We start from the raw sequence: 105,629 nt of genomic DNA, 5'->3' as shown, positions 1-105,629 counted from the left end.
TGAGGCGCTCTTGGGGGAAAATAGACCTTGACATATGCGAGTTGTAGTTACTGGGATGTATAGTTCACCTAAAATCAGAGCATTCTGAACTCCACCAATGATGGAATTGAACCAAATATGGCATACAGAACTTCCACGACGAACAGAAAATATATATCAATGATTGGTTGGGGGGGGGGGGGGGGCAAAATATGTTTGCTTACTGTTGAAAATTACCGAGGGCCGCCTCTGATCCCAGCAACAACAACTCCCAAACGTCATGGTCTATTTTCCCCAAACTCCACCAGTGTTCACATTTGGGCATATTGAGTATTCGTGCCAAGTTTGGTCCAGATCTATCATTGTTTGAGTCCACAGTGGTCTCTGGACATAGGTGAACTACAACTCTAAATCTCAAGGTCAGTGTGCACCAAACCCAGTATTTTCTGATGGTCATGGGAGTTCTGTGATAAGTTTGATTCAATTCCATCGTTGGTGGAGTTCATGATGCTCCTTGGTTGGAAGTTTGGCCCAATTCTATCATTGGTGGGGTTCAGAATGCTCTTTGATTGTAGGTGAACTATAAATCCCAGCAACTACAACTCCCAAATGTCATGGTCTATTTTCCCCAAACTCCACCAGTTTTCACATTTGGACATATTGAGTATTCGTGCCAAGTTTGGTCCAGATCTATCATTGTTTGAGTCCACAGTGCTCTCTGGACATAGGTGAACTACAACTCCAAAACTCAAGGTCAGTGCCCACCAAACCCTTCCAGTATTTTCTGTTGGTCATGGGAGTTCTATGTGACAAGTTTGATTCGATTCCATTGTTGGTGGGGTTCAGAATGCTCTTTGATTGTAGGTGAACTATAAATCCCAGCAACTACAACTCCCAAATGTCATGGTCTATTTTCCCCAAACTCCACCAGTTTTCACATTTGGACATATTGAGTATTCGTGCCAAGTTTGGTCCAGATCTATCATTGTTTGAGTCCACAGTGCTCTCTGGACGTAGGTGAACTACAACTCCAAAACTCAAGGTCAGTGCCCACCAAACCCTTCCAGTATTTTCGGTTGGTCATGGGAGTTCTGTGTGACAAGTTTGATTCAATTCTATTGTTGGTGGAGTTCAGAATGCTCTTTAGTTGTAGGTGAACTAGAAATCCCAGCAACTACAACTCCCAAATGACAAAATCAATATATTTAGTGATGGTCACTCCTTGGGTTAGGGTTAGGGTTAGAGTTCTATGTGCTGAGTTTGACTGAATTCCATTGTTGTTGGAGTTCAAAATGCTCTTTGGTTTAGAAATCCCAGCAACTACAACTCCCAAATGACAAAATCAATTTTTTTAGTGATGGTAACTCCTTAGGTTAGGGTTAGGGTTAGATTTCTATGTGCTGAGTTCGACTGAATTCCATTGTTGGTGGAGTTCAGAATGCTCTTTGATTGTAGGTGAACTAGAAATCCCAGCAACTACAACTCCCAAATGACAAAATCAATTCCCCCTCCCATCCCCACCGGTATTCAAATTTGGGCATATCAGGTATTTGTGCAAAATTTGGTCCAGTGAATGAAAATCCATCCTGCATATCAAATATTTACATTACGATTCATAACAGTAGTAAAATGACAGTTTTGAAGTAGCAATTAAAATAATGTATTGTCGAAGGCTTTCATGGACGGAATCACTGGGTTGTTGTAGGTTTTTTCAGGCTATATGGCCATGATCTAGAGGCATTCTCTCCTGACGTTTCGCCTGCATCTATGGCAAGCATCCTCAGAGGTAGTGAGGTCTGTTGGAACTAGGAAAAGGGTTTATATATCTGTGGAATTACCAGGGTGAGACAAAGAACTCTTGTCTGCTGGAACTAGGTGTGAATGTTTCAGCTGACCACCTTGATTAGCATTTGATGGCCTGGCAGTGCCTGGGGCAATCTTTTGTTGAGAGGGGATTTGATGTCCTTGTTTGTTTGTCAACCCGAGAAATCAGCCATAGCAGAGCACCTGATGAACCAACCTGGACACAGGGTATTATTTGAGAACACAGAAATGCTGGACCACTCTCACAACCACCATGTCAGACTACACAGAGAAGCCACTGAAATACAAAAGCATGTGGACAATTTCAACAGAAAGGAGGAAACCATGAAAATGAACCAAATTCGGCTACTAGTATTAAAAAAAAAACCTCAAAAATTATAACAGCACAACAACAGAGAGGAAACAAACAAGGACATCTAATCACCTCTCAACAAAAGTTTGTTCCAGGCACTGTCAGGCTATCAAATGCTAATCAAGGTGGTCAGTTGAAACATTCACACTTAGCTCCAGCAGACAAGAGTCCTTTGTCCCACCCTGGTCATTCCACAGATATATAAACCCCTTTTCCTAGTTCCAACACTACCTCTGAGGATTTATCATGTCATCAGCAACCATACCATTGTATTACATTTCTAACAGAGCAAAACAAACACAGAGATTAAAAAAAAAACACAGATTTTGCAAACTTGGTAGTTGGTTAAATGTCCTTTGACCAGTCTCTGGCCACTTGGAGTGCTTCTGGTGTTGCTGCAAGAAGGTCCTCCATTGTGCGTGTGGCAGGGCTCAGGTTGCATTGCAGCAGGTGGTCAGTGGTTTGCTCTTCTCCACACTCGCATGTCGTGGATTCCACTTTGTAGCCCCATTTTTTGAGGTTGGCTCTGCATCTCATGGTGCCAGAGTGCAGTCTGTTCAGCGCCTTCCAAGTCGCCCAGTCTTCTGTGTGCCCAGGAGGGAGTCTCTCATTTGGTATCAGCCATCGATTGAGATTCTGGGTTTGTGCCTGCCACTTTTGGACTCTCGCTTGCTGAGGTGTTCCAGCAAGTGTCTCTGTAGATCTTAGAAAACTATGTCTTGATTTAATCGTTGATGTGCTGGCTGATACCCAAAAAAGGGATGAGCTGGAGATGTCTCTGCCTTGGTCCTTTCACTATTGGCTGCAACTTCCCGGCGGATGCCAGGTGGTGCAATACCGGCTAAGCAGTGTAATTTCTCCAGTGGTGTGGGGCGCAGACACCCCGTGATAATGCGGCATGTCTCATAAAGAGCCACATCTACTGTTTTAGTGCGGTGAGATGTGTTCCACACTGGACATACGTACTCAGCAGCAGAGTAGCATAGCGCAAGGGCAGATGTCTTCACTGTGTCTATTTGTGATCCCCAGGTTGTGCTAGTCCTCTTTCGTATGATGTTGTTTTCAGCACCCACTTTTTGCTTGATGTTCAGGCAGTGCTTCTTGTAGGTCAGAGCACGGTCCAGAGTGACTCCCAGGTACTTGGGTGCGCTGCAATGCTCCAGTGGGATTCCTTCCCAGGTAATAATCCTCAGAGATCGGGATGCTTGTCTGTTCTTAAGGTGAAAGGCGCATGTCTGTGTTTTGAATGGATTAGTGATAAGTTGGTTTTCCCTGTAATAGGCGGTAAGAGGACCTAGAGCTTCGGAGAGGATGCTTGCCATAGATGCAGGCGAAACGTCAGGAGAGAATGCCTCTAGAACATTGGTCATATAGCCCGAAAAAACCTACAACAACCCAATTAAAATAATGTTATGGTCGGGGGTCACCACAACACGAGGAACTGTATTAAGGGATTGCAGCATTAGGAAGGGTAAGAACCACTGCATTAACGTTTCCTTAGCTCTCTCCAACCAGAGACCTAATCTCATATCATGGGACAACAGTAGTAAAATGACATTTCTGAAGTAGCAACAAAGATAATGTTATGGTTGGGGGTCAGCACAACACGAGGAACTGTATTAAGGGATTGTGGCATTAGGAAGGGTAGGAACTAGGCCTGGGTAACAATGGAAACATTTGTTTCTAAACTCGCTTCGTTTTTAGGGGTCCATCGCGTTTCGTTTTTTTTAAGAATTCCGAAATTTTGCTTTTAAAAATTTCGAAATTTACAAAATTTCGTAAAATTACGAATCGATTCGTTAATGGCGGACGCGATTGCGCAATATGCTAAAAAAGCCTCCAAATGGGACAGGGGAAACTTCTGAAGCTTCCTTCTCCCTCTGTTGTTGACTGCTGGTGTGATAAAACAAACAACAACTATAAAACTTGCGCCAGACATGCGAAAATAATTACGAAATAATTACGAAATAAATTGAAAAAAATTGTTTCGAATCTAATTTACTCCTCACACTATTCCTGCATGGCTCAATATTGGATCGTAAGCTAATTTAAATATGAATTAATAACGAATTATGAAATTAATGAACGAAACCGCCCAAGCCTAGTAGGAACCACTGCATTAACGTTTCCTTAGCTCTCTCCAACCAGAGACCTAATCTCATTTCACGGGACAACAGTAGCAAAATGACAGTTCTGAAGTAGCAACGAAAATAATGTTATGGTTGTGGGTCACCACAACACGAGGAACTGTATTAAGGGGTCGCGGCATTAGGAAGGGTAAGAACCACTGCATTAACGTTTCCTTAGCTCTCTCCAACCAGAGACCTAATCTCATATCACGGGACAACTGTAGCAAAATGACATTTCTGAAGTAGCAACAAAAATAATGTTATGGTTGTGGGTCAGCACAACACAAGGAACTGTATTAAGTGATTGCAGCATTAGGAAGGTTAAGAAACCCTGCTCTGGAAAGAAGAGGGCAAACCATGTGATTTGGCAAAGGCCAGAATGTCCTTCCTCGTTTGTGAACCCGCACAGCAGGCCCTTAATGACTTTCCCAGACCTTGCGCTCTTCTCCTCTCCTCCCCGATGCCTCAATGCATTTGCCAGACCAAAGTGTCAGAGGCAACAGGGAAGGTGATACCATTGACATGCGCTTGGGAGGTGTGAAATGCCCCTCCAGAGAAGGGCAGCTGAAGAGGAGGCACACTCTTTCACACCTGGACACATGGTGGCAAGAAAAGGAGGGGGCAGGGGGGGGGACCCTGAATGTGGAGGCCTTGCATAACCCCAAAAAGTGAAAAGAAAGCAGGCAGGAATCGGCCCTGCGCAAAGGAGAGCTTGGAGGAGAGCCAATGTGGTCCCAATCTTCAAGAAGGGAAAAAAGGATGACCCAAACAATGACCAATGTCCGGTCAGCCTCACGTCGATACGAGGCAAGATTCTGGAAAAGATTGTCAAGGAAGTGGTCTGCAAACACTTAGAAACCAATGCGGTCATCGCTAAGAGTCAACATGGATTTATCAAAAACAAGTCATGCCAGACTAATCTGATCTCTTTTTTCCGATAGAGTGACAAGCTGGGTAGATGCGGGGAATGCCGTGGATGGAGCGTACCTGGATTTCAGGAAGGCCTTCTTTGACAAGGTCCCTCATGACCTTCTGGCAAGGAAACTAGTCCAATGTGGGCGAGGCAAAACTACGGTGAGGTGGATCTGGAATTGGTTAAATGGACGAACCCAGAGGGTGATTCTCCCCAAGGCTTCCTCTTCATCTTGGAAAGAAGTGATGAGTGGAGTGCCATCCGCAGGGTTCCGTCCTGCGCCCGGTTCTGTTCAATATCTTCATTCATGACTTAGATGAAGGGCTAGAAGGCATGATCATCAAGTTTGCAGACAACACCAAATTGGGAGGGAGAGCCAAGACTCCAGAGGACAGGAGCAGGATTCAAAACCATCTTGAGAGATTAGAGAGATGATGGGCCAAAACTAACAAAATGAAGTTCAACAGTGACAAATGCAAGATACTCCACTTTGGCAGGAAAAGCGAAATGCAAAGATACAGAATGGGGGACAAGGCCTGGCTCGAGAGCAGTACGTGTGAACAAGATCTTGGAGTCCTCATGGACAACAAGTTAAACATGAGCCAGGAATGTGATGTGGCGGCAAAAAAAGCCAATGGGATTTTGGCCTGCATCAAGAGGAGCCTAGTGTCTAGATCTAGGGAAGTCATGCTCCCCATGCTCTATTCCGCCTTGGTTAGACCACACCTGGAATATTGTGTCCAATTCTGGGCACCACAATTCAAGAGAGATATTGACAAGCTGGAATATGTCCAGAGGAGGGCGACTAGAATGATCAAGGGTCTGGAGAACAAGCCCTATGAGGAGCGGCTTAAGGAGCTGGGCATGTTTAGCCTGAAGAAGAGAAGGCTGAGAGGGGATATGATAGCCATGTATAAATATGTGAGAGGAAGCCACAGGGAGGAGGAGGGAGCAAGCTTGTTTTCTGCTTCCATGGAGACTAGGACGCAACTGAACAATGGCTTCAAACTACAAGAGAGGAGATTCCATCTGAACATGAGGAAGAACTTCCTGATTGTGAGAGCCGTTCAGCAGTGGAACTCTCTGCCCCAGAGTGTGATGGAGGCTCCTTCTTTGGAAGCTTTGAAACAGAGGCTGGATGGCCATCTGTCAGGGGTGCTTTGAATGCAATATTCCTGCTTCTTGGCAGAATAGGGTTGGACTGGATGGCCCAGGAGGTCTCTTCCAACTCTTTGATTCTATGATTCTATGATTCAAGCAAGTCACAGCTAGGCATGAAAAGCTCCCTAAGGCATTTCCCAAGCTGGGAGAAAGCAAACCCTCACTGGGGGAAAAAGTTAGACTCGCTATCATGAGCAATCATAGAATACTAGTATTTGAAGGGACCCCATCCAGTCCAAACCTTCCCGACAGATGGCCATCCAGCCTCTGCTTAAAAACCTCAAAGAAGGAGACTCTACTGAACTCCCATGTAGTTATATTCCACTAGAGCAGTGGTTCTCAACCTTCCTAATGCCGCGACCCCTTAATACAGTTCCTTATGTTGTGGTGACCCCTAACCATAAAATTATTTTCGTTGCTACTTCAGAATTGCCATTTTGCTACTGTTATGAATTGTGATTAGGAATTAGGAATTCCCTTCCCAATTGCTCTGAGCAAGGGGCGGAACCAAAACTTAACGATGATGGACAGGTGACTTGCCCTATGACTGCAACCAAAAGAAGCCACCTATCTGCAGAGTCCCTGAAACCTAGGATTGCAATCAAACATTCAATGCAAAGCAAACAAAATTGGAGCTCCTGGTACAGCTGTACCAGAACAATGGTTAATCACCAAACGCGCAACAGAAGAGCCAGACTCAGAGATTGTGAGCGCCATTCAGCAATGAAACTCTCTCTTTACCTTGGAGTCTGATGAAGGCTCCTTCTTTGGAGGCTTTTAAGCAGAGGCTGGATGGCCATCTGTTGGGGGTGCCTTGAATGTGATTTGTCCTGCTCCTTGGCAGAATGGGGTTAGACTGGGTGGCCCACAAAGTCTCCTCCAATTCTATGATTCAATGATTCTTTGACTCTGGAGACTAGGGTTTGGGGACTGTACAAAGTCAGAGTTCAGATCCATATTTGGCATTTTTATTTATTTATTTATCGTGTCAGGGGCAACCAGACAACTGTATTATTTATTTATTTATTTATTTATTTCGGTTGCTTCTACCCCGCCCTTCTCACCCCGGAGGGGACTCAGGGCGGCTTACAAAAGCAAGGCACAATTCGATGCCCGCATCACATAACTAATAAGACAAAATAACATCAATTAACAGAAAACAGCAATTCTAGCAATAACATCAATTAACAGAAAGCAATAATTATTGTAAGGCAAGAACAACCATAAAACCAATAAAAGCAATAAAACCAATACAAACCATTTCTCCTCATTGACGGTCAGCGTTTCGCAATCTCATAGTTCAAATTCCAATTCCACAATTGTCAGTCCTGTCAGTCCTATCCATCTGGTTGTCCATATCTAGTTGTCAGGTTGCCCAAAGGCCTGGTCCCACAACCACGTCTTTACCTTCCTCCTGAAGGAGAGGAGGGATGTTGATGCCCTAATTTCCCCCGGGAGTGAGTTCCACAGGTGAGGGGCCACCACTGAGAAGGCCCTGCTCCTCGTCCCCATCAGCCTCACTTGTGACAGTGGTGGAGTCGAGAGCAGGGCCTCCCCAGATGATCTCAAATTCCGGGGTGGGACGTAGAGGGAGATACGTTTGGACAGATACACTGGACCGGAACCGTAAAGGGTTTTGTAGGTCAAAACCAGCACCTTGAATTGTGCTCGGAACTGAACCGGCAGCCAGTTGAGCTGACACAGCAGGAGGGAGGTGTGTTTCCTGTATGACGCTCTTGTGAGCAATCTGGCTGCCGCTCGCTGGACCAGTTGAAGTTTCCGAACAGTCTTCAAGGGCAAACCCACGTAGAGTGCGTTGCAGTAGTCTATTCGGGATGTAACAAGAGTGTGGACCACTGTGGCCAGATCAGACTTCCCAAGGTACGGGCGCAACTGGTGCACAAGTTTTAGTTGCGCAAAAGCTCTCCCGGCCACCGCCGAGACCTGGTGTTCCAGGCTCAGCGATGAGTCCAGGATCACTCCCAAGCTGCGATCCTGCGTCTTCAGGGGGAGTGTAACCCTGTCTAACACAGGCTGTAACCCTAGGCCCTGTTCGGCCTTGCGACTGACCGGTAGGACCTCTGTCTTGTCTGGATTCAATTTCAATTAGTTAGCTCTTATCCAGTCCGACACAGCAGCTAAACACCGATTCAAGGTCTGGACAGCCTCCTTGGTGACAGGTGAGAAGGAGTAACAGATCTGGACATCATCTGGGTAGAGATGTTACATTTCTAACAGAACAAAACAAACAAACAAACATACAGAACACAAAATTTGCAAGCTTGGTAGTTGATTAGATGTCCTTTGACCAGTATCTGGCCACTTGGAGTGCCTCTGGTGTTGCTGCAAGAAGGTCCTCCCTTGTGCATGTGGCAGGGCTCAGGTTGCATAGCAGCAGGTGGTCAGTGGTTTGCTCTTCTCCACACTCGCATGTCAAGGATTCCACTTTGTGGCCCCATTTCTTGAGGTTGGCTCTGCATGTTCTGGGACAGCCACACCAGGAGCTCCAGCATATCTTGCTATTTGTTGATTGCTGCATGCATTTTTAAGTTCTATGCTTTTGCAGTTAGATGGCTTTCCTTCCTTTGCAGTTATTGGGTCAATTGCTTGTCAATTATTATTAGGTTCCCTAGTCCCGCCCCTTTTTTGGGCTTTGGAGGGAAGCGAGCCATTTTGTTAGTTAGTCTCAGCCAGGTTAACTAATGTATAGGATGTGTGTAACTTCCCCTGTACAAAGGCTTCAACCTTTAAGAATCTCCAGGGAAAGAACGCCAGGGAAGCATTCCGACAGCCTTAAGCAATCCAAGGGAGAACAGCTTTAAGAACTCCAGGAAAACAGCCTTAAAGACTAAAGAACTCCAGCTGGAGAACATCCGCTGCCTTGCTGGTAGGTCCACTCGGCGTCCGAGAAGTAGTTCGGCCCGGTAGCGGAGCACGCATCAGCGAGGGTTGGATTTTAGTCAGCCTGGGAGAAGTTAAAAAGGGGGATTTTCCTTTAAAGAAAAGTTATTGAAGATAATGCCTGTCCCCTGTGGACAAGATTGAAAGAACCAATACTTTATCAAGAAAGCCTTGAAGTTCCTGTTTGATTTCATTAATAAAAGACTTTGTTGTATTTCTCAAGCCATCTGAAGATTCTTTTGTAGTGGAAGCCCCTGAGAACTTTTCCTTGGGCTCCCTGGCTTCCCGCTGGGCAAAGGTTACACATCCTATTTTAAAGCCAACCAGATACAGGCCCAGCGGCGACAGTACACTGCATCTCGTGGTGCCCGAGCGCAGTCTGTTCAGCACCTTCCAAGTTGCCCAGTCTCCTGTGTGCCCAGGGGGGAGTCTCTCATTTGGTTTCAGCCATTGGTTGAGGTTCTGGGTTTGAGCCTGCCACTTTTGGACTCTCACTTGCTGAGGTGTTCCAGCGAGTGTCTCTGTAGATCTTAGGAAAACTATGTCTGGATTTAAGTCGTTGACGTGCTGGCTGATACCCAACAAGGGATGAGCCAGAGATGTCTCTGCCTTGGTCCTTTCACTATTGGTTGCTACTCCCCGGTGGATGTCAGGTGGTGCAATACCGGCTAAACGGTGTAATTTCTCCAGTGGTGTGGGGCGCAGACACCCCGTGATAATGCGGCATGTCTCATTAAGAGCCACATCCACTGTTTTAGTGTGGTGAGATGTGTTCCACACTGGGCATGCATACTCAGCAGCAGAGTAGCACAGCGCAAGGGCAGATGTCTTCACTGTATCTGGTTGTGATCCCCAGGTTGTGCCAGTCAGCTTTCGTATGATGTTGTTTCTAGCACCCACTTTTTGCTTGATGTTCAGGCAGTGCTTCTTGTAGGTCAGAGCACGGTCCAGAGTGACTCCCAGGTATTTGGGTGCGCTGCAATGCTCCAGTGGGATTCCTTCCCAGGTAATAATCCTCAGAGCTTGGGATGCTTGTCTGTTCTTGAGATGAAAGGCACACGTCTGTGTTTTAGATGGATTAGGGATCAGCTGGTTTTCCCTGTAATAGGCAGTAAGAGCACCTAGACCAGTGTTTCTCAACCTGGGGGTCGGGACCCCTGAGGGGGTCGTGAGGGGGTGTCAAAGGGGTCGCCAAAGACCATCAGAAAACATAGTATTTTCTGGTGGTCATTGGTATTCTGCGTGGGAAGTTTGACCCAATTCTATTGTTGGTCGAGTTCAGAATGCTCTTTGATTGTAGGTGAACTATAAATCCCAACAATTACAACTTCCAAATGTCAAGGTCTATTTTCCCCAGACTCTACCAGTGTTCACATTTGGGCATACTGAGTATTCGTGCCAAGTTTGGTCCAGATCCATCTTTGCATGAATCCACAGTGCTCCTCTGGATGTAGGTGAACTACAACTCCCAAACTCAAGCTCAATGCCCACAAAACCCTTCCAGTGTTTTCTGTTGGTCATGGGAGTTCTTTGTGCCAAGTTCGGTTTAAATCCATCGCTGGTGGAGTTCAGAATGCTTTTTGATTATAGGTGAACTATAAATCCCAGCAACTACAACTCCCAAATTACAAAATCAATCCTCCCCCCCCCCCCCCACCAGCATTCACATTTGGGCATATTGGGTATTTGTGCTCAATTTAGTCCTGTGAATGAAAATATATCCTGCATATCGGATATTTACATTATGATTTATAATAGTACTAAAATGACAGGTATCAAGTAGCAACGGAAACAATATTATGGTTGGGGGTCACCACAACATTAAGGGGTCACGGCATTAGCAAGGTTGAGAACCACTGACCTAGAGCTTTGGAAAGCTTCTGTTCTACCATCTCAAAGCTCCCTGCTTGAGCGGTGATGGCGTGATCATCAGCATAGATGAAACTGTCTCTTCTGGCAGTGGCTGGTCATTTGTGTAGATGTTGAACATGGATGGAGCGAGCACGCTCCCCTGAGGCAGGCCGTTCTTCTGTTTCCGCCACCTGCTTCTCTGGCCCTGGAACTCAAACAGGAACCCTGTTTGGCAATGAAACCCCCAAAATGAGAGTGTAAAGCACTCCAAACAAATCTTGCCCAGAAAACCTGATGGCCTTAGAGTGGCTGTGGTGTTTGGAGCATTGGAAAATGCCTGGTAAGTAAAATAATCACTTTGACATGGAAGGAAACAACTGACTTCAGTGAGACTTAAACATCCCTGGGAGTCCAGCTTGGAGCCAAGCTTGCCACAGAGTCTGCATGGGCTTGAAAGATTCTTAAAGGGGCAGGTGCTGGGATTAGCATACAGCTGAAGCCATCCTGCTGCTCTTCATGTTTCTCCCCCTCCTCCATTTCCCTCCTTTTTTTTTCCAGAGTGAATGAGACTCTGCTGTGCGGTTCACTCACCCGGACAGCCAGCCAGGTTCCTTCCGCTCTTTATTCACAATTTACAAGGGACGGAGTCTCCGCAAACGAAAACTTGGATGCAGAATGGAGATCTCAGAAGCAGTGCAGCCGGAAGGAGTTGCACAACTTGCTTGCATCCAAGTTGTTTCCAGTTTCTGGAGACTTTATCATGGGAGTTTTCTGGGGCTGAGACTGTGTGACCCACCCAGTGGGTTTCTACAACCAAAGTGGGGAATAAAATCCTGGTTTGGAGAGTCTGGCTGGTATAAAACACCAGCCCAAGGCAGGAGGACAAAGCAGAAGAAAGGAAAGAGAAATGGTTGATCTACATCAGTTGAAGTCCAGGTGTTTTGGACTTCAACTCCCACAATTCCTGGCCTCGGGCCCCTTTCTTTCCCCCCTCGGCCGCTTAAGCTGCTGATGTTGAAATACATCAGAAGTGTAGTACAGTATAGTTTATTTTATGTATTTATTGTGTCAGAAGCAAATTGAGGGTAAAATTAGCAAAAGTTGCACATCACAAATGTTGAATCTGGGCGAACACCCATGTGGCTGTCCCCCCTGGAAGGGGAGCAAAGAAGGCTGTTAGGCTGGAGAATCTGGCCCACCTACAGGACTTCAACAAAGAAGAAAGAGGGCTCTCTTCAACTGAAATCAAAGGAAGAGCTGGCCAAGGAATTTCCATCATTTTCGTGGCTCCATTACTTTCAGTTAAGAGAACACTTTAATAAAGATCAAAAAGAGGGCTTCATGGAAAAAGATATATTTTGGGAAAAGGTTCTGCGGAAGGAAAAAAAATATAACATCAATATATAACATTCTACTTGAAAGAGAAACAGAACAAGAAAGGGTTAAAGAATGCATGATTAAATGGGCGAGAAACATCCGGAGACCAATAAGATTAGAAGAGTGGGAACAAATATGGAAGAAGAAGATCAAATATACCTATGCTACTGTACTAAAGGAAAACTGGTACAAAATGTTCCATCGTTGGTATATGACGCCCCAGAGAATAGGCCAAATGTACAAAAAAGCCAACAACAAATGTTGGAAATGTGCAAACCAGGTGGGCACCTTCTTCCACCAATGGTGGTCGTGTCCCCTGGCTCAAAAGTACTGGAGAAGAATTAATGAAATCTGTGAAAAGATCTTCAAAATTAAGATCAAAGACGGAGCAGAATGTTACCTGCTGGGTATCTTCAAAGAAGAATGGGAACTGGGCACAAACGAGGATATATTACTTACTTATCTAACAACGGCGGCTAGAATAGTTTACGCCAGAAAATGGAAATCCAAGGAAATTCCATCAGAGCAAGATTGGATTGATAAAATAACAGACATCAGGGAAATGGATAGATTGACATATGCATTGAAGGAATCGAATGGTCGTCCTTTGAAGAGGACAAATTGGAATCTTCTAAATGACCTCTTATATTAAGAGGAGGTCTAAATAAAGAAATTAATAAGATGAGAGGACTCTCCGAATAAGAGACAACCAAGAACACAAAGAGATAGACTACAACCAGAAGACTACGCAGAAGAAAACCCAACATTGAACGTGGAGAAGGTGGATGAGGAAGTCCACCCCCCCCCACCCTTCCCTCTCCCCACCACCTATCCCCACACACACACCCCACACAACTCCCTTTCCCCTACCCCCCCTTCTCTTTCCTTCCCTGCCCTGAGCTCCTTTTTAACTATTTTGTATAGATCCATTCCCTCTCCCCCCCTAGTGTTTTGTAATGTAAGCTATTAAAATCTTTCAATAAAAAATTATTTAAAAAAAAACAAAACAAATGTTGAACCTGACTTACCACTCAGAAAAAGTTTTTGAAAGGCATGGATTACAGGAGCTGCATTCACAGACCTGTCAGTACCTTATGATTCTGTAAATCAGTGTTTCTCAACCTGGGGGTCGGGACCCCTGGGGGGGTCACGAAGGCGTGTCAGAGGGGTCGCCAAAGACCATCAGAAAACACAGTATTTTCTGTTGGTCATGGAGGTTCTGTGTGGGAACTTTGGCCGAATTCTATCATTGCTGGGGTTCAGAATGCTCCTTGATTGTAGGTGGACTACAAATCCCAGCAAGTACAACTCCCAAATGTCAAAGTCTATTTTCCCCAAACCCCATCAGTTTTCACATTTGGGCATACTGAGTACCCATGCCAACTTTGGTCCAGATCCATCATTGTTTGAGCCCACAGTGTTCTCTGGATGTAGGCGAACTACAACTTCCAAACTCAAGGTCAATGTCCACCAAACCCTTCCTGTATTTTCTGTTAGTCATGAGAGTTCTGTGTGCCAACTTTGGTTCAATTCCATTGTTGGTGAGGTTCAGAATGCTCTTTGTTTCCAGGTTAACTGTAAATCCCAGCAACTACAACTCCCAAATGACAAAATCAATCCCCCCGCCAACCCCACCAGTATTCAAATTTGGGCATACCGGGTATTTGTGCCAAATTTGCTCCAGTGAATGAAAGTACATCCTGCAGATCATTATTTACATGTTAGGGTTATGGTTGGGGTTCACCACAACATGAGGAACTGTATTAAGGGGTCGCTGAATTAGGAAGGTTGAGAACCACTGCTGTAAATCATCACCTCCTCCTGAAAAAACTGTATAATATCACAAAGGACCATCTCACTCACTTCATAGGAAATCTGCTACAAAACAGGAGCTTTTTTGTTGAGTTCCAGGCCAGAGAAGCAGATGGCGAAAACAGAACGGCCTGCCTCAATGGAGCGTGCTTGCTCCATCAACGTTTAACATTTACACATATGACTAGCCACTACCAGAAGGGACAGCAATTTCATCTATGCTGATGATCGTGTTATCACCACTCAAGCAGAAAGCTTGATAACACGATCATCAGCATAGATGAAACTTTCTGTCCCTTCTGGTAGTGGCTGGACATATGTGTTGAAGTAGTCTCTGGTTGAAGTAGTCTGGTTGAAGTAGTCATGTTCCTTGATTCGCGTGAGGGCAATGCTGCTGCGTCTGGTGGTCCCTATGTAGACATGTCCACATAGTGTGCATGGTATACGGTAGACTCCTGCAGAGGTGAGAGGATCCCTCTTGTCATTTGCTGAACGTAGCATTTGTTGGATTTTCTTGGTGGGTCTGTAGATAGTTTGTATGTTGTGTTTCCTCATGTGCTTCCCTCTGCGGTCAGTGGTTCCCTTGATGTATGGCAGTGTTTCTCAACCTTCCTAATGTCGTGACCCCTTAATACAGTTCCTCATGTTGTGGTGACCCCCAACCATACAATTAATTTTGTAGCTACTTCATAACTAATTTTGCTACCGTTATCAATCGTAATGTAAATATCTGATATGCAGGATGCATTTTCATTCACTGGACCAAATTTACTCGATATGCCCAAATTAGAATACTGGTGGGGTTGGGGGGGGGGGGGGGCGGGATTGATTTTATCATTTGGGAGTTGTAGTTGCTGGGATTTATAGTTCACCTACAATCAAAGAACTCCGCCAACTATGGAATTGGGCCAAACTTGGCACACAGAACTCCCATGACCATCAGAAAATACTGGAAGGGTTTGGTGGGGACTGACCTTGAGTTTTGAAGTTGTAGTTCACCGACATCCAGAGAGGACTGTGGGCTCAAACAATGATGGCTCTGGACCAAACATGGCATGAATATTCAATATGCCCAAATGTGTACACTGGTGGAGTTTGGGGAAAACAGATCTTGACATTTAGGAGTTGTAATTGCTGAGATTAATAGTTCACCTACAATCAAAGAGCTTTCCGAATCCCACTAACAACAGAATTGGACCAAACTTCCCACACAGAACCTCCATGACCAACAGAAAATACTGTTTTTTATGGTCTTTGGCGACCCCTCTGACACCCTCTTGCGACCGCTCCAGGGGTCCCGACCCCCAGGTTGAGAAACACTGATGTATGGCAAGAACCCTTTTCCTCTGGATGGATCTTCGTCTTGACTCTCGTGGCTTCTTCTCAAATATTATTCTATGTCCAAGTTGGTTCATCAGGTGCTCTGCTATGGCTGACTTCTCTGGTTAAATGTCTGAAGTGCATTTCATGTGCTTTTGCTCTGCCTCTCCAAGTAGGTTCCTTGACAAACCTCGCCATTAGGGAAGGAGAAGAAAGTAAGTTCATTTGGAAGGAAGGAAGGGCTGCATTCCCCTTTTGAGTTTTTGGAGTGGAAGGAGGAACCACTGACTGCATAGGGAAGCTGATGAGGAAACACAACATACAAACTATCTACAAACCCACCAAGAAAATCCAACCAATGCTACGTTCAGCAAAGGACAAGAGGGGTCCTCTCACCTCTGCAGGAGTCTACCGTATACCATGCAGCTGTGGACAAGTCTACAGAGGGACCACCAAACGCAGCAGCATTGCCCAGACACACATCAAGGAACATGAAAGGCACTGCAGACGACTTCAACCAGAGAAGTCAGCCATAGCAGAGCACCTGATGAACCAGCCTGGACACAGCATATTATTTGAGAACACAGAAATGTTGGACCACTCCAACAACCACCATGTCAGACGACACAGAGAAGCCATTGAAATCCACAAGCATGTGGACAATTTCAACAGAAAGGAGGAAACCATGAAAATGAACAAAATCTGGCTACCTGTATTAAAAAACTCTAAAATTACAACAGCAAAACAGCAGAGAGGAAACAACCAGGCACATCTTAACACCTCTCAACAAAAGATTTTCCCAGGCTCAGCCAGGCCTTCAAATGCTAATGAAGGTGGTCAGTTGAAACATTCACACCTAGCTCTAGCAGGGAAGAGTTCTTTGCCCCACCCTGGTCATTCTACAGATATATAAACCCATTGTCCTAATTCCAACAGACCTCACTACTTCTGAGGATGCTTGCCATAGATGCAGGCGAAACGTCAGGAGAGAATGCCTCTAGAACATGGCCCTATAGCCCGAAAAAACCTACAAGAACCTAGTGATTCCAACCATAAAAGCCTTGGACAATACATATTCACACCTAGCTCCAGCAGAGAAGAGCTCTGTGCCCCACCCCAGCCATTCCACAGATATATAAACCCCTTTTTCCTAATTCCAACAGACCTCTGAGGATGCTTGCCATAGATGCAGGCGAAAGGTCAGGAGAGAATGCCTCTAGAATATGGCCCTATAGCCCGAAAAAACCCACAAGAACCTTGCATTTCATGTGTTTTCGCTCTGCCTCTCCAAGTGGGTCTCTTGACAAACCTTGCCATTTGGGAAGGAGAAGAAAGAAAGTTCTTTTGGAAAGGAAGGAAGGGCTGCATTCCCCTTTTGAGTTTTTGGAGTGGAAGGAGGAACACTTTATCCCACAAAGCCCACCCAGAGGGGTGTGACCAAAGCCTAGGGGGCGTGGCTAGGACCCCCAAGGGGCGGTGCCCCACCCACCTCTCCATAAAAGCCTTGGCGCGCGCCTCTCCATTCATAAATCCGGTGCGCCTTTTGGACACAGTCGGGGGTGCCTTCCTCTTCTCCTTCTTTGCCGTCCAGTTTCTTCTCAAGGAGGGGTGGGACCTTCAGCAACAGGAGCAAAGGCACCAGCAGCCCCTCTTCTCCTTGGCTTCCTTTGCGTGATCTCTTTTCCTGAGCGTTGTTTGGATCCTCTGCCTCTTTTTGCGCGTGGACTCCGTGCGCCTTGTTGGCACCGATTTGGGGACCTCATGGCTCTCTTCGTGGCCGGCTTCCTCGCCCTCTTCTGCGCCCGTTTGGTGAGTCCAGGCTCGGGGGGATGCTTTTCCCAAGGAGGGTGCCCACTTGGATCCCCCAAAGATTGCCCCCCAAAAGCTTGATGCGCCCAAGGATTTGGGGAGCAAGGTGGCTTGGCTTAATCTATCTTTTTTCCAGCTCTGCTTGGAAGTATTGTCGAAGGCTTTCATGGCTGGAATCACTGGGTTCTTGTGGGTTTTTTCCGGGCTGTATGGCCATGTTCTGGAGGCATTTTCTCCTGACGTTTCGCCTGCATCTATGGCAAGCATCCTCAGAGGTAGTGAGGTCTGTTGGAACTAGGACAATGGGTTTATATATCTGTGGAATGGCTGGGGTGGGGCAAAGGGCAAAGAGCTCTTGTCTGCTGGAGCTAGGTGTGAATGCTTTAACTGACCACCGTGATTAGCATACAATGGGCTGACTGTGCCTGGAGCAAACTTTTGTTGAGCGGTAATTAGATGTCCCTGCCTGCTTATAGAATCATAGAATCATAGAATCAAAGAGTTGGAAGAGACCTCCTGGGCCATCCAGTCCAACCCCCTGCCAAGAAGCAGGAATATTGCATTCTAATCACCCCTGACAAATGGCCATCCAGCCTCTGCTTAAAAGCTTCCAAAGAAGGAGCCTCCACCACACTCTGGGGCAGAGAGTTCCACTGCTGAACGGCACTCACAGTCAGGAAGTTCTTCCTCATGTTCAGATGGAATCTCCTCTCTTGTAGTTTGAAGCCATTGTTCCATTGTGTCCTAGTCTCCAAGGAAGCAGAAAACAAGCTTGCTCCCTCCTCCATGTGGCTTCCTCTCACATATTTATACATGGCTATCATATCTCCTCTCAGCTTTCTCCTCTCTGTTGTTTTGCTGTTGCAATTTTTGAGGTTTTTTTAAATACTGGGAGCCAGATTTTGTTCATCTTCATGGTTTCCTCCTTTCTGTTGAAATTGTCCACATGCTTCTTGTGTATTTCAATGGCTTCTCTGTGTAGTCTGACATGGTGGTTGTTGGAGTGGTCCAGCATTTCTGTCTTCTCAAATAATCTGCTGTGTCCAGGTTGGTTCATCAGGTGCTCTGCTATGGATGACTTCTCTGGTTGACTTAGACCGCAGTGCCTTTCATGTTCCTTGATGCGTGTCTGGGCATTTCTGCGTTTGGTGGTCCCTCTGTAGACTTGTCCACAGCTGCATGGTACACGGTAGACTCCTGAAGAGGTGAGAGGATCCCTCTTGTCCTTTGCTGAACGTAGCATTCGTTGGATTTTCTTGGTGGGTTTGTAGATTGTTTGTATGTTGTGTTTCCTCATCAGCTTCCCTATGCGGTCAGTGGTTCCCTTGATGTATGGCAGGAACACTTTTCCTCTGGGTGGATCTTCATCTTGACTCTCGTGGCTTCTTCTCGGTTGTCTTGCAGCTCTTCTGATGTCTGAGGTGGAGTCTCCCTTGGCCTGGAGAGCCCAGTTGAGGTGGTTCAGTTCATCTTGAAGGAGGTGGGCTTCGCAGATTCTGATTGCAAGCTTTAGATATGGGGGAATCTGTTGACATTTCTCATGCCCTTCCTTGCAAAGACTGACCCAAGAAAGCAGATTGGGTTGGCTAACAGATGTGTATTTATGGTGAGTGTAAGGTCATAGGGAAGGCATGGACCAGTTTGGACCCTCCCAGGTGTTTTGGACTTCAACTCCCACCATTCCTAACAGCCTCAGGCCCTTTCCTTTTCCCCCTCAGCCGCTTAAGCGGCTGAGGGGGAAAAGGAAGGGGCCTGAGGCTGTTAGGAATGGTGGGAGTTGAAGTCCAAAACACCTGGAAGGTCCAAATTGGCCCATGCCTGAATATGTACATTTAAGTTGCCTGGTTTACTTCTGAATTCCAGCATTTCTTAGCTTCAGAATTGGGTTTTGTCAGTTCCTTCCTCCAAAAAGAAAGCCTGGGATTCCATCCGATTCCCAACCAAGGCTGACCCTCCTTCTTCACTCCCAAGGTCAGACCAGGACTCTGCTTTTTTCCGCCTTCTCATTTCTTTGGAGCCTCCGGTGACGCCAAACTCCACCAGTGTTCACATTTGGGCATATTGAGAATTCGTGTAGAGTTTGGTCCAGATCCATCATTGTTTGTGTCCACAGTGTTCTCTGGATGTAGGTGAACTACAACTCCCAAACTCAACATCAATGCCCACTAAACCCTTCTAGTGTTTTCTGTTGGTCGTGGGAGTCCTGTGTGCCAAGTTTGATTCAATTCCATCGTTGGTTGAGTTCAGAATGCTCTTTGATTAGAGGTGAACTATAGATCCCTGTGCTGACAGGACTGAATATCACAGAACATAATGAAACCCCTGTGCCGGCAGGACTGAAGACCAACAGGTCGCAGGTTCGAATCCGAGGAGAGGCGGATGAGCTCCTTCTATCAGCTCCATGTTCTCATGCGGGGACATGAGAGAAGCCTCCCACAAGGATGATAAAAACATCAAATCATCCGTGCAATGTCCCCTGAGCAACGTCCTTGCAGACGGCCAATTCTCTCACACCAGAAGCGACTTGCAGTTTCTCAAGTTGCTCCTGACACAACCAAAAAAAAAATTATTATTGGGTTGCTGTGAGTTTTTTGGGCTGTCTGGCCATGTTCCAGAAGCATTATCTCCTGACGTTTTGCCCACAGACGGCCAATTCTCTCATACCAGAAGTGACTTGCAGTTTCTCAAGTCGCTCCTGATAGGACAAAAATAATAATTCTTTGGTCATTTTTCTCGGATGCATAAACGGGACGTCCTAAATTCTTGATCAGTTGAGAGGTGTTAAGATGTGCCTGGTTGTTTCCTCTCTGCTGTTTTGCTGTTGTAATTTTAGAGTTTTTTAATATTGGTAGCCAGATTTTGTTCATTTTCATGGTTTCCTCCTTTCTGTTGAAATTGTCCACATGCTTGTGGACTTCAATGGCTTCTCTGTGTAGTCTGACATGGTGGTTGTTGGTGTGGTCCAGCATTTCTGTCTTCTCAAATAAAATGCTGTGTCCAGGCTGGTTCATCAAGTGCTCTGCTATGGCTGACTTCTCTGGTTAAAGTAGTCTGCAGTGCCTTTCATGTTCCTTCATTTGTGTCTGGGCAACGCTGCATTTGGTGGTCCCTATGTAGACTTGCAGGGTACATGGTAGACTCCTGCAGAGGTGAGAGGATCCCTCTTGTCCTTTGCTGAACGTAGCATTTGTTGGATTTTCTTGGTGGGTCTGTAGATTGTTTGTATGTTGTGTATGACCATGAAAATGAACAAAATCTGGCTAAAGGTAAAGGTAGGTAAAGGTAGTCCCCTGACATTAAGTCCAGTCATGTCTGACTCTGGGGTGTGGTGCTCATCTCCATTTCTAAGCCGAAGAGCCAGCGTTGTCCGTAGACACCTCCAAGGTCATGTGGCCGGCATGACTGCATGGAGCGCCGTTACCTTCCCGCCGGAGCGGTACCTATTGATCTACTCACATTTGCATGTTTTCGAACTGCTAGGTTGGCAGAAGCTAGGGCTGACAGCGGAAGCTCACGCCGCTCCCCGGAATCGAACCTGCGACCTTTCGATCAACAAGCTCAGCAGCTCAGTGCTTTAACCCACTGAGCCACCGGGGACTCTAAAATTACAACAGCAAAACAGCAGAGAGGAAACAACCAGGCACATCTTAACACCTCTCAACAAAAGATTTTCCCAGGCTCAGCCAGGCCTTCAAATGCTAATGAAGGTGGTCAGCTGAAACATTCACACCTAGCTCCAGCAGGGAAGAGCTCTTTGCCCCACCCCAGCCATTCCACAGATATATAAACCCATTGTCCTAATTCCAACAGACCTCACTACCTCTGAGGATGCTTGCCATAGATGCAGGCGAAACGTCAGGAGAGAATGCCTCTAGAACATGGCCCTATAGCCCGAAAACTACCTCTGAGGATGCTTGCCATAGATGCAGGCGAAACGTCAGGAGAGAATGCCTCTAGAACATGGCCCTATAGCCCGAAAACTACCTCTGAGGATGCTTGCCATAGATGCAGGCGAAACGTCAGGAGAGAATGCCTCTAGAACATGGCCCTATAGCCCGAAAACTACCTCTGAGGATGCTTGCCATAGATGCAGGCGAAACGTCAGGAGAGAATGCCTCTAGAACATGGCCCTATAGCCCGAAAAAACCCACAAGAACCTAGTGATTCCAGCCATGAAAGCCTTCGACAATACATTCCCAGAATAATTTGGTTGAGTCCAGCAATAATCCAATTATTACTGACCACATTTGCGGACTAAGTTGAACTAGATTCTGTTTTGGCGATTTGGCTTATATGTATTTATTCTGTCTGTATTTTAACTTATTATGTTTTAAGATGTATTTAGTTGTATTTGTGCATTATACGGAGGTAGAGAAGATCGAGATATAAAAGTTTTAAATAAGTAAATAAATAAATAATCATTGCTCAAGATATCTCTTGAGCTGGTGGAGCGAGCAGGGCACGGATACGGATGGCAACTATTAATCAGGTATAATGGTAGTATTGTCAACTACTACTATTCCTCCTCCTCGTAAGCCAGTGAGCAAAGGTATGTCTTCAGCTGAGGGGGCCACCTTTAACTCCTTAGGAAGGGAGTTCCAAAGATGGGGGGCAGCCACGGAGAAGGCCCTTTCCCTTGTTCCCACCAGTCGTGCTTGGGACTGGGGTGAAATTGAGAGGAGGACCTCCTCCGATGACCGCAGTGTCCGAGTTGGTCTGTAGAGGGAGATGTGGTTTGTCCAATAGTCTGGACCTAAGCCAGTGTTTCTCAACCTTCTTAATGCCACGACCCCTTACTATGCTTCCTCGTGTTATGGTGACCCCCAACCATAACATTAGATTCGTTGCTACTTTGTTGTAGGTTTTTTCGGGCTGTATGGCCATGTTCTAGAGGCATTTTCTCCTGACGTTTCGCCTGCATCTTTGGCAAGCATCCTCAGAGGTAGTGAGGTCTGTTGGAACTAGGAAAATGGGTTTATATATCTGTGGAATGACCAGGGTGGGGCAAAGGACTCTTGTCTGTTGGAGCTAGGTGTGAATGTTTCAACTGACCACCTTGATTAGCATATAATGGCCTGACTGCGCCTGGGGCAAACTTTTGTTGAGAGGTAATTACTGATGTCCCTGCCTGCTTCCTCTCTGTTGTTGTGCTGTTGCCATTTTAGTTTCGTTGCTACTTATAACTCATTTTGCTGATGTTATGAATAGGAACAGATTGGGAGAGGGGATTGATTTTTGTCCTGTGGGAGTTGTAATTGCTGGGATTTATAGTTCACCTACAATCAAAGAGCATTCTGAACTCCACCAACGATGGAACTGAATCAAACTTGGCACACAGAATTCCCGTGACCAACAGAAAATACTGGAAGGGTTTGGTGGGCACTGACCTTGAGTTTTGGGAGTTGTAGTTTACCTACATCCAGAGAGAACTGTGGACTCAAACAATGATGGATCTGGACCCAACTTGGCACGAATTCTCAGTATGCCCAAATGTAAACACTAGTAGAGTTTGGGGAAAATAGACCTTGACATTTGGGAGTTGTAGTTGCTGGGATTTATAGTTCACTGATGTTATGAATAGTAACAGATTGGGAGAGGGGATTGATTTTGTCCTGTGGGAGTTGTAATTGCTGGGATTTATAGTTCACCTACAATCAAAGAGCATTCTGAACTCCACCAACGATGGAACTGAATCAAACCTGGCACACAGAATTCCCATGACCAACAGAAAATACTGGAAGGGTTTGGTGGGCACTGACCTTGAGTTTTGGGAGTTGTAGTTTACCTACATCCAGAGAAAACTGTAGACTCAAACAATGATGGATCTGGACCAAACTTGGCACGAATTCTCAGTATGCCCAAATGTAAACACTAGTAGAGTTTGGGGGAAATAGACCTTGACATTTGGGAGTTGTAGTTGCTGGGATTTATAGTTCACCTACAATCAAAGAGCATTCGAACCCTACCAAGGATTGAATTGGGCCAAACTTCCCACACAGAACCTCCATGACCAACAGAAAACACTGTGTTTTCTGGTGGTCTTTGGTGACCCCTCTGACACCCCCTCGCGACCCCTCCAGGGGTCCCGACCCCCCAGGTTGAGAAACACTGACCTAAGCTGTTTAGAGCTTTAAAGGTAAGAACCAACACTTTGTATTTAGCTCAAAAGCAGACTGGCAGCCAATGGAGCTGCCGCAACATGGGAGTGGTTCTCTCCCTGAACGGCGCTCCAGTTAGTAACCTGGCTGCTAATCTCTGGACCATTTGAAGCTTCCGAACTATCTTCAAAGGCAAGTCACAATCTCACAGATAATGCCCATTGCAATCCTCCTCTGAAAAAAAAAATCTGACCAGGAGAGGGCTGTCATAGGTTTCAGTCAGCTTGGAGGCATCCAAGAAAAGTGACCAAAGAAATGTAAGTTCTGGATCAATATGTGAAGTTAGGGCCCCCCTAGTGGTGCAGCGGGTTAAACCACTGAGCTGCTGAACTTGCTGACCGAAAGGTTGGCGGTTCGAATCCGGGGAGTGGGGTGAGCTCCTGCTGTTAGCCCCAGCTTCTGCCAACGTAGCAATTCGAAAACATGCAGGTGTGAGTAGGTCAATAGGTACTGCTCCGGCGGGAAGGTAACAGCGCTCCATGCAGTCATGCTGGCCACATGACCTTGGAGGTATCTATGGATAACGCCTGCTTTTGGGGTTAGATATGGAGATGAGCACCATATTCCAGAGTCGGTCACAACTGGACTTAATGTCAGGGGGAAACTTTTACCTTTTATGTACTTACTTACTTACTTAGCAATCCCTTGTAGTCCAAGGATGATGGTACTCCAGGTGTAGTATCCTGGTGGTGCGTCCATAGGTGACTGTGGAGCCCTATTCTTGATTTGCATCTTCTCCCGCAGTGAGGGCATTGGTTTCCAGGTGGAAGGCGGTCCCGGTCGGGGTTGGCTTGTCGCACCTTCCTCTTGGCACGTTTCTCTCTTTCGCCCTCCATTCGTGCCTCTTCAAATTCTACAGCATTGCTGGTCACAGCTGACCTCTAGTTAGAGCGCTCAAGGGCCAGGGCTTCCCAGTTCTCAGTGTCTATGCCACAGTTTTTAAGGTTGTCTTTAAACCCATCTTTACTGTTCCAGTGGGAAGGTAACGGCACTCCATGCAATCATACTGGCCACATGACCTTGGAGGTATCTATGGACAACGCCAGCTTTTGGGGTTAGAAATTGAGATGAGCACTTTTTGGGGTTAGAAATGAGCACTTGGGTTAGAAATGGAGATGAGGGGGAGTTGGTCATGACCGGACTTAATGTCAAGGGGAAAACTTTACCTTTTATGTACTTACTTACTTACTTAACGGCGCTCCATGCAGTCATGCCGGCCACATGACCTTGGAGGTGTCTACGGACAACGCTGGCTCTTCAGCTTAGAAATGGAGATGAGCACCACACCCCAGAGTCAGACATGACTGGACTTAATGTCAGGGGTCTACCTTTACCTTTACCTTTACCTTTACCTTACTTACTTAGGCAAGCCCTCATTGTCCAAGTAGGATTGTCTTCCAAGATTGGTGTACTGGCAGTGAGTATGTAGGTGGCTGTGGAGCCCTATTCTTGATCTGCATCTTCTTCCGCAGTGAGGGCATTGGTTTCCAGGTGGAAGGCGGTCCCGGTCGGGGTTGGCTTGTTGCACCTTTCTCTTGGCATGTTTCTCTCTTTCGCCCTCCTTTCTTGCCTCTTCAAATTCTACAGCATTGCTGGTCACAGCTGACCTCTAGTTAGAGGCTCAAGGGCCAGGGCTTCCCAGTTCTCAGTGTCTATGCCACAGTTTTTAAGGTTGGCTTTAAACCAATCTTTACTGCTCCGGTGGGAAGGTAATGGCACTCCATGCAGTCATGCTGGCCACATGACCTTGGAGGTATCTATGGACAACGCCAGCTTTTGGGGTTAGAAATTGAGATAAGCACCCCCAGAGTTGGACACAACTAGACTTAATGTCAAGGGGAAACCATTACCTTTTATGTAAAGTTAATCCAATACTTGAAATCTGAGACCGAGCGGAAATTGCCTTTGGGATTTGTATTGTGTGTGTGTGTGTGTGTGTGTGTGTCATTTTTTTCTCTTCCGAAAGGTACATCTCCTAGATTCCTAAGTTCAAAGCAATGTGGTGTAATCAGGACCTTATATGGCAGTGGTTCTCAAGCTTCCTAATGCCGCGACCCCTTAGTACAGGTCCTCATGTTGTGGTGACCCCCAACCATAACGTTATTTTCGTTGCTACTTCACAACTGTCATTCTGCTACTGTTATGAATTGTAATGCAAATATCTGATATGCAGGATGAATTTTCATTCCCGGGACCAAATTTGGCACAAATACCCGATACGCCCAAAATTTGAATACTGGTGGGGTTGGGGGTGATTGATTTTGTCATTTGGTAATGCTGGAGTTGCTGGGATTTATAGTTCACCTTAAATCAAAGAGCCTTCTGAACGCTGTAGACTCAAGCAATGATGGATCTGGATCAAACTTGGCACAAATACTCAATATGCCCAAATGTGAACACTGGTAGAGTTTGGAGAAAATAGACCTTGCCATTTGGGAGTTGTAGTTGTTGGGATTTATAGTTCACCCACAATGAAATAGTATTTTCAACCCCCACCAACGATAAAATTGGACCAAACTTTCCACACAGAACCCCCATGACCAACAGAATGACAGTTGTGAAGTAGCAACGAAAAATACTATGTTATCTGATGGTCTTTGGCAACCCCTCTGACACCCCCTCGTGACCCCCACAGGGGTCCCGACCCCCAGGTTGAGAAACAGTGTTATATGGGCTTTGCTTGTCTGTTGACTTGTGCCTAGGCATCCTCGATGGGAAAGGAGAGTGTGTTGCATGTTTGGGAACTCTTAAAACCAGGGACAGATGACAACAAAGCTGGAATGTGTCCAGAGGAGGGCGACTAAAATGACCAAGGGTCTGGAGAACAAGCCCTATGAGGAGCGGCTTAAGGAGCTGGGCATGTTTAGCCTGAAGAAGAGAAGGCTGAGAGGAGATATGATAGCCATGTATAAATATGTGAGAGGAAGCCACAGGGAGGAGGAGGGAGCAAGCTTGTTTTCTGCTTCCCTGGAGACTAAAGGGTCTGGAGAACAAGCCCTATGAGGAGCGGCTTAAGGAGCTGGGCATGTTTAGCCTGAAGAAGAGAAGGCTGAGAGGAGATATGATAGCCATGTATAAATATGTGAGAGGAAGCCACAGGGAGGAGGGAGCAAGCTTGTTTTCTGCTTCCCTGGAGACTAGGATGTGGAACAATGGCTTCAAACTACAAGAGAGGAGATTCCATCTGAACATGAGGAAGAACTTCCTGACTGTGAGAGCCGTTCAGCAGTGGAACTCTCTGCCCCGGAGTGTGGTGGAGGCTCCTTCTTAGGAAGCTTTTAAGCAGGGGCTGGATGGCCATCTGTCAGGGGTGATTTGAATGCAATATTCCTGCTTCTTGGCAGAATGGGGTTGGACTGGATGGCCCACGAGGTCTCTTCCAACTCTTTGAGTCTATGATTCTCAAGTCACTCCTGACACAGAAAAAAGTGCATGGCAAAGGGAAAGTGTTTCTAAGAAATGTGCCTATTTGCTCAGGAACTATGCTTCTGTGGAACATGAATCATGTCGGAAAGACCGGGGCCTCAACATCCGAAGTAAGCACCTGGTTTTATTTGGCAGGATGTAGCCTTGAAGATATCCCTCAAGATGCTTGGAATAAAGCAGGATGGCTTGAGACCGATGTTTTTCAAAGCTTGCCAAGAATGCAGAAAGTGTGTAAATGCCTGCTGATCTGTAGCCGGAAGTCTGTGATCTATAGTCAGTCTCATTGTTTTATTTATTTATTTGTCGTGTCAGGGCAACCAGTCAATTATATTACATTTCTAACAGATCAAAGCAAACAAACAAACAGACAAAACACAAAATTTGCAAGCTTGGTAGTTGATTAAATGTCTTTTGACCAGTATCTGGCCTCTTGGAGTGCCTCTGGTGTTGCTGCAAGAAGGTCCTCCCTTGTGCATGTTGCATTGCAGCAGGTGGTCAGTGGTTTGCTCTTCACACTCGCATGTTGTGGATTCCACTTTGTAGCCCCATTTCTGAAGGTTGGCTCTGCATCTCGTGGTGTCAGAGAGCAGTCTGTTCAGCGCCTTCCAAGTCGCCCAGTCTTCTGTGTGCCCAGGGGGGAGTCTCTCATTTGGTATCTGTCATTGGTTGAGGTTCTGGGTTTGAGCCTGCCACTTTTGGACTCTCGCTTGCTGAGGTGTTCCAGCGAGTGTCTCTGTAGATCTTACAAAACTATTTCTAGATTTAAGTCGTTGGCGTGCTGGCTGATACCCAAACAAGGGATGAGCTGGAGATGTCTCTGACTTGGTCCTTTCACTATTGGCTGCAACTTCCTGGCGGATGTCAGGTGGTGCAATACCGGCTAAGTAGTGTAATTTCTCCAGTGGTGTAGGGTGCAGACACCCCGTGATAATGCAGCATGTCTCATTAAGAGCCACATCTACTGTTTTAGCGTGGTGAGATGTGTTCCACACTGGGCATGCATACTCAGCAGCAGAGTAGCATAGCGCAAGGGCAGATGTCTTCACTGTGTCTGGTTGTGATCCCCAGGTTGTGCCAGTCAGCTTTCGTATGATATTGTTTCTAGCACCCACTTTTTGCTTGATGTTCAGGCAGTGCTTCTTGTAGGTCAGAGCACGGTCCAAAGTGCCTCCCAGGTATTTGGGTGCGCTGCAATGCTCCAGTGGGATTCCTTCCCAGGTAATAATCCTCAGAGCTCGAGATGTTTGTCTGTTCTTAAGGTGAAAGGCACATGTCTGTGTTCTAGATGGATTAGGGGTCAGCTGGTTTTCCCTGTCATTGGCAGTAAGAGCACCTAGAGCTTCGGAGAGCTTCTGTTCTACCATCTCAAAGCTCCCTGCTTGAGCGGTGATGACACGATCATCTGCATAGATGAAGCTCTCTGTCCCTTCTGGCAGTGGCTGGTCATTTGTGTGGATGTTGAACATGGATGGGGCAAGCACGCTCCCCTGAGGCAGGCCGTTCTTCTGTTTCCGCCATCTGCTCCTTTGGCCCTGAAACTCAACAAAGAAGCTCCTGTTTTGTAGCAGGTTTCCTTTCCAGTCTCATTATGAAATGTAAGGAAAGAGGGAAGGGATTTCCGAAGGATGCCTTGTAGATGGAGCCAGGTTGTCTCCCACTGTTCCAGAAACTAAAATATGAAACAATGGTTTCAAGTTCCAACTAAACATTAGGAACTTGGTTGTTGTTGTTGTTAACTTCAAGGACTGTTGGATAGTGCAGAGAAGTACTTCGGATGGAGATGCCGTCTCTTTCTTTGGACAGAGATTGGATGGACATCTTTCAGGAGTGTTTTAACAGTATATTCCTGTGTAGCAGGACTTAAAACGCCAAAAAAGCAAAAAGATGCTACAGCACATGCGCAAAACAACTCCCTCTGGCAAACAAAACACACAAAAGCATATCCGCACTCTCTTTCGGACTACAGCTCCCAGCATCCCCTAGACCAGATCCAAATGCACTGCTTCCAAGCTGCAAGCTTTCTTCTCCTTGCGTTTCTTTGAGAGCATCCCAATCCCTGCATATTCCCAATTTGCTATTCCTGGACTACAACTCCCAGCAATCCTTCAGATAGATAGATTAGATCAGTGGTTCTCAACCTTGCTAATGCCGTGACCCCTTAATGCACTTCCCTATGTTGTGGTGACCCCCAACCATAATATTGTTTTCATTGCTACTTGATACCTGTCCTTTTACTACTGTCATAAATCATAATGTAAATATCCAATATGCAGGATGGATTTTCATTCAGTGGACTAAGTTGAGCACAAATACCCAATACGCCCAAATGTGAATGCTAGTGAGGTGGGGGGGGGGGGGGGGGGGAGGATTGATTTTGTAATTTGGGAGTTATAGTTGCTGGGATTTATAGTTCACCTATCATCAAAGAGCATTCTGAACTCCACCAGCAATGGATTTAAACCGAACTTGGCACACAGAACTCCCTTCCAATAGGGTTTCGTGGGCATTGACCTTGAGTTTGGGAGTTGTAGTTCACCTATATCCAGAGGAGTGCTGTGGATTCATGCAATGATGGGTCTGGACCAAATTTGGCACGAATACTCAATATACCCAAATGTGAATACTGGTGGAGTCTGGGGAAAATAGACCTTGACATTTGGGAGTTGTAGTTGTTGGGATTTATAGTTCACCTAAAATCAAAGAGCATTCTGTACTCGACCAACAATAGAATTGGGTCAAACTTCCCACACAGAATCCCAATGACCAACAGAAAATACTATGTTTTCTGATGGTCTTTGGCGACCCCTTTGTCACCCCTTCACGACCCCCTCAGGGGTCCCGACCCCCAGGTTGAGAAACACTGGATTAGATAGAGATAGATAGATAGATAGATAGATAGATAGATAGATCCATCAGGAGGACTGCTGGGAGTTGCAGTCCAAGAATAGGTAGAGAAGGAAGAAAGGGGAGAAAGAGGAAGGGAAGAAAAGGTGGGGGAGGAAGGGAAGAAGAAGAGAAAGAAGGAAGAAGAGAAAGAAAGAAAGAAAGAAAGAAAGAAAGAAAGAAAGGGAAGGAAGGAAGGAGAGAATGAGGGAGGGAAGTTTGGCCACAGCAATGTGTGGCAGGTACAGCTAGTGAGCAATAGGTCTATTTTCTCTAAACTCCACCAGTGTTTACATTTGGGCATATTGAGTATTCATGCCATGTTTAGTCCAGATACATCATTGTTTGAGTTCACAGTGCTCTCTGGATGTAGGTGAACTATAGCTCCCAAACTACAGCCCACCAAACCCTTCCACTATTTTCTGTTGGTCATGAGAGTTATGTGTGCCACGCCTGGTTCAATTGCCTCGTTGGTGGAGTTGAGAATGCTCTTTTAATTTAAATGAACCATAAATCCCAGCAACTACAACTCCCAAATGACAAAATCAATCCCCATCCGAACCCCACCAGTAATCCCCATCCCAACCCCACCACCAATGTCAAGGTCTATTTTCCCTAAACTCCACCAGTGTTTACATTTGGGCATATTGAGTATTCATGCCATGTTTAGTCCAGATACATCATTGTTTGAGTTCACAGTGCTCTCTGGATGTAGGTGAACTATAGTTCCCAAACTACAGCCCACCAAACCCTTCCACTATCGTATCTTATGTGTGCCATGTCTGGTTTAATTGCATCGTTGGTGGAGTTGAGAATGCTCTTTTAATTTAAATGAACCATAAATCCCAGCAACTACAACTCCCAAATGACAACATCAATCCCCATCCCAACCTCACCAGTAATCCCCATCCCAACGCCACCACCAATGTCAAGGTCTATTTTCTCTAAACTCCACCAGTGTTTACATTTGGGCATATTGAGTATTCATGCCATGTTTAGTCCAGATACATCATTGTTTGAGTTCACAGTGCTCTCTGGATGTAGGTGAACTATAGCTCCCAAACTACAGCCCACCAAACCCTTCCACTATTTTCTGTTGGTCATGAGAGTTATGTGTTCCAAGTCTGGTTCAATTGCCTCGTTGGTGGAGTTGAGAATGCTCTTTTAATTTAAATGAACCATAAATCCCAGCAACTACAACTCCCAAATGACAAAATCAATCCCCGCCCCCAACCGCATCAGTATTCAAATTTGGGCGTATTGGGTATTTGTGCCAGACTTGGTCCAGTGAATGAAAATACATCCTACATATCAGATATTTACATTTGCAAAATTACAATTATGAAGTCGCAACCAAAATAATGTTGTGGTTGGGGGTCACCACAACATGAGGAACTGCATTAAGGGGTCACAACATTAGGAAGGTTGAGAACCACTGCCCTAGAGAGCCCAGGGAATGAGGGAAGGAACCAGGTATACCAAAATTGGGAGAGGAAGTGACCACAAAAAATAGTCTAACTTTCAGATATGTCTGTATGTCACTCATATGATACCAGCCTTGGTTGCAGATCTAACAAAAATACGATGAGGAAATTATCTGAGTAGATCTCTGTGCATCTCCAGTTTGAACTCTAAAAACAAATTTCCTCGCTGAAATCTATCATGTTTCTCAGTCCTGTGCCCACTTTCCTGAGATATGCTTCTACTCCTGGCCCTGGTTTGGAATATGGATCTCTCATCTGAAAGGAAGTGGATCCCTGTAGAGAAATGTTTATTATAGAGTGTTTAATGTACTGTGTTTAAACTGTATTTAGGGTTTACATTAGTTGCTATGGCCTAACTGTAAGAGATAGGTTGCCATGGTAACAAGGCCTCAGAGGAGGTGGGCGGAGTTTAAGGAATAAAAGGTTTGAAAGCGACAGTTAATATTCAGTCCGGTGGATGAGACCCGGGGAAGAGGATCAGAGTCAGTTAGGGCTCTGGGTTGTGAAGCTGTGAGAATTCAGTTAGTTCTTAGGATTTGTGAATATTTCTTCAGCAAGAGAGCTGAAGGTGTTACCTTGTTAGATTGCTTAGGTTAAAAGAATCTAACAGAAGGGGTTTTAAAGATCGCCAGTAAGGAAAGACTGGTGATCAGTGGTTTGATCCGAGTATAGGACAAACAGTGTGGAATATTCACAATAGGGAACTCTGAAGTAATAAAAGCACTTCACTAAAGAAGGAGTTTATAGAATTGTAACATCAGAAGCTTGAATGTATCTCAAACTAGCCATATTGTAACATCAAGCCTTGTGCCAAGTTCAAATTCTCAAAACTGCAACAATTACGTTCTGTTAACAATAAAACTTGTTCTCTTTGTATTTCAAACCTGCCTCCTCCATTGCTTTTATGCTTGGTGCATTCCACACTTCCAACGTCACCTCACAACACAACTAAGGATAAACAGAGACATAAACCAGCGTCTCTAAACATATTGGTGGCAGCTTAATTGATATCTAAAAGAAGGTTCCTTACAAATATTGTTGGCATCAAGGAAAATTAGTACTTCTTTACATAATTTGGTGCCAGCAGCTGGGAGGCTTCGTTACAATCCCAAAGGCCTAATATTTGGCTGCCCCTGGAACAGTGGAGTTTCAATGGAATCCCAGTTTGCCACTTCCAGAAGAGTGTTTAAGAAGTGTAACTATGCCTATAAAACTTTGCATTCCCTTTAGGAATCAAGTTCCTTCCTTCCTCCCATTGTCCTGCAATACTCACATCTGCAGACTCAAGCAAGGTGTTTTCAAAATCGTGGAATTTGGGGGAAAATATTGCTCGGCTAGTGTTTGCGCATTGGGGAAGGGAAGGGAAGAATGCCAACTGAAGGACAAGGGGTTGTTCAAAGATGAATGGAAAGGGAAGAGTTTTGACAACTGTAATCCTATGCTCAGAGAAGGCTTTTTTCTCGATTCTGTGCTGGTCTTCGGAGCTAGGCTCGAATAAAAAGAGGATCTTCTTGAGCACAAAACATCTTGGAATTAGGAAGGGGACACAGAACATCTGATGGGATTAAAGAGCCTGACGTGAATTCCTTTCCCAGAGAAGAGACTTGTGAGAGGCAGTGTTAGAATCATAGAATCAAAGAATGAAAGAGTTGAAAGAGACCATTTGTGACACTGATTAAGTATTTCCTCATTCTTTGCATGCTTGCTGGAGTTTTTTATGGCGTCATAAATTAGCCTCTCCACATAAGCGGTACCTAAATTTCTTACTTATAGAATCTTAGAATCAAAGAGTTGGAAGAGACCTCCTGGGCCATCCAGTCCAACCCCTTTCTGCCAAGAAGCAGGAATATTGCATTCAAATCACCCCTGACAGATGGCCATCCAGCCTCTGCTTAAAAGCTTCCAAAGAGGGAACCTCCACCACACTCCGGGGCAGAGAGTTCCACTGCTGAACGGCTCTCACAGTCAGGAAGAGTTTTGACAACTGTAATCCTATGCTCAGAGGAGGTTTTTTTCTCGATTCTGTGCTGGTCTTCGGAGCTAGGCTCGAATAAAAAGAGGATCTTCTTGAGCACAAAACATCTTGGAATTAGGAAGGGGACACAGAACATCTGATGGGATTAAAGAGCCTGACGTGAATTCCTTTCCCAGAGAAGAGACTTGTGAGAGGCAGTGTTAGAATCATAGAATCAAAGAATGAAAGAGTTGAAAGAGACCATTTGTGACACTGATTAAGTATTTCCTCATTCTTTGCATGCTTGCTGGAGTTTTTTATGGCGTCATAAATTAGCCTCTCCACATAAGCGGTACCTAAATTTCTTACTTATAGAATCTTAGAATCAAAGAGTTGGAAGAGACCTCCTGGGCCATCCAGTCCAACCCCATTCTGCCAAGAAGCAGGAATATTGCATTCAAATCACCCCTGACAGATGGCCATCCAGCCCCTGTTAAAAAGCTTTCAAAGAAGGAGCCTCCACCACACTCCGGGGCAGAGAGTTCCACTGCTGAACGGCTCTCACAGTCAGGAAGTTCTTCCTCATGTTCAGATGGAATCTCCTCTCTTGTAGTTTGAAGCCATTGTTCCATTGCGTCCTAGTCTCCAAGGAAACAGAAAACAAGCTTGCTCCCTCCTCCCTGTGGCTTCCTCTCACATATTTATACATGGCTCACATCATGTCTCCTCTCAGCCTTCTCTTCTTCAGGCTAAACATGCCCAGCTCCTTAAGCCGCTCCTCATAGGGCTTGTTCTCCAGACCCTTGATCATTTTAAGTCGCCCTCCTCTGGACACATTTCAGCTTGTCAATAGCTCTCTTGAATCGTGGTGCCCAGAATTGGACACAATATTCCAGGTAAAGTGGTCTAACCAAAGCGGAATAGAGCATGGGGAGCATGACTTCCCTAGATCTAGGCACTATGCTCCTATTGATGCAGGCCAAAATCCCATTGGCGTTTTTTGCCGCCACATCACATTGTTGGCTCATGTTTAACTTCCTGTCCACGAGGACTCCAAGATCTTTTTCACACGTACTGCTCTCAAGCCAGGCATTGTCCCCCATTCTGTATCTATGCATTTCGTTTCTCCTGCCAAAGTGGAGTATCTTGCATTTGTCACTGTTGAACTTCATTTTGTTAGTTTTGGCCCATCATCTCTCTAATCTGTCAAGATCGTTTTGAATCCTGCTCCTGTCCTCTGGAGTCTTGGCTCTCCCTCCCAATTTGGTGTTGTCTGCAAACTTGATGATCCTGCCTTCTAACCCTTCATCTAAGTCATTAATAAAGATGTTGAACAGGACCGGGCCCAGGACGGAACCCTGCTTGTGGCACTCCACTCGTCACTTCTTTCCAAGTGTTGCAGCATACTTTACCCGTTCACTCGAGTGCAGCAGACAAGGAAGAGAATGGAGACAGAAGATTGAATTTCCAGGCCTTTACTCTTTTGCAAAAAAGGGTGAACACCTTTCAAAGGCCCGTCACAACCTCATGTTTCAATCACAATATATATATAGTACAATTAGTGCTGACAAAATCAATTTTTTCCCTACACATGCGTAGATAGTACAACATTTGGAAATTTACTCAGTACAATTATTAAACAGATGAAAAACAAGTGTTCACGTGTACAGCTACCCTCAAACTTAACCTAGGTCACCTAATCAGGTCAGGCAAACACTCCATGACGCTCAACATCTCCTGACTCTACAATTTGTTTTCTGCAATTTTAACTATTAGATAATTTCAAAGCTTAAATCTTTAATTGGATTATTTTATTTACAGTATTTATATTCCGCCCTTCTCACCCCGCAGGGGACTCAGGGTGGATTACAATGTACATATACATGGCAAACATTCAATGCCATAGACACACAACATATATAGACAGACACAGAGGCTATTTAATATTCCAGCTTTTTCATGAGCGTATTCTGGCCACCAGGGGAGCTGTTGCTTCATCCATTTGTGACACTGATGAAGTACTTCCTCATTCTTTGCATGTTTGCTGGCAATTTTTATGGTGTCGTAAATTAGCCTCCCTGCACAAGCAGTACCTAAATTTCCTACTTGACAGATGCAACTGTCTTTCGGGCTGCAAAGGTCGACAGCAAGCTACACAAATTGGTTGGAAGCTCACTCCGCCCCGGGCTGGCTTTGAACTCATGAATCATAGAATCAAAGCGTTGGAAGAGACCTCCTGGGCCATCCAGTCCAACCCCATTCTGCCAAGAAGCAGGAATATTGCATTCAAATCACCCCTGACAGATAGCCATCCAGCCTCTGCTTAAAAGCTTCCAAAGAAGGAGCCTCCACCACACTCCGGGGCAGAGAGTTCCACTGCTGAACGGCTCTCACAGTCAGGAAGTTCTTCCTAATGTTCAGATGGAATCTCCTCTCTTGTAGTTTGAAGCCATTGTTCCACGTCCTAGTCTCCAAGGAAGCAGAAAACAAGCTTGCTCCCTCCTCCCTGTGACTTCCTCTCACATATTTAGACATGGCTATCATGTCTCCTCTCAGCCTTCTCTTCTTCAGGCTAAACATGCCCAGCTCCTTAAGCCGCTCCTCATAGGGCTTGTTTTCCAGACCCTTGATCATTTGAGTCGCCCTCCTCTGGACACATTCCAGCTTGCAAGATGCAACTGTCTTTCGGGCTGCAAAGGTCGACAGCAAGCTACACAAATTGGTCGGAAGCTCACTCCGCCTGGGCTAGCATCGAACTCAGCTGGGATTCCATTTAAAACAATCTCCCCGGGGTAAATATTGCTATAATGGTTCCTATATAGTTATTGATCCTTTTATTCTTTATTATCATCTCTTAGAATAGCAATACAGGAGCAGGTATTAGGATGATTTCCTTTAGTAGTTTAGCTTTTTAAACTTTACCATAACTTACTTTCTCAGTATGAATGTAAGAAGGAAAATAACTAAAGATTGCCCCAAAAATAGATAATGCCTGCTATTTACATGAGTTGGTGGTTGGAAGATGTATGAACTTAGATGTTCTAAGTTATATTGACAAAGTCAAATCGATAAATCGATCTCTCAAGTCCATCTGATCTTTGTGTTCTGTAAATACAGGCAGTTCAAACAGAACTTTTGCACCAAAGGGAGAAATCAATACATAATGTCTTGTCGAAGGCTTTCATGGCCGGAATGACTGGGTTGTTGTAGGTTTTTTCGGGCTATATGGCCATGTTCTAGAGGCATTCCCTCCTGACGTTTCGTCTACATCTATGGCAAGCATCCCCAGAGGTAGTGAGGTCTGTTGGAACTAGGAAAAAGGGTTTATATATCTGTGGAATGACCAGGGTGGGACAAAGCACTCTTGTCTGCTGGAGCTAGGTGTGAATGTTTCAACTAACCACCTTGATTAGCATACAATGGCCTGAAACATTCACACCTAGCTCCAGCAGACAAGAGTCCTTTGTCTCACCCTGGTCATTCCACAGATATATAAACCATTTTTCCTAGTTCCAACAGACCTCACTACCTCTGAGGATGCTTGCCATAGATGCAGGCGAAACGTCAGGAGATAATGCCTCTAGACCATGGCCATACAGCCCAAACAAACCTACGACAACCCAATACATAATGTTCTGTTGAAACTTTCAGGGAGAGACACTTTCAGAAAAAATCAGGTATTTTAAAATGTTTATATTTGAATTCTGAATTATATTGTAATATTAATATTTTTGACTGCCCCTACAGTAGCACTGCCCAGCATTTAAGACCAATATAGTGTGCAGACTCTGCAGTTTTATTTATATGCTAGCACTGCCTGGGCTATTTGAAAAAGCCAATTCAAAACGCTCTGTGATTGTGGTTTGAACTATAAATCCCAGCAACTACAACTCCCAAATGACAAAATCAATTTTTTGTGTGAAGGACATACATTGAATCATAGAATCAAAGAGTTGGAAGAGACCTCCTGGGCCATCCAGTCCAACCCCATTCTGCCAAGAAGCAGGAATATTGCATTCAAATCACCCCTGACAGATGGCCATCCAGCCTCTGCTTCAAAGCTTCCAAAGAAGGAACCTCCACCACACTCCGGGGCAGAGAGTTCCACTGCTGAACGGCTCTCACAGTCAGGAAGTTCTTCCTAATGTTCAGATGGAATCTCGTCTCTTGTAGTTTGAAGCCATTGTTTCGCGTCCTAGTCTCCAGGGAAGCAGAAAACAAGCTTGTTCCCTCCTCCCTGTGGCTTCCTCTCACATATTTATACATGGCTATCATATCTCCTCTCAGCCTTCTCTTCTTCAGGCTAAACATGCCCAGCTCCTTAAGCCGCTCTTCATAGGGCTTGTTCTCCAGACCCTTGATCATTTTAGTCGCCCTCCTCTGGACACATTCCAGCTTGTCAATATCTCTCTTGAATTGTGGTGCCCAGAATTGGACACAATATTCCAGGTGTGGTCTAACCAAAGCGGAATAGAGGGGTAGCATTACTTCCTTAGATCTAGACACTAGGCTCCTCTTGATGCATGCCAAAATCCCATTGGCTTTTTTTGCCGCCACATCACATTGTTGGCTCATGTTTAACTTGTTGTCCACGAGGACTCCAAGATCTTTTTCACACGTACTGCTCTCGAGCCAGGCATTGTCCCCCATTCTGTATCTTTGCATTTCATTTTTTCTGCCAAAGTGGAGTATCTTGCATTTGTCCCTGTTGAACTTCATTTTGTTAGTTTTGGCCCATCATCTCTCTAATCTGTCAAGATCGTTTTGAATCCTGCTCCTGTCCTCTGGACTATTGGCTATCCCTCCCAATTTGGTGTCATCTGCAAACTTGATGATCATCATTGGAGTGTTAGGTGTCTTGTGTCCAAAATTGGTGTCAATTCGTCCAGTGGTTTTTGAGTTCTGTTAATCCCACAAACGAACATTACATTTTTATTTATATAGAAGTGTGGGTTTTTGTTTTCTGATTTTTTTTTGGGGGGGGGGGGTTGCACTGCAAATAATATATGTGCAGAGTGCATAGGAATTCATTCATATATATTTTCCAAATTATAATCCGGCCCTCCAACAGTTTGCGGGACTGTGACCCGGCCCTCTGTTCAAAAAGTTTGGGAACCCCTGCTCTAGAGAGTAGGATACAACAGAAACATGGGTTCTATTGGCAGGAAAAGAGATTGTACCTAAACATTAGGAAGAACTTCCTGGTGGTAATATGCTGCCTGGGAGTCTAAGAGAATCTTCTTCATTTGACATTTTTAAATAGAGGCTAGATGGCCATCTGTTGGGAGAGCTTTGATTGTGTCTTCCTGCTTAGCACATTGGAATTATGTCGGAGCATGTAATATCTGTCTGTCAACTGTAAAATAAGATGCATGAAGCTGTTTGGTTGGGCCATGCTTGGGGAGCTGGCTGAGCCTGGGACTTTTGGGCACTGTTACACTTTTCAGGCTAGATGGCCATCTGTTGGGAGAGCTTTGAATGCATCTTCCTGCTTAGCACAAGGGATTTATGTTGGATCATGTAAGAAATCGGTTAATATGTGTCTGTCAATTGTCAAATAAGATGCATGAAGCTGTTTGGTTGGGCCATGCTTGGGGAGCTGGCTGAGCCTGGGACTTTTGGGCACTGTTACATTTTTCAGGCTAGATGGCCATCTGTTGGGAAAGCTTTGATTGCGTCTTCCTGCTTAGCACAAGGGATATATGTTGGAGCACGTAAGAAATCGGTTAATATGTGTCTGTCAATTGTAAAATAAGATGCATGAAGCTGTTTGGTTGGGAGCTAGCTGAGCCTGGAACTTTTGGGCACTGTTACATTTTTCAGTCGAGCTATCGCAGGTGCTCAGTGAGAAGCAGAGAGAGTATGGAGTGTGCTCTTGCTTCATGAGCTGCTGGAAGGAGATTCTCCACATGGACAAAGAAAGACTACCGTATATACTCATGTATAAGCCTAGTTTTTCAGCCCCATTTTTAGGCTGAAAAAAATCCCCTTGGCTTATACTCACGTCAGGGTTATTTATTATTTTACTCTGCTATTAGTATTATTTTTATTACATTTATTATTTTACTCTATTATTATTATTATTACATTTACATCATTTTACTCTATTATTACTTTTATTACATTTATTATTTTACTCTATTATTATTATATTTACATTATTTTACTGTATTATTATATTTATTGCATTTATTATTTTACTCTATTATTGTTATGATTACATTTATTACTTTATTATTATTATTATTATTATTATTATTAAATTTCCCTTATTTGCTCTATTATTATTTTTATTACATGTTATTGTATTTATTATTTTATTCTATCATTATTTATTTCTCGTGTCACGACAACCAGTCAATTTATATTACATTTCTAACAGAACAAAGCAAACAAACAGACAAAATATACAAAATTTGTGAGTTTGGTAGTTGATTAAATGTCCTTTGGCCAGTATCTGGCCACTTGGAGTGCTTCTGGTGTTGCCGCAAGAAGGTCCTCCATTGTGCATGTGGCAGGGCTCAGGTTGCATTGCAGCAGGTGGTCAGTGGTTTGCTCTTCTCCACACTCGCATGTCGTGGATTCCACTTTGTGGCCCCATTTCTCAAGGTTGGCTCTGCATTTCGTGGTGCCAGAGCGCAGTCTGTTCAGTGCCTTCCAAGTCACCCAGTCTTCTGTGTGCCCAGGGGGGAGTCTCTCATTTGGTATCAGCCATTGGTTGAGGTGCTGGGTTTGAGCCTGCCACTTTTGGACTCTCGCTTGCTGAGGTGTTCCAGCGAATGTCTCTGTAGATCTTAGGAAACTATGTCTGGATTTAAGTCGTTGACGTGCTGGCTGATACCCAAACAGGGGATGAGCTGGAGATGTCTCTGCCTTGGTCCTTTCACTATTGGCTGCTACTTCCCGGCGGATGTCAGGTGGTGCAATACCGGCTAAGCAGTGTAATTTCTCCAGTGGTGTAAGGCGCAGACACCCCATGATAATACATCATGTCTCATCAAGAGCCACATCCACTGTTTTAGTGTGGTGAGATGTGTTCCACACTGGGCATGTGTACTCAGCAGCAGAGTAGCACAGCGCAAGGGCAGATGTCTTCACTGTATCTGGTTGTGATCCCCAGGTTGTGCCAGTCAGCTTTCGCATGATATTGTTTCTAGCACCCACTTTTTGCTTAATGTTCAGGCAGTGCTTCTTGTAGGTTAGAGCACGGTCCAGAGTGACTCCCAGTATTTGGGTGCGCTGCAATGCTCCAGCGGGGTTCCTTCCCAGGTGATCTTCAGAGTTCGGGATGCTTGTCTGTTCTTGAGATGAAAGGCACATGTCTGTGTTTTGGATGGATTGGGGATCCGCTGGTTTCCCCTGTAATAGGCAGTAAGAGCACCTAGAGCTTCGGAAAGCTTCTGTTCAACCATCTCAAAGCTCCCTGCTTGAGCGGTGATGGCACGATCATCAGCATAGATGAAGCTCTCTGTCCCTTCTGGCAGTGGCTGGTCATTTGTGTAGATGTTGAACATGGATGGAGCAAGCACGCTCCCCTGAGGCAGGCCGGTCTTCTGTTTCCGCCATCTGCTTCTCTGGCCCTGGAACTCAACAAAAAAGCTCCTGTTTTGTAGCAGGTTTCCTATGAGGCGGGTGAGGTGGTCGTCCTTTGTGATATTAGTTTTCCAACAAGGCCACATCCACTGTTTTAGTGTGGTGAGAAGTGCTCCACACTGGGCATGCGTACCCAGCAGCAGAGTAGCATAGCACAAGGGCAGATGTCTTCACTGTGTCTGGTTGTGACCCCCAGGTTGACTAGATATTCTTGCTTGACAGAATAGGATTGGGCTAGATGGTTTTTTTTCCTGCATTAATGGCTTTTGTTTTCTCTCCCCATAGGCTGAACAGGCTGGTGTTTTTGAACTCCAGGTCCACTCCTTCACCACAAGCAGCCCCCGAAACCTGTGCCATGGGGTGCGCCCCTGCCGTATCTTCTTCCGCGTCTGCCTCAAACACGCCCAAGCCGTGGTGTCCCCGGAGCCCCCTTGCACCTTCGGGGCAGCCCTGAGCGATATCGTCTCCACGGACCGTGGTGTGGTGGCCACCAGCGCACCCATCCAGGTCCCCTTCCATTTCAAGTGGCCGGTGAGGTCCTTTCCAGGCGTACAACGTCTCGTAGTTATACCAAAGAGTGGTTAAGCAACCTGGATTTCTGACCCTATTCCCTTGCTCTGCCTCTTTCCCAACTTCTAATACGAGTGCATTATGCTCTCGTATGCTCCTCTCCTTTAATTTTCCTTCTGTTTTCTTGCACTTCTTAGAGAGAATGCTTTTCCGAAAATCGCTGGCAATTGATACATGTCTCGTCTCAATATGAGTAAATATTTTTGTTTCCTTTCAGCACCGCAACTCAGAGATATCCCGAAGATTGCAATCTACTGCATGTTGCCAAGGGACAATTAGTAATGGTTTCTGACTCTCAGTTGTCTAAATGTAGCAAAATGGACTGAATTGTTTCAAGAAATAATCATAGAATCATAGATTCAAAGAGTTGGAAGAGACCTCATGGGCCATCCAGTCCAACCCCATTCTGCCAAGAAGCAGGAATATTGCATTCAAATCACCCCTGACAGATGGCCATCTAGCCTCTGTTTAAAAGCTTCCAAAGAAGGAGCTTCCACCACACTCCGGGGCAGAGAGTTCCACTGCTGAACGGCTCTCACAGTCAGGAAGTTCTTCCTCATGTTCAGATGGAATCTCCTTCTTGTAGCCATTGTTCCTTGTCCTAATCTCCATGTAAACAGTACACAAGCTTGCTCCCTCCTCCTCCCTGTGGCTTCCTCTCATATATTTATACATGGCTATCATATGTCCTCTCAGCCTTCTCTTCTTCAGGCTAAACATGCCCAGCTCCTTAAGCCGCTCCTCATAGGGCTTGTTCTCCAGACCCTTGATCATTTGAGTCGCCCTCCTCTGGACACATTCCAGCTTGTCAATATCTCTCTTGAATTGTGGTGCCCAGAATTGGACACAACATTCCAGGTGTGGTCTAACCAAAGCGGAATAGAGCATGGGGAGCATGACTTCCCTAGAGCTAGACACTAGGGTCCTCTTGATAAGTAGAAGCCAGTGCAGTTTTTTTCAGTACTGATCTTTCCCCGCTCTTGTTCAATATTAATGTTATTGCTATCCTTGAATTCATTCAAGAATGACAATAATAGTAGCTATGTATTGATTTACATCATCAATATTGATATACTCTCATCTTCTCTCTCGTGCCATTACTGCTCAAGCAGGGAGCTTTGAGATGGTAGAACAGAAGCTTTCCGAAGCTCTAGGTGCTCTTACTGCCTATTACAGGGAAAACCAACTGAGCCCAAATCCATCCAAAACACAGACATGTGCCTTTCATCTCAAGAACAGACAAACATCCCGAGCTCTGAGGATTATTACCTGGGAAGGAATCCCATTGGAGCATTGCAGCGCACCCAAATACCTGGGAGTCACTCTGGACCATGCTCTGACCTACAAAAAGCTTTGCCTGAACATCAAGCGAAAAGAGGGCGCTAGAAACAACATCATACGAAAGCTGACTGCCACACCTGGGGATCACAACCAGATACAGTGAAGACATCTGCCCTTGCGCTGTGCTACTCTGCTGCTGAGTACGCATGCCCAGTGTGGAACACATCTCACCACGCTAAAACAGTGGATGTGGCTCTTAATGAGACATGCCGCATTATCACAGGGTGTCTGCGCCCTTCACCACTGGAGAAACTACACTGTCTAGCCGGTATTGCACCACCTGAAATCCGCTACTAACAGTGAAAGGACCAAGGCAGAGACATCTCCAGCTCATCCCCTGTTTGGGTATCAGCCAGCACGTCAACGACTTAAATGTAGAAATAGTTTTCTAAGATCTACAGAGACACTCGCTGGAACACCCCAGCAAGCAAGAGTCCAAAAGTGGCAGGCTCAAACCCAGAACCTCAACCAAATGAGAGATTCCCCCCGGGCACATAGAAGACTGGGTGACTTGGAAGGTGCTGAACAGACTGCGCTCTGGCACCATGAGATGCAGAGCCAACCTCAAGAAATGGGGCCACAAAGTGGAATCCATGACATGCGAGTGCGGAGAAGAGCAAACCACTGACCACCTGCTGCACTGCACCCTGAGCCCTGCCACATGCACCATGGAGGACCTCCTTGCAGCAACACCAGAAGCACTCCAAGGGGCCAGATTCTGGTCAAAGGGCATTTAATCAACTACCAAACTCACACATTTTGTATTTTGTCTGTTTGTTTGCTTTGTTCTTTTAGAAATGTAATATAATTTGACTGGTTGTCCTGACACGACAAATAAATAAATCTTGTCTCTCCTTCCCTCCCTTTTAGGGGACATTCTCTCTCATTATTGAATCCTGGAGGGCTGAATCAGGAGAGCCATCGACAGGTAAATATTTCCCCCAGAGTTGGAAGCATAGTATAAATTCAACATGTTGACTATGCATAATCTCCGCCCATAATGACAACTATGTGAAGTAAGCCAGTATTATAGAATCATAGAATCATAGAATCAAAGAGTTGGAAGAGACCTCATGGGCCATCCAGTCCAACCCCATTCTGCCAAGAAGCAGGAATATTGCATTCAAATCACCCCTGACAGATGGCCATCCAGCCTCTGCTTAAAAGCTTCCAAAGAAGGAGCCTCCACCACACTCCGGGGCAGAGAGTTCCACTGCTGAACGGCTCTCACAGTCAGGAAGTTCTTTCTAATGTTCAGATGGAATCTCCTCTCTTGTAGTTTGACAATACAATACTCTTGTATTGTGTTGTCGAAGGTTTTCATGGCCAGAATCATTGGGTTGCTGTGAGTTTTCCAGGCTGTATGGCCATGTTCCAGAATTTTTTGCCATTCTTGGTTTGAAAGTTTAATTCTTGTTTAATTGTGCAGCACTTACTTTGAAAGTAGTCATTATACTCCCAAAACTTTGTTTTTGTGAGTATAGCAAAAACGAATTGATTGAGACTCGATGGGATGTTGTCAAAGGCTTTAATGACTGGAATCGCTGGATTGCTGTGATTTTTCCGGGTTGTGTGGCCATGTTCCAGAAGCATTCTCTCCTGACGTTTCGCCCACATCTATGGCAGGCATCCTCAGAGGACACTCGCTGGAACACCTCAGCAAGCGAGAGTCCAAAAGTGGCAGGCTCAAACTCAGCACCTCAATCTGTGGGTGATACCAAATGAGAGACTCCCCCCTGGGCACACAGAAGACTGGGCAACTTGGAAGGCGCTGAACAGACTGCGCTCTGGTACCACGAGATTACCATCTGGTACCATCCTCAGAGGATGCTTGCCATAGATGTGGGCGAAATGTCAGAAGAGAATGCTTCTGCCATAGAACACTATGGCGGGAAAAAAAAAGGAAAAAAAAGAGAAAAGGAGGGGAATTGTCAAAGCAAAACAATAAAACAACATGTTAAAGAGGTTGATGTACAAAATGCAATAGTATGTAATAAATGTGATAAATCTTTAAAAAAAATATTAAAAAAAAGATACAGAGGTCAATGGTGATGAAAATGAAACTCAACTGCTTGAGGAAAATGTTTTGGAAACTAGCCGTGATATCTCTCCACCTGGGGTTTTTAATGAGGACCGAAGAGAACAGATAGTTAGAGAGAGAAATGTTTCCCAGTTTCTACGAAGGTCACTTCGTTTACAGGAGAGACAGGCCCAGGCTTCAAAGTCAAGGGGCGTTTCAAAGAATAGCTTCTTTGGTTTAAGAGGCCTCCTGCCGGGTGCCTCTTTAGATCAAGCAACGTTTGGGACTGTGGCTGCGCCTTGGCAGAATTCCTGTGTTTCATGGCCGGTAATCCCAGAGGCTTGTATTTATCAAGTTCATGGTTAGTAAAAGACTAACAGGTTCCTGGTTCTTGTATTGCGGCTTTTGAAATTTTGCTCAAGTTCAGAGATTCTACTGACTGCTGTGTTTTTCTGTGGCTTTTTGACTTTGCATTTACCTTTCTTTTGTAACCAATTGTTCATCAATAAACAAGGATTGCTTTTCCTACAAAAAAAAAAAAGAGAGAGAATGCTTCTGGAACATGGCCACACAACCCGGAAAAATCACAGCAACTCTGAGACATTAATTGAAAAACTATTGCAAAATGTGATGCAGAATGTCCCACCCACCCAAGTGCCCCCAACTCTGCCTCCCTCCCTTCTCCCAGAGGATGCCCAGAGGCTGATCAGCCGCCTGGCCACCCGTCGTCGCCTGGCTGTCGGTGAGGACTGGTCACAAGATGTGCAACTGGGAGACCAGAGTGAGCTGCGCTACTCCTACCACGTCACCTGCGACGAGCACTACTACGGGGAGAGCTGCTCGGACTACTGCCGGCCACGGGACGATGCCTTTGGGCACTACGCCTGTGACGAACTGGGCAGCCGGATCTGCTTAGCAGGGTGGCGGGGCGAATATTGCTCCGAGCGTAAGTAGCTTTTACGGAGAGCGGGACACGGCTGCAAGTGGAGGTAGAATAGAGGGAGTGAGCAACAGACTAAGTTGCATGAAGGAGCATCTTGGGCATTTGGGGTTGGAAAGTGAGGAGATGGCGTTGCTTCTTAAGGAGCATCTTGGGCATTTGGGGTTGGAAAGTGAGGAGATGGCACTGCTTCTTAAGGAGCATCTTGGGCATTTGGGGTTGGAAAGTGAGGAGATGGCACCGCTTCCTGAAAGTCCCTGCTGGTGGTAGTAGTGCTGAGGAACTGCTATGTTTCCAAAGAGGATATTCCCAAGTTTGGGCCCAAGAAGCCAAGATGACCCTAAACTGAGGTTGTTGTATGTACTGTCGAAGGCTTTCATGGCCGGAATGACTGGGTTGTTGTAGGTTTTTCCGGGCTATATGGCCATGTTCTGGAGGCAATTTTTCTCCTGACGTTTCGCCTGCATCTATGGCAAGCATCCTCAGAGGTAGTGAGGTCTGTTGGAACTAGGAAAAATGGGTTTATATATCAGTGGGAGAAAGGACTTTTGTCTGCTGGAGCTAGGTGGGAATGTTTCAGCTGATCACCTTGATTAGCATTCAATGGCTTGGAAGTGCCTGGGGGGAATCTTTTGTTGAGAGTGATTTTAATGTGCCTGTTTGTTTCCCCTCTGTTGTTTTGCTGTTGTAATTTTTGGGTTTTGTAATACTGGTAGCCAGATTTTGTTCATTTTCATGGTTTCTTCCTTCTATGGCAAGCATCCTCAGAGGTAGTGAGGTCTGTTGGAATTAGGACAATGGGTTTATATATCTGTGGAATGGCTGGGGTGGGGCAAGGAGCTCTTCTCTGCTGCAGTTAGGTGTGAATGTTTCAACTGATCACCTTCATTAGCATTTGAAGGCCTGGCTGAGCCTGGAAAAATCTTTTGTTGAGAGGTGTTAAGATGTGCCTGGTTGTTTCCTCTCTGCTGTTTTGCTGTTGTAATTTTTGAGTTTTTTAATACTGGTAGCCAGATTTTGTTCATTTTCATGGTTTCCTCCTTTCTGTTGAAATTGTCCACATGCTTCTTGTGGATTTCAATGGCTTCTCTGTGTAGCCTGACATGGTGGTTGTGAGAGTGGTCCAGCACTTCTGTGTTCTCAAATAATCTGCTGTGTCCAGGTTGGTTCATCAGGTGCTCTGCTATGGCTGATTTCTCTGGTTGGAGTAGTTTGCAGCGCCTTTCATGTTCCTTGATGCGTGTCTGGGCAATGCTGTGTTTGGTGGTCCTTATGTAGAGAGGAACAGAGGGGAAACAAACAGGCACATAAAATCACTCTCAACAAAAGATTCCCCCCAGGCACTTCCAAGCCATTGAATGCTAATCAAGGTGATCAGCTGAAACATTCACACCTAGCCCCAGCAGACAAGAGTCCTTTGTCCCACCCTGGTCATTCCACAAATATATAAACCCATTTTTCCTACTTCCAACAGACCTCACTACCTCTGAGGATGCTTGCCATAGATGCAGGCGAAATGTCAGGAGAAAAATTACCTCCAGAACTTGGCCATATAGCTCGGAAAAACCTACAACAACCCTGAGGTTGTTGTATTTTGGGCTTATCACAAGAAGACAGGATTCAGTAGAAAAGGTCATAATGCTCAGGACGGTAGAAGGCAGGAAGGTAAGAGGAAGACTGGATTGCAGATGGATAGACTCCATCAAGGTAGCCACGGCTTCCCTGATCTTAACATCTCACAGAAACATCCAACTACATTTTTTGTGGTTCATAATTGCCTTCAAGTTAACTTTGACTTAAGGCAACCCCATGAATTAGATCCTGAGGTCCTAAGTTTGCAAGACCTGAACAAGGCTGATGAGGATAAACAGTTGTCCTCAACCTGGGGTGTCCAGATGTTTTCTGCCTTCAACTCTCAGAAATCCTAACAGCTGGTAAACTGGCTGGGATTTCTGAAAGTTGTAGGCCATAGAATCATAGAATCATAGAATCCTAGAGTTGGGAGAGACCTCATGGGCCATCCAGTCCAACCCCATTCTGCCAAGAAGCAGGAATATTGCATTCAAATCACCCTTGACAGATGGCCATCCAGCCTCTGTTTAAAAGCTTCCAAAGAAGGAGCCTCCACTACACTCCGGGGCAGAGAGTTCCACTGCTAAACGGCTCTCACAGTCAGGAAGTTCTTCCTCGTGTTCAGATGGAATCTCCTCTCTTGTAATTTGAAGCCATTGTTCCCTTGCGTCCTAGTCTCCAAGGAAGCAGAAAACAAGCTTGCTCCCTCCTCCCTGTGGCTTCCTCTCACATATTTATACATGGCTATCATATCCCCTCTCAGCCTCTCAACAAAGGATTCTCCCTAAAAACTGTCAGGCTACGAAATGGTAATCAAGGTGGCGAATTGGAACATTCATACCTACCTCCAACAGACAAGAGTTCTTTCTCCCACCCTGGATCTTCCACAATTTTCATAGTTAAAGATTTTCCCTCTGACATGAAGTCCAGTCGTGTCTGACTCTGGGGTGTGGTGCTCATCTGCATTTCTAAGTCGAAGAGCCGGCGTTGTCCGTAGTCACCTCCAAGGTCATGTGGCCGGCATGACTGAATGGAGCGCCGGGGCAGCCTCCCTTGGAGCAGCCTACTCGCGCGTAAAGCACCTCACGGGCCCGACGGGCAGCGTGAGCTGGCCAAGGGAGGCTGCCCCAGCGCTCCATGCAGTCATGCCGGCCACATGACCTTGGAGGTGTCTACGGACAACGCCGGCTCTTCGATCTAGAAATGCAGATGAGCACCACACCCCAGAGTCAGACACGACTGGACTTCATGGCTGGCTGGCTCACGCTGCCCATCGGGCCTGACGGATAGCGTGAGCCAGCCAAGGGAGGGGCACTGTTTGTGTGTGGGGGGGGGGTGCTCCTCCTCCGTGGGCCGGATAAGTGCCCTTGACGGGCCGGAAGTGGCCCGCGGAACGTAGTTTGAGGACCCCTGATCTAAAACTTGGGAACAAACCCAAATATAAAAGACCGTGATTTCCGATTGCAGGGACATACAGACATACTTGGCTCAAAACCGCGATATTCCCGCACCTGGAAATCTCGCCGTTTTTGCCTTTTGTAGCGATTGCTTCTGCGTTTACAGGGAACGGCATCTCCTGTTTGCTGTGGAAACTCCTGGGATAAAGGTGCTGTCTGGACTGGCTCTTGGGAAGTTCTCATTCATGGGGTTGCCATAAGTCTTAAGTTGACTTGAAGGCAATTAACATGAACCATGCAAAATGTGGTTGGTTGTTTCTGTGAGATGTTATGAACAGGGAAGCAGGATGTCCATGCATTGGAACTGCAACCCGTGTTGACAGCTCCCCAAGTTGGGGAGGCATATGACCACATACACCCTCTTGGAAAGTTCTCATTTATGGGGTTGCCATAAGTCGACTTGAAGGCAATTAACACCAACCATGCAAAATGTAGTTGGTTGTTTCTGTGAGATGTTAAGATCGGGGAAGCAAGATGTCCATGCACTAGAACTGCAAATTGGTAGTTTCAACTCATGTTGACATCTGAAAAGTTGGGGAGGCATATGACCACGTACACCTTCTTGGAAAGTTCTCATTTATGGGGTTGCCATAAGTCGACTTGAAGGCAATTAACATGAACCATGCAAAATGTAGTTGATTGTTTCTGTGAGATGTTAAGATTAGAGAAGCAAGATGTCCATGCACTGGAACTGCAAATTGGTAGTTTCAACTCATGTTGACAGCTCCCCAAGTTGGGGAGGCATATGACCAAGTTGGGGAGGCATATGACCAAGTTGGGGAGGCATATGACCACGTACACCCTCTTGGAAAGTTCTCATTCATGGGGTTGCCATAAGTCTAAGTTGACTTGAAGGCAGTTAACACGAACCACAAAACATGTGGTTGATTGTTTCTGTGAGGTGTTAAGAACAGAGAAGCAAGATGTCCATGCACTGGAACTGCAAATTGGTAGTTTCAACCCATGTTGACAGCTGAAAAGTTGGGGTGGTATAAGACCACGTACACCATCTTGGAAAGTTCTCATTTATGGGGGTTGTCATAAGTCTTAAGTTGACTTGACGGCAATTAACATGAACCATGCAAAACGTAGTTGGTTGTTTCTGTGAGATGTTAAGATCAGGGAAGCAAGATGTCCATGCACTGGAACTGCAAATTGGTAGTTTCAACCCATGTTGACATCTGAAAAGTCGGGGAGGTATATGACCATGTACACCCTCTTGGAAAGTTCTCATTTATGGGGGTTGCCCTAAGTCTAAGTTGACTTGAAGGCAATTAACATGAACCATGCAAAATGTAGTTGGTTGTTTCTGTGAGGTATTAAGATTAGAGAAGCTGGATGTCCATGCACTGGAACTGCAAATTGGTAGTTTTAACCCATGTTGACAGCTGAAAAGTTGGGGAGGTGTATGACCACGTACACCCTCTTGGAAAGTTCTCATTTATGGGGTTGCCATAAGTCTAAGTTGACTTGAAGGCAGTTAACACGAACCACAAAACATGTGGTTGATTGTTTCTGTGAGATGTTAAGAACAGAGAAGCAAGATGTCCATGCACTGGAACTGCAAATTGGTAGTTTCAACCCATGTTGACATCTGAAAAGTTGGGGAGGTATATGACCACATACACCCTCTTGGAAAGTTCTCATTTATGGGGTTGCCATAAGTCTAAGTTGACTTGAAGGCAGTTAACACGAACCATAAAACATGTGGTTGATTGTTTCTGTGAGATGTTAAGAACAGAGAAGCAAGATGTCCATGCACTGGAACTGCAAATTGGTAGTTTCAACCCATGTTGACATCTGAAAAGTTGGGGAGGTATATGACCACATACACCCTCTTGGAAAGTTCTCATTTATGGGGTTGCCATAAGTCTAAGTTGACTTGAAGGCAGTTAACACGAACCACAAAACATGTGGTTGATTATTTCTGTGAGATGTTAAAAACAGAGAAGCAAGATGTCCATGCACTGGAACTGCAAATTGGTAGTTTCAACCCATGTTGACAGCTCCCCAAGTTGGGGAGGCATATGTCCAAGTTGGGGAGGCATATGACCAAGTTGGGGAGGCATATGACCAAGTTGGGGAGGCATATGACCAAGTTGGGGAGGCATATGACCAAGTTGGGGAGGCATATGACCACGTACACCCTCTTGGAAAGTTCTCATTTATGGGGTTGCCATAAGTCTAAGTTGACTTGAAGGCAATTAACACGAACCATGCAAAATGTAGTTGGTTGTTTCTATGAGGTGTTAAGATTAGAGAAGCCGGATGTCCATGCACTGGAACTGCAAATTGGTAGTTTCAACCCATGTTGACAGCTCCCCAAGTTGGGGAGGCATATGACCAAGTTGGGGAGGCATATGACCACGTACACCTTCTTGGAAAGTTCTCATTTATGGGATTGCCATAAGTTGACTTGAAGGCAATTAACACGAACCATGCAAAATGTAGTTGGTTGTTTCTATGAGATGTTAAGATCGTGAAAGCCGGATGTCCATGCACTGGAACTGCAAATTGGTAGTTTCAACCCATGTTGACATCTGAAAAGTTGGGGAGGCATATGACCACGTATACCCTCATCGCAGGGGGGCTACAAAAGTGCGCTGAAAGAGGCCAACTTGTCTCGGTTGTCGGCCTGGCCAGTCTCCATGGCAATGGCTTTGGGCCGAGGGAATCCCTCCTTGCCGTCGTGACGGTTTAATTGCCACACAAAGCTTCCCCTCGGAGCCTTGGCATATGGAAGGGCTGGTTAACGTCCCGAGGGGAAAGGTGAGGGGAATGGATAAATATCCAGGGTCAGGCAAGCTGCGCGCTCCCTCCTCCTTTGTCCTGGAGTTGTGTGCCTCGGCAGGCCCCCCGTCTTTAAGTGGGTCGGCGGGGGACCCCAAGCCCCCTTTTCCCTTTTCCCAGACACTCCGCTTTTGTTGCCGAGGGACAATGGAGAGCAGCCGGGGATGAAAAGGGGACACGTGTTGCAGCCGTCCTTTTTGGGTGGCATGTGGGCCTTTTGTTTCTGGCCGTGGCGGGCGCCAGATGTTGGTGTGACACGCACACAGAGTCCATACAGCAATAGCACCGGCTCCTTCCTTCCTCTCTTTCTTTCTTTCTTCCTCCCCTCTCTGTTTAACTCTCTTCTCAGCCGTTTGTTTGCCCGGCTGCAGCCACAGCCACGGGTTCTGCGAGAAGCCCGGCGAGTGCAAGTGCCGCATCGGCTGGCAGGGCCCTCTCTGCGACGCGTGTGTCCGCTACCCGGGCTGCCTCCACGGGACCTGCGCCCAGCCCTGGCAGTGCAACTGCCGGGAAGGCTGGGGCGGGCTCTTCTGCAACCAGGACCTCAACTACTGCACCAACCACCGTCCCTGCAAGAACGGCGCTACCTGCACCAACACGGGCCAAGGGAGCTACACCTGCGGCTGCCGAGCCGGCTTTGCGGGCACCAGCTGCGAGATGGAGATCAACGAGTGCGACAGCAACCCCTGCAAGAACGGAGGCAGTTGCAACGTCAGTATTGTACCGCACCCCTCTGTCACCCCTCTTCCTCTCCCGTACCCTCATTCCCTCCTCACAAACCTAACTACTCCCATAATACACACAGCCCAGAAAAGCAGTGACACATAGGGATGACTCAGGCATTCAGGGATATCTCTAGAGCAGTGTTTCTCAACCTGGGGGTCGCAACCCTTGAGCGGGTCGCAAGAGGGGTTTCAGACACATAGCGATGACTCAGGCATTCAGGGATATCTCTAGAGCAGTGTTTCTCAACCTGGGGGTCGCAACCCTTGAGCGGGTCGCAAGAGGGGTTTCAGACACATAGCAATGATTCAGGCATTCAGGAATATCTCTAGAGCAGTGTTTCTCAACCTGGGGGTCGCAACCCTTGAGCGGGTCGCAAGAGGGGTTTCAGACACATAGCGATGACTCAGGCATTCAGGGATATCTCTAGAGCAGTGTTTCTCAACCTGGGGGTCGCAACCCCCGAGGGGGTCACGAAGTGGGTTTCAGAGGGGTCACCTGAAAACACATATTTCTGATGGTCTTAGGAACCCTTTGGCAGAGAAGGCTGAAGATCTCTCCGCCTGTCCTTCTCTTCCAGTTAGGTGTTGGTGAACTACAACTCCCAGAATTCAAAAACAGCTCCCCCACCAACCCTACCAATATTCAATGTTGGCCATGTAGGTAGTGTGCCAGGTTTGGTGCAGATCCATTGTGGGCTGGGTTCTTGTGGGCCTGTCCTTCTCTTCCAGTTCAGTGTTGGTGAGCTACAACTCCCAGAATTCATAAACAGCTCCCCTACCAACCCTACCAATATTCAATGTTGGCCATGTAGGTAGTGTGCCATGTTTGGTGCAGATCCATTGTGGGCTGGGTTCAGAATGTTCTTTGGTTGTAGGTGAACTATAAATCCCAGCAACTACAAGGTCTATTTCCCCCAAACTCCACCAGTGTTCACATCTGGGCATATAGAGTATTTGTGCCAAGTTTGGTCCAGATCCATCATTGTTTGATTCCACAGTGCTCTCAGGATGTAGGTGAACTATAACTCCAAAACTCATGGTCAATGCCCACCAAACCCTGCTCTTTGATTGTAGATGAACCATAAATCTCAGCAACTACAACTCCCAAATATCAAGGTCTATTTTCCCCAAACTCCACCAGTGTTCACATCTGGGCAAATAGAGTCTTTGTGCCAAGTTTGGTCCAGATCCATCATTGTTTGATTCCACAGTTCTCTCTGGATGTAGGTGAACTATAACTCCAAAGCTCATGGTCAATGCCCACCAAACCCTTCCAGTATTTTCATGTGAGTTCTGTGTGCCAAATTTGGTTCAGTTCCATCGTTGGTGGAGTTCAGAATGCTCTTTGATTGTAGGTGAACTATAAATCCCAGCAATTACAACTCCCAAATGTAAAGGTCTATTTTCCTCAAACTCCATATCTCGGTATATAGAGTATTTGTGCCAAGTTTGGTCCAGATCCATCATTGTTTGATTCCACAGTGCTCTCTGGATGTATTGAACTATAACTCCAAAACTCATGGTCAATGCCCACCAAACCCTTTCAGTATTTTCATGTGAGTTCTGTGTGCCAAATTTGGTTCAGTTCTATCTTTGGTGGAGTTCAGAATGCTCTTTGATTGTAGGTTAACGATAAATCCCAGCAACTACAACTCCCAAATGATAAAATCAATCCCCACCCCAACCGCACCAGTTTTTGAATTTGGGCGTATTGGGTATTTGTGCCAAATTTGGTTCAGTAAATAAAAATCCATCCTGCATATGAGATATTTACATTACATTTCATAACATTAAGAAAAGTAGCAACAAAAATAATGTTATGCTTGTGGGTCACCACAACAGGAGGAACTGTCTTAAGGGGTTGCGGCATTAGGAAGGTTGAGAACCACTGCATTAACTTTTCCTTAGCTCCCTCCAACCAGAGACCTGATCTCATATCACGGAGCAACAGTAGCAAAATGACAGTTGTGAAGTAGCAACGAAAATAATTTCATGGTTGGGGGTCACCACAACATGAGGAACTGTATTAAGGGGTCGCAGCATTAGGAAGGTTGAGAACCACTGCATTAACTTTTCCTTAGCTCCCTCCAACCAGAGACCTAATCTCATATCATGGGACAACAGTAGCAAAATGACCGTTGTGAAGCAGCAATGAAAATAATGCTATGGTTGGGGGTCACCACAACATGAGGAACTGTCTTAAGGGGTCGCGACATTAGGAAGATTGAGAACCACTGCATTAACTTTTCCGTAGCTCCCTCCAACCAGAGACCTAATCTCTTATCATGGGACAACAGTAGCAAAATGACAGTTATGAAGTAGCAACGAAAATAATGTTATGATTGGGGGTCAGCACAACATAAGGAACTGTATGAAGGGTCGCGGAATTAGGAAGGTTGAGAAACACTGCTCTAGAGCTTCACAATGTACCACTAAGATCAGGGGAGATAGGGCCGCTACCGTAGATGGTCCAAGACTTAGGTTGAAGCACTTCTTCCACTGCTTCCCAGAGTAATTGTAATGGAACAGAAGGGAAATTTTTGGAATGTCTGAACCAAAACTCACCTTAATGATCCTTTTCAAAAGGTACTAAACAAGGGAATGGGAACATCAGTGGAGCATCCATTTCCTATGATGTTGTGGGCTGTAAAGCCTTCTCTTGACAGGTAAGAGGTGATGGCTGGATACTTGAAAGCAAGTGCCAGAGGAGACACAGAGGGGCGATGTGGTTGCGAATCTGCCCATCTCCTTCACTCCTACAAAAGTCTTGCATGTTGTTGCATCCGGGTTTTAGGACATGTGCTACCCTTCTTCTCTGCCTTCAGGTCAACCATAAGGTGATCCCACCAAGGGGTTTTTCTTGGCAAAATTTGTTTGGTGGGGAGTTGTTCTTGTTATCCTTTGAGGATGAGAAAGTATGACTCGCCCTAGATCTTCCAGTGGATTTCCATGGCTGAGTGAGGATTCCAGACCTGGTCTCTAGAATTGTGGTCCAGTTCTCAGACCACTAGACCAGTGTTTCTCAACCTGGGAGTCGGGACCCCTGAGGGGGTCGTGAGGGGGTGTCAAAGGGGTCACCAAAGACCATCAGAAAACATAGTATTTTCTGGTGGTCATTGGTATTCTTTGTGAGAAGTTTGACCCAATTCTATTGTTGGTCGAGTTCAGAATGCTCTTTGATTGTAGGTGAACTATAAATCCCAACAATTACAACTTCCAAATGTCAAGGTCTATTTTCCCCAGACTCTACCAGCATTCACATTTGGGCATACTGAGTTTTCGTGCCAAGTTTGGTGGGCATTGACCATGAGTTTTGGAGTTATAGTTCTCCTACATCCAGAGAGTACTGTGGAATCAAACAATGATGGATTTGGACCAAACTTGGCACAAATAACCTATATGCCCAGATGTGAACACTGGTGGAGTTTGGGGGAAATGGACCTTGACATTTGGGAGTTGTAGTTGCTGGGATTTATAGTTCACCTACAATCAAAGAGCATTCTGAACTCCATCAACGATGGAACTGAACCAAATTTGGCACACAGAACTCACATGAAAATACTGAAAGGGTTTGGTGGGCATTGAATCCACAGTGCTCCTCTGGGTATAGGTGAACTACAACTCCCAAACTCAAGGTCAATGCCCACAAAACCCTTCCAGTGTTTTCTGTTGGTCATGGGAGTTCTTTGTGCCAAGTTCGGTATAAATCCATCACTGGTGGAGTTCAGAATGCTTTTTGATTATAGGTGAACTATAAATCCCAGCAACTACAACTCCCAAATTACAAAATCAATCCTACCCCCTCCCCCCCCAACCCCACTAGCATTCACATATTTGGGCGTATTGGGTATTTGTGCTCAATTTAGTCCAGTGAATGAAAATATATCCTGCATATCGAATATTTACATTATGATTTATAATAGTACTAAAATGACAGGTATCAAGTAGCAACGGAAACAATATTATGTTTGGGGGTCACCACAACATATGGAACAGCATTAAGGGGTCACGGCATTAGCAAGGTTGAGAACCACTGCACTAGACCTTCCTGGCTTCCATATTAGCACTGGGAGAGAGTGGGGAAAGCTGGTGTTTGCTTAGCTAAATGACATTTGGGCTTGGCCTTGCTCGAACGCTTGTGAAAAACTAATCCACAAATATTTTCAATTGCGCCAACGTTCTCCAGCCATACATATCTCACAATTTTTTGTGATTTTAAAACAATCTGTATAACAAACATGCCAACTACTCATACAGGTACTTTTTCCACTATGGGTTACTGTTAGTTTTCCGGTCTGTCTGGCCATATTCCAGAAGCATTCTCTCCTGACATTTCAACCACATGCTCAAAGGTTGTGAGGTCTGTTGGAAAATAGGCAAGTGGGGTTTATCTATCTGTGGAATAATGTTCTGGGTGGGAGAGAGAACTCTTGTCTGTCTGAGGCAGGTGTGAGTGTTGCAATTGGCCACCTTGATTAGCATTGAATGGCCTTGCAGCTTCAAAGACTGGCTGATTCCTGCCTGGGGGAATAGGGACAGTGAATAAAGAGAAACACTCAAACAACAGGGGAATTCCTGACATGAAACAATCAGGGCCTGCTAACACCTCCCAACAAAGGATTCTCCCAGGCAGGAAGCAGCCAGGCTTTGTAGTTGCAAGGCCATTCAGTGCTAATCAATTGCAACATTCACACCTGCCTCAAACAGACAAGAGTTCTTTCTCCACCCTGGACATAGAATCAAAGAGTTGGAAGAGACCTCATGGGCCATCCGGTCCAACCCCCTGCCAAGAAGCAGGAATATATTGCATTCAAATCACCCCTGACAGATGGCCATCCAGCCTCTGTTTAAAAGCTTCCAAAGAAGGAGCCTCCACCACACTCCGGGGCAGAGAGTTCCACTGCTGAACGGCTCTCACAGTCAGGAAGTTCTTCCTCATGTTCAGATGGAATCTTCTTTCTTATAGTTTGAAGCCATTGTTCCATTGCGTCCTAGTCTCCAAGGAAGCAGAAAACAAGCTTGCTCCCTCCTCCCTATACGTGGCTATCATATCTCCCCTCAGCCTTCTCTTCTTCAGTCAAATTATGCCCAGCTCCTTAAGCCGCTCCTCATAGGGCTTGTTCTCCAGACCCTTGATCCTTTGAGTCGCCCTCCTCTGGACACATTCCAGCTTGTCAATATCTCTCTTGAATTGTGGTGCCCAGAAATGGACACAATATTCCAGGTGTGGTCTAACCAAAGCGGAATAGAGCATGGGGAGCATGACTTCCCTGGACCTAGACATTATTCCATAGATATATAAACCTCCCTTGCCTAGTTTCCAACAGACCTCACAACCTCTGAGAATGCATGCCATAGATGTGGGTGAAACATCAGGAAAGAATGCTTCTGGAATATGGCCATACAGCCCAGAAAATGTGAAAGCCTTGGACAACACATTTTGCACTATGTGTCTTCCTAAACAGTACACTTCATTCAGTTCTTGTGGGTTTTTTTGGGCTATATGGCCATGTTCTAGAGGCATTTCTCCTGACGTTTCGCCTGCATCTATGGCAAGCTTCCTCAGAGGTGAGGTCTGCTGGAGCTGGGAAAAAAGGGGTTTATATATCTGTGGAATGACCAGGGTGAGACCAAGGGCTTTTGTAAGTTGGGCTAGGTGTGGATCTTTCAACTGCCCACCTTGATTAGCATACAATGGGCTGACTGTGCCTGGAGCAAACTCTTCTTGAAAGGTGATTAGATGTCCCTGCCTGTTTCTCTCTCTGCTGTTTTAATACTGGTAGCCAGATTTTGTTCATTTTCATGGTTTCTTCCTTTCTGTTGAAATTGTCCACATGCTTGTGGATTTCACTGGCTTCTCTGTGTCGTCTGACATGGTGGTTGTGAGAGTGGTCCAGCATTTTTGTGTTCTCAAGTAATATGCTGTGTCCAGGTTGGTTCCTCAGGTGCTCTGCTATGGCTGACTTCTCTGGTTGGAGTAGTCTGCAGTGCCTTTCATGTTCCTGGATTCTTGTTTGGGTGCTGCGTTTGGTGGTCCCTATGTAGACTTGTCCACAGCTGCATGGTATACGGTAGACTCCTGGACCACTCTCACAACCACCATGTCAGACTACACAGAGAAGCCATTGAAATCCACAAACATGTGGACAATTTCAACAGAAAGGAAGAAACCATGAAAATGAACAAAATCTGGCTACCAGTATTAAAAAATTCTAAAATTAAAACAGCAGAGAGAGAAACAGGCAGGGACATCTAATCACCTTTCAAGAAGAGTTTGCTCCAGGCACAGTCAGCCCATTGTATGCTAATCAAGGTGGTCAATTGAAAAGATTCACACCTAGCCCAACTTACAAAAGCCCTTTGTCTCACCCTGGTCATTCCACAGATATATAAACCCCTTTTTTCCCAGCTCCAGCAGACCTCACCTCTGAGGAAGCTTGCCATAGATGCAGGCGAAACGTCAGGAGAAATGCCTCTAGAACATGGCCATATAGCCCGAAAAAACCCACAAGAACTGAGTGATTCCGGCCATGAAAGCCTTCGACAATACACAGTACACTTCATTCTTTAGCAAAGCCTGCCACCTTCTGGAAATGCATTGAATTGCTGGCAGTAATTTAACCTGTTTACAGACACACCTTTCAAGAAGACTATGCACAGTGAATGGCTCAGTATATAACTCAATGTGTGCTTCCACCAGGCATTTGGCCTCAGACTACCATGTGGCCCAGGTATCTACAGGACCAGTATCTGTGGCTTTATTTATCCTCCCTAGGCATTTTGTAAGTCCTCCAGGATAACTATCATAGGCTGTTTGGAATTGTGGGAGTTGGAGTCCAAAATACCTGGAGGAGCGAACTTTGCCCATGCCTGCTCTATAACATTCTTGTGCCAGGTGTTCTTCATTTCAGTAGGGTTTGCTATTATCTGAACATAAAGTCCAGGAATTTATCCCCTACAGATACGGGGCCTGTATGACCACACATGCTAATATGGAGAGTGCTTCAGAATTGATTTATGATACAATATTTTTCTCATAGGAAGTCTGTTTCATGATTCCATCAGTAATAGTACCTAGTTTCCAAGTTTTCAGCTGACATTGCTTTGGAAACTTCACTACTCCCTGTAAAAGATCATCGCTATCATCATCATCATCTTTATACTCTTGGGAAGTAAAATTTCAAAGGACTTGTCTGCTGGAGCTAGGTGTGAATGTTTCAACTAGTGCCAACACCTAACTCCAGCAGACAAGAGTCCTTTGTCCCACCCTGGTCATTCCACAGATATATAAACCCTTTTTCCTAGTTCCAGCAGACCTCACTACCTCTGAGGATGCTTGCCATTGATGCAGGCGAAACGTCAGGAGAGAATGCCTCTAGATCATGGCCATATAGCCTGAAAAAACCTACAACAACCCATTACACAGGACGGTCGGCACACTCTTGGGAACTTCATCAGCTCATTTCTGGTTACCTCCTGCATACCTCGAGCTATATGGCCATGTTCTAGAGGCATTCTCTCCTGACGTTTCGCCTACATCTATGGCAAGCATCCTCAGAGGTAGTGCATCCTCACTACCTTTGACCATCCTCACTACCTCTGAGGATGCTTGCCATAGGTGAAACGTCAGGAGAGAATGCCTCTAGACCATGGCTATATAGCCCGAAAAAACCTACAACAACCCATTCTTCACTACACTTTGTGTTGGAAACTGTGCAAAAGGCTTGCTGCTCTATCACTCTCCATTTCTGACCTAGACGTGAATAAGGGTGACTATTCTTTCCACTATATTGTAGTGGAGGAAACTGAGGCAGAAGAGCAAAAGCCAGAGAGGCTGTGGCATGGGTAAGGTTTGAACTGAGCCTCTTAAGGATTTGTATCTTGTCCTCTGAGCCCTCTACTCTGATGGACTAGCTTTGCTGAGTAAGTACAGTCATTTTACCAGGAGGGGTATGTAATAATGGTACCTTTAAGCATTTATCTTTTCTGTGCCTGTTATATTCTGAGATATTCAGAAGGAAGGGATGGCATGGGAAAAGGCATCTTTCCAAGTGTCTTTCTCTTTTGCTTTGGGCATAATGTTGGGTTTAACAAAAAAACCCAAGAGAGCCAAAGCAATGGCTTGAATGTGTGAATCAGACATTGGTACGTTGTTGTTGTTCATTTGTTCAGTCGTCTCCGACTCTTCGTGACCTCATGGACCAGCCCACGCCAGAGCTCCCTGTCGGCCGTCACCACCCCCAGCTCCTTCAAGGTCAGTCCAGTCCCTTCAAGGATGCCATCCATCCATCTTGCCCTGGGTCGGCCCCTCTTCCTTTTGCCTTCCACTTTCCCCAGCATCATTCCCTTCTCTAGGCTTTCCTGTCTCCTCATGATGTGGCCAAAGGACTTCCACTTTGTCTCTCGTCTCCTTCCCTCCAGTGAGCAGTCAGGCTTTCTTTCCTCGAGGATGGACTGGTTGGATCTTCTCGCAGTCCAAGGCACTCTCAGAACTTTCCTCCAACACCACAGCTCAAAAGCATCGATCTTCCTTCGCTCAGCCTTCCCTAAGGTCCAGCTCTCACATCCGTAGGTGACTACAGGGAAGACCATGGCTTTGACCAGGCAATGGATCTTTGTTGCCAGTCTGATGTCTCTACTCTTCACTATCTTATCGAGACTGGACATTGCTCTCCTCCCAAGAAGGAAGCGTCTTCTGATTTCCTGGCCACAGTCTGCATCTGCAGTAATCTTTGCGCCTAGAAATACAAAGTCTGTCACGGCCTCCACATTTTCTCCCTCTATTTTCCAGTTGTCAATCATTCTTGTTGTCAATCATTCTTGGTTTTTTTGATGTTTAGCTGCAACCCGGCTTTTGCGCTTTCTTCTTTCACCTTGATTAGAAGGCTCCTCAGCTCCTCCTCGCTTTCGGCCATCAGAGTGGTGTCATCTGCATATCTGAGGTTGTTAATGTTTCTTCCAGCAATTTTCACCCCAGCCTTGCATTCCTCAAGCCCCGCACATCGCATGATGTGTCCTGCATACAAGTTAAAAAGGTTGGGTGAGAGGATGCAGCCTTGCCGGACGCCTTTCCCAATCTTGAACCCGTCTCCTGTTCCTCCGTGGTCAGTTCTGACTGTGGCTCCTTGGTCCTTGTACAGATTCCTCAGGAGAGAGGGAAGGGGGCTTGGCATGCCCATCCCACCAAGAACTTGCCACCATTTATTATGATCCACACAGTCAAAGGCTTTAGAATAGACATTGGTACAGGTAACCCAAAATTCCTCATAGTTGTCTGCAGCAACTATATTGGAACAAGAGACTTGTTTGGCACAGACACCATGTTTTAAAAAATATGGAGATGAAAACAGGGCATAGAAATCACAACAATATCTCTAAACCTAAAATTTGCTAAAGTTTGTTCCTATACTCCACACTTTTCTCCCTCTTGAGCTATTCTAGTATTTGCTTTAATCCCGGAGAGAGAGACAGATTTGAGACCAATCAAGGAGAGATACCAGAAAGGACAGGCTTTAGCATCTCCCATTTGTGTGCCTTGGTTGCTATAAAATCAGACATTTCTCAAATTCACACTCATGCCATTTTGGAAAGTTCCGTGCACTTTTTAGGCACACTCCTTTTCGGGACTAAATGAGGATGTAAACAACTGCAAGTCAAGGGAATTATCAGGTATTTTTATGCACATTTGAACCAGTGTGTATATATTTTTGCAAGAGTTCCAACAAACTGACCAGTTAGCAGGCATCCATTCAACATTTTGGGGAACCTTGTTTTCAATTTTGCACTTGATCACATCATAAAGGAATGGCATTTGGGTAAATCTGCACCTACAGCTATTCAAGCATTTACTTGTCAACTTGCGTGTGGTATCTAAACTGGACTTGAACTGGGGGAGCAGGAAAAATGTAAAAGAAAGGTAAGTCTGAAGGAGGTTTTGAAAGTGAAGACATGGACGGAAAGGATTGCTACACTGGAAGATGCAAACACGACAGGTAAGCAGGGTCTGAAAAGTGCAGACTCTAGAATGAATTTAGAGCCGGAAGAAGCAAAACATTAACTATAGTTTGTGGTGAGTTACTTACTTACTTAGGCGATCCCTCGTTGTCTGAGTAGGATTGTCCTCCAAGATCGGTGTACTGGCGGTGGGTCCGTAGGTGGCTGTGGAGCCCTATTCGTGATCTGCATGTTCTCCCGCAGTGAGGGCATCCGTTTCCAGGTGGAAGGAAGTTCTGGTCAGGGTTGGCTTGACGCGCCTTCCTCTTGGCACGTTTCTCTCTTTTGCCCTCCATTGTGCATCTCCAAATTCTACAGCACTGCTGGTCACAGCTGACCTCCAGCTGGAGTGCTCAAGGCTTCCCAGTTCTTAGTGTCTATACCAGAGTGTTTAAGGTTGGCTTTGACCCCATCTTTAAATCTCTTTTCTTGCCCACCAACACTCCATTTTCTATTCTTGAGTTCGGAGTAGAGCAACAGCTTTGGGAGAGGGTGGTCAGGTATCTGGACAATGTGGCTGGTCCAGCGGAGTTGATGGCGGAGGACCATCGCTTCAATGCTGGTGGTCTTTGCATCTTCCAGCATGCTGACCTTTGGCCGCTTGTTTTCCAAAGAGATTTGCAGGATTTTTCAGAGGCAGCGCTGATGGAATCGTTCCAGGAGTTGCATGTAATGTCTGTAGACAGTCCACGTCTCACAGGCATAGAGCAGGGTTGGGAGGACAATGTTGTTCATTCGTTCAGTCGTCTCCGACTCTTTGTGACCTCATGGACCAGCCCACGCCAGAGCTCCCTGTCAGCCGTCACCACCCCCAGGGTCTCCTTCAAGGTCAGTCCAGTCACTTCAAGGATGCCATCCATCCATCTTGCCCTTGGTCGGCCCCTCTTCCTTTTACCTTCCACTTTCCCCAGCATAATTGTCTTCTCCAGGCTTTGCTGTCTCCTCATGATGTGGCCAAAGGACTTCAGCTTTGTCTCTAGTCTCCTTCCCTCCAATGAGCAGTTGGGCTTTATTTCCTGGAGGATGGACTGGTTGGATCTTCTCGCAGTCCAAGGCACTCTCAGCACTTTCCTCCAGCACCACAGCTCAAAAGCATCTATCTTCCTTCGCTCGGACTTCCCTAAGATCCAGCTCTCACATCCGTAGGTTACTATGGGGAATACCATGGCTTTGACTAGGCGGATCTTTGTTGGGAGGACAATAGCTTTATAAACAAGCACCTTGGTATCCCTATGGATGTCCCGGTCCTCAAACACTCTCTGCTTCACTTGGAAAAGAATACAGAAGGTGGACAAAATCAGAAAATACAAATTTGGAAGGAGGTGAAAAACAAAGCAGCAGAATCAACAGGAATGAGAGGCTAGAGATGAGAAATGAAGAAGACGATTTGGAATGCTAAGATATCAAAAACATGCCAACAGAGAGGGCTGGAGTTCAGATTGCAAAGATGGAAGCAGGAAGGATCAGAAAAGGAAACAATGGAAGTTCAGTTGTGTCTTAAGTAGCTGAGGATGGAAGGACAGGATTGACCGTATTCAGAGAGGAATGTGGGAGAACTTCAGTGAAGAGTGGGAAATGAGAAGCCCAGCTTTTCTCAAGGGGCAGAATCAGAATCCTAGAGTTGGAAGACACATCTCTGGCCATCCCGTTCAACCCCATTCCGCCAAGAAGCGAGAAAACTGCATTCAAAGCACCCCTGGCAGATGGTCATCCAGCCTCTGTTTAAAAGCCTCCAAAGAAAGCGCCTCCACCACAGAGAAAGTTCTGAATCATAAAGGAATAATAGAGGGCAACTGAAAATGGATAAGGTGATGGGTGTAATTGAGAACATAAGCAATGGTCACTGTTGAGGGTGCTGGACTTTCACTTAGAACTTAAAGACGCAACTAAGAACCTGAAAGACCTTGAGAGGTGAAAGAAAATTATTTTGGGGGCCTGGAGCCAGTAGCACAAGAAGAAAACGTCGAGCCACAGCCTAAGTGTACTTATTTAGATGTAAGTCCCATGATATCAAGGAAATGCACTACAACTAGTTAACATACAGGACCAACACTGGTGCACCCTAGGACAACAACTTTATAAATGCAATGGGGTCACTTACTGAACTTTTCTATGATTGGTATTTTCTTCAGGGTGAACACTGCTGTGCCCAATTTGCAGCATTTGCATACATAATACCAAAACCTAGTGACAAGGAATCCTTGGTTCCTGAAAGTCCACTGCCTTATATTTCTTCTGTTTGGTTATTACTATCATACCGACTCAACATTGAAGGGCCTGTCAACCCAGCAAGAATGTATGCCTTCTACTTCCCAATCCAAGAAGGAACTGTCTCTAGATGCACCTTTGCTTTTGGATGTCACACTAGTTGCCAGCTAGCTATCATCTTTTTCACACAATTAGTTATCCCACACAGAAAGTAGCATTAGGGTTAAGAGTACATTTGCAACCTTAAAAGTTATCCAAAGCAATAGATTTATGGTAATTGGGTTATTTTGAGTGGAGGGGGGAGGGAAGCAGGCCAATTTCCTTGTTTGAGTACCCCAGTTCCAAAGCTGACCAGACTCAAACATTAGTAGTATCTTCCTCTTTATCAAGGAAAGGTTGTTCCTCTCATTGGTACCTTTCTGTTTACCTGGGGTAAGATTTCAATTCAAAGGCACAGCTTTGAACCTTTATAGAGGGGATGGGAAAATTGGTAGCTGCTGACACACAAGGCGGTGAGATGGGCATATACTTTGAACCTGGAGGAGAAACTGACCTGAAGGTTCCTCAACACTCTTCTTGGCTTCAACCAGACAAACCTGCAAGATTTATTGAGGGTCAGTTGTTGGGTGTTTGGCCTTTTAGGCTTCGTCTCTGCACAACGTATTAATACAGCAGATCTTTTCAAGTTACCACCTTCATAAAATTTGGGCAGAGGTTGTTTACATTTCAGGTTTGGCCAACTACCCAAACTACCCAGGTTTGGCCAACTACCCATTGGCAAGTCTCTTAGATTCTCTAAAGCAATACTACTGATAAAGTCCTATAGACTATCATCTTGATAACGTCTATAGCAATGGTTCTCAACCTGGGGTCCCTAGATGTTTTTGGCCTTCAACTCCCAGAAATCCCAGCTATTTTACCAGCTGTTAGGATTTCTGGGAGTTGTAGGCCAAAAACATCTGGGGACCCCAGGTTGAGAACCACTGGTCTATAGGAACTATATTTTCTCACTCTCCTAGGTAGCATCTTTTGTACCTTCCTTGTCTTGCAGCTTAAGGCAGAGAATTTCAGGAGGTACCTGGAAAAAGTAATGCAATGCCCATAATTTATATTAGCGGTGGGAATCATGTGGACCTTCCAATGTCACTGGACTTCAGTGGTGAGTGGCTCAGAAACTGTTCTGAATGCCACAATTGCACTGGGGAAAATCGAACATGTTACTACCTCTGTGCATATGAAGAATACCTTAGTCTACACTGTTGAGTGTCAAGTAACACACCTTCATGACACACCAGGAGTGAGTGGAGAGGCTCTGAAGGACGTTCATTCACCACCAACGTTTATAGCCCTGGGGGTTATTTTTGATCTGTTGCAGTGGTTCTCAACCAGGGGTCCCCAGATGTTTTTGGCCTACAACTCCCAGAAATCCCAGCCAGTTGACCAGCTGTTAGGATTTCTGGGAGTTGAAAGCCAAAAACATCTGGGGACCCCAGGTTGAGAAACTGTGTTATAGGTAAGGGTTGGAGGTGGGAAAAGGCTGCAGGTGGAATGAAATAAGGCAATGGAATAATAGTCTCCTTGGTGCTAGCTGGCTGGGTTCATCTGAATCTCTTCACTGCTGTCATATATCCACTGTTAAAAGTCCAATCATGAATGTGAGGGACCCCTAGAATTCCAACCTGGATCTCCTCCACTGATTCAATTCCTTTACCCCAGATTCATTATGCAAACCCTTAGAAATGCAAGGATATATTTCTGGCATTTTCAACAGATAACCCTGTAGTTCAAAGGTAGTCAACATCCTTAATCTCTACAAGAATTTAGACTTCATTTGCCCTGGTGGTGCAGTGGGTTAAACTGCTGAGCTGCTGAACTTGCTGATCGAAAGGTTGGTGGTTTGAATCTGGGGAGCTGGATGAGCTCCTGCTGTTAGCCTCAGCTTCAGCCAACCTAGCAATTCAAAAAAATGCAAATATGAGTAGATCAATAGGTGCCGCTCCAGCAGGAAGGGAGTGGCATTCCATGTGGTCATGCTGGCCACATCTGGCCAACCTAGAAGTTCAAAAACATGCATATATGAGTAGATCAATAGGTGCCGCTCCAGCGGGAAGGGAGTGGCATTCCATGTGGTCATGCCGGCCACATCTGGCCAACCTAGAAGTTCAAAAACATGCAAATATGAGTAGATCAATAGGTGCCGCTCCAGCGGGAAGGGAGTGGCATTCCATGTGGTCATGCCGGCCACATCTGGCCAACCTAGAAGTTCAAAAACATGCGAATATGAGTAGATCAATAGGTGCCGCTCCAGCGGGAAGGGAGTGGCATTCCATGTGGTCATGCCGGCCACATCTGGCCAACCTAGAAGTTCAAAAACATGCAAATATGAGTAGGTGCTGCTCCAGCGGGAAGGTAGTGACAATGCTGCCTTCAAGACCAGCCTCAAGCAACTTCAAGACCAGACCTGGAGAAACTTCGTCCCCTCAGATGTTTTGGACTTCAATTCCCACAATTTCTAACAGCCTCGAGCCCCATCCTTTCCATCCTCACCTGCTTAAGCAGAAAAGGAAGGGGCCTGAGGTTGGTAGGAATTGTGGAAGTCCAAAACACCTAGAAGAATGAAGTTTGCCCAGGTCTGTTCAAGACCCATTGGGCTTGGCAGCTTGGATTGAAAGCTGAAAAAGAATCCAATTTTGGGTATATATACCACCACAAGGTCCATAATGTCTAAATAGGTATGACACAAGGTCTATAACATCTAAATAGGTATGAACTTCAGCTTTTCTAAAGCAGTATGTAATGAAGCACTGCAATAGTTGGACTTCTTCACCACATTTGGCTCACCTGGAGGTAAAATACATGCAACGATGTATAAGCTTAGCTGCAAGTGCAGGATGGGTTTTTACTCCTTCTTACAACTGCTCCATTAAAAACATCAATGTTTTAAGGTAAGTATCTTCAGTAGAACTGCTAACAGACTATATAGGATGATATCTTGCAATGTTGACAGGGCATAAGGTAAGAAGAGGAGACCAACTCCACCAGATATGATCCTATAAGGTTGACTGCACAGGTCTTCGTGAAATGTGTTATGTTTTTCCTCCTATTTCTCTGAAATTTGCTTTCCAAAGCAATTTTATACTCGCAGGACAACGAAAGGCAGGTTTTTCCATCAGATTTACAAGCCAAGTAGGTGAGGTGCACAAGGGAAAGGGAATGTGGGGAAAATTAGAAGAGAGATGACTTTGACACCAAGCAGCCAAATTGAAAATAGGGTTAGGTCAGCCATGATGACTGGTTCTCATGATGATTTACCTGTCCGAATGGATTCTCCCCTATGAACCATCAAGGTTATTAACATCTTCTGGAGGGGCCCTGCTTTCGGTCCCACCACCGTCTGGTGGGGACAAGGGACAGGGCCTTCTCGGTGGTGGCCCCTCGCCTCTGGAACTCTCTCCCACTGTAGATTAGAAGTGCCCCTTCTCTCCTAACCTTTAGAAAGCTGGTGAAAACTTGGCTCTGGAATTTAGCATTCGATGAGTGAGTCAATAACTCTTGACCACACGGATAGATGGTGATGAATTGTGATTTCATTCTGATGACTTGACCTTATGTAATTATATGATTGTATTTTAATGTATTTTATGTATTAGTGCAGTGTTTCTCAACCTGGGGGTCGGGACACCTGGAGGGGTCGCGAAGGGGTGTCAAAGGGGTCGCCAAAGACCATCAGAAAACACAGTATTTTCTGTTGGTCATGGGGGTCTCTGTGTGGGAAGTTTGGCCCAATTCTATCATTGTTGGGGTTCAAAACAACAGTGAACTACAAATCCCAGCAAGTGCAACTCCCAAATCTCAAGATCTATTTCCCCAAAACCCCACGAGTGTTCACATTTGGGCATATGGAGTATCGGTGCCGAGTTTGGTCCAGATCTATCATTGTTGGAGTCTAGAGTGCTCTCTGGATGTAGACGAACTTCAACTCCCAAACACAAGGTCAATGCCCACTAAACCTTTCCAGTATTTTCTGCTGGTCATTAGAGTTCAGTGTGCCAACTTTGGTTCAATTCCATTGTTGGAGGGGGTTCAGAATGCTCTTTGTTTACAGGTTAACTATAAATCCCAGCAACTACAACTCCCAAATGGCAAAATCAATCCCCCCGCCAACCTCACCAGAATTCAAATTTGGGCATATCGGGTATTTGTGCCAAATTTGCTCCAGTGAATGAAAATACATCCTGCAGATCATTATTTACATGGGGATTCATAATGTTAGGGTTCTGGTTGGGGGTCACCACAACATGAGGAACTATATTAAGGGGTCGCGGCATTAGGAAGGTTGAGAACCACTGTATTAGTGCATTATGTGATGTGATTTTAAACTATTGTTCATGAATCTTTTGTTGTGAACCGGCCTGAGTCCTTCTGCGGAGGTCGAGAAGACCGGTATATAAAAGTTCTAAATAATAATAATAATAATAATAATAATAATAATCCAGTGATGGGGCTTGCATCAAAGGATCTATGGTGGAAACCATTTAGGAATTGAGTTCAACTCCTCATATCCATCAATGGCACAGATTCATTGGCCGACTGAGCAACCAACTGCTTCTGGGCCAGGTTGACCTTCCACAAGACAACCCTAATTCTGTTGGTGTCCCATCCTCTTTCACAACAGGCAATACATCCTAATTTTGGTTGTTTCTTTTGCAGGACTTGGAGAATGACTACAAATGCAGCTGTCCCCAAGGCTTCTACGGCAAGAATTGTGAAATCAGTGCCATGACCTGCGCTGACGGACCGTGTTTCAATGGCGGGACTTGCATGGAGAAGCGCTTGGGTGGCTACAGTTGTCACTGCCCAGTAAACTACCACGGCTCCAATTGCGAGAAGAAGATAGACCGGTGTAGTAACAACCCCTGCTTGAACAGTAAGTGAACCGCTCTGAGTCTCCTCGGGGAGATGGAGCAGTATATAAATAAAGTTTTATTATAATTATTATCTCCCTTCAATCGCGGTGCCCAGAACTGGACACAATGTGATTCCAGGTGTGGCCTGACCAAGGCAGAATGGAATAGAGGGCAAAAGCATGTCTTCCCTGGATCTAGGCACTAGACTCTTATTGATGCAGGCCAAAATCCCATTGGCTTTTTTTAGCTGCTGCATACATTGTTGATTCCTGTTCACCTTCCTGTCCATGATGACTCCAAGATCCTTTTCATATGTACTGCTGTCGAGCCAGGCATCACCCCCCATTCTGTCTCTTTGCATCTCATTTTTTCTGCCTAAGTGGAGTATCTTGCATTTGTCCCTGTTGAACTTCATTGTGCTAGTTTTGGCCAGTCATCTCTCTAATCTGTTATGATTGTTTTGAATTCTGCTCCTGTCTTCTGGAGTATTGGCTCTCCTTCTCAATATCGTCCCATCTGCAAACTTGATGATGATGCCTTCTAACTCTTCCTCTCAATCTATATAAATAAAAATGTAATGTTCGTTTGTGGGATTAACAGAACTCAGAAACCGCTGGGTGAATTGGCCCCAAATTTGGACACAAGACACCTGCCAAAGCAATCTATGTCCTTCACTAAAAAAAAAAAAAGCCACTGAAAAACATAGCAGAAGGGACTTAAAAAGCCCCGAAAAGGTAAATGACAATACAGGAAAAGGGGAAGAAAGAGGGAGGGAAGGGGAGAAAGAAAGGAAAGGAAAGGAAAGGAAAGGAAAGGAAAGGAAAGGAAAGGAAAGGAAAGGAAAGGGAAAAGGAAAAGGAAAAGAAAGGGAAAAGGAAAGGAAAAGAAAGGGAAAAGAAAGGGAAAAGGAAAGGAAAAGGAAAGGAAAAGAAAAGGAAAAGAAAAGGAAAAGAAAAGGAAAGGAAAAGAAAAGGAAAGGAAAAGAAAAGGAAAGGAAAAGAAAAGGAAAAGAAAAGAAAGAAAAAGAAAAAGAAAAGAAAAGAAAAAGAAAAGAAAAAGAAAGAAAGAAAGATGGAGGGAAAGGGAGAAGGAAGCATGGAAGCAAAGACAGAAGGAAGGAAGGAAAGAGGTGGAAAAGGAAGAAAGGAGAGAAAGAGGGAGGGAAAGAAAAAGGGGGAAGGAAGGAAAATTAGAGAAGGAAGGAAGGAAGGAAAGGGAAAAGGAAAGGAAAGGGAAAAGGAAAAGGAAAAGAAAGGGAAAAGGAAAAGAAAAGAAAAAGAAAAGAAAAGAAAGAAAGAAAGATGGAGGGAAAGGGAGAAGGAAGCATGGAAGCAAAGACAGAAGGAAGGAAAGAGGTGGAAAAGGAAGAAAGGAGAGAAAGAGGGAGGGAAAGGAAAAGGAGAAGGAAGGAAGGAGAGAAGGAAAGAAAAAAGGGAAGGAAGGAAAGAGGGAGCGAAGAAAGGGGGAAGATGTAGAGAAAGAGGGGGGGAAGGAAAGAGAGAAGGAAGAGAGAGCAGAAGAGAAAGAAAAAGGAAGAAGAGAAGTAAAGACGGGAAGGAAGGAAAGAGGGAGTGAAGGAAGGAGGAAAAGAAGGAGAGAAAGAGGGAAGGTTAGCCACAGCAAAGCGTGGCGGGTACAGCTAGTCATTAACAAAGATGTTGAACAGAACTGGGCCCAGGACGGAACCCTACTTCTGACACTTCTCGCTTCTTTCGGGGATTAAGAGGAGGAAACATTGGGGCGAATCACCTCCTGGGTTCGTTTGCTTAACCAATTACAGATCCACGGAGGGGTAGCATGACTTCCCTGGATCTAGGCACTAGGCTCCTATTGATGCAGACCAAAATCCCATTGGTTTTTTAAACTGTCGTATCGCATTGTTGGCTCATGTTCACCTTTCTGTCTACGAGGACTCCAAAATCTTTTTCACATGTACTGCTATCGAGCCAGGTGTCCCCCATTCTGTATCTTTGCAATCTCCTGTCGTTTGGTTTCAGTGGATAATCCTAGTTTTAGGTACGAAAGAATGGGGGGAAAGATTCCCCACATCCACGTTCTTCACATTTCTCTCCTTTTGCCATCTACGTACTGCCAGCTGCCACTTCTTTTTCTCTTTTTTTTGCAAATTATATGACTATCACAAAATCATAGAATCATAGAGTCAAAGAGTTGGAAGAGACCTCCTGGGCCATCCAGTCCAACCCCATTCTGCCAAGAAGCAGGAATATTGCATTCAAATCACCCCTGACAGATGGCCATCCAGCCCCTGTTTAAAAGCTTCTAAAGAAGGAGCCTCCACCACACTCCGGGGCAGAGAGTTCCACTGCTGAACGGCTCTCACAGTCAGGAAGTTCTTCCTCATGTTCTAGTCCCCAAGGAAGCAGAAAACAAGCTTGCTCCCTGCTCCCTGTGGTTTCCTCTCACATATTTATACATGGCTATCATATCACCTCTCAGCCTTCTCTTCTTCAGGCTAAACATGCCCAGCTCCTTAAGCCGCTCCTCATAGGGCTTGTTCTCCATACCCTTGATCATTTTAGTCGCCCTCCTCTGGGCACATTCCAGCTTGTCAATATCTCTCTTGAATTGTGGTGCCCAGAATTGGACACAATATTCCAGGTGTGGTCTAACCAGAACAGAATAGAGGGGTAGCATTACTTCCCTCGATCTAGATACTAGACTCCTATTGATGCAGGCCAAAATGTAATTCAAGCTTTCCAAGAGGGAAGCTGTGTTAGGAGAGCAATGCCATGAGTGTTAGACTACAATTCTAAATACAAGGGTTTGAATCCCTGATTGACCATGAAAACCTACGGGGTGACTTTGGACAAATGACATACTTCTTTTTCTTAAGCAAAACAGCCCAAAGGTCCACTGTGAGAGCTGTCCATTTAGTACCTATCTACCCCTACACAAAACTACAGCTCCCAAAATTCCCTAGAAATGCCATGTAAGTATGTTACCTGCCTTTAAGTTGTAATGGATTATATATGTATATTGCTTGTCTTATTCTCAGATATGTTATATTTTTGCTGCAACTTAGTCCAAATAGTTAACCTGCTGTAGAAACAAAGATGCGTGGTTGCCTTCTTGCAGGAGGTAACAAAAAATGAGCTGATGAAGTTCCCAAGAGTGTGCCAACTGTCCTATGTAATGGGTTGTTGTAGGTTTTTTCAGGCTATATGGCCATGTCCTAGAGGCATTCTCTCCTGACGTTTCGCCTGCATCTATGGCAAGCATCCTCAGAGGTAGTGAGGTCTGTTGGAACTAGGAAAAAGGGTTATATATCTGTGGAATGACCAGGGTGGGACAAAGAACTCTTGTCTGCTGGAGCTAGGTGTGAATGTTTCAACTGACCACCTTGATTAGCATATAATGGCCTGACAGTACCTGGAGCAAACTTTTGTTGAGAGGTGATTAGATGTCCTTGTTTGTTTCCTCTCTGTTGTTTTGCTGTTGTAATTGTAGAGTTTTTTTTAATACTGGTAGCCAGATTTTGTTCCTTTTCATGGTTTCCTCCTTTCTGTTGAAATTGTCCACATGCTTGTTGATTTCAATGGCTTCTCTGTGTAGCCTGACATGGTGGTTGTGAGAGTGGTCCAGCATTTCTGTGTTCTCCAACAATATGCTGTGTCCAGGTTGGTTCATCAGGTGCTCTGCTATGGTTGATTTCTCTGGTTGAAGTAGTCTGCAGTGCCTTCCATGTTCCTTGATGCGTGTTTGGGCAATGTAGACTTGTCCACAGCTGCATGGTACTTCATGGACTCCTGCAGAAGTGAGAGGATCCCTCTTGTCCTTTGCTGAACATAGCATTTGTTGGATTTTCTTGGTGGGTCTGTAGATAGTTTGTATGTTGTGTTTCCTCATCAGCTTCCCTCTGCGGTCAGTGGTTCCCTTGATGTATGGCAGGAACACTTTTCCTCTGGGTGGATCTTCGTCTTTATTCTCGTGGCTTCTTCTCGGTGGTCTTGCAGCTCTTCTGATGTCTGAGGTGGAGTCTCCCTTGGCCTGGAGAGCCCAGTTGAGGTGGTCACGTTCATCTTGGAGGAGGTGGGCTTCCCAGATTCCTTTTGCACGCTCTGCCAAGGCTTTAATGGTGCTTCTTCTTGGACTTGGGTGATGGTTGGAGTTTTGATGTAGATATCTATCTGTGTGTGTGGGTTTTCTGTAGACGGTGTGACCCAATTGTGGATCTGGTTTGCGGATGACTAGGACATCTAGACAAGGCAGTCTTCCTTCCTTTTCTTTTTCCATGGTGAATTGGATGTTTGGGTGGATGCTGTTAAGATGGTCCAGGAACCTGTTGAGTTCTTCTTCTCCATGGCTCCAAATGGTGGTATCATCCACATCTCTGAACCATATCGTGGGCTTTTTGGTTGCTGTTTCGAGAGCTTGTTTTTCAAAGTGTTCCATGTAGAAGTTAGCTATGACTGAGCTGAAAGGGCTCCCCATAGCTACTCTATCTTCCTGTTCGTAGAATTCATTGTCCCACTGAAAGTAACTGGTGGTAAGGCAATGGTGAAACAGAGCCGTGATGTCTTCTGGGAACCTCTGGTTGATGAGTGCCGTGGTGTCTGCAACTGGGACCATGGTAAATAGAGACACCACATCGAAGCTGATCAGTTGTCGTTGTTCATGATCTGTTCATGATACGGAAGGAGATAAGGGTATAAAGTATGAACTGGAAAATCAAATGGCACAGGCAGCCTTTTGATAGACATATTACTTGTCTGGCTGTTCTTGTCCTTGTGTGGCCACACTTGCAATAAAGGGATTTCAGCCTCAAAACCTCACGGAGACTGTTTGTCTTTTTAGAATCACCAGTTTGCCAATTAGAAATAGTTCCCTTCACATTTAGTACCTATCTACCCCTACACAAAACTGCAGCTCCCAAAATTCCCTAGAAAGGCCATGTAAGTATGTTATCTGCCTTTAAGATGTAGCTGTTTACATTTTTTTTGCTTGTCTCATTCTCAGATATGTTATATTTTTGTTGCAACTCAGTCCAAATAGTTAACCTGCTGTAGAAACAGAGGTGCGTGGTTGCCTTCTTGCAGGAGGTAACAAAAAATGAGCTGATGAAGTTCCCAAGAGTGTGCCGACCGTCCTGTGTAATGGGTTGTTGTAGGTTTTTTCAGGCTATATGGCCATGGTCTAGAGGCATTCTCTCCTGACTTTTCGCCTGCATCTATGGCAAGCATCCTCAGAGGTAGTGAGGTCTGTTGGAACTAGGAAAAAGGGCTTATATATCTGTGGAATGACCAGGGTGGGGCAAAGGACTCTTGTCTGCTGGAGCTAGGTGTGAATGTTTCAACTGACCACCTTGATTAGCATATAATGGCCTGACAGTGCCTGGAGCAAACTTTTGTTGAGAGGTGATTAGATGTCCTTGTTTGTTTCCTCTCTGTTATTGTGCTGTTGTAATTTTAGAGTTTTTTAATACTGGTAGCCAGATTTTGTTCATTTTCATGGTTTCCTCCTTTCTGTTGAAATTGTCCACATGCTTGTGGATTTCAACGGCTTCTCTGTGTAGCCTGACATGGTGGTTGTGAGAGTGGTCCAACATTTCTGGACCACTCAAATAATATGCTGTGTCCAGGTTGGTTCATCAGGTGCTCTGCTATGGCTGACTTCTCTGGTTGAAGTAGTCTGCAGTACCTTTCATGTTCCTTGATTCGTGTTTGGGCAATGCCACGTTTGGTGGTCCCTATGTAGGGTTGTCCACAGCTGCATGGTACTTCATGGACTCCTGCAGAAGTGAGAGGATCCCTCTTGTCCTTTGCTGAACGTAGCATTGGTTGGATTTTCTTGGTGGGTCTGTAGATAGTTTGTATGTTGTGTTTCCTCATCAGCTTCCCTCTGCGGTCAGTGGTTCCCTTGATGTCTGGCAAGAACACTTTTCCTCTGGGTGGATCTTCGTCTTTACTCTTGTGGCTTGTTCTTGGTCTTGCAGCTCTTCTGATGTCTGAGGTGGAGTCTCCATTGTAATCTTCTCTCCTTCTTTTTCCAGACGGCCACTGTTTGGACCTGGGCCGCAGCATGATCTGCAAATGCCGCCCGGGCTTTGTTGGCTCCTTCTGTGAGCTGAACATTGATGACTGCGCGGGCAACCCATGTGCCAATGGAGGCACCTGCATCGATGGTCCAAACAGCTACACCTGTTCTTGCACACTGGGCTACGGGGGGAAGGACTGCAGCACCCGCATGGATGCCTGTGGCTCCAGCCCTTGCTTGAACAGCGGCACTTGCTATACCCACTTCTCCGGCCACGTCTGCGAGTGTTCGGCAGGCTACATGGGTTCCAACTGTGAATTCAAAGTCCAGATCCCAACCCCGGTCAGCAGTCAACGGGTGGCCGAAGGCCCTTTCCCTGTCGCGCTGGCTGTTTCCTTTACTCTGGGTCTCATGATGTTGGTGCTCGCCGCCTGTGCCACCGCGGCAATGCTTCGGCACATGAGGCAGGGTCACAAGGCGGTCAAAAGCAGTGTCCGCAACGACCTGGCAACCATCAACAACTTCAAGGAGAGGGATGGATTCCTAATCCCGCCTGGGTGCTTTAAGGTGTCCAACAGAGAATCCAGGTTCAGTAGTGACCAGTTCAACTGCAAGCGGAAGCTGCTGGACCAGAGCCGTGAGTCTGTCTGCAAAAAGCTGGAGAAGTAAGTGGTGCCCTCTTGTCTTCTTTGCCAGTATTTGGGAAATGGATGTGGAATTGAAGAACCAGGGGGAAACATTGGCTGGAATTTACGATTCCACAACCTAGAGTTATGCATCCATGACAGATTCATATCCATGGTCCTATGTATTCAATAGCAAATACATAGGGATTACAAAGCCCCCCTCCCTCCGCAAATCCTACTTTACTAGGCACCAGCTGCTGCTGGTGATGGAGGTCTCCTCTTCCATAAATCAGGATGCAGGAGGCTATTTTCCCATGAATGATTTTTAGTTCAAGGAGGGATTGCAACAGGAATCCCATCTCTGATTGTTGCACTGGAGATAACCAGGCAGAGGTGGTGGTGAAAACATTAGTTTGGGTGTGTATGTGCCTTCAAGTAACCTGCCAATTTATTTGAACCTCTTGAATTCTATGTTGGGTAAGTGGGCTTATTAACAAGACCCTCCTCATAAATGTATAGTAACTTATTAGCAGCAGCGTGATCCAGCACCAGTAGCCTAAAGAGACAAAAAAACAAACAGAGACCGATGTTCTGTCGAGCGCTGGGCCTGTAATTAATTGTCTTTAAAACAGGATGTGTAACCTTTGCCCAGCGGGAAGCCAGGGGCCCAAGGAGAAGTTCTCAGAGGTTTCCACCACAAACAGTCTTTAGGTGGCTTGAAAAGTACAACAAAGTCTTTTATTAATGAACAATCAAACAGAAACTTCTCTTGTCTTCAGTAAAGTTAAGCAAATGATTCCAAGCTTTTAGGGAACGGGTGAATTCCTAATCTTGCCCACAAAGGACAGGCAACTGTCTTCAATAACTTCTTCTTTAAAGGAAAATCCCCCTTTTTAACTTCTCCCAGGCTGACTGAAATCTAACCCTTACTGATGTGGGCTCCGCTACCGGGTCGAACTGCGTCTCGAACGCTGAGTGGACCTACCAGCAAGGCAGTAGTTGTTCTCCAGCTGAAGTTCTTTAGTCTTTAGGGCTGTTTTCCTGGAAATTCGTAAAGCTGTGGGGATGCTTCCCTGGAGTTCGTAAAGCTGTGGGAATGCTTCCCTGGAGTTCGTAAAGCTGTGGGAATGCTTCCCTGGAGTTCTTAAAGGTTGAAGCTTTCGTACAGGGGAAGTTTACACACGTCCTGTACATTGGCTAACCTTGCTGAGACTAACAAAAAAATGGCTCCCTTCCCTTCCCAACTGCCCTGAGCAAGGGGCGGGACCAAACTTAACAATGATGGACAGGTGACTTGCCCTATAACCGCAGCCAAAAGAAGCCACCTATCTGCAGAGTCCCTGAAACTTAGGACTGCAAACAAACATTCAGTGCAAAGCAAACAAAATTGGAGCTCCTGGTACAGCTGTACCAGAACAACCAATGTTATCTCTTCCATAGGAGGCTTTTCTTTGTAGTAAAATAATACTAGGTTTCCATAACACAAATAAACAAACACATAGTAGCTTTATACACAGCAGCCTTCACACTGGAGCTTTCTCACATTAGGTTTCTCTCACACAGAGGCTTACTTCACACTCCTCAGGACGACACTAGCTTTGGCCCACTGATTCTAACAGACTTCGGCCTACTCACTCTTTCAATGCTTTACTCACACTTTTGTACTGAAGAAACTCAGTTGATTTTTAATATTTTTGACCTTCTATAGGGTTTTCTTTTGCAAGGAATACTTGGAGGCATTTTGCTATGTCTCTCCATTGCTCTAAAGCAGGGTTGGGGGAAATGTTTACAACTTATGGTGGTGGTGAACCTATCACAGGGGTTCCTTGGCAAGATTTGTTCAGAAGAAGTTTGCCATTGCCATCCAAGGTTTCCATGACTATGCAGGAATTTGAGCCCTAGTACCGAGTTGTCAGCCATACATAACCACTGTACCATGTTGACTCCTAGCTGCCCTGAAGTCTTTGCCTACAGGGAGGACTTGAGTCTTGTCAGTCACCTGGATTCTGACCCCACAGCTTGATCCATTTGAGTGCTCCATGCATCTAGTCTGGTGGAAGTCTGGAGACAGATTGGTGGACTCAACGCTGCTGAACTCCCTGATACTAATATTGGAAATGATGCAAAGAGCTTTGATGAAATACTAGTCTCTGTGCCATCGCACCTGGGGGCTATTATTCTTAATGAAGGAGGGATGGACGTGGCATCTTTCCCCAGGGGATTGCTTCTTGCCCTCCTATAGGAAACTGGAACTCCCAAAACGCTGTAAATAACTCAAGATAGGTTTTATTGATCACAAAGAGTTATTTCTTTAAAGCAATGAGCTGGAAACTTCAGAGGGGTGAAGGAAAATACATGTTACAGTCTCAGTTAGTCCTGGGTCCAAGGTGTTTGAAGCTGAGAAGCCTTTCCAAGTTTCCTCTTTCCTCAATGGCTGTGAATGCCAGAGCAAACCATAACCCCAGTTCAGATGGCCTATGTTTGAAGACTCAGGATCTTCCTTTGGTGCCAAAAGAACCAGTTTGAAGGCGCTTGAGACTTCCAGTGTCGTTCAAGTTGGTCTGAACATGAAGCACATGAAGTCTTTTAGAGTCAAGTCTCTTACTCACGTCCATCTGGTAGAAACTCTGATGGCAGAATGAAAAGAAAAGAAGCACTCCCATCCTGCAGGAAGAGGTGGAGCCAAACAGTACTGATTGACAGCTATAAGTAACCAATCCATCCAACTATACATAAGCAAGGTAAAAAGGCAGGATTAAGCATGATACAACAGTTTAAATCTTGCAACTAACAGTTCTATAAGTAGGTGGTGCCACTCATGCTGTCACAGTCTCCAAGCACCATCTTCTCAACCTTCCTTTCCAAATAAGATGGGATCCTCTGCAACACCATTCTCTGAAGTCCCATTCAAGAAACTTGGTTCAGAAGGATATAAAGACTGATTGGTGATTAAGGAGAAAAGAAGCCTTACTGGAGCTTTGCTGATGGAATTACAATGTGGATTTCGCCCATGGTGTCTGGGAAAATCAAAAGGTTTTCATTCCTCCAAGGAAGTCACCCATGTGTTGCAACCCAGAGCAGGAAACTGGACCCTCAGACACAATCCACAACACTTGACTTCAGGAAAAACAATCCTTTTTTATTGAAGAAAGATGAGTACAAAAATAGAGGAAATATGCAAGGTAAAAAGCCACAGTAAAAATCAGCAACAAGAAATGTCCATGAACAAGATCAAAAACCCACAGTAACACTGCTAAATCCTGGAACCTGTTAGCAATCCACTAACCGTACTTGAAGCAACTAGGAAGCCTCTTAGGAATAAGGCCACTGGAATCAGGTGGCCTGCCAAGGATGATGCTTGAATCTGGAACGATGCCTGGTCTGAAGATGCATCCAGGCGAGAGGTACTTAAGGGCGAGAAATGTATTACGTGACATGCCTGCAGGCTTTTTTTGCATTTCTCTCAGTCTAACTGACCTTTGTAAACTTTGAGATTCTCCCCTGCTCTGCCAAATCTGCCCTCTCCTATCCTCATTAGAAAGACCAGATGTCATATTCTCTGGAGAGCTAAGACTGGGAGGAAAAGGGAGTGAAATTTCACCGCTTGGCTCTGAAATATTCTCATGGGAATTTGGACGTTCACTTTCCAAGGCTGCAGGAGTTTCACTACACAAACCGTCATCTTCTACATTGCCCTCAGAATCAACACCTTCATTGGCATCAGGAAATACAATCAGAGAATCAGGTTCAGGTTCACACACAGGCTGAACCCCAACACCATGATTCAAACCATGGGCAGAAGCCAGAATGCATGTACCTCAATGAATAGTGTTTTCCAAGATTGCCTGGAGTTGACATAACGTTTTCCACCCAAGAATGACAAACTGGGCATAGGTTTCAAAAGTTGCATCTTTAAAAGTGGCTGACTCCTTCAAAGCTGTTGAGGCCAGACCATTCCTACAGAAGACATTCATTTCAGGTGATACCAAGAAGATCCAGCCTTGGACAATTTCAAAAGGCAAGAATCTAAGGAGCACACTTGGATTAGGCAACTTCTCCACATCCTTTGGCTACGAAGCTGACAAGCAGCAAGTCGAGATGACACCTTAGTTACATCTAAGCGAAAACATTTAAAGAAGTTGAACTGGATAGAGACACTTTGAACTATAAAGATTTCAGGAAAGGAGACAAAGAGAGGTTTGAAGATCTCAAAAGCACGGATTTATTTACCAGCTGGGGCCTGGTGTGGAGTCAACTCCCAAAAACACCAGAGCAAATGAAATAGGCGTGGACTGTGGCTTTTATAGTTTCCAGTTTCAAGCAAACAAAGAACATGCTACAACATACAATCATCATCATCCCTACGTCATCTTGGCGTCACAGAAATATCAAGTGTCCCCTTCCAATCATGCAAAAAGCATGTCACCATGCAAATTGGCCACAACAGGCATCAACATCTCAATTTGATGGCTTCTGACTACCTGGAATATCTCCAGTGGCTTGTTTGAAGTTGACCGTCTTCCCTACAATCAAAGCTTACGAACTAAAGCTTCAACGTTGAAATTTAATTCACCGATCCCTTGGTGAAGACTTCCTATTGCCATGACCAGATTCTTCTCCTTTGTTTATTCAAAGGAAAAGAACTGTGTCCCCCGGCACTTTTTAATACCTTCTTCTTCTTTTCCCACTGCAGTAAAAAGTCTGAGCCCATCCGGTCCGCTGTTCCCGCTGGATACCCGAAGGACGGCACCTACCACCCCATCTACGTCATCCCAGACCAGATGGAACAGTGCATTTACGCAACCGAGGTAATGGACATATGCTCACTCCTTGACTCAGCCCATTCTGTAGCCCTCTAAGTCAGTGGTTCTCAACCTTCCTAATGCCGCAACCCCTTAATACAGCGCCTCACGCTGTGGTGACCCCCAACCATAAAATTATTATCGCTACTTCCTAACTGTAATTGCATTACTGTTATGAATCATAATGTAAATATCTGAAATGCAGGATGTATTTTCATTCACTGGACCAAATTTGGCACAAATACCCAACAACAGCCATTTTGGCGTGGGCGGGGCCAACCAAGGCAGCTTCGCGACCCCCCAAAAATGGACCAATGACCCCCCTGGGGGTCCCGACCCCCAGGTTGAGAACCGCTGCTCTAAGTAGTTTAGGGGGTTACAGATGACAGTAAGGACTCTGCAGCTTAGATGGGAAGGCAAGAAGGCGCTGGTATTTTGCCCCAGTCATAGTTGGATCTTCTCCCATTGTGGGCATGAAACCTAGCAGCTACTGATACAAATGCATTCAAGGAGGGTTCAGAGCATGAGTCCACCTTGCCCCACTGCTTGTGGCCAGGTGTGCTGACCAATTCATAAAACATATACTTAAGGTCAGTCCTGGAGACAAAGCAGTTACGACTCTTTCTCTATAACTATATAACTCAATCTTCTCAACTAAGCTTATCTGTCTATAATATCTCAAAAACAGCTCAAAACACAACATACTGTCTCAGTTTAGCTTAATACTTATCTAAAGAGTAGTTTTTGCAATGGTTTTCCCATTCAGCACGCCTGAAGTCTTTCCTCAAACTGAAAAGGCAGGGGAGAATCTAAAATGGAGATCTTTCCCTGGGAGAAAAGGCGGTCCCTAAACTCAAAGAGTTGCTCTCTAAGCCAATGGTTGCAAAGAGGCCTGCAGACTCTGATACTATTAACTTTTAGGACTCTTGCAAAGATGCAGCAGCCCTGGGAGAAAATGCAAGAGGAAACAACCTCAAGCAACTTTACAGTGAGGCAAATCAGGCTCCTGGGAGACGGAACAATGCTAGTATATCAGATATAATTACATGAAACTGATAGAACGGTTTTGCTGATATTTAAATGATAAAATATTTTAGTTTATGCCTGTCTTGTATAAGTCTTAATGAAACAAGTCTTGTTCGAAGCAAAGAAAGGGAAAAGTTTGGCTACCAATTCCCAGTGTGAATATTGCAATTAATATCCAATGTTTGTCTGAAATGAGGTTGAGAGAATATATATATATATATATATATATATATATATATATATATATATATAGCAAGGTGACAGTGTAAATAATCTTAGGGTGATATAGATTCTCTCAAAGACCATTCAGGATGTGTATCTGACAGACATTCACTCACTTAGTGGCTGGTATGAAGTCCAACACGCTGTTCTTCGAGCAGTGATATACTGTGTGCAGCTCCTCTTCCAACTTGAGCTTTTTGGGAATCCAACAACCTGAGCTTTTGGGAATCCAGAATATAAATTTTGAGTTTAATCCCTTGGCTAAGGACCCGAGAAGGGGATAATATAGGTTAAGATGAAAGGTGTAGTTAGTCCCAAGTCTGCCAAAGAGCTTTATACGAGGGGTATTTTTTAAGTAAGGTCTGTTTTGTTGTAGACACTAGTAGTTCGCATGCATACCGCAACGAGCGCATGCGTTGTGTACCAGCATGCCTCGGGAACAACTGTGCTCAGTTTCCGCTCTGTAGCTCACCTGTACGGTTCTGTTCTGTGCTTTAAAAATGTTTAAGACTATCAACTCACCCGCCGCATGTGAGGTTCGCTCAGTGATACGGTTTTTGTCAGCAAGGAACCTGCCTGCTGTAGAAATTCATCTACCGATTTGTGAAGTGTACGGTGATACTGTTATGAGTGAAAGCAAAGTGTGTAAGTGGATACAACAATTCAAAGATGGCTGTGACAACGTCCATGATGAGGACCACTCCGGTCACCCTTCCTTGATTACAGACAATTTGATTTGATCACACACTCAAATCTTTGGTTTTTGTGGTCCTCTGTTAGGAGTTTCGGGACCCAACGAGAGCAGTTTCCTAAACTTTGTGTTCAGAAACAATGTTGTAAAACACTGATCTCGACACATCAGGAAATTCGTTTGAGAGACCTGTTATTGTGAAGCACCTGTTCTCACGAATCCTCACTTCAACTGAAGCCACCAAATCGTCTGTAATCAAAGAAGGGCGACCAGAGCGGTCCTCATCATGGACGTTGTCACGGCCATCTTGGAATTGTCGTACCCACTTACGCACGTTGCTTTCACTCCTAACAGTATCACCGTACACTTCACAAATCTGTCGATGAATTTCTGCAGCAGACAGGTTCCTTGCTGACAAAAACCGTATCACTGAGCGAACCTCACATGCGGAGGGTGAGTTGATAGTCTTAAACATTTTTAAAGCACAGAACAGCACCATACGGGTTAGCTACAGAGCGGAAACTGAGCACAGTTGTTCCCGAGGCATGCCGGTACACGACGCACACGCTCGTTGCGGTATGCGCGCGAACTACTAGTGTCTACAACAAAACAGACCTTACTTAAAAAATACCCCTCGCATAAAGCTCTTTGGCAGACTTGGGACTAACTACACCTTTCATCTTAACCTATTTTATCCCCTTCTTGGGTCTTTAGCCAAGAGATTAAACTTGAAATTTAGATTCTGGATTTCCAAAGGCTCAGGTTGTTGACTAACTTTTGAAACAGGGAAAAAAGTTGGAAGAGGAGCTGCACACAGTCTATCATTGCTCGAAGAACCACGTGTTGGACTTCACACCAGCCACTAAGTGAGTGAATGTCTGTCAGATACACATCCTGAATGTTGCAGAATGAGCGGAAACTGAGCATAGTTGTTCCCGAGGCATGCCAGTACATGACGCACGCGCTCGAACTACTAGTGTCTACAACAAAACGGACCTTACTTAAAAAATACCCCTCGTATTTCATGGGGATTATCTTGCACCCAGTCCCTATTGATTTTAGGTACTCTGTAATCTCACTGGTAGGTTTGTTGGCAAAGGCATTTCCACTGATAGAAAGGGCTACTGCACTGATGATGAATAGCTAGCAAAGGCCAGGTATTTATACTTTAATCTAGTTGTGGGGCGCAACTTATTCCAAGGTACACCCATCTTTTGCTGCTTATGAATTGCCCCATCATGTCTGGAAAACCAGACAGGATGGAGCAATGCATAGAGAGGGTCAAGAGGAACTATATGAGATTCCACTCTATAGCAGGGAAGGTTTATTATGTGAGTTAAATGTGCATGGCATCCTTTTACACTGACGTGATAGATGAGTCCTACAGGAAATTCTCGACGGGTTGCACTCTTGTTTGTGCAAATAATTATGGGTAAGCCAACATTTTTATTTCTTTTCCTTGGTGCATGCCTTGAAATGGATGGGGTGACTAACTCATATGATACAGCAACAGGTTGCATTAATTTGGTTGAGATCAGCTTATACATCACATATCAAAGTACTATCGTTCTCACTGAAATAGGTATCAGAAGTCAAATTGTTAAAAGATTCGTGCAAAAGATGTAGTGGGAAGCATGGATCTGAATGCAAATATTAATTCATTTTCAAAATGTTCAAACATATTGTGTCCTGAAAGAAGACTTAAAAGCACCATGTCGTGGAATTCCCAGTCAATGGATGGAGAGTATCCTTGAGCTCTTGGTTATCCTTCCTCTTGTTCCAACAGGCAGAGCCATGCGAATCAGCAAACTCTGGTCAAAGGAGAATCCCTGTTGTGCAAGACAAGGAACTCCAACTCCTCTATTAATTTATTTTCTGAGTGGCAGGCCTTGGAATTTTTCTTTACATGCAATAGATACGAGTCTAGTCTGAGTGGGAAGGAAATCAGCTCCAGAATCATAGAATGAAAGAGTTAGAAGAGACCTCCTGGGCCATCCAGTCCAACCCCTTTCTGCCAAGAAGCAGGAATGTTGCATTCAAATTACCCCTGACAGATGGCCATCCAGCCTCTGTTTAAAAGCTTCCAAAGAAGGAGCCTCCACCACACTCCGGGGCAGAGAGTTCCACTGCTGAACGGCTCTCACAGTCAGGAAGTTCTTCCTAATGTTCAGATGGAATCTCCTTTCTTGTAGTTTGAAGCCATTGTTCCGCATCCTAGTCTCCAGGGAAGCAGAAAACAAGCTTGCTCCCTCCTCCCTGTGGCTTCCTCTGACATATTTATACATGGCCCTCATCATATCTCCTCTCAGCCTTCTCTTCTTCAGGCTAAACATGCCCAGCTCCTTAAGCCGCTCCTCATAGGGCTTGTTCTCCAGACCCTTGATCATTTTAGTCGCCCTCCTCTGGACACATTCCAGCTTGTCAACATCTCCCTTCAACAAACGTTTGTTCTAGGCACTGTCAGACCATTATATGCTAGTCAAGGTGGTCAGTTGAAACATTCACACCTAGCTCCAGCAGACAAGAGTCCTTTGTCCCACCCTGGTCATTCCACAGATATATAAACCCTTTTTCCTAGTTCCAACAAACCTCACTACCTCTGAGGATGCTTGCCATAGCTGCAGGCGAAACGTCAGGAGAGAATGCCTCTAGACCATGGCCATATAGCCCGAAAAAACCTACCACAACCCAATTTTACAATTCATTTTTTTCTTTTAAATGTTACCTCTGGGACCATAAATATTTTTGGTGGTACATCTTTATTAGCCCTTTCTGATCATCTAGGGATTTCAATTATTTCCCTTATTTCCACCAACCCTTCATCTTTTGTCATTTTTATTAGTTTCATTCTCTGTTTTTACACTAGGGCTACTTATACATGGAATTTCTAGTTTCTCTTCTTTTGCCTGTACTATTTCTGTCTTTGTATCAATTTCTCAATTTCTAGATCTTTCGCTTGTAGTTTCCCTTTCCTGAGGCTCAATACTTAGAAATTGTAGAAATACTTCTTTGTTTGTGTCAGAGTTTGGGGGAGCGCAGCAGAAGGTTTGCTAGATCAGCAGACACTGTGTTGTAAAATAAGGACTCTGCAGGCTTTGAGCAACAAAAGAAACTAAGTTTACTAAGCACATTCAAACTACACGTCTTGCTACAGCGAGCTACAATCAGGAACTATCAAAACGAAAGTCTCGACACATCTGCTTATCTCTCTTCTCTCTGGCTGAGACGGGATCCTCCCTTCTGTTCCCAGCAAGAGCAAACATTATCTCACTTCTCTCAAGGTTACATTATCACAGCCTCATGAACATTCTGCACAGCATTTCTAATACACAGTAGAATCCATTTTGGAATTACATAGAAGCACATTTGAAAACACACATATAACTAAATTAATCCTGACAGTTTTGATGTGAATTTTTCCAATTCTGATGACCATCAAACTCTGCTTTATTGGTAATAACAATTCTGCCTCGTCCCAACCAAAAGCGATACCCTTTATTCTTTTGACAATACCCAATGAAACAAAGTCTTCTCCATGTCTGCTCACTAGGAATTAATATTTTGGCATAACTTCCAAAACTTCCATAACTTTCCCAAAGGCTTGCTTATGAAGGGTAGCAAGAAGAGGGCTAGTCTAACCTTTCCAAGAAATGAGTTTAAGAACATGGGAGCAAGCAGCAAGGAGACATTTGGGTTTCCTCCTATTTGACACATTTCAGTGATTTCCCTTTCCACTTCAGATGGAGCCTTTGGAAGGCAACCATTCCAACAATGTTCATCTTCTCAAATCTGGAAAGGGCAAGAATGTGATTGTTGAGCAGCAGCAGATGAGTTGCACAACTTCAGCGCTTTCCAGTAGCTTCTTCCTGCACAGTATGTTCAGTCAACTGCTCCCACAACCTGCATTCACTCTGGAACTCTTTTACATACACTTGAGCACATGACCGGCCATTGTCAGTTTTACCATTGTCTTTCCCCCAGTCTAGATGACATTACAAGCTTACCACAGCATGCAGTTATATCTTGTCTTAGCAGACAGGTTCTTTTAATCAATTACATAGAGCCTTCGACGAACATCACAGCACAAGGAGAGAGAATACACTGTACACGACTTCCTTATATACAATTCTGTACATTTACACATAGCAATCTCTTATTGGTTCCCACCTCATTAACTTAACTCAGACCCAGGATTGCATCATTCACAATCACCTGGACTAGGCCAGAACACATTCCCCAAATGATTCCCTATATACAGTTAATGCATGACTCAGCATTTCCAATAGAAGCCTATTAGCAGCGCATGACTCAGTTTATATTACATTACAATACATTGTAAAACCTGACAGTGATCCTTACTGTTAGGCAAGCCCTGGAACATCCTACTTTAGGATACTTTCATCCAGTGATGGAGACAGGAATGCTGGAGTTACTGTGAAATCTTCATTTCTGGGATGAAGGTATCCTAAGTTCACCTGCTCAATAATCTTCTTGTTATGAGAGAACAGTCAAGAGTATTTGGCCTTTGGCTCTAAAAGCCTTTAATCTGGTGTGAAATGCATCCTGAAAGGGACGGGTCTCTCTTCTGCCTGGGCTTCAGATAGCTTTTCTTCAAAGTTTTGACTCTTTGGTTCCAGTTGCAGACTGACAATTCACATTGTGTCTCAAAATGTGACGAAAAGGGCTGTCAGATGGGTAGTTTGCTGGTTTGCATGGCCCCATCTGCCCACGTTAGTGTCAGGAATGACCTGCTCCTGGATGCCCTCCATCCCCTGCTGTGAAGAAGCCTGCACGGTAAGTTTGGTGTGCTTTTCTCCAGCTTTGCTCAGGTGCCACTCTCTGTGACATGACCTAAAACACTCTCAAGCCTGCAGGGACCAGGCTTTGCATGAAAAAAAATTGATTGGAGACTGCCTCTAGGAACACTGCTCAGCCTCAGCCAAAGCTGGGTTAGTTGTCCTCAGGCTGGCAGCTGATAGCTTCAAGGAACACTTTGCAAAGGTAAGTCCTCCTCTATCCAAGCCTGTCTTCTTGATTTGACTTTACAGAGCGTGGCTAACTTGCAGTTCTCTTTCCATCTTCACATCTCTTACATCGTCCCTCAAATCCCAAAACTGTTGTGGTTTTCCAGAGGATCCAACTCAGTAAGACAACAGTGATGCTCAAGACAACACAGTCCTCCTCTATCCAAGCTTGTCTTCTTGATTTGACTTTACAGAGCGTGGCTAACTTGTAGTACTCTTTCCATCTTCACATCTCTTACATCGCCCCTCAAATCTCAAAACTGTTGTGGTTTTCCAGAGGCTCCAACTCAGTAAGACAACAGTGATGCTCAAGACAACACAGTTCTCCTCTATCCAAGCCTGTCTTCTTGATTTGACTTTACAGAGCATGGCTAACTTGTAGTACTCTTTCCATCTTCACATCTCTTACATCGTCCCTCAAATCCCAAAACTGTTGTGGTTTTCCAGAGGATCCAACTCAGTAAGACAACAGTGATGCTCAAGACAACACAGTTCTCCTCTATCCAAGCCTGTCTTCTTGATTTGACTTTACAGAGCGTGGCTAACTTGTAGTACTCTTTCCATCTTCACATCTCTTACATCACCCCTCAAATCTCAAAACCGTGGTTTTCCAAAGGATCCAACAACACAATAAGACAACAGTGATGCTCAAGAAAACACATTCTTCTTGTTTCTTTCCTTCTCTTACTTCCCTGGGAGTGACATAAAGGTAAAGTATGGCATTCCTGGGATGTGAGAAAGTCCTTCAGAGCTCACGCTGGCATGACACAGCTCCAGTTCTGGTGCAGACCCACCTTGGGTGAGACCAGTCCTCCATTTGGACACAATGCTTCTGTTCAGAGTTTGGCTCTTCCTTAGCCAGGCATTGCAAGATTCTCTGGAAAGATTTATTCTCTAAAGAATCAGGAATATGGGAATATTGTGAGGCTAACAGAGACTCAGCTAAACATCAAAAAAACCAAGATTATGGCAACAAGAATGATTGACAACTGGAAAATAGAGGGAGAAAACGTGGATGCCGTGACAGACTTTGTATTTCTAGGTGCAAAGATTACTGCAGATGCAGACTGTGGCCAGGAAATCAGAAGACGCTTACTTCTTGGGAGGAGAGCAATGTCCAGTCTCGATAAAATAGTAAAGAGTAGAGACATCAGACTGGCAACAAAGATCCATTGCCTAGTCAAAGCCATGGCATTCCCTGTAGTAACCTACGGATGTGAGAGCTGGACCTGAGGGAAGGCTGAGCCAAGGAAGATCGATGCTTTTGAGCTGTGGTGTTGGAGGAAAGTGCTGAGAGTGCCTTGGACTGCGAGAAGATCCAACCAGTCCATCCTCCAGGAAATAAAGCCCGGCTGCTCACTGGAGGGAAGGAGACTAGAGACAAAGTTGAAGTCCTTTGAATGCCACATCATGAGGAGACAGCAAAGCCTAGAGAAGACAATGATGCTGGGGAAAGTGGAAGGCAAAAGGAAGAGGGGCCAACCAAGGGCAAGATGGATGGATGGCATCCTTGAAGGGACTGGACTGACCTTGAAGGAGCTGGGGATGGTGACAGCCGACAGGGAGCTCTGGCGTGGGCTGGTCCATGAGGTCACGAAGAGTCGGAGACGACTGAACAAATGAACAACAACAACAGAGACTCTTATGATATCCTGCCTTTGTGTCAAGATCTTCTCCTTCTCAGTTCCTAGCCAGATGCCTTAAAAATAATGAAGACCCAGACAAATGAATTCAGTCTTTTCTCTTGGAGAGGAACTCCTTTACTGTTGACCAAGAACCTCATATAGGCTTTTTCTGCAAATCGTACAGGATAAAAGCTGCACCCCCTGAGAGATGCATGAAAATTAGCAGGTATTCACCATACCTTCAGGTGCAAACTTGTTATGGGACAAATGGGGGATAAGGCAAGGGAAATCCGTTTGGTGCTTTGAATCAACAGGTCAAGGCAGACTCTGACCCTTTCTCACTGAACAGAAGATTTGCAAGACTTGTTCTTAAGCTTTTGGCTATTGCTGGGACTGAGTCTGCGATCCAAGGTAGAATGCTGTGGATTCTATAGAGAGAGGAGAGATTTGCTGCCTGCAAAGTCTGCTGTCCTCATGGCAGCATCTGCCTTGATTCTGAAAGTTCTGTTTGTTCAGGAATCGGTGGTTTTACAAAGCAAGCTGGCTACAACTTTGGAAAGCGTTCCCTGGACCCTGCAGAAAGGGCCATGGTGTTCCTAGAGGCAGTCGCCAATCAATTTGGGTCAGGCAAGCCATCCCTTCCTCCAGGCCTCTGAGAAGCCTGCCCTATATTTTGCCATGGCACCTGGGAGGGCTGGAGAACAACACCTCACAGGTGAGTACAAAAAGCTAGCTTTCTTTCTACAATTTTCTTCTTTTCTATTTTAAGTCTTATGGAGAGTCTGTCTTTGCACCTCGATCAGAACCTTTAGTGCACAGTGATGGTCAAAAAGAGTAAATTGGGAATACTGTGATTCTTTCACATTCCAAATGTGTTAGAAGAATCCACACCCAATCCTCATTCCTCAGATATATGGTCAGCTAGATAGGTGGATGTATCCATATCAGAAATGCAGAGGAAAAGATGACCTATAGTTTCAAAAATTTTGGGGAAATGCATATTCTTGTGCCACAAAGACAGAAAACATTTACCATATATACTCGAGTATAAGCCGACCCAAATATAAGGCGAGGCACCTTATTTTACCACGAATTATCCTCCTTTCCCTTTTCAAAACATTCCAGCCTGGGAGGAGAAGCAGAGCAGAAGCAGAAAAGAAAACACACTGTTTAGGGAGGGGAAGATGAGAGAGAAATAGATCATATATTGCTAGCAATGGCCTCCAGGCTCCACTGCCCAGCTTGACCCCGTTATAAGCTGAGAGAGACCTTTTCAGCCCATAAAAGGTCTGAAATACTCTGCTTCTCTTAGACTCAATCTAGGTATGAAATGACTTGAATATACTCTAAGACTTAGAGTATATTCAAGTCATTTCATACCTAGATTGACTCTGAACAAGGGTCAGGTAAATGACCATGGAGGGCCGTATCTGGCCCCCGGGCCGTTGTTTGAGGACCCCTGTCTTAGAGTATATTCAAGTCATTTCATACCTAGTTTGACTCTGAACAAGGGCCAGATAAATGACCTTGGAGGACCGTATCCGGCCCCCGGGCCGTAGTTTGAGGACCCCTGTCTTAGAGTATATTCAAGTCATTTCATACCTAGTTTGACTCTGAACAAGGGCCAGGTAAATGACCTTGGAGAGCCGTATCCTGCCCCCGGGCCGTAGTTTGAGGACCCCTGTCTTAGAGTATATTCAAGTCATTTCATACCTAGATTGACTCTGAACAAGGGCCAGGTAAATGACCTTGGAGGGCCGTATCCGGCCCCCGGGCCGTAGTTTGAGGACCCCTATCTTAGAGTATATTCAAGTCATTTCATACCTAGATTGACTCTGAGCGAGGGCCAGGTAAATGACCTTGGAGGGCCGTATCCGGCCCCCGGGCCGTAGTTTGAGGACCCCTGTCTTAGAGTATATTCAAGTCATTTCATACCTAGATTGAGTCTGAACAAGGGCCAGGTAAATGACCTTGGAGGGCCGTATCCGGCCCCCGGGCCGTAGTTTGAGGACCCCTATCTTAGAGTATATTCAAGTCATTTCATACCTAGATTGACTCTGAGCGAGGGCCAGGTAAATGACCTTGGAGGGCCGTATCCGGCCCCCGGGCCGTAGTTTGAGGACCCCTGTCTTAGAGTATATTCAAGTCATTTCATACCTAGATTGACTCTGAGCGAGGGCCAGGTAAATGACCTTGGAGGGCCGTATCCGGCCCCCGGGCCGTAGTTTGAGGACCCCTGTCTTAGAGTATATTCAAGTCATTTCATACCTAGATTGAGTCTGAACAAGGGCCAGGTAAATGACCTTGGAGGGCCGTATCCGGCCCCCGGGCCGTAGTTTGAGGACCCCTATCTTAGAGTATATTCAAGTCATTTCATACCTAGATTGACTCTGAGCGAGGGCCAGGTAAATGACCTTGGAGGGCCGTATCCGGCCCCCGGGCCGTAGTTTGAGGACCCCTGTCTTAGAGTATATTCAAGTCATTTCATACCTAGATTGACTCTGAGCGAGGGCCAGGTAAATGACCTTGGAGGGCCGTATCCGGCCCCCGGGCCGTAGTTTGAGGACCCCTGTCTTAGAGTATATTCAAGTCATTTCATACCTAGATTGACTCTGAACAAGGGCCAGGTAAATGACCTTGGAGGGCCGTATCCGGCCCCCGGGCCGTAGTTTGAGGACCCCTATCTTAGAGTATATTCAAGTCATTTCATACCTAGATTGACTCTGAGCGAGGGCCAGGTAAATGACCTTGGAGGGCCGTATCCGGCCCCCGGGCCGTAGTTTGAGGACCCCTGTCTTAGAGTATATTCAAGTCATTTCATACCTAGATTGAGTCTGAACAAGGGCCAGGTAAATGACCTTGGAGGGCCGTATCCGGCCCCCGGGCCGTAGTTTGAGGACCCCTGTCTTAGAGTATATTCAAGTCATTTCATACCTAGATTGAGTCTGAACAAGGGCCAGGTAAATGACCTTGGAGGGCCCTATCCGGCCCCCGGGCCGTAGTTTGAGGACCCCTGTCTTAGAGTATATTCAAGTCATTTCATACCTAGATTGACTTTGAACAAGGGCCAGGTAAATGACCTTGGATGGCCGTATCTGGCCCCCGGGCCGTAGTTTGAGGACCCCTGTCTTAGAGTATATTCAAGTCATTTCATACCTAGATTGACTCTGAGCGAGGGCCAGGTAAATGACCTTGGAGGACCGTATCCGGCCCCCGGGCCATAGTTTGAGGACCCCTGTCTTAGAGTATATACGATATATGTCTGTCATTAAGAGAGCCTCAAGTTTTGCAAAGGTTTTGCAAAGGTCCACATCAATAACAACACAATAACGTCTCGTGACTAGAATCGTGATCCAAATTCATCGTCTATGATTCCGTTCCTATGTTCACCATATTCATTGCACTATTGATCCGAATGCCTGTTCAAACAGCCAGGTTTTTAGTTTTCTTCGAAACACCATTAGCGTAGGAGCTGATCTAATGTCCATGGGAAGGGCGTTCCACAGCCGAGGGGCCACCACAGAGAAGGCCCTGTCCCTCGTCCCCAAATCCGTCAAATCTCTTACTCACGTCCATATGGTAGGAACTCTGATGGCAGAATGAAAAGAAAGGAAGCACTCCCCTCCTGCAGGAAGAGGTGGAGCCAAACAGTACTGATTGACAGCTATAAGTAACCAATCCATACAACTATACATAAGCAGGGTAAAAGGGGCAGGATTAAGCATGAAACATCAATAACAACACAATAACGTCTCGTGACTAGAATCGTGATCCAAATTCGTCGTCTATGATTCCGTTCCTATGTTCACCATATTCATTGCACTGTTTATCCGAATGCCTGTTCAAACAGCCAGGTTTTTAGTTTTCTTCGAAACACCATTAGCGTAGGAGCTGATCTAATGTCCATGGGAAGGGCGTTCCACAGCCGAGGGGCCACCACAGAGAAGGCCCTGTCCCTCGTCCCCAAATCCGTCAAATCTCTTACTCACGTCCATATGGTAGGAACTCTGATGGCAGAATGAAAAGAAAGGAAGCACTCCCCTCCTGCAGGAAGAGGTGGAGCCAAACAGTACTGATTGACAGCTATAAGTAACCAATCCATACAACTATACATAAGCAGGGCAAAAGGGGCAGGATTAAGCATGATGCAACAGTTTAAATCTTGCAACTAACAGTTCTACACATAGGTGACGCCACTCGCGCCGTCACATGTGTTTTGCTCTCCAGGGTCAATAAAAAAAAACACCACAAATAGACATTCAATTTGCTCATTCCACCACTTATTCCACATAACAATTCAATAGGGACAATCAAAACTAGAGTTCTTTCTTGGAAACCCTTTTGCGATGGAGAAAACAGGGTTGTGGCTAGAAGCGGGTTGGGGAGGGGGCAAGAAGGGATTGATCTGCTACAAGGTTATGTCCTAATTCTTTCCCCTGCCCTCTTTCACCTTCACTTCTAGGTCTAAAGAAGATCCTTCTACCGAGCCTTGGCGATCGGCATCTGTATTTTATTTCATTTTTCTTCCAAATTTCTCAGCTAATGGGATGTTTACAGAGAACACTGAATGAACTCCTGGAGCAGTCCTGATGTAACTTTTTTATTCTGATAGTATTACAAAAAGACTCCTCTTTTTAAAAGGAAAAAAAATATTTAATATTTATTCTTGCTGCTATATATATATTTAATTTTATTGTTGTTTTGGAAAGAAGACCAACAGACTGACTCGGAACGATTTGACGAACGGAGCCTGCCAATGGAATGGAAAGTCAGAACTGGGTTTGGAGAGCCACCTTTGAGCTTTCTCTTGGATAGAAGAAGAAAGGCGAGTTTGCGGTTTGGGATCAGGAAAGGACCCAGTACTGGAATTGTCTGGTCTCTAGAAAAGGCAGGTCCTTTTCCTACAGAAGTGCCAGGGCTGAACTCATTTTTTAGACATTTTTTTAAAACTTGGTGTTTCTACAATTTTCAAGCTTTTCAATTGACTGTATTTCCTCCTTCACGGTTCGAAGGAAAGATAACTCTGTCTTTTCGTTCGGTCACTGGAAAGGTGTGACAACAATGTGAACCTTCACAACAGGAAGTTAATAGGCTTGGGTAACCATGGAAAAAATTGGTTCTACACTCGTTTTGTTTTTAGGGGGTCCTTGCGTTTCGTTTTTTTTAATTATTCCGAAATTTTCCTTTAAAAAAATTCGAAATTTACGAAATTTTGTAAAATTACGAATCGATTCGTTAATGGCTGACGAGATTGCGCAATATGCTAAAAAAAAAACCTCCAAATGGGACAGGAGGAACTTCTGAAGCTTCCCTCTCCCTCTGTTGTTGACTGTTGGTGTGATAAAACAAACAACAACATTTACGAAATTTTGTAAAATTACGAATCGATTCGTTAATGGCGGACGAGATTGCGCAATATGCTAAAAAAACCCTCCAAATGGGACAGGAGGAACTTCTGAAGCTTCCCTCTCCCTCTGTTGTTGACTGTTGGTGTGATAAAACAAACAACAACATTTACGAAATTTCGTAAAATTACGAATCGATTCGTTATTGGCGGACGAGATTGCGCAATATGCTAAAAAAAACACCTCCAAATGGGACAGGAGGAACTTCTGAAGCTTCCCTCTCCCTCTGTTGTTGACTGTTGGTGTGATAAAACAAACAACAACATTTACGAAATTTTGTAAAATTACGAATCGATTCGTTATTGGCGGACGAGATTGCGCAATATGCTAAAAAAAAACCCCTCCAAATGGGACAGGAGGAACTTCTGAAGCTTCCCTCTCCCTCTGTTGTTGACTGTTGGTGTGATAAAACAAACAACAACTACAAAACTTGCCCCAGACATGCGAAAATAATTACGAAACAATTACGAAATAATTATGAAATAAATTGAAAAAATTGTTTTGAATCTTTATTACTCCTCACACAATTCCTGCATGGCTCAATATTGGATCGTAAGCTAATTTAAATACGAATTAATAACGAATTACGAAATTAACGAACGAAACCGCCCAAGCCTAGAAGTTAACATTTCTTGGATTTTATTTCTGTCCTGACTTCTGATCCCCAAAGACTTGCTTGTAGTTTCAAAAAGAGAAGAAACGTTATGGATCATAGGATGCGCTTTCTAAGTAAAGGATAGGGAACCTCTTTTTTGTTAAAGGAGACCGTATTACAGTGGTTCTCAACCTGGGGGTCGCAACACCCAGGGGGGTCGTTGGGCCATTTTTGGGGGGTCGTGAAGTCGGCTCCAAAATGGCTCCCCCCCCCCCCCAGGGCCTTGCAGCTCAGGAAGGCTTTTCTACCTGGCCCCCGCCTCCTTCCGACCTCGGGCATATTGAGTATTTGTGCCAAATTTGGTCCAAATGCAGTCATAGAATCATAGAATCAAAGAGTTGGAAGAGACCTCCTGGGCCATCCAGTCCAACCCCATTCTGCCAAGAAGCAGGAATATTGCATTCAAATCACCCCTGACAGATGGCCATCCAGTCTCTGTTTAAACATCTGAACATTAGGAAGAACTTCCTGACTGTGAGAGCCGTTCAGCAGTGGAACTCTCTGCCCCGGAGTGTGGTGGAGGCTCCTTCTTTGGAAGCTTTTAAGCAGAGGCTGGATGGCCATCTGTCAGGGGTGATTTGAATGCAATATTCCTGCTTCTTGGCAGAATGGGGTTGGACTGGATGGCCCATGAGGTGTCTTCCAACTCTTTGATTCTATTATTCTAAAAGCTTCCAAAAAAGGAGCCTCCACCACACTCCGGGGCAGTCATTTGGGTTCACAGTGCTCTCCGTATGAAGGTGAACTATATCTTCCATAAATCACTGTCAATTCCATCCAGCCCCTCCAGTATTTTTCTGTTGGGCATTTGGGTTCTGTGTGCCAGGTTGTGGATGTCTCAGTGGTATGTGGAAGTCAGAGCTGAATCAGTTGAAGGTACTGCAAATCCCATCATCCACTGTCCATACTCCCCAAACATTGTTTTTTTTTTTGTGATCAATCACTATGCTTTAATTATGCTCAATCCGTAATAATGAAAATGCATCATTTCCATTATGCTTCGTAAGAGTAGCAAAATTACCGTTATGAAGTAACAATGAAAACGTGGTTGGGGGTCACCAGAACATGAGGAACTTTATTTAGAAAGTTAGAAAGGTTGAGAACCACTGCCCTATTGCTTCAGGAATTGGTGTTTTTTTCGTGTCAGGAGCAACTTGAGAAACTGCAACTCACTTCTGGTGTGAGAGAATTGGCTGTCTACATGGATGTTGCCCAGGTTTAACCTGCTGTGCCATCTCCTAGCTCATGTGGCCAGCATAACTGCATGGAGCACTGTTACCTTCCTGCTGAAGCAGTACCTATTGACCTACTCACGTTTCCATGCTTTCGAACTGCTAGGTTGGCAGAAGCTGGGGCTAACCCGGATTCGAACCACCGACCTTTTGGTCGGCAAGTTCAGCAGGTCGGTGGTTTAACCTGCTATGCCACCTCCTAGCTCGTGTGGCCAGCATAACTGCATGGAGTGCTGTTACCTTCCCGCTGAAGCAGCACCTATTGACCTACTCACATTTGCATGCTTTCGAACTGCTAGTTTGTCAGAAGCTGGGGCTAACCCGGATTTGAACCACCGACCTTTTGGTCGGCAAGTTCAGCAGGTCGGTGGTTTAACCTGCTGTGCCACCTCCTAGCTCATGTGGCCAGCATAACTGCATGGAGTGCTGTTACCTTCCCGCTGAAGCAGTACCTATTGACCTACTCACATTTGCATGCTTTCGAACTGCTAGGTTGGCAGAAGCTGGGGCTAACCCAGATTCGAACCACCGACCTTTTGGTCGGCAAGTTCAGCAGATCGGTGGTTTAATCTGCTGTGCCACCTCCTAGCTCATGTGGCCAGCATAACTGCATGGAGCACTGTTACCTTCCTGCTGAAGTAGTATCTATTGACCTACTCACATTTGCATGCTTTCGAACTGCTAGGTTGGCAGAAGCTGGGGCTAACCCGGATTCGAACCACCGACCTTTTGGTCGGCAAGTTTAGCAGGTCGGTGGTTTAACCTGCTGTGCTACTGGGACTGGAGATGGCATTTTAATGAAACTTCTTTGCCTAAGAAAATACTTTGAAGTTCACGGCATCGCTATAAGTTGCCAAACTATTTGATGGCAGATACACCAACATACTTGGGTTCGTCAGTTAAAATCTAGCTGTAAAAATAATGGTGATTATGTTGATGCCAGGAAGGAAGGAAGGAAGGAAGGAGCAGAATTCAAAACGATCTTGACAGATTAGAGAGATGGGCCAAAACTAACAAAATGAAGTTCAACTGTGACAAATGCAAGATACTCCACTTTGGCAGAAAAAACGAAATGCAAAGATACAGAATGGGGGACAATGCCTGGCTCGAGAGCAGTACGTGTGAAAAAGATCTTGGAGTCCTCGTGGACAACAAGTTAAACATGAGCCAGGAATGTGATGTGGCAGCAAAAAAAGCCAATGGGATTTTGGCCTGCATCAAGAGGAGCATAGTGTCTAGATCTAAGGAAGTAATGCTACCCCTCTATTCTGCTTTGGTTAGACCACATCTGGAATATTGTGTCCAATTCTGGGCACCACAATTCAAGAGAGATATTGACAAGCTGGAATGTGTCCAGAGGAGGGCGACTAAAATGATCAAGGGTCTGGAGAACAAGCCCTATGAGGAGCGGCTTAGGGAACTGGGCATGTTTAGCCTGAAGAAGAGAAGGCCGAGAGGAGATATGATAGCCATGTATAAATATGTGAGAGGAAGCCACAGGGAGGAGGGAGCAAGCTTGTTTTCTGCTTCCTTGGAGACTAGGACGCGGAACAATGGCTTCAAACTACAAGAGAGGAGATTCCATCTGAACATTAGGAAGAACTTCCTGACTGTGAGAGCGGTTCAGCAGTGGAACTCTCTGCCCAGGAGTGTGGTGGAGGCTCCTTCTTTGGAAGCTTTTAAGCAGAGGCTGGATGGCCATTTGTCGGGGGTGATTTGAATGCAATATTCCTGCTTCTTGGCAGGGGGTTGGACTGGATGGCCCATGAGGTCTCTTCCAACTCTTTGATTCTATGATTCTATGATTCTAAGGAAGGAAAAAAGGAAGGAAGGAAGGAAGGAGGGAGGGAGGGAGGGAGGGAGGGAGGGAAGGAAGGAAGGAAGGAAGGAAGGAAGGAAGGAAGGAAGGAAGGAAGGAACGAGGGAAGGAACGAGGGAAGGAGGAAAGGAAGGACTATCATAGTCTGAAACGAGATCGTTTCCTATTTCCAGTAACAGCAGCCCTTTCTATTTAATTGTGGCTTGTAAAGAAATAAGATCTACGTGTTACATCCCAGATCCTAACTCTAATTATGAGGTGGGCAACAGTTCTGGTTACTTTAAGATTGTTTCCATACAAAGACTCCAATTTTTCTTTAAATTTAAAACAAACACATGTTGTAGTGTATCCGCAAAAGAAGCCCTGCTGGAGATAACTTTATAGACGTATTTAAGCTGTATATACTGTATATTTATAAGTACTGTGTTTAACTTCTATCACCACCCTCTGTATCTTTTCTATTTTCCCCCCAATGTATTCGTACTTTGTCTTTTTTTAAAAAAATATATAAAATATCTATTTTGCTCATGAAAACCGCTTGGACGTTGTTTTCTTGTACTGTTTGGCTCATTCTGCAACACTAGAAATCACATTCATTCCAATATTTATTCAAATTATGTGAGTCCAGATGTATTTTCTTTAGAGCATTTAAACCCCATGCTTCAGCTAAAAAAGGTTTCCTAGAGCAGTGTTTCTCAGCTGGGGGGTCGGGACCCCTGAGGAGGTCGCGAGGGGGTGTCAGAGGGGTCGCCAAAGACCATTAGAAAACACAGTATTTTCTGATGGTCATGGGGATTCCATGTGGGAAGTTTGAGCCAATTCTATCGTTGGTGGAGTTCAGAATGTTCTTTGATTGTAATGAACTATAAATCCCAGCAACTACAACTCCCAAAAGTCAAGGTCTATTTTCCCCAGGCTCCACCAGTGTTCACATTTGCACACATTGAATATTTGTGCCAAGTTTGGTCCAGATCCACCATTGCGTGAATCCACAGTGCTCTCTGGATATAGGTGAACTACAACTCCCAAACTCAAGGTCAATACCCACCAAACCTTTCCAGTGTTTTCTGTTGGCCATGGGAGTTCTGTGTTGCCAATTAGGTTCAAATCCATTACTGGTGGAGTTCAGAATGCTCTTTGATTATAGGTGAACTATAAATCCCAGCAAATACAACTCCCAAATTACAAAATCAATCCTCCCCAAACCCCACTAGCATTTACATGTAGGTGCATTGGGTATTTGTGCCCAGTTTGGTCCAGTGAATGAAAATACATCTTGCATATCTGATATTTACATTATGATTTATAACAGTAGTAAAATGACTGTTATGAAGTAGTAACAAAAACAATGTTATGGTTGGGGGTCACCACAACATGAGGGGCTGGATTAAGGAATCGCGGCATTAGGAAGGTTGAGAACCACTGCCCTAGAGTGTGCTGTCGCGCTTGGGGGCTATAACTCTTAGTGAAGGAGGGCATGGACATGGCATCTTTCCCCAGGAGATTGCTTCTTGCCCTCCTTCAGGGAAACTGGAACTCCCAAGGACCAAAAGACTGTAGATAACTCAAAATAGGTTTAATTGTTCACAAAGAGTTACCCCTTTAAGTCAATAAGCTGGAAGTTTCAAAGGGGTAAAGCGAAATATACATTACAGCCTCTGGTTGTTTTGGGTCCAAGGAGTTTTGCAGCTGAGAAGCTTTTCCAGGTCCCTCTTTCTCAATGGCTGTGAATATCGGAATAATCACACCCCCAATTCCAATGGCCTATATTTTCATAGAATCATAGAATCAAAGAGTTGGAAGAGACCTCATGGGCCATCCAGTCCAACCCCATTCTGCCAAGAAGCAGGAATGTTGCATTCAAATCACCCCTGACAGATGGCCATCCAGCCTCTGTTTAAAAGCTTCCAAAGAAAGAGCCTCCACCACACTCCAGGGCAGAGAGTTCCACTGCTGAACGGCTCTCACAGTCAGGAAGTTCTTCCTTATGTTCAGATGGAATCTCCTCTCTTGTAGTTTGAAGCCATTGTTCCATTGCGTCCTAGTCTCCAAGGAAGCAGAAAACAAGCTTGCTCCCTCCTCCTCCCTGTGGCTTCCTCTCACATATTTATACATGGCTATCTATATCCCCTCTCAGCCTTCTCTTCTTCAGGCTAAACATGCCCAGCTCCTTAAGTCGTTCCTCATAGGGCTTGTTCTCCAGACCCTTGATCTGCTCCCTCCTCCCTATGACTTCCTCTCACATATTTATACATGGCTACCATATCTCCTCTCAGCCTTCTCTTCTTCAGGCTAAACATGCCCAGCTCCTTAAGCCGCTCCTCATAGGGCTTGTTCTCCAGACCTTTTATCATTTTAGTCGCTCTCCTCTGGACACATTCCAGCTTGTCAGAGGAGAGTGATTTTGAAAACACAAAGCCTTCCTCTGGTGCCAAAGAACTGGTTTGAAGGCACTTGAGACTTATCAACATCGTCCAGGTTGATCTGTACATGAAGCATAAGTCTCAAGGGTAAGAACCTCAGAGTTGGTGCTGAGAGGTAACTTAATCAAGGGCTTTAGAGCCAAGTCTCTCTCTCATGTCCATCTGATAGAACGTTTGGTGGTGGAATGGAAAAGTAAACACTGTCCTACTTTCTAGGAAGAGGTGGGGTCAAACAATTGAGCAGGAGGAGCAATTCAACTGGTGAAAACAACATTGATTGACAGCGATAAATAACCAATCAATCCAACTATGCATTTACAGGGTAAAAAGGCAAAATCAGGCATGATACAACAGTTCAAATCCTGCAACTTACAGTTCTACATATAGGTGGCGCCACTCGCGCCATCACATAGAGGCTTTCAGACTGCTAATTTAATTTTCTGCTCTCACATTTAAACCTTATTTATTTATTTATTTGCAGCAGTGGTTCTCAACCTGTGGGTCTCCAGATGGTTTGGTCTTTAACTCCAAGAAATCCTAACAGCTGGTAAACTGGCTGGGATTTCTGGGAGTTGAAGGCCAAAACACCTGGGGACCCACAGGTTGAGAACCTCTGTTGGAATTACAGACACCTTAAAGGGCCAGACTCAAAAGTGGCTTCAAATAGAGTTTATTAAAACAACAGAAAAAGGAAGCAAATGGTTAACAAAAGGAGGGGTCGCAAGAAGAGAAGTGTCATCAGCCGACGTCCAGGATTGAAGCGGGAGGAATCCGAAACAGCGCTGCTCCAGTGTCCGCAGAAGCAGCGTCTTTAGACACACCGGTCCAGGTCCAAGAAGGGAGAAGTCCACATTCACGAGAAGCCAATCCGGGTCAATAACAAGCAAATGATCAGGAGGTCCAAACTGCAGATCCAATGCCAAACACGAAGCAGGCAGCAACAAGTCTACAAGAATCTTTTCCAATACACAGCACCCAAACACACATCAACACCTTGCCTTCTGCAAGGACCCATCACCCCTGAATTCACTTTTATTTACAAATCATCATCATCAGATGAACTGACCACTGCCCCATTATTATCCCCTGCAGCTGCTTCCAGCTCTTCACGTGAATTCCCTTGTCCTCACCTCCAATTCCTCCATCTCCTGTCAAGACTTAGGTCCTCCCAAGACTCAGTTGGATCCCCTGATTGCCAGTCTTCACCCACAGAGAACCCCATAAATGTATCACTAGTTGTTGGCTCCTCACAAATAGCTTACACTTCTCTTATCTTAGTCCAATCCATTGTGTCTCCTTCTTCTCCTTCATTCATTGACCCATCATCCCCAGAGAATCCCTCAAACAACTCCTCATCTGTAGGTGCTGTAAATATGTCCTGGATCCTCTTTCTCTGCTACTCATCAACAGATTCCTGCTCCCGAGTAACCCTTTTCCCCCTTTTGACACCCATACTACTGTTTGTAACATTACTCACAGGCTCTACAACAACCACTGATATACAGAATTTATATTCCGCCCTTCTCTCCCTGAAGGGGACTCAGGGTGGATCACAGAACATACATATGTGGCAAACATTCAGTGGAGCTAGGTGTGAATGGACACAGCATATTATTTGAGAACATAGAAATGCTGGACCACTCTCACAACCACCATGTCAGACTACACAGAGAATCCACTGAAATCCACAAGCATGTGGACAACTTCAACAGAAACCATGAAAATGAACAAAATCTGGCTACCAGTATTAAAAAAAACTCTAAAATTACAGCAGCAAAATAGAGAGGAAACAAATCAAGGGCATCTAATCACCTCTCAACAAAAGATTGCTCCAGGCACTGCCAGGCCATCAAATGCTAATCAAGGTGGTCAGTTGAAACATTCACACCTAGCTCCAGCAGACAAGAGTCCTTTGTCCCATCTTGGTCATTCCACAGATATATAAACCCATTTTCCTAGTTCCAACAGACCTCACTACCTCTGAGGATGCTTGCCATAGATGCAGGCAAAACATCAGGAGAGAATGCCTCTAGAACATGGCCATATAGCCCAAAAAAACCCTACAACAACCCAGTGATTCTGGCCATGAAAGCCTTCGACAATACAAGTTTAAAGATGTTGAGGTGGGAACATCTGACTTGTGTGACAAACAAAGAGTTGGACGTCCAGTGACATCAACTGCTGAGTTTCACAAGCAAAAGGTTGACAGGTTGATTCAGGATCATTGTCGTATCACTCAGAGAGAAATTTCAAGCATAATCAGCATGTCACAAGAACGTGTGGGTCACATTATTGCTTTGCTTGGCTATCGGAAGATCTGTGCACGATGGGTTGCAGAAACAGAGTGCCGACTTCTTCCGTGAAGGCTTCAGAAAACTTGTTCACTGTTGGCAGAAATGTATCCAATTGTCTGGTGATTATGTGGAAAAGTGAATAGTGGTAGTTGTGCTGGCATGGCTGTGCCAGGAGATTTGAATTCCTTTTCTTGCATTGTTAGTTTGTTTGAATTCATTTGGGCCATGCATTTTGCAATTGGGTAGCTTTCCCCAGGTTGCAGTCATAGGGCCAACGACCTATCAATCATCATAAGAGCCTTTAGATCAGCCCCTTTCCCCAGGTTTTGGAGGGAAAAGGGGACTTTTAGTTCAGTCCCACAGTTTGGAGCCTTACAGCAGGATGTGTGGGCTTCCTTTGTCCCACCTGTAAAAAGCTTCACTTCTTACAGCTTTGCTAGGGAGAATAGGAAAGATTCCACAGCCTTTGCTGGGGGAAAAGGAAAACCTCTACAGCTTTGCTGGGGGAATACAGCCAGCTTTGCTGGAAAATAAAGGAATGGTTCCATGGTCTTTGTGGGGCAAATCTACAGAACCACCAGCTTGGCAGATCTACAGCAACCATCGCCTGGTAAGGGACCACTCGGGCTATCCATAATGCAGCTTGGAGCCGGGAGTTGGGGCCTCACGCCAGCAGGGTTAAGAAAGTTTGCCCAAGGAGGGGTCGGAAGGTTTTCCTAAAGAGGAAAGGAACAGTTTATCAGACAGTTGCTTGTCCCTTGTCGGCAGACAGAGAAAGCTACCAGTTTTTCAAGATTATATAGCATTTAATTGTTCGAAGATTTAAGCCTTTGTTGAACCTATTTTGAGCCTCAACAGAACTTTGTGTTGGGAAACCTATGGGACCCCTTTGTTGAGGCACCCCGGCGTCCCGTTGGGCATACAGAAAGCGCATCCTGTAAACAGACATTGTCATAGGCCCAGCGCACGACAGCACAGTAGTTAAAGAGCACATTCTAAGAATTATTTCTGCATTTGATTTATTAAGATATTCCCATCCAAACACAAGTAACGAAGGTGGAAACATTACTTTTCATTCAATCCTCATAGATTTCATTGCTCAAATAGACCTAGTGGAATACCTTTCTCCATAATGAGTCCCTGGTTGATGCCAAATAAGTTTGCTCACAACTAAAATGTTGATGGGGTCTTCATCCTAGCAAGGTAAAGGTCCATTTCCACACTACCCTTTGACACCACTTCAACCATCATGGCTTTTCTTATGGAATCCTGGAATCTATTTCCATAAGCTACAAAACAGGAGCTTCTTTGTTGAGTTTCAGGGCCAGAGACGCAGATGGCGGAAACAGAAGAACGGCCTGCCTCAGGGGAGCGTGCTTGCTCCATCCATGTTCAACATCTACACAAAAGACCAGCCACTGCCAGAAGGGACAGAGAGTTTCATCTATGCTGATGATCGTGCCATCACCGCTCAAGCAGGGAGCTTTGAGATGGTTGAACAGAAGCTCTCCGAAGCTCTAGGTGCCCTTACTGCCTATTACAGGGAAAGCCAGCTGATCCCTAATCCATCTAAAACACAGACATGTGCTTTTTATCTCAAGAACAGACAAGCATCCCAAGCTCTGAGGATTATGACCTGGGAAGGCATCCCACTGGAGCACTGCAGTGCACCCAAGTACCTGGGAGTCACTCTGGACCGTGCTCTGACCTATAAGAATTACTGCCTGAACAGCAAGCAAAAAGTGGGTGCTAGAAACAATATAATACGAAAGCTGACTGGCACAACCTGGGGATCACAACCAGATACAATGAAGACATCTGCCCTTGCGCTATGCTACTCTGCTCCTGAGTATGCATGCCCAGTGTGGAACACATCTCACCACGCTAAAACAGTGGATGTGGCTCTTAATGAGACATGCGCATTATCACGGGGTGTCTGCGCCCTACACCACTGGAGAAATTACACTGCTTAGCCGGTATTGCACCACCTGACATCCGCCGAGAAGTAGCAGCCGATAGTGAAAGGACCAAGGCAGTGACATCTCCAGCTCATCCCTTGTTTGGGCATCAGCGAGCATGTCAACGACTTAAATCAAGAAATAGTTTTCTAAGATCTACAGAGACACTTGCTGGAACACCCCAGCAAGCGAGAGTCCAAAAGTGGCAGGCTCAAACCCAGAACCTCAATCAATGGCTGATACCAAATGAGAGACTCCCGCCTGGGCACACAGAAGACAGGGCGACTTGGAAGGCGCTGAACAGACTGCGCTCTGGCACCACGAGATGCAGAGCCAACCTTAAGAAATGGGGCCACAAAGTGGAATCCACAACATGCGAGTGTG

At 45.2% G+C, this 105,629-nt stretch overlaps 1 protein-coding gene across 1 annotated transcript; it reads left to right on the top strand.

Moving 5' to 3' along the window:
- The first annotated feature begins 17,162 nt into the window (after positions 1–17,162).
- Positions 17,163–94,408, top strand: LOC137095318 (delta-like protein C). Its single transcript, XM_067461811.1, has 9 exons — positions 17,163–17,428; positions 41,212–41,457; positions 43,708–43,765; positions 45,546–45,803; positions 51,966–52,327; positions 69,253–69,469; positions 75,460–76,108; positions 80,763–80,877; positions 93,922–94,408. The coding sequence occupies exons 1-9, from the start codon at positions 17,381–17,383 to the stop codon at positions 93,925–93,927; spliced, it is 1,959 nt and encodes a 652-aa protein (XP_067317912.1). The 5' UTR covers positions 17,163–17,380; the 3' UTR covers positions 93,928–94,408.
- Positions 94,409–105,629: the final 11,221 nt, after the last annotated feature.

The sequence above is a fragment of the Anolis sagrei genome, chromosome Y (assembly GCF_037176765.1).
Source record: "Anolis sagrei isolate rAnoSag1 chromosome Y, rAnoSag1.mat, whole genome shotgun sequence".
NCBI lineage: Eukaryota > Metazoa > Chordata > Lepidosauria > Squamata > Dactyloidae > Anolis > Anolis sagrei.
The sequence above is the reverse complement of the archived record's forward strand: the minus strand, read 5'-3'. Positions and strand labels throughout refer to the sequence as shown.

Bases quoted from the DNA above. Each gene is read 5' to 3' on its own strand.
- LOC137095318 (XM_067461811.1), top strand. From the start codon at position 17,381: ATGGCTCTCTTCGTGGCCGGCTTCCTCGCCCTCTTCTGCGCCCGTTTG. The intron at 45,804-51,965 runs GTAAGTAGCTTT...CTCTCTTCTCAG, and splicing joins GGGCGAATATTGCTCCGAGC to CCGTTTGTTTGCCCGGCTGC. The intron at 69,470-75,459 runs GTAAGTGAACCG...TTCTTTTTCCAG, and splicing joins TAACAACCCCTGCTTGAACA to ACGGCCACTGTTTGGACCTG.